Source organism: Vitis riparia, chromosome 4, assembly GCF_004353265.1.
Source record: "Vitis riparia cultivar Riparia Gloire de Montpellier isolate 1030 chromosome 4, EGFV_Vit.rip_1.0, whole genome shotgun sequence".
In the NCBI taxonomy this organism is placed as follows: domain Eukaryota; kingdom Viridiplantae; phylum Streptophyta; class Magnoliopsida; order Vitales; family Vitaceae; genus Vitis; species Vitis riparia.
This window is the reverse complement of record NC_048434.1, coordinates 8,908,824-9,030,362: the sequence shown is the minus strand read 5'-3', so window position 1 is coordinate 9,030,362 and position 121,539 is coordinate 8,908,824. Positions and strand designations below refer to the sequence as shown.

General features: G+C 32.9%; 5 protein-coding genes and 1 pseudogene across 5 annotated transcripts in view; 2 read left to right on the top strand and 4 right to left on the bottom strand.

Moving 5' to 3' along the window:
* The first annotated feature begins 36,191 nt into the window (after positions 1-36,191).
* Positions 36,192-53,340, top strand: LOC117912007 (histidine kinase 5). The gene is made up of 13 exons (XM_034826409.1): positions 36,192-36,737; positions 38,189-39,104; positions 43,442-43,498; positions 43,712-43,939; positions 46,382-46,475; positions 46,575-46,781; positions 47,063-47,193; positions 47,450-47,499; positions 48,456-48,793; positions 48,928-49,031; positions 49,181-49,987; positions 52,014-52,193; positions 53,079-53,340. Exons 2-13 carry the CDS (start codon positions 38,385-38,387, stop codon positions 53,199-53,201), a joined length of 3,039 nt encoding a protein of 1,012 aa, XP_034682300.1. The 5' UTR covers positions 36,192-36,737; positions 38,189-38,384; the 3' UTR covers positions 53,202-53,340.
* Positions 53,341-72,132: 18,792 nt separating this feature from the next.
* Positions 72,133-73,107, top strand: LOC117913215. The gene is made up of 3 exons (XM_034828179.1): positions 72,133-72,280; positions 72,392-72,508; positions 72,638-73,107. Exons 1-3 carry the CDS (start codon positions 72,133-72,135, stop codon positions 73,105-73,107), a joined length of 735 nt encoding a protein of 244 aa, XP_034684070.1.
* Positions 73,108-96,362: 23,255 nt separating this feature from the next.
* On the bottom strand, positions 96,363-101,844 carry LOC117913494 (glutamate receptor 2.8-like). Its single transcript, XM_034828483.1, has 5 exons — positions 101,371-101,844; positions 98,261-99,603; positions 97,812-98,124; positions 97,335-97,741; positions 96,363-97,235 (listed from the first exon to the last, which is right to left on the bottom strand). Exons 1-5 carry the CDS (start codon positions 101,636-101,638, stop codon positions 96,588-96,590), a joined length of 2,979 nt encoding a protein of 992 aa, XP_034684374.1. The 5' UTR covers positions 101,639-101,844; the 3' UTR covers positions 96,363-96,587.
* A 730-nt stretch (positions 101,845-102,574) lies between these two features.
* Positions 102,575-105,819, bottom strand: LOC117913496 (annotated as a pseudogene).
* Positions 105,820-114,376: 8,557 nt separating this feature from the next.
* Positions 114,377-119,504, bottom strand: LOC117913495 (glutamate receptor 2.8-like). Its single transcript, XM_034828484.1, has 5 exons — positions 119,259-119,504; positions 116,144-117,486; positions 115,695-116,007; positions 115,217-115,623; positions 114,377-115,117 (listed from the first exon to the last, which is right to left on the bottom strand). Exons 1-5 carry the CDS (start codon positions 119,455-119,457, stop codon positions 114,497-114,499), a joined length of 2,883 nt encoding a protein of 960 aa, XP_034684375.1. The 5' UTR covers positions 119,458-119,504; the 3' UTR covers positions 114,377-114,496.
* Positions 119,505-120,697: 1,193 nt separating this feature from the next.
* LOC117913214 (glutamate receptor 2.8-like) overlaps positions 120,698-121,539 on the bottom strand; it is a 1,006-nt gene continuing 164 nt past the window's right edge. The window contains exons 1-2 of the mRNA XM_034828178.1: positions 121,240-121,539; positions 120,698-121,174 (exon numbers count right to left, since the gene is read on the bottom strand). The exon at positions 121,240-121,539 is cut by the window's right edge and continues 164 nt beyond it. Of these exons, the coding sequence (XP_034684069.1) occupies positions 120,698-121,174; positions 121,240-121,539 (777 nt within the window). The remainder of the gene's footprint in view (positions 121,175-121,239) is intronic.

Genomic DNA, 121,539 nt, shown 5'->3' with positions numbered 1-121,539 from the left:
AAATATTAGGAGGAAAGTTATTGGTTTGATGAAAAATGAAAATGAAGAAGTATACTTTAAAGTAGGAGAAAACAATATGGAAAAAAATAAATTAATCCTTAGCTTGGATTGTGTTTTTAATTGAATTAGTATTTTAGTTATTAATGATTGTTAACATGTTTCTAATTAAATCCTAATATCATACGATAAGATGTGATTTAATTAGAGAAAATTGATTGCAATAGTAATAGGTTTCAAACTATTGTTGTTCCGATAAAAAGAAAATGTTCCCTTGAGATGACCTGCTCCATTAAAATTCAAAATTCGCTTCATTTGAGAGTCATTTTAGGGTGCATTTTTAGTCTAAAAAGTTTTTTTTTTTTAGAAAAAGTTTAATACACTTTGTTCCTTCAACCTATCCAGTGTTTTGCACATTACCCCTTTAAGTTTAAAATTGAACACATTGCACCTCATGCTTCTTAAATTGCAACACTCTGCCTTAATCGTTGGATGGTGTTAGTTTTTGTGGACGGAAATGCCATGTGTTGTGCATGTGACTGACAAATGAAAGGTACATGTGGAAAATCTCAACCCTAAAAAAGGCACTAAACAGATAGCTTCGTCTTCATTCTTCATTCGAAGCCTTAAAATCCCCAACAATTCTGAAACCCTAGAATTTGAGAAGTAGAGGTTTGTAAAGAAACGCAACTGCAAGAGTAATGGAGGGTCCTCTTGTTCATTGTTATTGCGGTTAGGAGGCTCATATTATGACATCTTGGACTTATCTAAATCTGGGGAGAAGGTTTTTGGGATGTAATAAACATAAGGTAATGATGTATTGATTTCCAGATTGATTATCGGTCATTTGTTCTTTGTAGACATCTTATTATTATATGTGTTCAATTTTTGGTACAAAGATATGGAGGATGTGGATTTTTCATGTGGTACGATGCTCCAATGTGTGATAAGTCAAAGCAAATCATTCCTAGATTGTTGAATGGTCTAAAGAAGAAGGAGAATGAAATATTTGTTTATTGAAAAATGGTTAAATGCATGTTTTGGTTGATAATCATTCCATGGACAATTTGTTTGGTTCTTCTGATATCCTGCTACAAAGAAATGGTGCAAGTTCTTATGGGCAAGCTTTGTACCCAATGTTACTTGGAAATTTGTAAATCCAATGAAGGCTCCATCCCAACTTGGTTTAGTTTTGTATTTTTTGTGAACAATTTGAATAGATGAGAAGTTGTGGTTGGGGCCTTATGGAATTAAGCTATGAAATTCATGTCTTGTAATTAATGGAATGACAATATTTGAATTACTATTCTATAGAATTGGCACTGCAAAAACCTCAATTGGGATGTTTAATGTATGATAGATTTGAATGTTTAATGTATCAATGTATAATAGATTTGGATGTTGCACAAATATTTTTATTGTCAGCCATTTTTCATCATTTCCTTTAACTGTATGTATGCTACTTAAATGAAACAGGGGTTAATTAACATAAACCACTTGGTGTATTACCAAAAACTGTGTAAAAATTGTCCAAATGAACATAAATAGATTTGGATGTTGCTTTCTCTATGAAAATTAGGGGTTCAAAATATTAGTAACATGATCAGAAGTGCATTTAACTAGACCTAATAAAAATTGTCTAGCATGATGTTAAGAATCATATATAGTTTATTAGTAACATGACCCTGTTCAAAAGTGTCTAAGGACAAAATATTTTGGCATGGTGTATCAAGATACTACCAAGGTTCTTTGTCTAAGCAAGAACATAACAAATTGAATACCCCTATTTCATGAAAAATGAATAAATGAATAAACACCACCTACTACAAAAATGAATACCCCCTGCATCAGAAGACCATCTATAATAGATCATCTATTTAACACACAAATTGTCATTGTGTATAAATAAAATGAATAAATACAAATGGCCAATGAACTACCATGTCTGTAATAATAACTATATAAGATTATAGTAGTCTTGTTACATAAGTAGTATAACCTATAAAAAAGAGTCAACTATACAAGTATAAACTATTACAAAAGTAGGGCATTGCATGATTACAAAAAAAAAAAGTTTTCCATGTTGCCCAAAAAGTATAAGCATTAAAATAAATAAATAAAATAGTATCTTTCCCCCATTGAGTATTCTTCCCATGAATCCAACGTTTGTACACATTCATAAAAAAGAAACCTAAAGTCTATCCCATAAAATGGACTAAAATCTGCCTTTAAAACATGCTTGATCATATTACTTTGTAATGTTTGAGGCTGCACTTGACTATTGAGTTCCATGTTCCATTCTTGCATCATTTCGACCTCTCCCTAATATGCAAGTTCTTTTATTCTGACCTTGGTTGTCACATGTTCTGCAATTCATCACCAAATAAGTCCTCTTAACTTGCAAGCATTCTTACTTGGTTCATCAGGTTCCCTTCTTTTGAGTGTCTTCGGCCTCCTAGGTTGTTTGTGATATCTTGGCAGATATATTTTAGGCAGTCCCTATTTTAGCCACATATCTGCTCCATTCATTGGCTTCAAAAAGAGTCAATAAGCCCTTTTATAAGCTGCCACATGATAGCATGAATGCACAAAAACTTTTGTTTCCATATTCCTATAAAAAATAATTGAGACCGCATGTGGACAAAGGATATCGGTTAAGTCCCATCTTCTACATTTCCATGTTTGATTGCCAAGATCGACAACATATCTATCACCATGCATACAATTGATTTCAAACTTCAATTCACCAACCCAAGTAGGTATGTAGCTTGTTGCCTCAACCTTATTCTTCTCCAAAATCTAATGGATATTCAAGCATAACAATTTTTGCCACTTACTCATATAAGACCTCCTTGCATTCATCATTTGCATCATATATACCCTTATGTCCTCAAGCATACTCAATGTTGGCTTTTGTCTTGCTTCAACAAGAGTAGCATTAAACAACTCACACAAATTATTGAGTAACAGATCACACTTAAACGATGTACCGAAATGGGGTCTTGACCAATTCATTGTTGGCTTGAAGGCTAACTAGTTGTAAGCATTTTCATGCTCTTCATTCATCCACCCCATGTCTCTATTAAAAGTAGGAACATTAAAGGCAATTGTTGCTTTCCATACTCTATCTTTCAATGCTAGTCCCTTGAAATTTTGCTTAAAATTGTTGTACAAGTGTTGCAAGCAATATCTATGTTAAGAGTTCGGCAACAATTTCTCAATAACAGGCACCAGCTCCTACACATACACACATACTTTAGTTTGTTAAACCAATAAGTTTCTCAATAGCGCACAAAAATGAAAAGTAACAATAGTGGCAACTTTAAGTAGATGAATGCATAATAGAAGTATGTATGGATAACCCCTAAAATCATACAAATATCTACCATTTATTTATATAAATTAGCCCCTAAAATCATAACAATAAATTAAATGTATCCTAGAATAATAACTATAATTTATACTAACAATTTCAAACTCCCAATGCAACATCAATGTTTTAAGCAATCATTCAATCACACAAATCCAAATGGAAAAATATTAAACTATAAAAGATAGAGTGACACTATCATATTTAACACAATTAAGTTTATCATATTCTCTAAAAAATACATAATACTTAATAAATATGTTAAAGACTAAATTTATAATTCTATACCTTTTGCTTATCACAAATGAAACCCAAGGCTCGAAATTGTTAATGGAGAGGTCTTCAATCAATAACTCCAGAAACCAAGACTAAGTATCTTTGGACTCCACCTTCACAATAGCATAACATATGAGAAAGATTTGGTTATTTGGATCAATGCTAACAACTGTCAATAGTTGCCCAGGATGTGGTCCTTTAATATGGCATCCATCAAAACCATCCAGATGCCTACACCTAGATAAAAACCCTCTTTTGCATGCATCGAAGTATATATATATCCTTTGAAACATGGCCTTATCTTCAACTAATTCAGTTTTTAGAATCATTGTAGTCCCCAAATTTGTTATTCTCATCTTAACACAATAATCTGGAAGCTTAGCGTATTGGTCAATATACGTTCCCAAATTTATTCTCTTTCACAAAATTTCTTAACAATGAAAATGAAACTATAACTTTAAACACCTTAAATTTATTTTTCCCAAATTTTATCTATTATTTAAATGAAACCCTAACCCTAAACACCTAAATACTCAAAATCATATAAATTATTCTCTTTGTTGATATTTTCTTAGCCATTAAAAAAGAAATTGAAGCAAAACATTGGAAGAAAAATGAAATTTATTGTTAAAATCCATTTCAATAAAATTCTCAACCCTTCCATGTTTGTATTGGGTATTTGGGGCTTTTAGGGTTTCGATGGGTTAGGGCTTTGAACAAAGACGAAGCCTAAGAGTTGTTTGGGGGTTTTTTAGGGTTAGGATTTTCCAAATCTACCCTTCATTAATCAGTCACATGCATAATACATGACATTTTTTTCCACAAAAACTAACATCGACTAACATTAACTAGCGATCAAAGTAGAGCGCTACAATTTAAGAAGCATGAGGTGTAATGTGTTTGATTTTAAACCTAAAGGGGCAATGCGCAAAACACACGATAGGTTGAAAGGGCAAAGTGCATTAAAAAAAAAAAAAAAAAAAAAAAAAAGATGTTTGGCAAAATTTAGGAAACATTTTTAAAATTTGGAAAAATCACTTTTAGTATTGAAAAATCACTTAAGAGTGTTTTTTATAATAATTATAGGAAGCACTTCTACCTTTTCTATTGCTTGAAATTTTTTATTTTAAGTGTTAGAAGGGGTAATAACGCTTCCTAAAATCACTACCAAATAGGCTCTTAGAGTCCATTTGGTAATGATTATTAGAAGTGTTTTTATCTTAAAAAAATGTTTTTTTATTTAAAAAATAAGGTATTAAGTAAATTTTAGGAAACACTTTTAAAAATATGAAAAATAATTTATAGTGTTGGAAAATTACTTACCATGTGTGTAGGGACCCCTTCCCCTGATGACACGTGGCGCGCATCCCTATCCGGAGCAACTCCATCCGGACTCCTCAAGAGGACACGTGGCACGCTCCCCTATCCGGACTCCCTCAGGGAGAAGCACACGGGAACTCGCGAACATCACACCCGGAAGATAGCATATCCTATCCGGATGTGTTGTCCGGATCATTGACTAAAGTGAGCAAACCTTGCTACGTCATGCCGACAGCTTGCCACAACCCACGTTCCACCGCCTGCAGAGCGAAAGGACAGGAGCGATGACAAGTCGCCTCCCACGATCTCTGACAGCCGTCTGTAGGGTGATGATGACCCTGCCATCACCTAAAAGCATCATGACGAGCCAAAAAGTCTTCCCACCATTAAAGAGGGAGGCAAAGCTTCTGACACTATATAAAAGGCTCTTCACACAAGAAGGAAGGTAAGCTGACTATCCCTGAAAAAGCCTGATAGCTTAATCTCTTGAGCCATGGCTAACAAAACCATCAGAGGGTGTGTCCGGACATCTTTTGCAGGGAAGACTAAACCAGAATTCAATCTTGATTGAAAGCGTGCGTCCACTTGGCAGCTATGTGGATCACTGGGACGCAAGGCATCAACAATGTGTTCTAAAGAAACCCTTATTAAGAGGGGATTATCTTTAGAAACACTTATTTTTCAATTTTTTTTTCAAATTACTAAAAAATAATTTATTTTTTTCAAATCACTTAAAGTGAATTTTCAAATCTTTAAAGAATTTTTCTAAATTTTACCAAACATCTAATATTTTTTTACGCCAAAAACACTTCTTAAAATTATAGTTAATAAACTCTTAATTATAAGAATGAACTGTTATTTACAGTTTTCATAAGAACCATAACTCACCATTAGGGAGGGAAATAAATTAGTTTAAACAAGATTTTTGTTTCAAAATTTTCGACCATATTTTGTTCACATTAGGAAAAAAAAAACATAAGTAGGCTGTAGATGCCATATAAGATTTTTGATGGTGTAAGGTTATTATTTATTCTTAATATCTGTCATTATTTTAATATTAATATTATTTTTTCTTTGGGACAAAAAAGAAATATAAGAATATTACTTATGATTTTTACATGAAGGTAATCTAGTTCAAAAAATAATATTTAAATTAGATTATATCGATGGTTTATTGGCAATAACAATTGTCTTCAATAAAAACTCATTTTTAAAAAGTATTATAAACATTATCTCTAAAAAAAATTATTATTAGTTTCATCACTTTTATCAATTTTGTTTTTACTATTTTGTTTGTTAATAAATCATTATTGATTATTAAAAATTTTCTATTTAATAAATATAATCACTTTTTTTTTATTCCATCTCTCTCATCCATTTTTAAGTAAATAAATAACACTTCCTCGTAAAAATATTTTCAAATTCTAAATTTCTTTTTTTTTTTTAAATATTTTATACAAATAAAAGACTTAACACTTAAAAAACGATTGATTGTAATAATCACTCACTCCCAACAATAGATATTATTAAAGGAATCCTAAACACCTCTCATATAAACACAATGTTTTTATTATACCACACAGGATTATAAAGCCAAATAAACTAAAATGGACACTATATCAACACAATTAGGTATGTGTTGTTATATTGATGACTAAAATAGTCCATTCTTAAAAAATTAAAGGAAAATATGAGAGAGAAAAAATATAAATAAAAAAAAAAATTAGTAGAAAAAATATATTTAAAATTAATAAAATTTATTTAACTTATTCTAACTCTTTTACATAAAAACTAAATAATTTAAAAATATATAAACTTCTTACTAATTTTAATCATATGTAGTTTTTTTTATATTTTTAATAATAAAATCAAATATAAGAAAATATTTTTCTTAATTTTTTTTCCATGCCCTGGTGCTTTCCGGAATTAAAGATAAATCAATTTATTTATTTGGTAATTTTTAAAATAAAATATTAAAATTTCAAATTTAAGTGTTACTAAAATGGTATGATTTGATCATTAAGATAAGGTGCATCCTAATGATTTTGTCGTTTACTCCTGGGAAATTGCGCGAGGATTCTTCAAAATCATCCTTGACGAAGACTCTTGAGTATGTGGGGGGTCTACACAAGAAGGATCGTAGAATTGTTCTCCACTTGCCATTTGTAAAGGTTGCTTTGATATTTCCTTTCTATTTTTATCATATGCTTTCAAGGAAATTGCTTGGTATGGGAAAATTTTAGATTATATTTATTAGATTGCCATTTTAGAAATTTTTTATTGTAAGATAAAATTATGTTTGGTTTCACGGAAAATATAAGGGAAAGAAAATAGAAAGTGTTAAGATATTTTCTTTAGTTGATATTTTTGTTTATTTTTAACTAATTAGATGCAATTTAATTTGGTGTTATTTGTTTTAAGACAACTTGAAATTTAATCAAATATGGATTTGGATTATTCAGAATTTTAAATTTTTAGGTAAGTGTGAATTTAGGATTGGTAAAACTTTTGAAATGAATAATATAAGAAATTCGAAGGGGAACATTTTCTATTTTCTAATTTGATTTTTATTATATTTTTAATTTCAAAAATTATTTTTGCTAAGTTTTAAAATTATATTTATCTCTAAATTTGTGTTTGATTCAAAAGGAATTTTTGGAATATTTTTTAGCAATTTTTAAAATTGTAATTATCTTTGGTATTTATATTTTTTAAAATTAGAATATTTTAGAATCGGGAAATTCCCTATACTTCTAAAAAAGTTTTATAAATGTAAATAAAGATATTCTATTTAAAAAGTGTGATGTATTTTTATGAACCTCTAGAAAACATAATCATTCATCAAAAGTTTGATCCTCTAATTTTAATAAGCATTAGATAATTTTTATCTAATTTTAAAATATATAAATTTCTATCTAATTTTAATTATACTTAATTTTCTTTTATATTTTCCATAATAAAATTAAAAATAATTTTTTAATAAAAAAACCTTGTGAGACTATTAATTTATTATACTATTTTGATCAAGAATTTGACAATTAGTAAATTTCGATTACAAGATAGATGCTTGTATCGTTTTTATTTCAAGTCTTTGAGTTTGAGGTATGAAATAACTGTCACACCCTCAAGGAGTCTTGGTCATAACATATTTACTATCTCATTTAAATAATTATTTTTATTAAAACCGGCAATAAACTACAATAAAAAGAACTATTATTTCTTCCCAAAGACCAACCTTTAAAAAAAATTGCTCTTTTAGTGAATACAAATTGTACAAGAATTAAAATATTGGGTAAACCTACTTGATCTACCAAAATCTAAGGATTGAAGAAATGAAATTTCAATATTGTAGCACACACAAACAATGAATCACAAATTCCCATCCAATTGCCTCTCAAATCATACCATTTTCGGACTATAGTCCAAGCTACCCAACTACCCAAAGTTTGTATGATAAATGCCCAAAGTGAGATGGCCTTATTGTCCATCATACCATGTTGACTTATACACAAGGATGTGGATATAAATTTGGGTTGATTTCACTCCTGGTTCCTCGGGATTTGATTAAATACATTTAATATTTATTAGTTTGAAATTTTATCCAAAAAGAACGAAAATAATGAATGAAGCAGTTAATGAAATTTGAAATCAATGGAGGTTTAATGCATTTAGTCAAAATTAATTGATACAAATTTATAAAAAAATTAAGGGCATTTAAACCTACTTGTGAGGCATAGTTCTATATCCTATGCTTTATCATAAATTTAAGTTTTCCTAGATCCTTGCCTATGGCTATGAGAGACATAATGCTAAAGCCTGTTCCTTATCTTCAATATTGGGCTCCTAATTGGGCTGGGCGCTGAGATAGCCTAAGACTAGCTCGACCCAACCCAATATCCCAGATGAGTGTGGTTTGATCCTGACTAGGCCCAGTTGGCCCAAACCCACTGATAGAAGATCACAATCTTATCCACTTGAAATATGTAGGTTTAGGATAGGCTTGAATGATATCAAATCAAGAAATTTGGATCTTAGAGGCTATGTTTGATTTCAAGATATTATTAAGGAAAAGAAAAAAAAATGTTCAGGAAAATAACTTTATCATATTTGATTTAATATTAAAAAATAAAAGAAAATAAATTATAATTAAAAATCTATGTATTTTTAAAATTATTTAATCTTTATATAGAAAAAATAAAATAAAAGAAGTTTGAATATAAAAAATGATTTATTAATTTTAAATTTTTTTTGCCTTTTCCTTCATTTTATTTTTCTTGCCTAATTTTTCCTTCAAATTATCCATAACCAAACACTGGAAAAAGTTGAAGAAACAAAAAATCATCCCTATTTTATTCATAATAATAAAAAGAAATAATAAAATAAAATATTTTTTTTGCAGATTTTTCATTTTTTATATTAAAGATGTATAAAATTTCAGAAAAAAATATAAATATTTATGAACCTTAAGTCTATATTTAGCTTTTGAAAAAAAAAATTAAAATTTTTTTTTTATCATATTTGGATGTTGTGGAAAAATGTTTTTTTTTTTTAAAAAAAAAAATCTTTATTTTTCTTTTAAAAAATGCGAAAAATTAGGAGAAATTGCATTTCTCAAAATTTTAATTTTCTAATAAACAACTAAACAAGAAAAAATATCATGGATTTTTCAAAATCATTCCCATTTTTCTCTCTATTTTCTTTCTTTCGAAACTTTTTATAAATTTTAAAGAATGCACAAAAAGATTTTTCTCCTTATTTTTATCAAAAATATGCTAGGAAAAATGCATTCACTGATCATTTAATTTTCTTTTTATCCAATGAACAACTAAAATCAATAAAATTTTCATAATTTTTATTTTTCCTTTCTATTTTTGTCCCTCAAAAATTTTCAAAACCCGAACATACATATATATATATACATTTCATTTTCTTTCTTCACCTCTTTTTCTATTTATTTTATTTCTTTAAAATATGCTTAAAATTTTATGTCATTCACATTCCAGTTGTATTTTATATTTTACTTAATTAATACGAAAAATATTAAAATGAAAAAGACTTCAAATAATATTGAAAATCGGGAACAAGTTTATATGTGATTATATAACTAAACGTCAATCTCCTAAAACAAATGCCAAACTGGCTCAATATGGTATTATATTGGGTTGGGCTGAGATAGCCCAGAAATAACTCAACCCAAACCCAATAGACCAATTATATGCCAGTTAGGCCCAATTTCCCAATTTCCCAATTTCCCAATTTCCCAATTTGGTTTTTGGAAAATTTGAAGAAAAAAAATAAGAAAATAAAATAAAGGGGAAAGTAAAAAATAAAGAAAAAGTGAAAGAAAAATAAAAATATATTTAAAATCAATAAACTATTTTTATATGCTTTAATTCATTTCATTTATTTTAATTCTTTTATATAAAGATAAAATAATTTATGACCACACCATATTCTTACTAATTTTATTTATATATTTTTTTTATAGTGAAATTAAATATGAAAAAAAATTATTTTTTTGATATTTTTTTCTTTAAAATTTTGTTAAAAGGTTGAGTCATTCATTCTCTAATTAGTATTTCCGTTTACTTAATTAATACAAAATATTAGTCAATTTATTCATTCCATTACACTTAATCAACTATTAATAAAATAGTTACCATAATTTCTTGTGATAACTAGCTTATTATGCATTAAAAAAAAGTTAGAAATACTTTTAAAAATTATTGCCAAAATGCACTTTAAATGCTTGTATAAATACATTTTTTGTTTTTTATTTTTTATTTTCTATTTTTAAAATTAAATAATAATAATAACTTTTACAGAGTAACATTGAAAAGTAATGATTTTAAAAATCGAATAAAAAATTGAGGCATCAAAAAATTTTCCTTAAGTTGATTTTAAAATTTCTAAAAAAAAAATTTTAATTACATATTGTATACTTTTTGGTTAAGTTATTTTATTTTTAACAAGTGTTTCTTATTTTAAAAATAAAAAATAGGAAATATATCTAAAAGAACACTAAATGCCCAAAAATGAACAATCTTAAGAACACATGGAAATTTGAGCAAATTGATATAGATTGAAAATCATTGAATCTTAAAACCAACCCAAACTCAAAATTTGAATCTTAAAAGTACGTCTTTGAATTGAAATAGTTACTTGGACTCACTAATTATCTTTAGGGATTTTTTTTTTCTTTTATTTAACCAACACCCAAATGCAATAGTTATAAAGCATTTACCTTTCCATACTTTTTGTGGAACACTTTTGTCTCATGTCCCCATTCCCAAAATTGGGGGATTTATCAATCTCGAAAAGCATTTTTGTTTGACTAAAATGCAATAACCATTTTTAATCTAGATTAATTAGTGGAAAACTATGCTACTTGCCCTTTCTTTAGCAGTTTGATTAGCCATTTTGTATTCTAGAAGGGATTTCACATGTTCTATTATTAAACAAATAGCTATTTATTAATTAAAATAAATGTGAATTTTAAAATAAAATTGATGAATAACTGGAGAAAATTTGAATTTAATAAAAGGACATTTATTAATTTTGGTTAAAAAAACCTTAGGATAAAAACAAAAAAAAAATATAATGGTCATTTTACCATGTTTTATGAAACACTTGAAAATAATTTCTAAAAACAAGTTTTAAAAAATATGGTTAAATAAACCCATTTTCTAAAAAAAAAAAAATGATAAAAACAACTCTTATTTGTTCCCTAAAAATTATTTTTTATTTTACTTTATTTTAAAAAATTATTTACAAAGAATAATGGTTAGAAATTTTTAAAAACAAAAAACAAAAAACTGCTTTTAAATTACACAATCAAACATGCTTCATCCTTACTAAATATCAATTAATTTTTCGATGGTTGTCTACTAATATCATTCTTTAAAATTTTAAACAATAATTTTTAATTTCAACTTCTAGCTAAAAATAAATAAATAAAATAATAAATAAATATCTCAAATGCCCTATCTCTTCTGCATCCAATATTTCTTTTATTCTAAATATGATGAACAAATATATGTTATTTGATGAGTTGGTATCATACAAGAATATGATATGTCTACTCATAAATTTCATTTCTATCTTGGGAAGATGCCTCGTGAAGCAAAAATTGAGAGTGACATGCAACAACAAATGGAATGGGTTAATGGGTCCTTTCCCATGTAAATGGGGTTGGGAGTTGAGGGAGCAACCATGGAAACATGGAGGGGTGTTGCCCACTACTCCCTCTTTTCAAGCACCTTAATGCCCTTATCTTTAATCATTTTCCTTAATTAATAAATTCCATAATGCATGATTATGTTTATTTCTAAGTTAATAAATCTTCACGTAAAACTATGATACTAAGTGACATCAAATTACATGATTTAAAAATCCATTTCCCACCATGCTTTGATCCCAAATGATAACCTAATTGTGAAGTTTAGTTCTTACTATTTTGGTAAGAGATGGGTATTGTCTTGGGAATGGGATTCCACTCATCAATGAGCCCCACCTTACCTCACCATTGGTTCGGGTATAAAATGATTTTCATATAAAGTTCTCATAATTCAAAAATGGGAAAAAAAAAAGGTTTTTTTTTTTTTTTTTTTTTTTTTTACAATTTCACTCAAAATTTAATTTTGTATACCATTCAATGACACCTATGTACTTTTTTTTTTTTAATACATGGTATTAAAATTTCATATAGATCGAGTTCAAATTATTTGATGTACAAATATTGCATTTCATTCTCAAGTAACCTATCAATTTTAAACAAGAATTCTTAAAAGAGATTATTTCATACCACCAAACAAGCATTATACCTTAGTTTTTTAGGTAACTAAAAATGGAACACATTCGTGAGATGTTAATATTTTCAATAATTTTTTTTTCAATCTATCTAATAATAAAGAGTGATTTTCAAACACTACAGTGAAGGAATGATACCATGAAAGTTTTCCTAAAGTAAAATAGATTCAACTCCCCAATTGGGTAAATATATAGTAATCTTTCATGATGTTTTGTAACAAGTAGGAAGATTCATAACTCTAGGCAGTAGCGCAGACACTAAGAATAATTGAGAAAAAGTGAGCATAAGGCATTGTTTGTATGTGCCGTAGTTTGTGGGAGGGTGTTGGGCCTGTTGGCGCTTTTGTGGTTCAACCAGAGTCCATGCATAACCAACCCTTTAAAGCCTAGTCTACGTGTGTGTACGGATTCACAATAATTCCTTTTGTCCTTTGTATGAATCATCGTATCCAGTGATTTTCTTCAATTATTTTAAGTCAATCTCATCTCCAGGTTTTGCTTCTTTTTTTTTTCTTTTCTTTTTTTTATCCCACTACACCAACCTATGAAATGCTATCCATTGAAAAACAATACTGTCGTGTCATCACGTTTAATGATTTAATCTTATTATTTTATGACTAATATAATTTGGTTTATGGTTTCATAATCGATCTGTATCACATTATTTCATACATTAAAACTATTCTTTTACTCTTTCGTGTTTTTTATTTGTCCTTTAATCCCAAATATTTGTATCATTATCTCATGTTTTAGATTTCATCATATACTTTTAATAGTTACACTTTCAATAATCGAGATTTCAAGTTGAATAGATAACGAATCAATGTACCAAAATTTCTCTTATTGTTTTACACGAAGGTTGTAGGATACAAGATTAATTGATTGAAAGGGAAAAAAAGATCCAAAATTTGTAGAACTATTCTCCCTTATTTTTGAATTTGTAGAGTAACTTATTTTTGACATAAATACCCTTTAACATTTCGATTATTTATATGCAAGGGACGAGTTAGAAATAAGATTGAGGGGACAAAATGATGGAGGTTAGTTTCAAGGGACAAATATGAGCTAAAAGGAAATAGTTGGCGCATTGGTTTGATATATTTCTCTTTTAAAATTGAGGTCACATGGTCATAGGATTAATACCTCATTATGCATGCTAATTTTTTTATTTTTCAGGGGAAGCATGTGCCATCTTTGAGCCCTAGCTAAATCCATCATTGTTTATATGTGTTTTAAAATAAAATGTCATTTTTACAAGAAAAAAGTAAGGACATTCTTGTCCAAAATGAGTATTTTTATAGGATAAAAAAAAGGGATTAGTTTTACAATTGGAAAATGGTTTCATCCTTCGAGTGATTTGAGTCCACTAAGAGCTTGGATCACTCAATTTAGCTTAAGATAAATCTTAATTGATTAATTAATTTAATAAGGCTTATTGATTAATTAACTTAATTTGCATAATTTAGAGACTTTGTTTACTAACCGTTATGCAACTTTACGTAATTACCAAAACACCCTTATACACAAAAGTGAACCTAAACCTAATTCAATCCTCATAGATTGTGTCATCAAGGCATATGAGCTCGAGTGGGGACCATTAAGAGCTATAAGATAGTATTGACTCCCTCATAGTTAAATTATGAAGTTGATTCAACATCTTACTATAGAGAATCAACTACACTCTAGTATCCTATGTAAATAATAACAAAGCACTAAGTGCTCGGGTTCGTAATTTTCTATCCATTGCATTTAGTCTTCTTATGAATTGGTGTCTGTAGTCTAATAAGATAAAAACTATCAACCTTTTATGACCACCTCTATTATCCTTGAGTTACAAATCTTCCTATTGTGTGTTTAACTTACATGTTTTAACTCTCAAAGAGTCTATGTCAAGTTCTACTTAATGAATTACTATGACTATAGTTTATGTGAACACATGTTCTTAGGATCACTCAAAGAAATGTTTTGTCTCAATCTTATGAGATATCATGGTGCATCTATTAAGAATACTTATTCCTATCAGTTTTCATCAAGAGTGACCAAATCCATAAGAAATATATAATTAGTTTATGATCCCACTTGTAGGTCAAAACTACTACTAACTTTAGTAAAAACTCAATTTTCTTTCAAGGTTGAAAAACAACACAATGAAATACTTTGGTGAAGTCATGATTACTTGATAACCTTCTGTCATGACTCACTTATGTCATATTCAATGTGTGATTATACATACTAATACACTCACTATGGGAAACCTATCACGATAACTAAGGCCAAACATCCCTCTAATTAGGAAGTAGTGCATTACGGTTTCTAATGGGTAACTTAAGCCCATGAACCAATTATGAACTAGTCATTTACTTGCAAGAAACCTGTAAGTTGGATATTTCATATAACTCCTAATGCATTCAAGTCACATACAATACAAAAGATATAGATCAAAATGCTTACAAGGTATAATGCATGAAATTAAGATAGATAAAAGTGAATTAGAACTTTATTAATAAATAATAAAATCCAAGAATTTATTACATCATATTATGCTTTTAAAGGTTTTATCATAACAATATCGTCTTTAGTGTTTAGATTTGAAGAAAATAATTTGACAAAAGATGTGATTTTTTATGAATCTATTCTACTAAGACATAGAAGGAAAAATTGTTTTCAAGAGGAGGAAATTGTGAGTACCTCATAATGGGTGGATTTTGAGACATCAATTGACTTACTAAATTTCATAGAAACAAATAGTAACTTCAAATGACATATCAAGGTATCATAGTAATTTATGCTTTTTTTTATACCCATAGGGTGCACCTGGTTCTTAAAGAATTGGTTAGTCCATCAATTCAAGTGATTAAATTGGTTGTTCAAGTGATTGGACCGATAGTTCACCTTAATTCATTGTTGGTCTAAAGTATAGGGTAGTCTAATAACTTAATTGAATTGATTGCATAATAAATCAATTGTCCAATCAATCCAATTTTGAAAACCTTGACCAAAAAGTCTAATCCATTTGCTATTTTACTTTAACAAAGTAAAACTAAGCTTCTCAAGGCTTTAAGGAGTGAATGAATCTAAGGTAGTTTAAACCCTAATCAATTCTTCAATGGTCTATAATTGAAGTGTGAAGTTCAAAGGAGTCCTACATTAGCCTTAATCTCTTGTGACAATTGTAATGTCATAAGTCAAGCAATCTTGGGAATAGATTTGAGCCCAATTCTCATGGATTCATTGAAATTGCATTCTCTTCTTATATGATTAGGATTGAGGGCTAAACCTTAAGTCAAAAGCAACTAGTTCCACTTCTGGATCCTACATTAACCTAAAGCTAAAAGCAATTGGTTAAAATAAAGGATTGATTTGATAATGAACTTCTTAATGGATTTCTAACCTTGAAGTCTATCTACACATTGTAGATTTATTAAGATTCCAACTTACTCTCCTACCAATTTATTAAAAATTTTGAGTATATATACCAAACTCCCATCTATCTAGTATCACCCATTCTTAGCCTCATCTTGGAAATAATCTTGTCCCTATGGGGTTGACCCTCATACTTCATGGGATACTATTTTGAAGGTTCTTAATTAAGCATGAGAACATTAGCACAAGCCACAATCCAAGCACAAGCATAGCTTCACCTATGTTAGCCACAATGGGGAAAAGGGAGATGGAACCTTTGAGAATAATAACGAGGAAATACATAATCAATTTCTAGAAATTTCCTACAAATTAAAATGGTTGCATTGCTAGTTGTGATTGACAATGATTATGGTGATGATAATAGCAAAGGTTGGTTACAAGCTTTGCATTAGCTAACCTTTCTGTATGCAATTTTTTTCCATTCCATATTTTGAAGGCATAATTTGGCTTTATTTATGGTTTCATGATGTCTTTTTTCAAATAGAGTAACAATTGCATATCTTGAATTTGGTTTTGAGTCTTTTGATTAGCCTTTTTCAAGTTAGAAATTTATATTTTATTGTAATTTAGACGGTGTTTGTTTTTTGACTAAATAGAAAAAATAAAAATATTTGATTTTTTTCTATTCAGTTAAAAATAACTTATTGATATCAACCAACATAATTGACGTGATCTTGTTATCAATAGATTTAGTTTAGTTACGTTGATGATATTTCCAATAAAATCCTATGCTGTAAAATAATTTATTGCTTGCAAATTTATTTATTGTCCTTAGAAAATTGAATTTGATTTATTATCTTTTGGACTGATCAATGTAACTCATTTTCTTGAATTTATTTTATAATTTTATCTTCTATTTTATTTTAAAATTTTTTAGTACTTCCTAGTACTACTTGTTATGATGTTTATTAAAACAAGGTTTTAAATTTTCAATGACTATGATATTCCATAATATATGACAATCATAATTGTACACTTGCAATTATTGGTGTTGTGTCAACTAGATACAGGTCCGTCTACATTCACTAGAGTCAGACGAACTTTTTCTCTACACAAAAAGATGTCCAGACAGGTAGTCCGAGCATGTCCCTTCGAAGCTTAAGTCGGAATCTAGTAAGAGTGAATCCAACTGTTTTGAATGGCGTTGTGTGCGCGTGTACATTTTTCATGCTTCTCGAGGGGTTTTTATAGAACATATGGCGTCATTGTCACAAAGTTGATTATGCATTCATGCCTTTCTTGCACTGATGATCGCCATCATGGTGGATACTAAGCCTTAATAAAGTAGTCAATGCCATCATCTCAGCACAAATTGGGCAATCATACCAACAAGAGCTGTTGATTGGTGCCATTTATTGGTTATCATACAAGAATCTCATAACATATTGTTGACTGTGCATTTACATTTGTCAATGTCGCTAATTGCGTGTAATGACTTATTGACATTGATTTTTTGTGTAAATGTCATTTAGATTGTCGCTCAGGCATTGGGTGTGATTAATCATCTGTCCAATGCTTGGAAGTCCTAATCGGCTTGGTCTGTCTTTGTGGAAGTCCCAATTGGCTTGGTCTGTCCATTCTGTTTGGTATTAGGGAAAAAAAGAAATTTATCTCTCCTCTTGCGCCAGACGGAGCTTAACTTGGTTCAGACAGATTATCTGCTTACCTTGGACAATTAAAGGGTCTTGAGCTTAGGAATGACACGTGGAGGGAAGCTTCACACAACAATATCTTTATATTTTCCACAAACTGTCATTACCCACAAATCAAGATGCAATTAATTTTCTTATTATCAAATTTGCTTCACAAGAAAACAAATACACAGAGAAAAGACATATAGAATCAAAAGTGATTCACCATAAGTTTGATATCCACAAATTTTAAAGAATAAAACAAACCTTACTTTTTCCTTTGTTAGCTATTATCCTCATGCATTAGGCCTAAACTCTATTAAGTTCATTTTTGAAAGGTGTCTGATAAAACTTTATAAGTTGAATTTAAATTAAATTATTCTTAAATTATTGACTTAAAACTTATTATTTGATTTTTAATTTAATTATTAAGGTTTTTTGGTAAAGTTAAATTAAAATTAATTCTAAATGATCAAATTGACATATGTAACTTATTAATTTTAGTTAATATTTACCCTTATTAATTTTAACTTAATACTAATTTTTTTAACTTTAAATTATAATATTAAGTTACTCTACCAAATATGCTTAATTTACTTAATTTACTTAATAACTTAAATTAAGTTATTAAGTCATTAAAATGATTTATTAAACACCCTTTTGGTGATCGACTTGATAAAACATCAATTTTTTCTTAAACATATCATAATTGGTTACAACAAAGGTACCTTGTAGAAAGTGAACATAAAGTTTTCATTAAGTTTTTAATACATATTCACATATCTCTAATGGTGTCCATCCTATAAGCAAGAGCGAAGGGAGTGGCTCATGTTGGCCGTCTGGATGTTGTCCAGTAAGCCCATAAGACTTTGGGTAACTCGTCTACCCATTTTCCTTTTGCTCCTTCCAATCTTTTCTTCAATGCATTCAACATGGTTTTATTTGTTGCCTCTGCTTGTCCATTGTCTTGTGGATAGCAGGGTGTTGAGTACAAATTCGTGATGTTTAGCTCTGAGCAAAATGTTATAAAGACGACGTTGTCAAATTAGGACCCCTTATCCGTAACAATTGCTCGTGGAATTCCAAATCGGCATACGATGTTTTTCCAAATGAATTTGGAGACATCTATGTCTTTGATACTGGCATAGGTTTCTACCTCTACCCACTTGTTGAAGTAGTTGGTTGCAATTGGCAAAAACTTCTTTTGTGCTACTCTAGTGGACAAAAGGCCAACTATGTTAATTCTCCACTATGCAAACGACCAAGGACTTGTGACCGAGTTAAGGGCTTTCGAAGGTACACGGGGAATGGGAGCATGTCGTTAACATCAATATCATATTTTGACATAGCTTTCAGCGTCCCGCTTCATGGTGGGTCAATAGCATCCTTACGTGTAGGCGTGGTATGTCAAAGTTCGTTCGCCTGGGTGATTGCTGCATATGCCCTCATGGAGTTCGTCTAGGACATACTTAGCCTTTAGCTCGCTCAAACACTTTAGGTATGGGCCTCCAAATGATTGTTTATAAAGTTGATCATTAATTAAAGTGAAACATGCTACTTGTATACAGAGTTTGTGTGTTTGCTTCCCATATTCTAGTACATCTCCTATTTGGAGGTATTTTATGATGTTGAGCATTCATCCCAAGTCTGTTTGATAGGTATTGCATATTGGCTCGAGAGTGATTGAAGACATGACTTTGAGAATGGACAACATTATCGTCCCATTTATGGGGAGCGTGGCAGTTATTCTAGCTAGTGCGTTGGTCTTTCTGTTCTTCTCTCATGACACTCGTTTGATGATCCATTCATCTAATTTTTTAGGCGTTCTTCCACCATGGCGAGGTATCGGACCATACAATCATCATTTGTTTCATACTCTTGTTGAATTTGTTCGATAATTAGCTGAGAATCATTCCTAATTTGCAACTTGGTTGTGGCTAACATTAAGGCGAGATTTAGCCCAACTAGCACAACTTCATATTCTGCCTTGTTATTGGAGGCCAAGAAGTTGAGACAAATAACTTGCTCTATTAGTTCCCTGTTTGGTGATTGTTAGACTAGACCTACTCTAAATCTAGACACCCTAGATGCTCTGTCTACATGAAGTGTCCACCATTGCTCTCCAAGGCGATCGGTCGAATGTGTTTGTTTTTTAGGAAGTTCAGCTACAAAGTCAGTCATAACTTGCTCTTTTAAGGATAACTGCGGCTGATACTTGATCCCATACTCACTCAACTCGATTTCCCATTTCAACATTCGTTCGGATAAGTCCAACTTGTGCAAGGTGACTTGGAGCGACTGGTTTGTAAGTACGGTCACTTAATGAGCCTAAAAGTATGGATAGAGCTTTCGAGCGACACTCTTTAGTGCTAGTGTAGTCTGCTCTACTTGGGAATTCCAAGTCTCAACATCAATCATTATTTTGCTCACATAATAGATGATTATCTACTTTCTATCTCATATATGCCGATATAGGACAACACTGATAGTGCAATCAGATACGATAAGATACATGTAGAGTTCTTCGCCAGACTTGGGACTACTTAGAATGAGTAGTTCAATGGGTGGTTAAGTGTGAGGAAGAAATGTCTCTGCTTATCTATGAAACGAGTTATGAAATGACCCAAAGCTGCAAGATGGCCTGTGAGACGTTACAATTCCTTTTTGCTGTTTAGAGTGGGTGTTTTGAGGACGACTTTCACTTGAGTCGGATTAACTTCAATTCCTCTTTGGGTTACCATAAACCCTAGAAAATTCTCTGCATTGACGCCGAATGCACACTTAGTCAGATTGAGCTTCATGTTATATGTCTGCATCAGACAGAATGCTTATTCTAGGTTTTGGACATGCTCAACTTGGGTTTTGCTCTTTACAATAATGTCGTCAATGTAGACTTCCATAGTTCGGTAGATCAGGGGCTTGAATATTTTGGTTATTAGTCTCTGGTAGGTAACATCAGCTTTCTTGAGTCCAAACAGTATGACTCTATAACAATACAACCCTTGTGGTGTGATAAAAGTTGTTTTCTTCTCTGGCTGGAATATAAGTATCTGGTGGTATCCGAAAAAGGAATCTAGAAAAAAAAGCATCCCATGTCTGACAGTGGCATCGACTAATTGATCTATTCGAGACAAAGAAAAGCTATCCTTTGGGCATGTGTCATTCAAGTTGGTGTAATCAACGTAGACTCACCACCTTCCTTTTTTCTTTGGGACTACCACCATCTTCACTAACCAATTCGGATATTTGAATTCTCTAACAAATCTAGTTGCTAATAGTTTGTCAATTTCCATCTGGATGATTTTTTGTTTGTTCGGATGAAAACGTCGGATCTTTTTTTGGACAAGTCACGAGGTGGGTGAGACTTTGAGTTTGTGGGAGGCCACGAATGAATGGATTCCCGGAATGTCTGAGTGAGTCCAAGAAAATATGTCTTTGTTGCGTTGTATTCTCTAGTAGTTTTAATTCATTTCGCGAAAACAGGAAACTGGTGTAAGTGAATTGATATGTCGTATGAGATGAGCAATGGTTGGAACAGATCAGGCGCAAATGGATTTTTTTCCATCGGACTCAATAACTACTATTACTCATTTGCATTTGATGGCTTAGAATGCGCTTCTTCACAAGCCGAATGTTCGGACTCTAGCTTCACTTAATAGCATTTCGTGCAGCTAGTTGGCTGCTAAGGAGATCGACTTATCTCTCTTCTGTGAGGTAGCTCACCATTTGATGGTACGTAAAAGGAATAACTTTCATTTTGTGAATCTATGCATGTCCCATAATGACATTATATAGAGACAAATTGTTGACCATTGAGAATCGCACGCTCAATATGACTAGGCTGGCTTGGATGGGCAACACAACATCGCTCAGGGAGGTTGATGTAGCTCCATTGGATTCGGACAACAAACGTCCTGGATTCTCTAGGGCAAATGATGAGTAGCCCATTTGCCTAGAGGCCGACATGTGCAAGAGGTCAGCTGAACTGCCCGGATCAACTAGGATTCTTTACATTTCTAATCCGTTTACCCTCAATGTTAAGATTGAGGTGTTTTCATGCGGTTGCAACACTTGATTGACATCTATTAGAGGGAAGGTGATTGTGTCGTTGATTGGACGCATACTTCCTTCTACGAAGGTGCGCTGAACGAAGTGAATCTGTTCTTTTATAGAAGTCGCGCGGAGAAACCTTTGCCTTTGCCACCTAAAGTTGTATTTATCATCTATTGGGCTTTTGTATATATAATTAATAACATCTCCGGGAGCTTTCGGAGATGCAGGGGTTTGGACAACTGTCTTTAGTGTTGCCTCTCTTTGCCCGTTGGTCATGCAAAAGTACTACTTAGGGTGTTCAACTTTGATAAGTTTCTCCACCAAGTAATGCAGACTCTTACATTGTTCGGTGGTGTGGTCGTGATCCTTATGGTAGGAACACCTTCTGTTCTAGTCCAGTATAGCCAGATCTATCTTGATTGGCTCTAACCATCAGAAGTCCGATAGGTCGCGGATCTGCAGGAGGAGTCTTTAGGGGGGGGTGAGTCTCACTTGCTACTATTGTCGGGCGTCTTGCCTTTTGTTACCTTGCCTCGATTGGTTTAAGGGATTAGAACTCCCCATCTTATCATTCTTAGCCGGATGATTAGTGACCAAGACCTATTGAGAGATTGCTCAGACATCATATTTGAGCATAGAATACTTATCTGCTCGTATGAACAGGTCATCCATCATTATAGGCGACTTCTTCACGAGGGACTCGAAAAATGGCGTGTTTGGGCTGATGCTTCACTTAAAAATCTACAAGATGACGTCCATCTGCAAAATTCAACTTGGAGCACTACTTGCTTGAACCGCTTCATGAAGTTCCTTAATGTCTCATTTTCCTACCACTTGATGTTCTGCAGGGTGCTTATGTTCTACTTCTGGTGAGCGGAACATAGGTAATAACCTACAAAGGCTTTTGAGACGTCCTAGAAAGTGTTCACAAAATTTTATGAAAGGTGATGGAACTAGGAGAAAGCTTAACCATGTAGGCTGGTCGGAAAGATCTTGCATATCAGTGTATCATTCCCTATGTCGAGGGTCATGAATTGCCTGAAATGCATGATGTGGTCAAACGGGTTGCTCGTTCCAATATATATTGTGAACTTGGGCACTACGAACCCTTTGGGCGGCTCATAGTTAATGATATGGGAGTCGAGCGACATGGAGAGCATGTCATCCAACCATCAGCTGATAGAGTCGGGTAGGGTTCACATTGTCAGTACTTCTATCTGCTGCTACTTTGGAAGTTGAGAGGGCTATCCAAATCTAGTTGCTACAGCTGGTTGACCTAGACGTGCCCTCAAGGTCTCTAACATATGTGGTTGTCTCCCCATGTTTGGTGCTTGAGGTCCCAGTCGGGCTCGCATCGCGTTAGATAAATGTGACCCTCTATTGCGCCTCATTTTCCTTGATGTCCGGGTAGAGTCGATGCCTTCGTCCGACTGCGTTTAACCAGCTGGCGAAGGCTCCTTTTCGGATCGTCTTGAGTAGCTACCGGATGAGAATTCTATGCCCTTGAAGAAATATGCCTTAACAGTTCGTCTTGAGGCTGTTTGTCGGATTTGAGTGTGTCGACTTTGAGAAGGGCCCATTATTAACATTTGAGCCCGCAACTCTTCGTTCTTTTCTCTTAGTCGTTCCATTTGGTGGAGCAGAGTCTGCATCTACGGCTCATTTTCTCGTTGGCGTCATTTCATTATTTCTTATAGACAAAATAGTCTTCGTTACCCATAGCTAATGATTGTTTTTGGAGGGTGTTGACATCCTTAGTAGCTTCCCACAGACGACACCAATGTTGGTGTTATGCCAATTGGATACAAGTCCGTCTAGTTTCACTGGAGTCAGATGAACTTCTTCCTTGCACAAAAGGATGTCCGAACAAGTGGTCCGGGCATGCCTCTCCGAAGCTTAAGTTAGAATCTAGTAAGAGTGAATCCAATTGTTTTAAATGGTTATATGCATGTGTATATCTTTTTCATGTTTCTTGATGGGTTTTAATAGAACATATGACGTTATCGTCATAACGTTGATTGTGCATTCATGCATTTTTTGCATTGATGATTGTCGTCATGGCAGATACTAAGCCTTAATAAGGTAGTCAACATCATCATCTCAACATGGATTGGGCAATCATACCAAACAAGAGTTGCTAATTGGTGTCATTGTTGGCTGTCGTGAAAAAATCTTTGACCATATCGTTGATTGTGCATTAATGTTTGTCAATATCATTGATTGCATGTAATGACTGATTGAAATTGATTTTTGGGTGTAAATGTCGTCTAGATTGTCGCTCAGTCATTGGTTGCGATTAATCATCTATCTAGTGCTTGGAATTTTCGGTTGGGTTGGTTTGTCTGTTTGGAAATCCAAATTGGTTTAGTCTGTCCATTTTGTTTGGCATGGGGGAAGAATGAAATTTATCTTTCCTCTTGCGTTAGACGAAGCTTAACTTGGTCTAGACGGGTTGATCCTAGACGGATTATCTACTTACCTTGAACGACCAAAGGGTTTTGAGTTTGGGAAGGACACATGGAGGGAAGCTTCCAACAACAATATCTTTATTTTTTCCATAAGCTATCATTACCCACAAATTAAGCTACAATTAATTTTCTTATTATCAAATTTGCTTCACAAGAAAGCAAGTACACATAGAAAAGACATCTAGAATTAAAGGTTATTCACCATAAGTTTGACATCCACAATTTTTCAAAGAATGAAACAAACCTTACTTTTTCCTTTGGTAGCTATTATTCTCGTGCATTAGGCCTAAACTCTATTAAGTTCATTTTTAAAAGGTGTTTGATAAAACTTTATAAGTCGACTTTAAATTAAATTATTCTTAAATTATTAACTTAAAACATATTTGATTTTTACTTTAATTATTAAGGTTTTTTAGTAAAGATAAATTAAAATTAATTCTAAAGGATCAAATTAACGTCTGTAACTTATTAATTTTAGTTAATATTTACCCTTATTAATTTTAACTTAATACTATTTTTTTTAACTAAAATTATAATATTAAGTTACTCTATCAAATATGCTTAATTTACTTAAGAACTTAAATTAAGTCATTAAAATGATTTATTAAACACCATTTTGGTGATCGACTTGATAAAACATCAATTTTCCCCTAAACATATCATAATTCATTACAACAAAGGCACCTTGTAGAAAGTGAATGTAAAGTTTTCATTAAGTTTTTAATACATATTCACATGTCTCTATATTTACACATGTTTAGAATTGTATTATTGTTTTTAATATAAAATATTTTTACTTTTTTATAATTTTTGAATTATATAAAATTTTACTTTAATTAGTTTAATTCTTTAATTTTTTTTAAGTAAATGATATTTATAATTAAAATAAAACATTTTTATTTTAATACTTTTTAACTATAGAAATTTAATAAATTTATATAGGTTAAATAGGTTACAAACATGTGGATCATAATAATGTTAGTTTGAAAATAAATAAACAAATAATCAAGTTCGATGGATTGAAAACCCAAACTTGAAAACGTGATCTATTTATTTAAATCATTTACATAAGTTAACAACGTGATTATGATGTGAATACAATTATGTTCAATTGGAACCTACAAATTGTGTGAAGTTGATCAACCCTAACCACCTAAAACTTAGAGATAATTGACAATTAACCAACCTACTTGGCACAAAGTTGCCTAACATCAAAGCTTTGTCAAATAAAGTGACTTAAAAATAACCCAAAAGTGATTATACATGGAACAAACCTAAAAACTAATTATGTAACAATAGAAGAAAAAAAGAAAATCCAAAGAAACCGCAACTAACAACTTCCAAAGGTAATTGGTGGTGTCAATTGTGATTGTGGTAACAAACCGATATATATCATTTGCAAGGTCTAACACACTCACACATAGAGGTTAGAGATCGATTCTAATATCATTCATAATGACACACTCTCAATCAAATAGATATTGTTCATTTTAAACTTGAAAAACCCTCACGACTTTAAAATATACCAATAAATTTAAGAAGAATTCATACATATATAGTTTAAGAAACTTTTTATCCTAACCAATATGGGATACAAAAAAATATACATTTACCCAATGTAATTTAAATATAGAGATTAGAGAAAACATGAAGCTTCTTAATACCGTACTCAAAATTTATAAAGATTCTTAGGTTCTAATATCATTTGTAATATATCAATGCAAACAATTTCTACATCTAACTTGAAGTAAGACACCAACCTTTATGTAATTCATAAATGTAGAAGGAAGGGTAAATATGAAGGTTCCTAGTTTCTTGTTCAAGATGTAATGATATTCTCTTGTAACACTCCATGGTAGTTGACCTCCCAAGAACATTGAACACGCATCCCCTTTTCTTCATTTCAAAACTTAATTAATTTGCACAATGGCCTTGTGGATATCCTATTCGTTAATAAAGTTTAATAACTAAATTATGTGTCACCAAATTATGTGATTGATTTATAATTGATGGATATTATTATTATTATTATTATTATTATTATTATTTTATAATTGGGTATTATTGCATTATTTGATACATGCATCAACGTTAAAACATGTGGGATCTCTTTTATTAAGAAAAATAAACATTCGAGGAAAGTGCATTAGCACTTGTTACCTTCCAACAAGGAAAAAAAAAAAAAAAAAGAAAGAAAAAGAAAAAGAAAAGGACAATATCATTTTGAAACAAAGGCTAAATTAATTTTCATATTCTCTACTTTAATTTAAGCTATTAAAATTAGAGACTTGACGTCAGCTCCTGACCACATACTGAGGTGACGAGATTTAAAATTAAAAAATGAATAAAGTAATGGGGTCCACGTGGAGTCAGTGACAAATTAGATTCTCTGCCTAAAAGTGAAACTACGGTCTACGGTTGTGCTAATCATTTACATAACTTACGTCTACAGTTGGTTTCTAATGGCAAAGTCCCTTTGTTTTTCCTAATTTTCATTTGGGCATCCTTGGGGGAAAAAGTAATAAAAAATATAGAGTGTGGAGGAAGTTTTTCTTTTTAGTGGAAGAGCTTCTCTTAGAAATATATTTTTTAAAAGTGTTTTTTAATGGAATTAGTTAAATATTTTGCCAAAAAATATTATAAATAATTTTTCAAATTTTAAAAAGTGTTTTTAAAAATTTGTTGAACACTGTTTTTTAAAAAACATTTTTTATATTAAAAATGTTTCATGATGTGTCTATATTTTAAAATAAAATACCATGGAGAATATTTTTTAATTGTTTTAAAAAATAATTAAACAAATGTAGAGAATAATTTAAAATAAATGTGTATATAAAAGTTAATTTTAAAATATATTTAAAAACATAAAAAATAGGTGAAGAACATTTTAAATTTTCAAATTATTTTTTGTTCTATAAAACATTAAATAGCAATTTTTAAAAACTGTTTAAAAAACGCTTTCCAATTGCAACTAAGTTTCTTACTCAATCTTAAAATGAGTTTCCGAGTTCTTGAAAGTCAATTAAAAAAAGAATTAAGCTCATAAGATTCATTTTAAAAGAAAGAAAACTATTTGAACAATGAAACATATTAAGATTAGTTTGGTAACTGTTTCGAAAATAATTTTGAAAAATCATTTTTAATAATTTTTTAAAATTGTTCTATGATGTTTTACAAATAAAAACCTATTTAAAAAATTTAAATGTTTTTAATCTGTTTTTAATATTTTGAAATAAGTTTTAAAAATAATTTTTATGTCTATTATTTTATTTTTATTTATTCTACATATTTATATAATTATTTTTTAAAATAATCCTTATAAAACAAATAAAAATAATATAAAATAATTAAAAAATATTCTCTAAAAGTATATTACTTCTATTCTTAAGAACGAAAAATATAAAATAATTTTTAATTATCAAATGTATTTTTTATTTTTTTATTTTTTTATTTTTAAAATAAAAAATTATTTTTAAAAACGGTTAACAAAATACATTTAATTTCTAATGGTTATGTTAAATTGCTCTGTGGAGTCACCCAATAAGCTTTAATATGTAGATATATTAAACCAAATCATGTGAGCATGGAAGGAAGCGATTTCAAGAACCATCCCTCCTTCTCTTAAATTTTGACTTCAAGTGGCAATTCATAAAGGGAAAGTTGTGTTTTCATGGGCCAATATGGTAATAATATTGTTTTTGGAACCCAGGTTTGTGAAATGGGAAAAACATTTGTTAATGTGGAAATTTATATCAGTTTCATGCACTCTGAGCCGGTTGTTTTTTTTCTACCGAAATTGCCCCTCCAGGTATCCAGGTCAGCAGCCCATCTCAACACGTGAAGGTAGTACTTGAGGTGCGTTAAGGTAGTACATGAGGTACATTAAGGTAGTACCTGAAGACCATTAAGGTAGTACCTTATGTGCATTAAGGTAGTACCTGAAATTTCTTATAATTACATAAGGTACCGTTGAAGTAACCTATGAGAACATAACAATGTCATGCTGCAATAGGTAATGAAATTAACTAATAAAAATCTGAAGCCACAAAATGGCTACATTTCTCGCAGGTGCGTTAAGGTAGTACCTGAGGTACATTAAGGTAGTACCTGAAGACCATTAAGGTAGTACCTTATGTGCATTAAGGTAGTACCTGAAATTTCTTATGATTACATAAGGTACCGTTGGAGTAACCTATGAGAACATAACAATGTCATGCTGCAATAGGTAATGAAATTAACTAATAAAAATCTGAAGCCACAAAATGGTTACATTTCTCGCAGGTGCGTTAAGGTAGTACCTGAGGTACATTAAGGTAGTACCTGAAGACCATTAAGGTAGTACCTTATGTGCATTAAGGTAGTACATGAAATTTGTTATGATTACATACGCCACCGATGGAGTAACCTATGAGAACATAACAATGTCATGCTGCAATGTGTAATGAAATGAACTAATTGTGTCTTAAGTCACACAACAACAACATTTCTCAAATATGCACTAAGATAGTACCTGATGTACATTAATGTAGTACCTCAAGCCCATTAAGGTAGTACATGTTTTGCATTAAGGTAGTACCTGATGCGATGAAACAATTCTGTCTTCGTTGACAAAAGATGTACACTACAAATTCCAACAAACATTACAAATTCACAAACACTACCAACAATTTCTACTAACCAACACATAATTTATGCATTTTAATCGCCAATATATGATATTGCCTAATTATATTCATCAATTATTACCATCAGTCTAAAAATCTGAATAAATACACAAGTTTTCCACCCAATTTCTAAATATGTCCACAACATTTTTCCATTTCATGAGTCTCCAATACACAAAAGTATTGAGATCGAACAGCCGCTCATACGATCTAAAATCGACATTCGCCTCAACCTATGCCCTCACCAATGGAGGAAAAATTGCAAATACAACAACCACTCGAAAATCACTCTTTTGCTCCAGTTTAAACAAAAAAAATATTAAAAAAAACAACCCTAAATACAAATTAATTACCTTCACATTTGATGTGAAGGTTACAGAAAAATGTGATCCAATGAGAAGAACACGAGATTCTTCTTCATGAACCCAATATATCAGAGTTGTCGCTTCCATTCCGGTTCGCTTTCCTAAACCAGATTTTCAGTCAACACGTACCCTCCTCAAGCCGTCTTCTTAACTCGACCTTGTTTCAATGAAGTGCTCCATTTGGTTCTTCACAATTACCACAAGCAACAAAAATTTCGATTCAGGTTTTCAAGTAAAGGTTTATACTTTCAAATGTGTGAAATTTTGCAAATTTTCACACCCTCTTCGATCCGAAGGGGTGACGAAATTGGGATGATCGGGTTCAAATGGTTAGGACTTTGAGAGGAGAAGGGGCTAAAGATAGAAAACTAGATTGGAGTTTGGGATTAAAGGCTTCAGAAATTAAATGAGAGAAATTGTTGAAAAATATACAAGATTCTCTGCTTCGCCTCGGTGATGGAGTGAAGACAGATGAGAGGAATGGCTGCAAAAATGAGAGAGAGGGAAGAAAGAACGGCTGAACGCTAGGGTTTTCTTGTGGGAACCTCTGCTTCGCCTCCGTGACAGAGTGTAGAAAGATGAGAGGAATGGGTACCTGGAGGGGCAAGCTCGGTAGAAAAAACACAGCCAGCTCAGAGTGCATGAAACTGATATAAGTTTCCACATTAACAGATGTTTTTCCCATTTCACAAACCTGGGTTCCAAAAACAATATTATTACCATATTGGCCCATGAAAACACAACTTTCCCATTCATAAACATAGAGGGTAGAGGGCCTAGAGGGGAAAGTAAGCATGAAGCTTCCCAATGCCTCACTCAAGACGCCAATCCCTTTAATTTCCCCCACGACACTCCATACGAGTTGACCTCCCCTTCAACATTGAACATGGCACCCCTCTTCTCTTCCTAAACAAATACAAAGCATGCCCCACTTCGACCCTCCTCCCCGCCACCACCCAACACACCCACACCATAAACAAATAAATTTAATAATTCCAATGAAATAAAACAAAATAATTAAACCCATTTATTAATTTTTTTTTTTTTTAAAAAAAAAGGAGGAAGAAGAAGGGGGCATCATCATCAACATCAACCAACCCTCCTTTTTGTTTATGATTGAGAGATAATGGATTAGCTGTCCTGAATGTAGAGCATATGGGCTCCACACCCGATGCCCAGCACCTGTTGGGTAGGCTCCAAACCTAAAGGAAGTTGTGGTGATGTGTCACTCTCCTCCTCTCATTTTATATCTGTATATATATACAGGCATGAAAATAATCCAACCACATACCTCCACCCATTTCTTTGATTACCCACTTAGTTTTTGCCACGTTAGTGTAAGCATGAAGATTTGCCCATCACCATGTGCATCTCTAGTCTTCAATAACTGTACAAAATTTTGATTTATTAAAGAGAATTTTTTAACTTATATGACCATAGTTTATTTTTCGGATCTGATTACGATTCGTCGTCATATGATATTGCCATGTTAGTAAACCTACGTGTAAATTTTTATATGAATGAGTGCAGTGGTCGGTTGCCCCAAGTAACAAAACAAGTAGAAAAATTGTCATATTTAAATATTTTTCATAAATATATCATGCAAAGTTCTTATCAAATTGTATGGGTTAAAAGATTCTCATGCCACAACTTCCATCTTTTTGTTGCCTTTAATCACAAGTGAAGTTGAAGTTGAAGTTCGACTATTATTTTTTAAAGGATTAGTCTTATTAATAATAACAATAATAATATTTTATTAAATATATAAAAATTTTGTACTAGGATTGTCAGGCTTTAATCACAAACATTCATTTACATTTTAGATTAATTTATTTTCAAAAATATTATAAATAATTTTAATAATTACAATTAAAATTGATGATTTGTTCTAATGATTTTTTTTCTTTTAATTTCATGTGCCCTATGTTTGATTTCCCAAAAATATTAAAATATTAAATCAAATAAATTTTTTATATTTGATTTATTATAAAAAATACAAAATAAAATCATATATAATTACAATTTTATTTTATATGGTTTTTACTTAAAAGAGGAAAAATAAATAAAATGAGTTTTAAAAATGAATTAAAAATAATTTATTATTTTTAAATCTATTTTTTATTTTTCTTCACTTTTATCTTTTATTTTTCTTTTCCTATTTTTTTTTCAATAACTAAACATAAAGTTAAAGTGCGTTTGAGAATTATTTTAAAAAACGTTTATAATATTTTTAATATTTGAATAATAAAAATTTTCAAGTATTAGAAATGTTAAAAGCACTTTATAAAATTACTACCAAACATATTCTTAGGGTGTTATGGTTAATGTTATAGATTGAAAATAAAACATAAATATTATCTTGTCTTTCCGATTGGAATGGATATTGTCACATTGCAATTCATATTGTCTAATTGCAAAACATAAATAAGCAAAACTTAATGGATTTGTCTGGAAATGTTTTTAAAAAAAAAGTTTAAAAAAAAATAATTTTTTGCTTTTTCAAGCAAAATTACCATCCTAATCTTAGTCTCATCTTCAATGAAAATGTTAACAGGAAGAGGCATTTATGATAAATATCTTTACCTATTTTGCTGCATCTGTTTTTTTTTTTTTTCGTTTTTTAATATAATTTTTTAATTATATTAAAAATAAATTTTTTTTATAATTAAAGAAATATTATAAACATTTATAATATATTTGATAATAGCCTATGACAAGTCGATACCTTGAACTCATCCCTAACCATTTTATCTTCATCCCAAAACCAACTTATTAAGGGACGTGAGTACTAGAAAAAATTATTTTTTATATTTATATAATTATTTTTTAATATAATCCACATAAAATAAACAAAAATAGCTCAAAACAATTTCCCATCTAAAAAAATAACAAATATGTTTTCAAGTTCAAAGAACAAGGCTCAAATAGTCTCAAATTACTCGATAAGACACATCAATTTTGAAAAATTACAAATTTACCCATGTGATTCAATCCTTCCAATGTATGTCAGCCACAACCACCGTTGCATTCTCAAATGCTTCTGTTTGATCACTGCTCATATTATAATTAAAAGCCCCCCAAGTCTCCCTCTCACAAAGCCAGTGAAAGGGACTGCATCTCGTTAATCAAAGTCCTTAATTATCAAATCCGTGTATTAAGGAAGTTGCCTCTCACACTTATCCCTCCATCCCTCCCCTTCGTCCTTCATCATCTTTCCATATACTAAAAAAAGCCTCTACCGCTCGTGTCGTTTATTTGAAAATAAAAGCTTACTTTAAGCTGTGGTTAGCAATAAAGTAAGATAGAAATACAAGGTGTCAAACCCCTTTTTCAAATCTCATCCAACTTTAGCTTATAAATTATATAGTATAGTTGGAAGTGACGTTGATTTTAGCCTGATTAGCATCATATTTTGGAAGTATATATTAAAAGGACGTGGTACTTGACACAACGTGTCACGCATAAACTATATTTTAAAAAATTTTAGTGAAAAAAATGGTAGGTATATATGATATATTTTCTTATGATATAGTTTTTATATGCCTTTCATTTAAATATATATTTTTATTTCTTTTTGTAATTGTGTGCTTTAGTTGCTATTGATGCACTAAAGCAAATGATTAATAATTTAATATCCGAAGCCATGTACATTTCTGCTTGTTGCGGGTTTAAAGTTGGTTTAATCAATGAGATCAAAGTAGCCATTTTTATTAATTTCGTATGTAAAACTTTAAATATGAAGGTTATGTTTAGTTGTTGAAAAGTATTAGATTGTGTTTGGTTATTGGAAAATTTAAAGAAAAATGCGAGGAAAGAAAATAAAGATGAAAAGCAAAAAAAGAATCAAGTAAAAGAAAATAAAAAAATTAATTTAAATTTAATAAATTATTTTTATATGTTTCTTTAAATTCATTTCATTTGTTTCTTTTTATTATAATAAGATTAAATAATTTAAAAATACATAAATTTCAAACTAATTTTAGTTATATTTGATTTTAAAATATTTTGTTTTATATTTGATATTTTTATGAAAATAAAAAAAAATTAAAATAAAATATAATTAAAATTAGTTAGAAATTTATATATTTTAAAAGTATTTAATTTTTATATCAAATAGTCAAAATAAGTAAAATAAATTTAAAAAAGCATATAAAAATAATTTATTAATATAATTTTTTTTTTCACTTTTTCTTTTGTTATACTTCTCTTTTCTTCGTTTTTTTTTTCTTACTTTTTCCTTCAAATTTTCTTGAAATCAAATATATTCAAAGTCAATTTTTTTTTAAGTCTTTACCACTATAATTCACATTTATTGCTTTAAATTTTTGTGTAGAGATTTTGGAACTTAAGGTCATGTTTGGCTTTTGGAAATGGTACAAGGAGTACAAACTCATTGAGTGGATAATAACAAGACATAATGAAGTATGATGGTCATAACTTGCTGTAATATTCATATAATATGATAGACACATTGCTTTCTTGTTGGCTACTTGCAAAATGTATGTGTATTTTAATTTAATTAACTAGCCATAAGTTGACTAGAAAATATTAATAAATTTCCATGATGGGTTCCTTAGGAATATATTAAAGCTTGTTTAAAAATAATTGCAGATTCTAATGTTTATCATTGATTTATTTTTTTCATAGAGTTGACGCTATCTTATACATTAGTACAATTAAAAAACAATTTGTTCTTGCATCGTTTACTTCTAAAAATGGTGAATAGTATGAAGAAGTTTTAAAAAAAATGTTACTAAAAATAGGTTTAATAGTGATTTTAAAAAATGTTTTTAATTTAAAAAGTATTTTTATAAAAAATTAATATTTGATTAAATTTAGGAGATATTTAAAAAAAAACCACTTAAAGTGTATTTGATAGTAATTTTTAGAAGTGTTTTTAGTTTTTTTTAATATTTAAAAATATTTATTTTTCAAGCATTAAAAATGTAATAAATACTTCTCAAAATTATTGTCAAACACATTTTTATAGTGTTTTATAGAAAAACACTTGACGAGTGATTTAAAGTGCCTTTGATAGTGATTTTAGAAAATGTTTTTAATTTTTTTAACACTTGAATGATACAAATTTTTAAGTATTAAAAATGATAAAAACATTTTTTAAAATATCTACCAAATGAATTCTTAGAATGTGTTTGAGGGTGCTTCTAAAAAATATTTTTAGTATTTTTAACACTTAAATGATAAAAAATTAGTATTAGAAAAATTAAAAATGTTTTTTAAAATCACTATCAAATGGACTCTTAGAATGCGTTTGTGAATGATTTTAGAAAACGTTTATAACATTTTTAATACTTGAATAATAAAAATTTTTAAGTATTAAAAATATTAAAAACGTTTTATAGAATTACTACGAAACGAACTCTTAAAAAAACATTTTTAGAGAAAACACTTCCATGTTTTTAATTTTAATTTTTAAAATTTTATAATAAAAATTAGAAAAAAAAGGTTTAAAATACTTTTCTTCCAATTTTTTTTTAAACCAAAATTTAAAACTAAGAATATTGAAAAATCTCGCAGGTAATCACTAACACATTATCAAAAAGTTTTTATAACTAGAATTATTAAACATATTAAATAATTTAAAAAATAAACAATATATGTTAAAAATTATTCATATTAACCTGAAAAAAAGGCAAAAATAAAAGTAAAGAAAATATTATTTTTCAAAAAAAATATTTTAATTCAAAATATTATTTAGTATGCATTGTGCAATAAAACACTCTTTACAAATCATAATTTGAACTTAAATTTTGATTTTTACCAAAAAAAAAAAAAAAAAAAACATTATCTCTACCATAAAACAATGGATAATTGGAGAAGCGTGGCATCCCCATCTGTAAATTGACTCGTCCAGGACCATTTTCTTCTGCTTTGAATTGTAAACGTCGACTTGGCTTATGCTCTTCATCATTTCACTTAATATTTGAAACCTCTGATGAACCAATGTTACCTGGCAGGCAAGCCCAGCCAAATTCCCACTTTTATAAAAGCCCCTTGCCACGTATCGCTACTCTTCATCTGCCACGTTGCACGCTATCAATGACGTGGCACGCATGCATGCTCTGTCACATGGGGAATTAGATATGTAATAGACAAAGCCCAAATGCCAGAGCGATGAGGGGAGAATATGGCTGAGTTGTTCACTTGTATAAACTATGGTCACTATCCCCTTTATTTATTTATTTATAAAACCAAAACTCTATATATATATGTTTTGGTTAATTTTCTTTTGGGATGTACTAAAATAATACACATTTAATTAGAATACCAACCACTCCATGGGAGCATCTACAATATAATTAAAAGACCATCATCCATCTACACGTTTATTGGAATACAATATATACATCTGTCAACATAACAACTTTACATCAGGAAGTTGGTCTTTTTTTTTTTTAAAATATTTTATTATTTTTTATTGTAAGATTTTTTTTTAATTGTAAATATATAATTTTTTTTTAAAATTAAATATTATTGTAAGATGTTTTATTTGAATAAAAAATTAAAAGTTTTTAGACTTCATGTAGAAGTAAAAGGGGACCTTATTCACTATGTAGCTAATGATATAACTAAAAAATAATTGTGGACCGTTGATTCGAGCCACGGTCAACATGATCAAGGGCGATGGGTCTAAAAAGCATTAGACATAATTTAACCATGGTTAAAATCTAACTCACCCAAACCTTAAGTACCAGCAAAAGTTAATTAATTAAACTAACCTGTGTTCGCAATCGAGCTTATAAATAAGATTCCCCGCAGACCCTTTCTCTCTACTTTCCTCACAAGGTGCAGTAGATGCGAAGAAGAGAGAGAGAGCCTCACACTCCCGCCACGCGACTCAACTCCACTCGCTCTGCCCTCCCCAACACGTCACCACCCAAAGGGCGGGGAACAACAGACACTTCGTCGACCATTTTTATGTTTTTTAAAAAATGAAAATTTCCAAAATGCCCTTGCTGTCTCTCTCCTCTCTTTCTCTCTCTAAAAGCTCTGCAATGAGAGTGTGATTGGAAGAATTGAATTCGTTTCTCGAGAAAGTTTTGCGGGAAACGGAGGAACTCGGAGGTAACGGAGAAACAAAGGAGTGTTTTAAAAAAATAAGGGGAAAAAAAAACTCAGAGCACATGGCTTCTTAAGAGAGTTCTCTTCTCTCCACACACATTTTTGTTTTTGCTTTCAGTCACATGCAGTTTCTCTCTCTCTACTTCCTCTCTCTAGCTTCTCTCTAAATTCTGCAATAAGGCTTTGACTTCTCAGTGCTTCAGATCTAGAGAGGAAAAGGAACATAAATTCCGAGACTTACGGTTGAGTTGTCGTTTGGTGGCTTTGAATCTCAAAAAGTGAGGTTTTATCCGAATTTTTTCTGTCTTGTGAATTATGGTGTGATTACATTGCATTGGTGTTGGTCGAATTGTTTGACTTCCGGTTGTGTTTTGAGTCGTTCTTTCGGTGGTGGCTGGATCTCTGGTCTGGTGTATTGAGTTTGGATTGAATTCGATTTTATTGAATGTGAAGTAATTCAGTGACTTCAGGCTTTTTTTAATGGCAGATTTTTTTTTTTTTGAGAACCATGATGTTTTGAATCTGTTTATTTTTATTTTTTATTTCAAATTTTCAGTGAATTTTGATTTTCAGTATTTCTTTCAATGCAAAAGATAGTTTAATGCCTTTGTTTCATTTTAAAAATGACAGAATTTGATACGAATTCTGGATATTTACTGAATTTGTTGACCTGCACATCTTCGGTTTGCCATTTCTTATTCTGATTGCGCGGGAATCTCTGATTTTTGTTTGCAACCTTTTGTTGGAAATTGAGAATCTCCAGAATTTAAAGTCTCCATTAAATTTTATAAGCTTTTTTCCCCATTTTTTTTTTCAATTTAATTTTTCCCCATCGTTTGAATGCGATATAATCATTGATTTCAGTTTTCTTTTGAGGCGTGGTGATTTTTTCACTCTTGTTCTTGTTTTTTTGTTTTGTTTTTTTTCCACATTTGGAAAGAAATTGATATTTAGTTTTATGTTTAATCAGTCCTTTATCTACAAAAATTCTAGTTTGGAACTTTTTTTTTTTGGATTTTGGATTTTGCAACTCAGTTTTACAAAACAAAGACATCTTGATGATAGTGACATGTAACAGTTAAATACTTTTCATAATTTATTTTTCCTCTTTCCTATAAATCTTACCGACGGCCAAATAGGCCATTTTATTATTCCACAATCAATGATGCTTCCCTGATAATTATTGCTATGTTCTTGTTCCTGTGGGATCTGTACTTGCTTCATTGAAGATGGATTATTTGAATTTAGAGTAAACGTCAGAAATTGATCATTTATGGCCTTTTCCAGAGGAGCAGCTTGTTCAAGACAGCTAGCTGCTAGCATGCTGTTCTTAAGCTTCATTAATCTCTATCCCATATATTTATTTTTTTCCATTTTAAATGGGTTGGCTTTGTTGGAATTGATTTGTAGTTTTCAGTTTGTGCACTTCTATTTGGGAAGTAAGTTCTTGATCATAGGGTTTGCCTTTTAAGAATGAACAGACGTAGGTCTAGGTGGACATTTGAAACTGAGGAATTCTTGTTTCATAACTATCACCATTATGTTAATGACAATTAGAGCTTAATTTGCTTTCATCATATAACCACCTGATTTTGCACATTCTTCACTGTTAAAAAATTGTGTGGTATCATATATTGTTTATGTTAAGTGATCTGCATTTTTAATTTTTAAATGTTGATGTATGACATCATTCCCCATTTTTTTTCCCCTTTTTCTTTTTCTCATGCAGGTCATAAAACAGAAACTCTGGAAACTTTTTATGTCCTCAGGTCTTCTCTAGTATTCTGGAACTTGTTATCTTACCTAGAATCAAATCAGACCTAGCCCAGAGGCACATAATCAAGCTTCAAACTCAGTTTTAGAATCATTTTTATTTTCATGTATGTTGTATATGTGAGATTGGGTGTACAAAATTAGTTGTTTTCATGGTTTGTGAGATGGAGAATGATAGCATTGAGGAAATGGATGTTGAGGTCCTCCACTCTATGTGGCCTGAAGACATTGGGAATGATGCTGGAAACCAATTCAATATGGATAGGCCAGGAGCAGATCAAGATATGTTGGAAGAGGTTAATATTGTTGAGGAGCCTTCTATAGTCGATTTTAAGCGCCTTTTAGAGCTAACCAATTACAGTGAGAAGGGATCCTCTCAGCTAGCATATCTCGTAAAGAATTGGGAGTATAAGCAGGCAAATGCTGTGCGCCTTCTTAAAGAAGAGCTCGACAATCTAAGCAGACAAAGGCAGGAAGTTGAGCTCAAGAAATTGGAGATATTGGAGGAGCATCGATTTGTTGAAGAAAGATATGGTGGTGACAAACGTCCAATTTCTATACTGGATGACATTTATGATATATGGCAAGAAGTTCCACGGAGGAGAAATAGTGTTGTTGTTCAAAATAAAAGACTTGAAATAGATGCTGAATATGACACTGTCATATACTGGAAGCAGCGAGCTGTGCATTTAGAGAAATTGTTAGAGGCAAGTGTCCAGAGAGAGCATATGCTTATGGAGAAGGTGCAGGAAAGCATAAAAAGTCTGGAAAGGCAGTCATCCCCAGTGGAGGAACTGTCCCAGATTCTGAAAAGAGCAGATAATTTCTTACATTTCGTTCTACAGAATGCACCTGTTGTTATTGGCCATCAGGTAACCCATTCCAGAGATAATATGAATCTTTTGTTGCACTTCTTTGCAATAATGTAATGTTGTTTCTTTGGTTTATGGCATTTGGGTTGTTGAGACTGAAAAGCTTTTAAACAACTTGCACTATTTGAATTGTTCTCTTCCTCATTTGATGAGTTAACTTCAGGCTTATGGGCTTCCTGAAAAGCTTAGATGATTTGGAAGTTGATCAGACTATCAGTGGCTTGTAAGTAAAGTAAAGAGGAAGGAATTCTTTCACACTAAGGTCTTTGTTTGGCTGGCTAGATGCAATTTCATATAAAAATCAGAAGATGTAATACCACAATAAATAGAAACCAAGTTCATAAGAAATTTTAATTGTCACATTAAGTGAACCTGATGCTATCCCAACATGAATATACATGCTATATTTCTCTGTTAGCTGTGGCAGACTTGATTACTCAATGATAGTTTCTGTCTTGTATAATGATTTCATGATGCAATGTGTAAAATGAACTTGGTGGATTAACATAAATAGATAATTATCCTGCATGTGATCTTTATGTTTTTGCATATTTTGTATAATTTATTTCCTTCTGTTTTTCGTATAACTAATGTAGGCAACAGACATAGAAATTCTGGAAGAAAGATTATATAACTTTATCCTCCTAATGTGGGATTTGTTTGTATATTTTGTATAATTTATTTCCTTCTGTTTTTTGCATAACTAATGTAGGCAACAGGCACAGAAATTCTGGAAGAAAGATTATATAACTTTATCGTCCTAATGTGGGATTTGTGATTGTAAAAACTCAAAACAGCATGGATTGCTACAATATGAATGGCATGGGCAAAGAAACAGAGTAGAATGTGTTCACATCTAGATTAAATTAATGTAAGAAAATGGCTAACATACATACACACACAGAGAATAAACATGACACCCTCCTCTTCCTCTACCCAAAACAATACTTCCATGTGTATACTTTCCTGTCCATAGAGCAAAAGAAACTGTCAAGTGCAATATTGTGCAATATAAGAGCCTTTTTATTATATACAAACTTTTTTCATGCCTCCAGTGGGATGTACAATGTTTATTAAGTCACTTGATCCAATATTCTTTCCAAGAGATGAATTGCTTGTACTCAACAAAATAGTTGTACTTCTGAAATTATCTCTTAAAATTTTTTTTGACGGTTGTCAAGCTGGCCGTGAGAATTGACTAGAGGATGAAAGAAGCCACTATCAAATATATGCGCTTGCTGCTCTTGCACTAACATTTTTGGATCTTTTTTATGGTTATTCTGGTGTAATTGTCTTTCCTCTTCTTGCATAAATGCTCCATGAATTCTGAAAATTGGAAAATCATTTCAGCATTTTTCCCTGGCATTTTCTGTCAAAGAATGTCTCCTGATTGAAGTTGTTATCACCTGTCTTTATATGAGATTAAAGTTCCTTCTACTCTGATTATCTTGTGAGAAGTTGTGATATGACTGTGATAAATATTAGCCTAATGGCCCAAGAAACCCTCTGGCTGCTTGCTTGCTTAATATTTCTCCATTTTGGTTCTTTCTCAGAGCTTCTTCATTGTGTTAAAATGATAAATCACATCTTGTTGTAAATTATGCTCATTGCCAAAGTTCATCAATTTCATTAGTCTAGCACTTAAGTTCACCTGTCTTTTAATAATTTTTGCTTGTGTTAACTTTTGAGGTCCCCCTTTTTCTCTCTTTTCAATCTAGTATCGTTCTATTGGAACAAAAATTGACAATTTCCTATCATTTTCTTTCTGTCATTAATATATTGCAATATTACTTTTTTATAGTATCATTATTCATCAATCCTGTGACAATTTGTTGAAACTTCATTTTGAACTCTTCTTAATCTGGAAATAGAATTGATTCAGGGGAGTTCAAATCCAGAAGTATCATGTTACTTTTTATATTATCATTATTCATCGATCCTGTGACAAGGTGTTGAAACTTTATTTAGAACTTTACTCAATCTGGAAATAGAACCCATTCAGGGGAGTTCAAATCCAGATGTATCAAATTATTCGATGGTTTAAACTTCAACTTTAACTATAATTTGGTTACTGGGGAAGAATTAATTCTTGAAATTTTATAAGTTTATATTGAATTTTGAATTACTAGAACTGCTTCCTTCCACAGGCTTCATTACTATAATAGTAGTGGTTATTAGCCTCTAAATTGCTTGTGCTAATCTTTGTTTCTGGATTGCCTTTGTGTTGGTGTAGGTGTGCTATTCTCTATGTCCTTGATTAAATACAATTCAGTTAGTCATATTTAATTCATGCACAAGGATATATTTATTGCAGTATATCATATCTTTTAACATCTAAGTATTAGATAATTCTAAAAGCAGGAAGTCATTTGTAGCTTGAATCCTTGATAGATTCTAAATTCATAAAATCAAACGTGCCTAAGCTGTTAGTAATTAGTTTCTGATCTTTGGGAGAGCACATAATTGATCACATGAATGATTATTTTTACTCTTATATGATGTGTATCTAGTGGGTGATAGCTAAGTGCTTCCTTGGATTATATTTGATGCAATTTCTAGTTTTAGTTTAAAAATTCAAAGTTGCTGTTACATAATTGTATAATGGCCAGGTATTATTTGGACTGTTTACCCTTGATTAATAGCACAAGATTCATGATCAATTTTGTTGTTATATTATCAATTTCAAGGTCAATCTATGATAAATCAGCTTCACAGAAAAATGGTTGAGTTGTAATGTTTTCATCTAATTGTTGTTTTTCCTCTGTTATGGGTCTTTGGAGAACTTTTTCCTTTGCTTGCAATCATGGATTGAAAAATCGGTTTTTATCGACAATATTTCGCCGATATATCGGATATTGGACGGCCCCGAAAGGATATTGAGCATTGATTATCGGATGGGAGGAATATCGGAAAAATATTGAGAAAATTGCCAAAATATCGGTTTGGAACCGATAAAGCGGAGGAAGCCTGTCAAAATATTGGAGATATATCGGCGAATATATGGGATATATCGGAGAATATATCAGATATATCGCCGATATATCTGGAAATATCGGAGATTTTTTTTAAAAGCTTTTTTTTTTTTTTTTTAAATATTTATCATTTTTTTATTTTTTAATATTTCATTTTTAATTTATTTTATATTTTAAATCTATATAATCATTTTATTTTTAACTACTTTTTATATTTATCTCATTAATGCTGTTTTAAAAAATTACTATCACTTCATTCTTTTTTTTTTTTAATCCGGTTAATTTTATCTAATTTTAAATGTTTTTATTTTAAAATATTAAAAATATAATTTTACTCAAAAATTGCTACAATATAAAAAAATTAATGAAGTCCTAATATTCTATAAATTAAAATTAATTTGATAAGATAAATTAGTAATGATTTTAATTATTTAAATAAATTAATGTTAATAGAAAAATTGTCACTTGTAATAAATTTTTAGAATTCAAATTTCAAATAAAATATTTTATATAAATCAATTTAATTTTTTATTTAAAATATAATAAAATATGTTTTAATAAAAGTATTTTAATTTTTAAAATAAATGAATATAAATATATTAAAGAAATTTATGCTAATTTTTTATAAAAATTTGATAAATATTATATGTATGATTAAAGATAATATTTATCAAATTTTTATAAAAAATTAGCATTACTTACTTATTTTATCATTTATTTTTTTGGAGTTTTTTCAAGCATTCTTGTGAATTTTAAATAATTTTCACCTCATCGATATTTTTGTCAAAATATCCACCGATATTTCTCTGATATTTCCGATATATCAGTAAAATCCAAGTATCAATATATCTGTATTTACTGATATTTTAATCCATGCTTGCAATTGTTGTATTTTGTCTGGCGTCTTCAAATTATGAACCTTTAGGAATTTACTTAAAATGGATTAGTGTAGTTAAGATGATGGTTTACACAGGTGACTTATAAATGGATCAATGTGGTCAAGGTAGGGTATGTAGAAGTGACTAGTTGTTTACCAACGTCCCTAAGTGAGCAGTGATACTTGGTGGCAACTGCAAAGCTATTCATCACACATTCACACCTAATCAATGAAGTGGGTGGGTTACCATGCATGTGGTTGCTTACATGTCTTGACTAGTCTTTTGGAGATTAAAGCACTACTTCAAAAACTTATCATTATTGAATGAGGAACTTCACCAATGCTACATACCTGTTCCTTTGGTATCTTGGATCTAAATGTATACCTTAATTTAATGCTCTCCATTTTTATTGTTTCTATAACTAGAATCTTTGTGGATGCAATCTTGTAATTATAAGGGACTCAGTCATCCATAATCTTTTTTTCAGGATAAAGAGCTGCGGTATCGTTTCATCTATAATCATTTCCCAAGTTTGCAAGAGGAGGTAAGTACTTGCCAATAAAATTTTTATCCAACTCCTGATAAGATTACTGTAAGTTATATTTCTGTCTGCAAGTTGCATCTTTAGTAACTGTTATCCATCCAACCCTGAGAATTTCTTCTGCTTTGAAGTATGTTTTTTATTTCTTTTCCTTCTTCAAAGAATTGTTTGCATCAAGTTCCAGAGACATTCCTCAATTCACTGATGTTTTTTCAGGACATCATAGGAAAAACAGACGTGGAGATTTTTACTGGTGCTGGTGTGAAGGAATCTCAGGAATTCAAGAAAGAGGTCTTGGAACGAGGATTGCCTGCAAAAAGGGAAATTACATTCGAGACTGAATTATTTGGTTCAAAGACATTTTTGATTTATGTGGAACCTGTCTTTAGCAAGGCAGGTGATACAATTGGTGTGAACTACATGGGGATGGATGTGACTGATCAGGTGAACTATCTTTCAATACTCAGCTTCTGTTTAGATTTTCATGGCCTTATGTAATTTTTTTTCTTTCTTTCCTTTTTTTTTTTTTTTTTTTGTTTTTTGTTTTTTTTTTTTGTGAGGGATGGCTCTATATTGCATTTGTAGCTTCTTTTATATACTGCATTTGTAGCTTGATCAGCAACAGTGGTTTCCAAAAGAACAAGGTTCACTAGTTTTTGTTTCAATCATGGATTTTAATGAATCTGGGAAGAGTAGCATAACCAATTCGGTTAAATGTAAGAGAAATTATTGATTGTTGAGGAATGGCCGTCCCTAAAATCATGGAATTGGTTACATTCAAGTTTTATTTTCATGCCTCATGTTTTACCAGTATTGATTTTTCTTTGTCCATAGGCCATTTGTTTTTATTGTGAAATTCAAATATAGGAATAACCTTAATGTTCATACAAGTTTTGAAACACCTGAGTTTCAGGAAAGCACGCCCATCTGAAATGGGGACCTCTTGGAAGTTCTGAAATGAAGCTAAACAGTTATTTGCTTTCATATTTTAAGAATATTTAAAGACTCGATAAGAGAGCAGGGCACTCATTAAAACTGGAAAATCTAAGAGCTAGAAAACTTGCAGGCTTGCAAAACTAGTTTAGGGAAATAGTTTGTTTCTAATGTCACTTTATATCCTACAGCCGATGTCTATTACCTCTCAGAATCCCGTCTCCTATATCTAATTCCTATTCTTTTGTCCCTTTAATTTAGAAATGCCATTGTGTTTATTCTTCATATTTAATGACATAAAACTCAATTGAATTTTGTGAAAGAGATACCTAATCCAGGTTTTGCTAGATAAGGCAGCTAACTCCAACTAACTCTACCGAGTTCAGTTTTGCTAGATAAGGCAGCTAACTTCACCTGACACTGAGTTCTTTAAGGCTAAATCCTGTTATTAAGGTCCTTCATAAGTATTTCACTTGGGAACACATCTTCTGTACAAATTTTCATTTGAATACACCCTTTGGGGTAAACAGGTTCCTTTTATCCTACATGTTTTGATTTCCTATGGTGCCCAATAAACCCAAGGTATGACTGTGATGACCCTTCCTTAGACATTGTTTAATTATAATAGTGATCTTCAAGTTAGATGATGTTATTTTTTATTTTTATTTGATCTTTCAAAAAGCCTGTTTTGCTCTCTTCCCTGAAAAAAAAACCTTTGCAAAGTATCCTCTTGCACATTGTAGATTACTTCTTTCTTGAATTGCTAATTGTCTTTTGATGAGTCAAATATTGCACAAAGAATGTTCTTAGAAGGAAATATTTAAACTTTTACTAACTGCAGTGGAACCAAGCTCATTGGTTACTCTGAAACTATGAGAGTAAAAAAACTAAGCCATGAAACAAGTTTATCAGAATTCCATTTTGGTTTTATGTCAGGGAGATTAACCATTGAAGCTATTTACTCATTTAGATGATTGGTGGAAAGGTTTAGAGAGAAGAAGGGAGATATTCACATAATATTTTGGCTTGTAAGAACCATACTATTGAATTCCCTAGAGATGGAAGTGGAGTTTAGAAAAGACAGTGGTAGCTAGTTGATATATTGATTTGATGATAGACATCTCTGATGGAGCATTAACTAATTTTATAGAAGTTGTAGGGGAAGAGATTTAAATTCCTAACTAGGCTAGATCTTCATCAATGGTTGGGATTGCACCCTTTCCTTTTTATTTAGTACAAGCTTAGGTCCTATGGTTTTTTTATTTGATGAGACTAGAAAAAGGATTAATTTTTAATATAACTATGGAGATAATTTTAGAATGTAAAGATTTATGGATAAGTTGGACTATAATTATGTATGATGTACTTTCAGTAAAATCATATGTAGAAATGGGGAAATAGTTATGGAATAGGATGGTTAGAGGGAAGGACTGCTTCTGGAGTGTTGTTTGATCGTTAGCATCCATTAATTTGAAATTTTGCAAGATAGCTTCAAGATCCACCTTTAGAATGTTGGGAAATAAGGAAAAGTATGTTCAGCAAATTAGCATAGCTGAAATGAGAATGTGAAGATGGATGAGTTAAAAACTTGTAATTTGAGAATAAGCTATGCATTCATTTCTAGGAAGCCAGATATAGCATCAATTAAGGACAAGATGAAGGATAGTTTGATCATTTTCAACAGAGAAGGATGGATGCTGTGGGTCTATCAAGTAATCTATTTCTTTCTGCATCAAGTAATGGAGCAATTATGGGTCTCTAGTTTTTATCAATGGAAAACCTCTTGCAAGGTCACTAGGGGTACTACTTAATTCTTGTCCTTCTGTTTTCTTGTAAATTTTTTGCCTCTTTCTTTTAACTGTAAGATTTCATTTGTTTTTTTCATCTAAGAGTAAATGGGTGGTCTTTGTTTTTATAAAAGAGAAATAATATAGTCTTCCTGATTTTGCACAGGTAAGGAAAAGAGAAAAGATGATGAAAATTCGAGAGGAGATAGCTGTACAAAAAGCCAAGGAAACAGAATTGAACAAAACAATTCATATAACAGGTTCATCTACACGGTGAAATTTGAGTGGTTATTGATTTCTGTTCAATCAGGTCTAGGAGCTCCAAATTTATTCAGTTTTACATTTTATGCTTCTTCCAGAGGAGACAATGCGAGCAAAACAGATGCTAGCCACCATGTCTCATGAGATAAGATCTCCTCTATCTGGGGTTGTTAGCATCGCTGAAATTCTTGCCACTACAAACCTTGACCGGCACCAACGACAACTATTGAATGTCATGCTATCTTCAGGAGATTTGGTCCTTCAACTTATAAATGACATCCTTGATCTTTCCAAGGTTGAGTCAGGTTTGAAATTCTTTCCCTTTTTGATGCTATGATTTACCAGTGTTTATTGTCTTTCAACTTGAAGTTTTAGTCTTTTTGATATTAATATAAATTCTTACTGATACAATTATGGCAATCAAGATTTCCCATGATTGAATCAGGTTTGACACTCAAGTTCATTTCCAAGTTTTTCATTTCTGTCCTTAGTTGTTGAATACAATAATTGCTAAAGTCAGAGATGTTATGTAACTAGGATTTTTAAAATTTCTAGGATTTTGAAATGTCCTTTCCATTTATTTTAGGAGTTATGAAGTTGGAAGCTACAAAATTCCGGCCAAGAGAGGTAGTAAAGCATGTACTCCAAACTGCTGCTGCGTCATTGCAAAAGATACTGACCTTGGAAGGACATGTTGCGGATGACGTTCCTCTTGAGGTGAGAACTTCACTATATTACTAAACAGTATCTCATAATTTATATGAAATATGAAATATTTAGATAGACCTGGTCTGAAGCATTATCTATGATTTTCCCGTCTTTCTATGATGTTTTTTTAGTAAATCAAATCTAATTTATGAATTTTTTTTCTCCTCGATATATGTCCTAGTAAGAGGAGATATTCATATTCATATCTGCAAACCTATTAGAGAATCTTATGTACTAATTGATGACTTTCATTTATCAATTTCAGGTCACTGGAGATGTCCTAAGGATTCGACAAATTCTCACCAACTTGATTAGGTACTAATTCTGTAGGGCTTATGATTCTGCAGATTTTATCTATATCTTATTCAGTATGACAGATTACAAAATAAACTCCTAGCCATTTGCTTTTTGGCTAGACAGTAAAAATAGCTTTTAATATCATCCTTTTCTCTTTGAATTGTTTATGGATGAACTTTCTGGGGATATTCTAGAAGAGTTCCTGGTATATGCTTTTTGCTAATGATATAGCTATTGTTGATGAATGTAGAGCAGGAGTCAACTTTACACTTCTGTTAAGCAGGAGTGAGGATCTAGGAAGTACAGCTTTCATAATGTAGGTGTAGAAATGAGAGAACTGTGAAATTGATGAAAAGAAGAATCCTAAAAGTAACCATTTCATTATCTTGGATTGATCCTATGTAAAAGGGTTTGGATATTACAACGCCCACAGAATTAAACCATGATGGATAAAGTGGTCTACTGTTTCTTCAGTGCTGTGAGATCATAGAATACATATAAGTGAGGTATAGTTAATACATAATTGGCCCATTTCTTGATATGTTAAATCTTCTGAATCAAATTGGTGGCTTTAATAGTTATAGTGGGGAGAAACACCCACATCAAGGATTAATCCCAAAAATTATTTGCTTCTCTGGACTTGTGACATAAACATGGTGGATTAAATTGTAAAACAGTAACAGCAGAGATGTTATGGAACAGTATGACAGGGTTTATAATTCTTTCTCTGGAGTCTCGAACCACATCAGTTTGCTATGTACCATTTAAACATTTGCTTACCAAAGAAACTTAAATAGCATCCGAGTTATTTGGAATGATTATCTTGCAACTTGAAAGTTGCAACTATAAACATTAGTTGCAAATAAACTTGTACCATGCATAATGCCTATCAAATTTGTTGCACCTTTTTGCTTGTATTCATTAGGAATATCTTCTATATGTGTTTCAAATTAATGAGTTTCTATTCCCTGCAGCAATGCGGTGAAGTTTACCCATGAAGGAAAAGTTGGGATAAACCTTTATGTGATACCAGAGCCATCCTCTGGAAATGGAGAAGGATGTCCTCAAATGTTCATTGATGATCAGTCAACAGTTTCAGCAAATATACCTAAAGAACAGAAATGTTTATCCCCATCCCAGTCTAGCTGCACTTCAAAAGGTTCTCATACTCAGAATCATGCACTTAATGATGAGCCTATAGACCCCATTAATCATGATGATTCAAAGCAGGAAGATAAAGAGAACTCTCACCCACTTGAGACAACTGTGTGGATACGATGTGATGTATATGACACTGGAATTGGAATACCAGGTGATTTTTGTAAATGCCATTTATTTCATGAAGATGTTGAATCTTATAAGTACCTTTTCCATTTTTTTTCCTTTTCTTTTATAGTGCTTGTTATTGAAAGAGTACTCATTATGTTTTTCTTTGTCGTGTGGCAGAACATGCCTTACCTACTTTATTTAAAAAATACATGCAAGTCAGTGCAGATCATGCTCGTAAGTATGGTGGGACAGGATTGGGTTTGGCAATCTGCAAACAACTGGTGAGCCATAGTAGCTGTCAATTAATGTTGGTTTTCCATTTCACTTTTAATATGTTCTAAGTTTCACAAATTTGATCCAAAGTTGTACTGTAGGGATATGCTTTTGGCACTCCTAATATGCTCCTAATGCTTCTACGTTTTTGGAATAGGTTGAGCTGATGGGGGGGCATATGACTGTGTCCAGCAGAGAGCACTCTGGGTCTACTTTTACTTTTATTCTACCTTATAAGGTCTCACTGATAAGTGATCATTCGGATGATCCTGATGAGCTCTCAGATATGGCTGATGACGATGCCTCAACAGATGATAAAAATGCTGGATTTTTTCAATTCCACCCACGCACTCTGGGTTCACTATTCTCTTCTGGTGGATCTGGCAGGACCCAAAAACTACCACCAAATAATATTGGGTATGACAGCTTACATAAGCTCAATGGGCTCTCGGATGATTCCTATTCTTTCCCATTCAATAAGGTCACATCAAAAGAGATGACATCTCTTGAAGACGCATGTTCAGTAGTTGATGCTGCAGAGACATTATCTGAACCTGAAAGTTTGTTAAGGCACAATGCAGAGCCTGATAATGATAATGCAGTTGGTAGAGGCAAAAAATGTCAAGATGAAGCCAATGGTCAAGTCCATAATCATAGTACGGGTTCAACTAATCACTCAAAGGTAAGCAAAGAAGTAGATGAAATGGGAAAAACAAGTGAGGCTCCAGAGATGTGTGTAAGGCTGGAGATATCTGAAAGAAGCTCTCAGTGCACTTCTAGCAGCAGTCCAGAAGAACCCAAATCAACATTAAAGCCTAAGATCCTTCTTGTAGAAGATAGTAAGATTAATGTAATGGTGACCCAGTCAATGATGAAGCAGTTAGGCCACACCATAGATGTTGTGAATAATGGAATTGAAGCCGTTCGTGCAGTTCAATGCCGTAGTTATGATCTCATTCTGATGGTAATTTCTACAATCCAAAACTTTTGGTTCATGATGTCCATATTAGTTGTCTCCTACTAATGTTTTGGGCTTTTGTCAACATTCATCATATTTTTATGAATGTTTTGAAATTTTAGCATCCTCCCTTTGTCTTTCCTCCCACATCAAAAACATTTCTCATACTAAATTTTAGAATAAAAACTAAAGGAGATTAGGCACTGAATGTTCAGTGATTTTGAAACAAGGAATGATATAGGGATGAGGTCTAGAGTAAAATCCTTCTCCTCCAGAGTGATACACATATCCTTTTCATTTCCTTTTTAATCTCTAGTTGGAAGCCAAGCTCATCTTTGTTTCTTTCCGGATAAAAACATCATGCTGTGTCAGATTTAAGCCATATGAATTTTTTATCTAATATTGGATCTTGAACCTCCTAATCCTATTTGCAATAAGCAAATTTTACCATTCATATCCAATCTAAGAGATCATTTTGATGTGCATAACCCTTTTCCATTTCCTTTATCTCTTATTGGAAGTGAGGACTCATCTTTGTTCCTTTCCAGATAAGGACATCATGCTGTATCAGATATAATCCATATAAATTTTCTTCACTTATATTGGATCATGATCCTCCTAATCCTATTTCCAGGGAGCTACTGATACCATTCATATTCAAATCTAAGAACCACCTTGATATAATCTTTTTTTATTTTTAAAATATTAGGTTATGGTGAGGCCTTGAAATGATCATTTTGCATTGTTAAATTCCACCCGTCTTCCTTCTTGGTGGTGAGTTATGCAGGCAAACTTCTGTGTGTGTGTGTCTCAATCTATCTATAGATGCACTTTCTGTGTCTCCATCTCTCTATCACCAGTGTGAAATGTGAACATATGCAGTTGCTTCTGCCTTTGCACTTTCCTGATTCCTTCGTGGTAAACAATTTACTAAATATTGTGATCATGAGCCTTATTCTGATTGTGTCAAACATGCAAGACAATAGTAAATTGGAAGACTGAAGAGTTGCTAGCAGCAATATAGCAAATTGGAAAGGCAAAATCTCTTCTAATACCTATGCAAGAACCATTTGTGTATACTTCTTATCGATGTTCCAAAAGATGGTCAAATAAACCTTTTATCTATCCTAGTTACTACCAACATTGTTTACCTAGTGAGACCTAATATAAGTTATTAATTTATATTCTGTGTTACAATTTGTGGACATTTCAAGATTTAGAGCATGTCAAGAAAAGGGAGAAAATGGGATGTTTCTTTGTGTTGGAATTATTACAACCTATGTGGATTTTACTTCATTTAATTAATGATAAATTAAATGGTAAGTGCGTCAAGTTTATGCTTATGCATGCCTTATATTTTTAATATTTTAGCCTACAAATTCTTCATTAGCTAACTTTTGCGGATTTTCTATAGTGATTGCAAGTTTCAGAGTTTCCAACTTCTACTATTAATTCCAAGATTTCTTTTTTCTTTTTTCTTTTATGGTGACATCCCATCAATATCTATGTATTTTATGAACCTCAAGTGCTTGACATTGTCATTGTCATTCCTTCATTCTCCTTTCTAGTACATGATTTCATGCTGCAGAGACATGGATCCCTTACGGCTTTCCTCAAGTCACAGAGGTTTTTAGATTGATGGTGCTTACTTAGTTCCTAATGTGTTTGTATCATGAGCTAGTGATTCATCTTTGGTGAACATAAATATGATTAATGCCTTTAATTCCAGAGATATGCCTATATTTTCATCGGTCCTGGTTAAAATTCTAGTAGTGGTGTTAAGGTTTTGTAATGGGAAAAATCCCTATTTATCTGTATGATATTCTTTCTCCCATGCAAGGATCGTGAAGAAATCTCATGTTCTTCTTTATATGAAGGTTAGAAATACAGTTTAAAGATTAAATAGCTGAGAAATAACATCTGTGAACAATTGCACATTTTCTGTTTTTCTGTACTTTCTGCCTCTCTCTCTCTCCTCTTTAATTCTTGTGTATAAGAGTATAAAAGTTCTAAAACTGTATACTGTGTGCAGGATGTATGTATGCCTGTGATGGATGGCCTTCAAGCTACAAGAATAATTCGATCTTTTGAAGAAACTGGCAATTGGGATGCTGCAGTAAAGGCTGGAATTGAGCCATCTACATGTTCTTCAGATTCATTACCAAATGGCCAAGATTCTATGACAGCCACAAAGCGGGTCCCTATCATTGCGGTAAGCACTTCAGCTCCCACAACCACTGGAGATTTGTTATATGTTACTTTATCTGTAAATTTTCCATTGAACTGTAGATGTTTTCTCCATGTGTTACACATTTATTTTAACATAAACTTTATAGGCTTTTTGTATTCTTGTTGAGTTAGGAGGAAACCTTTACGTGCATCGCCATCTTTGCTTATTTGGTTGTTCCCACAGAGGTGGCATAGGGTTGATGGAAACAGCAATTTTCAAGTTTGAAATTTTAACTTTTAACCAGTTCATCAAAGAATGCATATTTGTTCATCATCCTACACATTGTTTACTAGTCCAGGATAAGACTAATCTGAATAGGCTGGTTTTCTGCTCAAACCTTAATGGGATAAAATTTCTTGTGACTGCATCCAAAGATGCTTTAAATCTTTTGCTTTGCCAAACAACATAATGTTTTATCAGTGATACACTTGCACATGCACACACAACCAAGTGCACACACAACCAAATGCACACATCCTCACACACAAACCTGGTAGATGGGAGAGATTTTCTCTTGGTGAGGTCAAGATGAAAAAACCCATCTGTGAGACATCTGACAATCCAAAGTAAACTTCTCAGCTGAGATAGGGTTTAGATTTTTCCAAGTCTGCCCACATGTCTCTGGATGCTTTCTTGTCAATGGATCCCCATTCTTTCCTGATATCAAGGTTTAAGACCTTGGTTGTGAGTTGAGAACAACTGCTATTACTAGAACAATAAAAGCTAGCAATTTCAACTTTCATAATGTTAGGCTACATTTTTCTTTCAAAGCGAAACTTGTTTTGTTTTAAATTTTGTTATTTGCATCTCATTTATGTATCTATATATGCATCTATCCGTTAACAAAAGTAGTGGTAAAAAATGCAGATGACAGCAAACGCCCTCTCAGAGAGTGCAGATGAGTGTTACGCGAATGGTATGGACTCATTTGTATCAAAGCCTGTCACATTTCAGAAGTTGACACAATGTCTTCAACAATACTTGACATGATGTGTCCTGTGAATATACGCGTCTGTACAAAAAAAGTTACTGCGTGTTAGGAAAGTTTTGTAATCAATTTGTCATGCTTTCTCAACCATTAGCATATACTATAAATTGTCTTGATCAACTTTCTTCCTTTTTTCCTCCACTCCAAGAACTTTTTCACAGTTTGTTCTCCTACAGATAGTGTAGGTCTCCAGGTTCAGGCTTGGACTTGGAAGCGAAGCGTCCAAGTAAAGGCCGGTATGACAGGTAAGTCTGTAATCTTCTGGTATGCAATAATCCTACAATATTCATAAATAATGTATACAATCATAAAATAGTTTGCCCGAATTGATGAGGTTCCTTCCCTCACTGCAAAAACCAGAAACAAAGAAAATTTTTTTTTACAAAAACTCTTAATAATAAAATACAACTTTTTCCACGATTTAAAGTCTATCGTCATTTGTGCCTTGCATGCCATTTTTGGACAAATTGGCATTTTAATGTGAAGAGACTATCATAATTTCCAGAGAAAATACACAATGAGGTCATTTCCTGAATGTATGATTTACATTATAGTGAATGATATGTTATGTTAACAGAAAACATCACGGGCTCTTTCTTCTAAGCTATGTAACAGAAAAGGAGCTCCTATAAGGAAGTCATCCAACTGCGTTTTCATGGCATTTGAAATAATTGTTCACTGTGATATTATGTAAGGCTTCATTCTGAAGAATTTCCTTATACATCCAAACACCCTCTTAGATTTCTCAATTTTTTTTCTTCTCAATGGCCTGAATTTTTGCTTTTCCAGCAGCCCTTACCACACATCAATTTTCTACCTGTGGGGGTCTTCATAATGCTTATCTATTAATATTGCATTTTACTTTTTCTTTTGGCTGAAATTTATTGGAAATACTAAGAAGAATTTCACTTATTTCTTGATGCATTTCTAGTGAAGATATGTTCATCTGCAGAGAGTTCCTCCTCCCAAATTTTGAGAATTAAAATTTTCAACTACTAATACTAAAATCAAAGAAGAGAATTAAAATTTGAGAAAAACTCAGAATAAGTTAATCTTGTTTAAACTAATTATTTCAAATAAAAAAATTAAGTGAATGATTGATAACTGTTTTGAAAAATAGAAAAAAAGCAGAAAAATATGTTTGCTAATAAAAAAAAAGTAAACATAAATCCATCCATCCATCAAGATAGCAACTAAATTTATAAATCTTCCTAAAAAATGAAAAAAAAATGATATAGTATAATTTGATATTTTTTCTTAAAAATCTAAAAAGAAAATGAATATTATTATATAAAATATTATACAATAACTATAATAAAAACATTAAGTTAAGTTTAGGTTAGGCTTGGGTTATGAAACCTTGGCTTGAGCCCAACCCAAGTTGAGTTAGAGTTGAAAAACTAACCCAAGCCAAATTCGAGTATGAAAATGATTGCCCAAGATTGTCAAATGTAAAAACGGTTATACAAACCATCCCATGCCCTAGATTTTTAGGGTGCATGTAATATCTATCTTAGGCTTCTCTAGATCTACACAACAAAAGCAAAAGACATTTTAAAACTTTGATCTAGAAAGTAGATGCTATACTTGTGCTTTGGATGTTCCTAGATCGATTTTAGTTGGTAAAGAGACGATGTGGAGCTCGAGAACCAATGGATCTTCTACTTGATAACTATTTTTCTTAGATCTTGGCACACAAAAAAGGTGTAATCCTCTTTGATGAGGATGGCGGCCAAGGTTCATATCTTTAGAAGACTGAATAACAAAAGTTGTAAGCCTAAACTCCTAAAGAGGTTTATATACGCTTTCTTATGGGTTTAAGTGACTTAAGTCCATTTTAGGCTTCTGTCACTTAATCTAGACTATTGGGTCTTAATTAATTAATTAGCTTAATCCACAAATACCAAACATAAGCTCTTGTGTAACCTTGCATATTTATCAAAATACCTTTATACACATATATAAATAAAAAACCCAAACATCCTTTAAATAATGTGCTACCAATGAATATGAGCTCAAACAAGGACTACCAGGACCTATAGGAAAGTGTTAACTTCCTCATAATCCAATTTTGAAGTTGACTCAACATCATACTACAAAGAGGTAATTAGATTATAGTATCCTACAATATTAAAACAAAATACTAAACTCAGGTTTTTGACCTACTATATACTATATGTAAGTTCTTCATAAATGGATGTCCACAATATAATGAGATGAATGCTATAAGCATCTTAGGATTACCTCTATGATCCTTCAGTCTCAAATCCTCTTATTATGTGATCAATTGACATACTCTAACTTTCTAATAACATATATAAAATTTCTACTAAAGGAACTACTCCAATCGTAGTTTTTCTGATCACATGTCCTCGGGATCATCTAATGTGACAAATTGTTTCAAACTCATGAGATCTCATAGTGTCTATCTTAAGAATACCTTTTCCTAAATGCCTTAATTAATAGTGGTTTAATCCATAGAGAATATATGACCAAAGATGAAAATGTCGGTTTTTATGGATATATCAGTAGTTGGATTTTATGGATATATTGGGATAAATTAGAAAATATTTGTGAAAATTTTGACAAAAAATATCGGTGAAACAAAAATTGATGAAAACTCATAAAAGTACCTAAAAACCTTTGAGGAATGATAAAATAAGAAATAGTATGCATAATTCAAGTTGTTTTAAAATTTTGATAATAATATACAAAATTTGAAAATATATTATAATTTTATATTAAAATTATAATATATTTGATTTGGATATATTGAAGGATATAAAGAAAAATGATGATAAATGTATAATTAATTTTATTTAAAATATTTATAATTTTATTTATATATTTATTTTTATTTTGTATTTAATTATTTAAAAACATAATAACATAATTAAAATTAACTTAATAATTTATAGTATGTTTATGTTATATATATATATATATATATATATATATATATATATATATATTTAAATGTGTACATTTAACAATAAAATGCCTTTAGTCTATTGGTCGGTGTAACATGCTCTAGAATTAGGGTTCGAATCCCTTCAAGCTTGAGGGTAAGATTTAAAGAAATTTTTTATGGGCTTAAGAGGGAGTAATCTTGCATTGGAAATGTAAGATCCCACTAAATCAAACCTCGCAAATTTTAAGGGAAAGAAGCATGAATGTGGTAGCAAAACATCCCAAAAAATTGAAATATCGTTAATAAATTGATGAAAGTGTGAGGATAAAACCAAAAAATCTCAACATTGAAATTTTCATACCACTTTCATGTTGGACCTTTCTGACACCCAATATTTTGACGAAAAATCATTGATATTTCCCAATATTTTTAACCATGTCTGTGACCACCTCAAGGTCTCATCCATAGGTTAAAGTAACTGAAGAACTTAGCACTAGCTCAGTATTCCCTTGAGGTTGAGAGCCCATACAACATGGTGAAGTCATGACTACATAGTGGCCAATGTCACGACTTTCCACAGGACATGACTCACCATACACACTCATGCACTCACCATGAGAACTCTATTCTAATGATCAAGCCAAGTCATTCTTCTAATTAAAAGGTGGTGCATTATAGTCTCAAAAGGGTTGCTAAAGTCCGTGAACCAATTGAAACCTTAACTCAGTTTGATTACATTTTTTTGGCTCTTTGCGATTAGATGATTAAATTGGTTTATGCTTATGTCAAAAGGCCTATGTTTGGTCTATGGGTCCACCAATGGTTTTTCCTTGTGGTACTCACAATGTCTGGCTTGGGTTAGTACAAATTCCTTGTGGTCCTTGTAACCATTGGCCTAAGGAAGGTCATTTTCAACCAATGACAACTAAACTAACAGTGAACTGAATTGAGATATGGAGATCTTAACTCCTTTCACCTTTTGAAGCAATAAAGACATAGAAAGAAAAACACACAACACTAAAACAAAAACATAAAATCTGAAAATAAAAAATTCATTAAAAATGGAAATGTTACAAAAGGGAAAAAGAACATTAAAACAATCTAACTTATTTTCTTATCAATCCATTTTCTCCATTTGTTTATTTACACTTCCTATTTTTATGGGGTGCATGTAATTCTATCATAGGCTTTCTAGATCTAAGAATAATGGAAAACTTTGGTCTCTAAAAACCAAAAACAAACCAAAGATTTAGAAAATGTGCCATACTAGTGATCTGGATGTTACCAGATTGATTAATGGTAGTGTAGAAAACTCCAAATTTATAGACGATATTGTAAACCCAACAATCATCCACCTGATGACTCCTCCTTGACTCTTAGCACTGAGATAGTAGAGATCTTAGGGTTAAAGGTTAAGGTTTTTTCTTTGAACTAAAGGGAGAGAATGACAAGACTAAAGCCTTAACCCCATAAAAGGGGTATTTATAGGTTTTTTATCAAGCTTAAGTGAGTTGAGCCCACTAGAAGCTTAAATCACTTAATTTAACCCAAAAAGGTTTCTAATTGATTAATTAACCTAATAGGACTCAAATTAATCAATTAGTCAAGTCCAAAGGTATTGTTCACTTACCATTGTGCAATCTTATGTAATTACCAAAATGCCATTATGTACATAAATGAACTAAAAACCCATCCAACCCTCATAAACCATGCCATCCAGGTATATGAGCTCAAGCGAAGACCATTAGGACAGTACTGGTTCCCTCAAAATCCAATTTGAAGTTGACTCAACATCTCACTATAAAGAGTCAATTGCACTCATAGGATCCATTGGTGTGTAGATGCAAACATGGAACTATCCCTTGATGTCATTATGAGATAGAGAAATAAGTGTTCATATGTGATTTATAAAATGATGAAGACCCTAGGAGCTATGAGGAGCTTTTTTCATCATTTACTTGTGAAAAATGGAAAGTTGTAATGTTAGAGAACATGGAATCTATGATGAAAAACTAGATTTGGGAGTCAGTCAATCTTCCACCAAGGAATAAGACTATTGTAAACAAGTGAATTCTTAAGGTTAAATGTAGAACATATGGCTTGATAAAAAAAATATAAGGCTCTACTTATGGCAAAATATACTTAAAGAAAAGTTGTAGACCATGGGGAAATCTTCTCACTTAATATATAGTGAGGTTTGCTTGAATTCTCCTTATTCTAAATGTTGTCATATTTATTCTAAATGGATTTCAAAAGTTACATTTTTCAATACAGAACTAGATGAAGAGATCTATATGAATTAGCCTGTTAGTTTCATGAAGAATGGATGGGAACATATAGTTTGCAAGCTTCAAAGGTCAAGTTATGGCTTGAAACAATCATCTAGGCAATGGTATATTAAATTTCATCAAGATATATAACTAATGGGTTTACAGGGGTTAAAGAAGACTATTATTATACGTATGTTAAATGATCCAAGGATAGTTCCTTATCTTGTACAAGATGTAAACAACATCTTGTTAATGGGAAATGACATAGTGATAATTGTAACCATAAGAGGGTGACTATCTTCCACTTTTGAGATGAAGGACATAGTAAAAGCAAACTTTGTGCGTGGACTTGTATTTTTTCACGTGTATTCCTACTTGACAATGAGACTTTCTTTTTATTATGAAAAAATTTTTTTTTTTTCAAAAAATTTGGAGTTGCCACTTATTTTTGTTTTTATTTTTAAATTGAAAAGAGGAAATAAAACCTAAGTGACTGATTTTTTTTTTTTAAGAAAAACATGTCTACGAAAATTGAGTCAAAGTCCAGGGATCATGTTACTTATAGGGAAGGTACCATAGGGTAGCTCCCTGTAAGCCCTAAAAAGGTCTCTACTAAACAAGTGAATAGAATAAAGGTAATTGACTAATAGACCATGAAAAACAAGAGATCATAACATAAATAAATGATAAGTGTGGACCCGCATTTTTCACGTGCGTCCCCACTTGATTGGCGAGACTCACTTTTATTTGTGGAAAATTAATTTTTTTAGAAAGAAAAGTCGGAGTCGCCATTTATTTTATTTTTATTTTAAAGGGAAAATAAAACAAGAAATAAAACATTAAAAAATGACTCCATAATTTTTGGAAAAACGTGTCTTTGAAAAACCTAAATCTAAGTCCGGGGATCAGGTTACTTATTGGGAAGGTACCTCTAGGAGGTAGCACCCCTCTAAGCCCTAAAGAGGTCTCTACTGACTAAATTGGGGGAAATGTGGCAATTAATTGATTAATTGAGGATACCTAGATAGACTAAGGTGATTTCAAAAAATAACATGCCAAACAAGATCAAATTACAATAAAAGAGAGTTAGGGTGCATACTTGGATTGCTTCTTAAGCGCCATCAAAAGACATCAATGATTAGTTTGGAAAATAAAACACACAACATATATTTTATCCTAGTCTCTTAATCAAACATGGCAAGCTAAACAAACAATTAAAAAGGTATGCTGAACAGGTTGAGAATCACATATGAAGCAATACATAACGATCATATATAAAGCAATACATAATTTACGGAATTAAGATACAAAGGTAAGAAGCGTACCTAAATAGCATGGGTAACTCGTAATGTGCTTCTACAAGACATGAGGGGTTAGATAATAAATAATAAGATAGATCCTAGCATGCTTGTTATCTAATTAGCATAGCAAAAATGATAAGAGTATACTAATTCATCAATTATCACATACGTCTTGTATATAATTCCTAAAAAAAAGATATGATTGTAACAACCAACAAAGGTGGTAGAAAAAATAAGTTTTGAAAAGATTTTTTTATGTAGGGGTTTCACCAATTCCCCAATTGATATACACAAATCTAACTTGGAATTATCCCATTTATGTGGGACCACAAGCTTGGATTCGTGTATGATTTAAAACCAAAATTTTCATTAAAAAAAAAACGAGAAAGATGCAAACCGATCAAAAAAATGGTTGCATATTATTTTAAGAAAATGAGATTTTTGATTCTAAGGACTCTAAATGCATTTTTAAAATAGATTTTTACAAGGAACATTTTGAGAAAAGTATTTTATTTTAAAGGGAAAGACATTATTCACAAACAAACAATTCGCAAAGGTCAAATATAGGCAACCCAAAATAAAACAAAATCACAAAGTAAAATTTTCTTAGTAATCAACAAGACTAATAAAGGTGAGGGTAGAGACCAATCTTCATGATTTTCCAATGACCTCTAAAAATTAAACTTCACAAAAAACTATCAAAGCAATAAACTTTAGATCAGATAAGATTAGAAGATATTAATCATGAGTTAAAAATGGGGAATCAAACACAAAAGAATAATAAAAAACTAACATAAGATCAATCAAGCTAATTAACTAAAATTTCATAGAAACATTTGAACTAAATTATGGTCAATCTAAGAATAAAAATTTATATATTTAAGATAGAAATAATACAACTTAAGATCAATTAAACAAGTTATCTAAAGCTTTGAAAAACATACAAACTAAAAGTGGATCAACCAAGAAATAAAATTAACAAGTTCAGAATATGAAAATTACATGGAACCAATCAACTTAAACGACTCAAGTCCTAAAAACTCATGTACTAAAAAGATGAAATAAAAATAAGATTAATATTTAAAAACATGTATTCAATCGCATAGGATCAATTAAACTAATAAACTAGAATTCTAAAACCACTTAAACTAGATAACATGAATCAAAACAAGGATAAACAATTTTAAAAGACATGAGATTAATTACATGGATCAACCAAATTGATAAACTAAAATCCTAAAAAAAAACCTAAACTAAATAGATAAATTAAAACAAAACTAAAACAAGGTTAAAAACATGAATTTTATCAATAGAATTGGTTAAATTAATGAACTAAGATTATATATATATAAATGTAAACCAAACAAATAAATTGCAATTAAACCAAAACAAGATCAGAGGCATAAATTTTATCAATAAAATTAATCAATCTAATAAACTAAACTAAGATTATAAAAATACATCGACTAAAAAGATGGGACAAAACAAAATCAAAACTTGTTTTTAAAAACATAAACTTTATCTAATAAAATTATTTAACTAATGAATTAAAATTACTAATACATTCAAACTAGAGCATAAACTAAAACTAAACTAATGCGGAATAAAAAAAATAAACTTTACTTCACAAATTACTTAAACTAAGGAATTAAAGTCACTAACACATTCAAATTAAATCATAAACTAAAATTAAGTTAACCCAGAATTAAAAAAAAAAAACTTTACTTCACAAATTACTTAAACTAAGGAATTAAAGTCACTAACACATTTGAATTAAATCATAAACTAAAATTAAGTTAATCCGAAATTTTAAAAAATAAACATTACTTCACAAATTACTTAAACTAAGGAATAAAAATCACTAACTGATTTAAATTAAATCATAAACTAAAATTAAATCAATCCGGAATTAAAAAAATAAACTTTATTTCACAAATTACTTAAACTAAGGAATTAAAATCACAAACATATTTAAACTAATCATAAACTAAAATTAAATCAATCCAGAATTAAAAAAAATAAACTTTACTTCACAAATTACTTAAACTAAAGAATTAAAATCACAAACATATTTAAACTAATCATAAACTAAAATTAAATCAATCCGAAATTAAAAAAAATAAACTTTACTTCACAAATTACTTAAACTAAGGAATAAAAATCACTAACTCATTTAAATTAAATCATAAACTAAAATTAAGTTAATCCAGAATTTTAAAAAATAAACTTTACTTCACAAATTACTTAAACTAAGGAATAAAAGTCACTAACACAATCGAATTAAATCATAAACTAAAATTAAGTTAATCCGAAATTTAAAAAAATAAACTTTACTTCACAAATTACTTAAACTAAGGAATAAAAGTCATTAACACATTCCAATTAAATCATAAACCAAAATTAAAAGGTAGATTAGAACTAAACTAATTGAGAATTTAAAAAACAAAATAAACTTTAACACAAGGAATTAATCAAAAATTGAAATTTGTTTAAAAGAAATCTAGACTAAATAAGAATATTATATGGAAAGCTAACCTGTGAAGTGAAAGAGAAAATCCCTTCTTGGTGACTAAGGTGATAGCCCAGTCTCTGCCTGAAGTCCCTTACTCTCCTCCAAAGTTTCGCGTGAAAATTCTTTCTGCCTATTCCCCTTTGAAAAAAAATCCCTTATGCTTGGATCATCTCCTTTATTTATAAGGCAGCCAACTCCTTATGGAATATCTTATTTCCATTTTTTCCTACGTGCGCGTGGATATGGGAAGTCTATTATGTGTGGCTCACTTAGAGATTTTCCCAAGGATGCAGTCGTATCTTGTTTGGTAAGTGATCAGATCCCCTTTAATCTTCTTTCCATATGCTCCTGGATATGCCTCAGCCGTGATCTGCCCACTTTCTATATGCAGCCCAGATTATTTCTTCAAGCAAATCATATGCAGCCCGGATTCCTTCTTAAAGTCGTGATCTGCCCACTTTCTATATGCAGCCCGGATTCCTTCTTAAAGCAAATCATATGCAGCTCGGATTCTTTCCAAGTTTCCCTATTTGGCTGTGATCTCCTCTCCTTGATGGCTCCAAGTCTCATGCAAAATTAAAAATAAAGTTGAAATAAGAAATCATGTAATTGGAAATAGAATAAAATAAAATAGAAAATCAAATCACATAGCCACAAAAATCCAAAATGTCAATTCATGGAATTAAAGAATAAATGAATAATTAAGTAAATAAACAAATAAATTGATAAGGGTATAAAAATAAATATTAGACGTATGCAATTAGAAAAAAAATCAAGAAATTAAAGTAATGCAACGGATTATAATAATTTAAATGACAAACTCAAACCCTCAAAAATAAAAAAATAAAAATTCATTTCATGCAATAAATAGTCAAGCCAATACTCATCCTATCTTGGAAAATGAAGTAACCAAAATCAAGAACACGCCTAAGTGGGCTATGCCAAAAGAAATGTCCAAGTGACCTATTCTGAAAGATTGTCTAAGTAACCTAGGGTGAATGTGTGCAAGCTAGAAGGTGCCAAGTGCATCTAAATGGGCCTAAGGTGATGCCTAATGGGCCAAGTGTATCTAAATGGATCTAGGGTGCCTAAGTGGGCCTAAGTCTAAATTAGGGTTGATAAGAGTCACAACGGGGTTAGATAAATCTCTCAAACAAAGTCCTTAAGGTGGCCTAGAAAAAATAGACTACATGAGTAGTAATGGGCCACTAGGGAATTGACATAAAGTACTGAACAAATACTTAGTAGAACATGTGCTAGGTGGACAAAATTGAGTGTTTACAATAAGGCATGGTAATAATAAATAATAAACTGATTATGCCTTCACTTATGTTTTGATACATTTTTTGATTCATGACATCCATTGATTTACATATTAATTGCCATAGTTACCTCAATTTATTTAGTAGAGACCTGTTTTCGTGCTTAGAAGGGTGCTACCTTATGGTACTTTCCCAATGAGTAACCCCCTAGACTTAGACTCGGTTTTAAAGACATGTTTTTCCAAAATAAGAAGTCATTTTTAAGGTTTTTATTTCTTATTTTATTTTTTCTTAAATAAAATAAAAATAAAAATAAGTGATGACTCCAATTTTTATAAAAATAAGTTTTTCACTAAAAATAAGGAGTCATGACTTCACTAAACTGTTATACTATATTATCTCTTAACCCTGAGAGAATATTCAGTTTGTGCAAAGGTTAGCAATCACTTTAACCTAAGGGTGAGATCATAAAGTGATTATATATTCTCTATGGATTATGTCACTGTTGATAGAAACCAATAGCAACAAGTATTCTTAATAGAGGCACCATGATATCTCATGAGATTGAGATGGTGTGTCTAGTGATCTTAAGGACATATGATCAGGAAAATGATGAGCATAGTAATTCTTTAAGAGGAATTTGACATATACTCTTTGTGAATTATGATATATTAATTGATGACATAATGAGAGGATATGTAACACAAGGATGGTGGAGGTAATTTTGAGAGGTTGATAGCTTTTACCTTGTTATATTATGAACACCAGTTTATAGGGAGATTGTATATAGTAGATAGTAGGTCATAAACCTGAGTACTTAGTGTCTCATTGTAATATACATTAGGTACTAGAGTGTAGTTAACTCTTTGTAGTGAGATGTTGAGTCGACTTCAGAATTGGATTCTGAGGCAGCTAATCTATCTTATGGGTCCTAGTAGTCCTTGCTCAACTCATATACCTTGATGACATGGTTTATGAGGGTTGTATTGGTTTTTAGTTCACTCATGTGTATAAGGGTGTTTTAGTAACTATACAAGGTTTCACAAAAATTAGTGAATGATATCTCTGGACTCAAGTAATTGATTAATTAGAGCCTTATAAGGTTAATTAATTAATTAAGACTTTTTTTAGGTTAGATTAAGTGACCCAAGTCTAAGGTGGGCTTAAGTCACTTAATCTTAGTGGAAAACCTATAAATACCTTCTTAAAGGTTAAGACTTCAAACTTTTACCTCTTCCATTCTCTCCCATACGCCCAAAGAGAGAACCTTAGTCTCTAACCTTCAAAGATCTCCATCATCTTAGTGCTAAGGCTTAAGGATAAGTGATCGAGTGGAAGATTAAGGGTTTATGAGATCACCTTTAATTATCGTGATATTCAATGATAATCTTCACTACAAGAAACCAATTTGGGAACATCTAGATCTTTGGTAAGAAATCCTAACTTGTATTGTTGATTTAATTTTTGTTTTTGAATGCTTTTGTTAAACCTAAGATAATTGCATGTGCCTAACGAGATCTGAGGCCTAGGAATGAAGTAATTTGAAGTTCCCTTCAATATGTTATGATTCTTTTTATCCTTGATTACTTGAGCATTCACACCTATATCACTTGCATTGTACATGACTTAGATGTGTTAGGCGTTGTATAGAAGATTCAAGTCATGGGTTCCTTGGAAGAGATAAGTTGTTCATAATTAGTTTATGGAATAGGGCAATCCATCATGGATTATAGTGTACTACCTCCTAATTATTGGATTTGACTTATGGTGAATTATAACATTGGCTATCGAGCAGCTATGAAGTATTAAGCAAGTATGTTGCATGTGATTTCAACCTTAAGATCATATTGAGCTAGTACTGAAGTCTTCAATGACTTTCACCTATGAGTGATACCCTAATAAAGTTAATCTTTAGAGGTTGATAGCATATAACTTGTTAGATTATGAACAATAGTTTATGAGGAGTTTGCATATAGTTGATAATAGGTCACAAACTTGAGAAATTGCTTTAATTGGATCTAATTAATTTACATCTCAATGTAATTGCATAGAGTAGTAGAGTGTAATTGACTGTTTTTAGTGGATTATTAAGTAAATTTCAGAATTGGATTTTAAAGGAGACGATATTTTCCTATGTGTCCCAATAGTCCCTACTTGAGCTCATATTCTTTGTTGGTATAGTCTTGAGATTATATGGAGAAGTAATCATTTATGCGAATAAGGGTATTTTGGTAAAAACATAAGAATGTACAAAATTTTATGATTAATTAATTATAGATTTTTTGGATTGGGCTAATAAATTAATTAGAACTTAATTAGACCTATTAAGTTCTAATTAATTAATTAATTAATTATGACCTGGTGGGCTAGATTATGTGATTTAAGCCATGGGCTTAAGTCACTTAAACCCATAAGGAAGACGATATAAACTCTTTTAGGAGTTTACTCTTCAGAACTCTTGACTATTGTCTTTTAGAGAAACTCCATTTTTTTTTCTCTCAAGAAGGTTATGTAGCCATTCTAGAAAAATGCCAAGGGCTAGAGAACGAGTGATTGGGTAGAAGATCATCGTGGTAGTTGAGATCATTTTCTATAATTGGATTTTGATCTAGGAAGATCTAGATCAAACGTAAAGTTTTCTAAGCCTTAGATCTATTATTTTCTCTTTTGTCTTATGTTGTGAGTAGATCTAGTGTCCTTAGACTATTAGAGAATACATGCTTATGATCCAAGAATATCCTAACAATAGAGAACTTGAGTTTAGTGTTTGATGCAAGTGGATTAAGATCTTTACAATGTTAGGGATATGAATTACACCCTATTAGAGGAGCTTTACCATAGCATGTACTTCATACTACGTGTTTTTGGTAACAAGATAAGAAGGTGAGTGAATAGACCACTACTTTCTTTCCACGTGAGTTCTTATAAATCACTGTGATCATATTTTATACCCTATGTGACCCTTACTATGTCATGATGTAGAGGTTTGCTGTATGCTACTCTAGTATGTTGTTTATGGTTATGATTGATGTGATATAAAATGACATGACTGAGAAAACAACTATACTAAATATAAATGGTATAAGGATAAAAGAAAGACTATTTAGTAACATATCTAGTCTTAGTAGGCTTATTGTTGACAATTTTGTTGCAAATAGATTATTTCAATACATTTGTGATTAAGACTAGTTGAAGCATCGCTTTGAAATGTTTTTTAGAGGGATAAAAAATGCTTGTTAGTATGTGACTAAAATTGACAATTTTTAGGGATGATCTTGTTGGCATCTTAGATCTATCATAGTGGAAGCCATAACAATTCAAATACTAAATCCTTAAGGTTAAAAAAACCATGCCTTTGGGTTTTTATATTCCCAAATCCCATTTTTCTAATTTGATGAAACTCTCAAAGATCTCACGTGTCTTCAACCTAATAGTTCCTACTTGGTTTGCTCTCAAAGATCTCACGTATCTTTAACCTAATAGTTCCTACTTGTATACTTGTTTATCTTAACATATCCGTATACTTGTTTATCTTACATGATCACTTGATTGCTTGCTCATTTTAGCATGATTCACCCTCACATATGATAGATAGGACTTTGATTGTTTGATATTTATCTACTTCGCATGACTGGTTGTTGTATGACAACTCTTGCTCGTGTATGATTGAATGATTACTTGTCTCTGTTCACTATCTCACTTTAGATCTTAGGTTTTTTGGATGCACCCACATCATTCACTGTGCATTTTAGATTATCCCTAAGTGTTGAGAGATGGGAGAGCCTTCACAGTTAGGAAACCCACTGGGAACGCGAGGAAGTGCATGTGTGGAGGTGATGATCACCTTGCATGGAAACACCCTGTCTCCTTGGAGGTGTGCAAGGGGTTGCATACCATCAGAGGGTACGATCGCTTCTGCTAGGGATCCTTTAACCCACCTATTTTTTTTATCTTATAGAACCACCACAATCTTGTAGGTTAGCCTAGACCCAATTAGGATTTCATTCCTACACATGGGTGCATCTGTGGACCTTCAGAGTTGCCTTGGTTACAATTGGGTTCGGTTACCCTCTCCATAGTCTCATTTTGGTGTAATCAGATAGGAGTATCAGTTTGAGTATACATGGCCTATATGCTTGATTACCTTTTAGTTGGTTCCTACAGAGCTACCCTTGTATAGCGTCTCATCTAGTGTTTCCATGTTTATAGGAGTATTTTTGGTGCCTAGTCTGGATTTGCCTTCGTGGACTAAAGTTAGAGGCAGGTTGATTAGAGTATCGGATCAGCCAAACCAGAGAGTAGATCAAAGAGATATGGACTCCCAGGTAGTCACAGTTGACCAGTTTGCCGCGGCCATGGCTTCGATTCAGGAGGCTATAGCTGGCCTTGGCCAGAGGATAGATGGGCAGTAGGCCCCGCCTTAAGATAGTGCACACTATGACTTTGCGACACCACCACCCCCTCCACTCAGTCAATCAGTTCTACACCCGACACCATATGTTTTACATAGTCAGACTGATGCTACCCCACTTCTTGTCGTAGCACACATTCAGACATCAAAGGATGCACATGGTTGTATGGATAGACTCGAGCAAAGGATGAGATAGATGAGGGTTTTGGATGGAGCTATCAGTTGGGATGATTTTGATGGAGCACCGGTAGCCAGTTTACCAACCCAGTTCAAGACGCTAGAGATTGAGAGGGACACGGACATAGGTTGCCCTAAGATTCATATGAGGTTATACAATAGTGTGATAAGGGCCCACAGGTTGGATGGGGCACACTTGATTATGCTTTTTCCCATGTCCTTGAGTGGTGTAGCACAACGTTGGTTTGCTTCTTTAGACACTTCATGCTGTAGGACTTATGATGACTTGGCCCAAGAATTTTTGAGACAGTTCGCATTTAATACTGTCATTGATGTCTCGAGGAGAGAGTTAGAGGCCTTGAGACAGGGACCAGATGAGTCAGTGACTTCATTCATCTCCCGATGGAGGGAGAAAATCACACAAATTGTTGATCGTCTTTTAGAGAAGGACCATATTAGTATGATTTTGAGGAGCTTACAACCCAGATTTGCTAGACATTTGATGGGATTTTCTCATACGGATTTTGGATCCTTGGTACAGGCCCTGTATGGTATAGAGGAGGGCATTGCTAGAGGATTGTGGCCCGAGTCTTCCCTTTCTAATTCAAAGGGGAAGAAGCCTTCAAGAGGACAGAGACCAGGAGATGTGGGTACTATCAGTTCAGTAGGATTGAGATCTCCCAAGCGCTATCAAACATTTGGGCAGACTTCAGGAGCCTATTACCCATAGGATTATGTTCAGTATAGACTGCCTAGGCCCATGGCTCCTACATACCTACACCAGACCCTAGAGCCTGTTTTTTCTGCACAGGTCTTAGAGAGGCCTCCTACTTTATACCCTCAGCCCTAAGCCCCATAAACTACTATTCTTCTTGTATAGAGGCCGACATGACAATTCTCCCAACTAGGTATGCCTTTGAGTTGAGCTTTCCAAAAGCTCGTGGAGGGTGGTTTGTTGACTCAGTTGGCACTTAGGCCTGTACCCCAGCCTGTGCCACCGTGCTTCAGGATGGATCTGCATTGTTCCTACCATCAGGGTTTAGGGCATGACATGGATCATTGCACGGCCTTGAGACATGCTATACAGGACTTGATAGATCAGGGTTTGGTTAACTTGGGGCAGCCAAGTGTAACCACGAACCCTCTACCGGCTCACTCTATGCATGCAGTGCCACCACTCCCGGACGGTATCCATCACATAGATTTTGTAGAGGATGACAACATACACATGATGAGTTGGGATGATGGATTGCTAGAGCCGATTGTTTTGGATGATAGTTATGAGGTTGACACAGTGGGTTCTCAGACTTCTACTCCGTTCAGTTTGATTTCAGATTGGATACCATTTGAGTTAACTCCTACTGCACCATCACCTACAACACGTCAGGGCCTGCTAGTCCTATTTATCCTACGGCCAGATGATGATGATTTGGAGGGGAGAGATGTACAGATTGTGACCCGTAGTGGGAAAGTAGCTCAGGCCCTACCTCTAGTAGCCAGGCCATTTGATGGCACAGTTTCTCATGAGGAGGTCAGGAGAGAGGATGATGAGATACTAAGGCAGTTACAGAGTACACAGGCCCGCATATCTATTTGGAGTTTGCTAGCATCTTCTAGTACTCATAGAGATGCATTGATTCGGGCTTTGAGCCAGATCCGCATGGAGACCACCACTACCCCGGAGGGGTTGATTCATATGATGACGGCTGACAGGGCCACATGTATTGTGTTTTCAGATGATGACTTGCCACCAGAGGGTTCAGACCATACACGCCTTCTATATATTACAGTTGGTTGTTCATGCCATAGAGTTCCATCCGTCCTATTGGACAATGGCTCGACCTTGAACGTTTGCCCATTGGCTACTACTATTACCCTTGGTTATGCACCTTCAGACTTCGGTCCTTCTACACAGACGGTCAGAGCATATGATAGTACTAAGAGGGAGGTCATGGGTACTTTGATGATAGAGTTGTTGATTGGTCCGACTACATTTTCCATCCTATTCCAGGTTTTGAGGATTCCCACGTCCTTTAACCTGCTTTTGGGTCGACCATGGATTCATAGGGCCAGGGCTATTCCGTCTTCTCTTCATCAGAAGGTGAAGTTTATACATGACAGACAGGTCATCACAATACAGTCTCCTAGAGATATGTTTACCTCCTTCGAGCCAGTGCTTTAGATCAGTCATAGTGAGGGTGACCTATTTTTGACCGGGTTTACATTTGATGAGGTGCAAGCTCTCAAGGTTGGGGACTTCTGCAGAGATCTTGTAGCCATGTCATTTGTTCAGCATAGTAGTATTGTGGTACTTGACATGATGAGGGGTATGTCTTTTATGCTTGGTTTAGGGTTGGGGCGACGTCAACATGGACCGATGGAGTTTGTGGCTACTGTCGATCATGATACACCATTTGGGCTTGGGTTTGTTCCTACAGAGGTTGACTATAGGTATATGGCGTATCTGCACCGGGAGAGAGTGAGAGTCCGTCTGAATTGCACACCATTCGATTATCCTATTCGTCCTTATAGGATGAGCTTGGCAGGCTATTTTGTCAAAGGATCAGAGGCCCATCCTCATATGAGGGATTTTGACGCTGTGATTGATATAGAGGGAGTGGATGAGCTTCAGCATCAGTTTCACCATTTACAGTTAGGAGATGAGACTTCTGGCGCACCAGTTTCAGTGATGATTACTCCTTCATCATCGATCAAGCCAGCTTCTTATCATTGTGCTTTCTAGAGGAGACTACTGATTATGGAGCAGACATTGAGCCTAGTGGGGTGACTGATGGAGTTGTTCCTCAGGACGTGTATTGGGATGAGATGGACATGAGTATGAGTCAGATTGCTAAGGTGGTTTAGCCTGAATTTACTTCACCGTTCGATCTGTTCGGGGTGTCTGCTATCGAGGTTGTCGAGGAGACCTAGACAGTTCTCGCTCCAGAGCTTATGGAGGATGTTACAGTTGGTGATGATGAGTTTGAGGATACTTTTGGCCTTATTGAGGGAGAGTCTGACTTTGTGGACCCACCTATTTCATTTGACATTTTATCGAGATTTATTTCCCGTTCTGACGATGTTTATGATTCCATATCTATGGATTTGAGTATTTTCGAGTATTTGCCTGTCTCTTGTGATAGTATTTATATATCTGCACCATACTCACTCAGTCCACAGATACTTGATATAGAGGATGGGATCATGCAACCTGATTCAGATAGAGACTCTTTTGATCGCGACTCAAATCCCATGGATGAGAGAGTTTCACCTGCTATAGGGGATATTGAGACTATTGATTTTGGCATAGATCAGCCTAGAGAGCTGAAGATTGGTTGACCTTTGTCTACAGACGAGAGGGATAGACTTATTCATCTACTCAGGTCATACTTGGATGTTTTTGCATGGTCTTATGAGGACATGTCGGGTCTGGATCCCTCTATAGTCCAACACCATCTGCCTATCTTGCCACATGTTAGACCAGTTAAGCAAAAATTGAGATGATTACACCCACGTTGGAGTCTATAGGTGAAAGAAGAGATTCAGAAATAGCTCAGTGTTGGGTTTATATCAGTGGTTTAGTATCCAGAGTGGTTGGCTAATGTCGTCCCAGTTCCCAAAAAGGATGGCAAGGTTAGAGTTTGTGTCGATTTTAGAGACCTTAATAAAGCTAACCCTAAGGATGATTTTCCTCTCCCACATATTGACTTATTGGTCGATAGCACTGTAGGCCATTCGATGTTGTCTTTCATGGATGGATTTTTGGGGTACAATCAAATTTTGATGGCTCCAAAGGATATGGAGAAGACAACCTTCATCACCGAGTGGGGTACCTACTGTTATAGAGTTATGCCATTTGGGTTGAAGAATGCATGAACTACTTATCAAAGAGCCGCTACCACTTTGTTCCATGACATGATGCATAAGGATGTGGAAGTTTATGTGGATGATATGATTGTGAAATCCCGAAGTAGAGCAGATCACCTAGCGGCTCTAGAGAGATTCTTTGAGAGGATTTGAAAATTCAGATTGAGGCTGAATCCCAAGAAGTGCACATTTGGAGTGACTTCCGGAAAATTGTTGGGGCATATGGTCAGTGAGCGGGATATAGAGGTTGACCCAGATAAGATCAATGCCATACTTGACATGCCTGTGTCGAGGACTGAGAAAGAGATCAGAGGTTTTCTAGGCAAGTTACAGTACATCAGTCGTTTCATAGCAAGATTGATAGACATATGTGAGCCCATCTTTTGTCTTTTGAGGAAGAATCAACCAACAGTTTGGAATGATGACTGCCAGATTGCATTCCAGAAAATTAAGGAGTACTTGTTTTCTCATCCTGTTTTAGTGCCTCCTATGCTAGGACGTCCACTTCTTCTGTACTTGTCAGTTTCAGACATGGCCTTGGGATGCATGCTAGCTCAACTCGATGACTTCGAGAAGGAGCAAGCTATTTACTATTTGAGTAAGAGGATGTTGGAGTATGAGATGAGATATGTTATGATTGAGCGCCTCTGCTTAGCGTTAGTTTGGGCCACCAGGAGATTGAGGCATTACATGACTGAGTATTCAGTGTGTTTGATTTCTCGGCTAGATTCGTTGAGGTATTTGTTTGACAGACCCGCATTGACTGGTAGATTGATGAGATGGCTCATACTTCTGAAAAAGTTTAATATTCATTATGTTTCTCAAAAGTCTATTAAGGGAAGTATTGTCGCTGATTACTTGGTCTCATTATCAATAACTAAGAGTAGACCAGTTGACGATGATTTTCCAGATGAGGAGTTCATTATTATGACTAGCTTATCAGGTTGGCGTATGTACTTTGATGATGCAGCCAACCACTCATGGTTTGGGATAGGTGTTTTGTTGATATCCCCCCAAGGTGATTATATTCCGAGGCCAGTTCGCTTGACGTTTTTAGATCAATATCCAACCACGAACAACATAGTTGAGTATGAGGCTTGTATTCTTAGTTTAGGGACTACATTGGAGCTTGGCATTAGACAAATGAAGGTATTTGGTGACTCCAATCTCGTACTTAGACAGATTCAGGGTGATTAGAGGACTGGGGATGTAAAGCTTAGGTCGTATCATGCTTATTTAGAGTTCCTGGTTGGGAGGTTTGATGACTTAAGATACACTTGTCTACCTAGAGCGTAAAACCAGTTTGCTGATGCCTTAGCTATCTTAGTTTCTTCCATGGACATTCCAACGAATGTGGTTATATGTCTATTGTTGATTGAGTTGAGGTTTGCACCCGCTTACTGTTGTCTGATTGGAGAAATGGAGACCTAGGATGATCTACCTTGGTATCATGACATTTATCAGCTCCTTAGATCTGGCACATACCCAGAGGCAGCCACAACCAAGGATCAGAGGGCATTGAGGTAGTTGGCCACAAGATTTGTGATTTGTGGAGAGGCTCTATATAGGCGATCAGTTGATGGTATGCTTTTATTATGTCTAGATCGAACCTCTGTAGATCGAGTGATGGGAGAGGTTCATGCGGGAGTTTGTGGTCCACACATAGGAGGACACATGCTGGCCCGTAAGATTATGAGGACGGGTTACTTCTAGATGACTATGGAGACAGATTGTTGTCAGTTTGTTCAAAGATGTCCTGAGTGCCAGACTCATGGTGATCTCATTCATGCACCACCATCAGAGTTACATGCATTGACCTCGCCATGGTCGTTTTCAGTATGGGGTATTGATATTATTGGGAAGATTTCACCAAAATCTTCTAGTGGTCATGAGTTTATCTTAGTCGCCATAGATTATTTCATCAAGTGGGTGGAAGCTGCATCATATGGGAAGTTGACATCTGCTAGAGTCGCCAGTTTCATTAGATCACACATCATTTGTCGTTATGGGGTGCCACATGAGTTGATTTCTGATAGAGGGGTACACTTTTGAGCTGAGGTTGAAACTTTGTTACAGAAATATGACATCTGACATCATAGATCTTCTGCATACAGGCCATAGACTAATGGGGAAATAGAGGCCGAAAATAAAAATATTAAGAAGATTTTAAGAAAGATGGTTGAAACCTCTCGAGATTGGTCAGAGAAACTCCCTTTTGCATTGTGGGCATATCATACCTCTTTTTGCACCTCTACAGGAGCTACGCCTTATTCTCTGATGTATGGTGTGAAGGCTGTTTTGCCAGTTGAGACAGAGATGGGTTCATTGAGAGTAGCTCTTGAGCATCAGATCTTTGAGACAGAATGGGCTTAGGCTCGATTTGATCAACTTAACCTTTTAGATGAGAAGAGATTGAGAACAGTAGATCATGTTCATGCCTATTAGAGAAAGATGGCTCGTGCTTTCAGGAAACGAGTTAAGCCGAGACCATTACAGAAATGAGATTTGGTTTTGAGGATTCTCAGAGGCTTAGTTGGAGACCTTAGAAGGAAGTTTAGACCTAGTTGGAGTGGGCCTTATGTTATTCGAGAGTTGACTCTAGAAGGGGCTGCATGGTTGACTACCTTAGATGGAAACCAATTTTCAGAGCTTACCAATGTGGATCAGCTGAAGAAGTATTACGTTTGAGATTATGGTTGCAGGATGGGTGGCCGCCATATCGGTTAGCCTTACACCTTATCACCTTTATTGATATATTAGATCGTTGCTAGCCCATTGAGCCTTGCGTGGTATGCTATAACCTTTTCTTTTCTATAGCCTTGCTTATCATTTCTATACTTGGGTTGGGGCCCTTTGATGTATAGTTATGCTTTGCTAGGAAAGCCTCATGAGCTGTGGACTTATAGGTTTATCTTTCTCATATTTTCTATTATCACTTCATCACCCTGTCTGTTGCACTCCATTATTTCCACATTTTCATCTCGATCCCGACTCTTATCATTTGTTGTTACACTTCATATTTTCTTCACTTGGAATGTTGTTTCTTCACATATTGATGCATATTGGGTAGTTGTATCACTCTCTTCATTCCATCATTTGGCATTGATTTAGAGACTTTAGCTTGAGAGGTTGTCTCATGGGATAGGGTTTCGTGTGTTCATCAATAATTTGAGAGAGTTTATTCATTCCTTGTAGTTTCTCATTGGAGTATGACTTATTGATGACTAGAATACGCGCATGCAAAAAAATAAAAATAAAAAATGATATGTTTGTATTTGACATCCTACTCCATTGAGCATGTGTTGTTATTTAAGGGTTTATTGGGTTTGTCATTGAGAGTTTGTGCAAGTTTTCCATGAGGATTTTTTTTGTTCTTTAAGCCACTTTTGTTATGCATTTGGAGTGTTAAGAGTTAATATGAAAGGTTTATAAGATTTTATGCTTCTTGGATCATGGTTGATATGTATTGGGTACGAGAGATGAGTAACCTTTTACTAGGGTCTCCGGATCATTGTCTTACCCACAATTCCATCATTGGTGATATGACTTTCCTTTATTGCACTAATATGCATTAATCATGATTCATTCCACTTTCTCATTGCCTTATTTTGGGTGTCATCATCTCTTTCTAGATTTTTTTTCCACCTTTTATCCATTTCCTACATATTGATGCACATTTATGATTTGATACCTTATTCACATCTTTCACATGTTTCATTGATGTTTTGACCACTTATTCTTTCTTTTATTTCTCCATCGACATTTCCTTTGACTACCTTGTACATGAGAGTTCTTCTATGCATTACATCTTGTACACAAGGGTATGAGTTTGATTATTGGGTATTTAAGCCTAGTTTCCTTTCATTTCTTTCACCTTATCACCCTAGCCTACGTTACATTCTGTGTCTTAAGACCACCCTGAGGCCATGAGATCAGACGTTATCTTAGACAATCTTCACTTGGACGAGCTTATGTAGATTGGTTGAAGTATAGTCGCTACTATGTTTTCTTTTATGGGAGATACTTTTGGAAGCATTTCGTTTCTCTTTCTTGTTTGGTATATCGATGTTTGCTGGATTTTTGAGTTGGATACAGTCCTTTGATGATGTTAGAGTCATCCTTTTGTTGTGCATCAGATATCCACACTAGGGCATATTTTCCCTTTGCTCTGAGATCCTTAATTGTGGTTGGGTTGTGTGGCTATCCTTGATCTTGATCATTGAGATGTTTGATTGATGTTATAAGGTGATTGATTGATGTTGACAAATGTTTAGTTGAGGATGTCATGTTCTTTTTTGTGCACCAAATATCCATACTAGGGCATATTTCTCTCTCCTCGATGGGGTTGTACATAGATGGATGAGCATTTTTGGTTATTTGCCTCAAGACTCCAACATTAGATACTATACTGGGGCCTATTGCTCTCTTGATGAGATTTTGTTTGTGTGGTGGTATGAGAATGGATGATTGATGTTGGTTGTTTATATCATGACTTTGACATTAGATCTTATACTTGGGCATATTTCACCATTTTCTTCGAGTATCCTCGAGATTGGGACAGCGACCGACCTGGTTTTAGATTGAGTATTAGTATAGGGCTTTTGATGATTGACTATATCAGAACCTCCCTACATGGATTTGTTGAGATAGATATGGATCCTGTCAGGTTTCACCCGAGGAGCATGGGTGGATCCTTTAGCCAGATGCTCATGAGATAGATTGCTTTCATCATTGTTACATTACAGATTGGGTTATCTAGATGAGCAATATTCTTTGTGCACTTCTAGATCTGCTTTTGGATGAGTTGCGATACACACTCTGAGATTTACATTTTGAGGTTTATCGCTAGAGCAGCTTGTGAGACAGAGAGTTCTTTTAGTTCAGATTTTTTTTAGAGGTTTGTCATGCTGCATCAGTTTCTGACTCATTGATTTCAACGGATGATTGATTGTTTCAGCAGTGTGAGCACCTTGGATACTGGGGCATATTTCATTTCCTAAATTCAATAGTCTGACCCTCGGCATTCGAGTATATGGCTTTGAGCCCATTTGCTTCAAATCCACTTTTGAGTTGATTTTCATTTCTTTTCCATTTAGAGCTTAGAGCTCTCGACCCAGAGTCGTTTTTCATTTATGACCTAGAGTCATTTCTTTTACATTTAGAGCCCAGAGCTCTCAACCTAGAGTCAATTTTTCATTTATGACCTAGAGTTATTTATTTTCCATTTAGAGCCCAAAGCTCTCGACTCAGAGTCGATTTTCATTTATGACCTAGAGTTATTTCTTTCGCATTTAGAGCCTAGAGCTCTCAATCCAGAGTCGTTTTTCATTTACGAATTAGACTCATTTCTTTTCCATTTAAAGCCCAGAGCTCTTGACCTAGAGTCAATTTTCCATTATGACCTAGAGTCATTTCTTTTCCATTTAGAGCCTAGAGCTCTCGACCTAAAGTCGATTTTCATTTATGATCCAGAGTCATTTCTTTTCCATTTAGAGCCCAGAGCTCTTGACTTAGAGTCATTTTTCATTCATGACCCAGAGTTATTTTTTTTCCATTTAGAGCCCTGAGTTCTCGACCTAGAGTCGATTTTCATTTACGACCTAGAGTCATTTCTTTTCCATTTAGAGCCTCGAGCTCTTGACCTAGAGTCATTTTTCATTCATGACCCAGAGTAATTTCTTTTCCATTTAGAACCCAGAGCTCTCGATCTAGAGTCGATTTTCCATTTAAGACCCAGAGTTATTTCTTTTCCATTTAGAGCCCCGAGTTCTCGGCCTAGAGTTGATTTTCATTTATGATCCAGAGTCATTTCTTTTCCATTTAGAGCCCCGAGCTCTTGACCTAGAGTCATTTTTCACTCATGACCCAGAGTTATTTCTTTTCCATTTAAAGCCCCAAGTTCTTGGCCTAGAGTCGATTTTCATTTATGACCCAGAGTCATTTCTTTTCCATTTAGAGCCCCGAGCTCTTGACCTAAAGTCATTTTTCATTCATGACCTAGAGTAATTTCTTTTCCATTTAAAGCCTAGAGCTCTCGACCTAGAGTCGTTTTTCATTTATGACCCAAAGTCATTTATTTTTCATTTAGAGTCCAGAGCTCTCGACCCAAAGTCGTTTTCTCATCTATGACCCAGAGTCATTTCTTTTCCATTTAAAGCTCAGAGCTCTCGACCCAAAGTCGTTTTACATTTACGACCCAAAGTCATTTCTTTTCCATTTAGAGCCTAGAGTTCTCGGCCTAGAGTCGATTTTCATTTATGACCCAGAGTCATTTCTTTTCCATTTAAAGCCTGAAGCTCTCGACCCAGAGTCGTTTTTCATTTATGACCCAGAGTCATTTCTTTTCCATTTAAAGCCCGAAGCTCTCGACCCAGAGTCAATTTTCCATTTATGACCCAGAGTAATTTCTTTTCCATTTAGAGCCCAGAGCTCTCGACCCAGAGTAGATTTTCATTTATGACCTAGAGTCATTTCTTTTCCATTTAGAGCCCGGAGCTCTCCACCTAGAGTCGTTTTTCATTCTTGACCTAGAGTCATTTCTTTTCCATTTAGAGCCTAGAGCTCTCGACCTAGAGTCGTTTTTCATTTATGACCCAGAGTCATTATTTTTCATTTAGAGCCCAGAGTTTTCGACCCAAATTCGTTTTCTCATCTATGACCCAGAGTCATTTCTTTTCCATTTAGAGCCTAGATCTCTCGACCCAGAGTCGTTTTCTCATCTATGACCTAGAGTCATTCTTTCCATATAGAGCCTTGAGCTCACGACCTAGAGTTGTTCCATTTTTGTGATTGTGATCCCGTGTTCCGAGCTTACTCTCTTCATGTGCTAGGACAAAATCTCTGGTTCTTTTTTTTTTGTTCTTCGGTATAGTTCACTTCGTTCCACTCATTATTTGTATTTTACTCACATTCCATCCACTTGTGATCTTTACCGAAGAGGGGCATATTTGTAGACCCTCCATTTTGTCCTCTTAGCACATGTCCTTTACAATAATTCCTTGATGGCCCATTAATACTCGCATAGACTATCTTTTCTAAGCCACTCGGGGACTTTGGTTGAGGGATTCATTTAACCCCAATGTGAGTCTTGGCAGCCCTAATTTAGACTTAGGCCCATTAGGGCACTTTAGATTCACTTAGATCCACTTAGGCACTTTAGGTTCACTTAGATACACTTAGGCACTACTCTAGACCCACTTAGATGCACTTAGGCCAATTAGGGCACTTTAGGTTCACTTAGATCCACTTAGGCACTTTAGGTTCACTTAGATACACTTAAGCACCACCCTAGGCCCACTTAGACCCTTTATGCCCATTAGGCACCACCCTAGGTCCACTTAGGGACCTTAGGTTCACTTAGATACGCTTAGGCCCATTAGGGCACTTTAGGTTCACTGAGATACGTTTCGGTGCCTTAGGCCCTCTTAGACACCACTTTAGGCCCACTTAGGCACTAATTTAAGCCCACTTAGGCACCCTTGGCCCACTTAGGTACACTTTAACTTTTTCTAGGCCTATTTAGGTATGATTAGCATGTTCTTGATTTTCTTATTTTACTTATTTATTTATTTATTTATTCATTTATTAGTTTTATTCATTTACTTATTCAATTTTTCGAAAAATTGCATGAGAATCGAGATTTTAGTTTTTTTATTGAATGAATTGGTATCTCATATATAGTCATATATTTACATTACTTTAATTGTAGGAAATTGCTTGAGCTTCATATTTTAATTCCCTTAATGTATTTGATATCTTAGTTTTAATTGCATAATTTTAATCTTAAATTTGAAATTTTCAACTACATGATTTTTTGTTTTATTTTTTTATTTTAATTTTATTTTACCATTTACTTTCTATTTCACAAAGGATGAGGTAAGACTTTTCTTTTAGCAAGGTGGTCCAATCATCATGCTGCAGATTGAGAATGAATATGGGAAGGTTGAAAGCTCATTTTGGTAAGAGAAAGAAAACCTTTGCTGTTGTTCCTTCCAGGACTGCGACTGGAGAAAGGAGTTGAATAAGGGATTGAAGGAAGCTTACCAAAGCGGTTTGGCATGAAAAATGGAAAGTGTAGCATGTATGTGGACGACGGGGAGGGTTGTATTCAGAATGAAAAAGAAAATTTTGAAGACGATTATGAGAAGGTGGACGATAAAAGGAATGAATGTGCAAGAGAATAAAAGAGGGAGACATCCGTTCTGCAGGAGGAAAGGAGTTAGACAGCGTGAGATAGAAGGATTTTCTTATTTAGGGAGGATCACCGAACGACTACAGAGGTGGGATTTTTTTAAAGGAGCACGAGACTACTGCTGATGGGATTTTGGGGACATTACGCTGAGCCGACTATTGTCTAAAAAATAAAAAAACTTCACGCAGAAATATGGAGCTCTCTAAGTTGGATTAGTTGCACCATTTTGAGATTTTTAGGACGCATCAGAGGGAAAGAGGAAGGTGATTTGGAACTGCCGCATCAACCGCATCCTTGAGAGATTTTCCCAATAAAATCGCACCATTGGAGGTGCAAGATAAAGCCGCACCCTTGAGGGAATTTTCGAAACAGCCGTACCAGTGAAGGAAGGAAAGAAAGCTGAGTTTTAGAGACAATTTTGGGTCCAGTCCCTCTCATCGGAGACACCATAGTCGCACCAGAATTTTAAGGAGAGATTCTTCCGTCCGGATAGCTACACAGATTTTGAAGCGTGATCCTCCATTTCCCGTGCTACCGCAACACTTTGCGCCATACCCAAGCATCTCTGGCAACATCTTATGGTCATTGGAGATTCACACTAGCTTGTTAATCCCGCCACCTAAACACCAAAGCTGCACCAGATTTTCAAAGGAAATTCATCTCCATTAAAACGCAGCACTTTGAGGATTTGCAGTACATAGGTATCCACCACACCATGCATCCTGGAATTTTTTTAATTAAAAAATCCTACTAGTGGAAAGTAGTCTTCACGTTTTGAAAAGGCATTTAGAGAATTTGCTGTGCAAGCGTATCCACCACACTATGCATCATTGGAATTGTTTTTTTAATTAAAAAAATCCTTCTAGTGGAAAATGACCTTCACGCTTTGAAAAAGGTAAACTAACTCATCCCATTTCAATTTTGCTCCATGAAACATTCAATTCATACTTGTTTAGGATTTTATTTATTGTTTAGGTTTAATTATTTCTAAAGCATTATATATATATATATATATATATTCATGATGTCAATTTGCTAAATTTAGCTTTAAATTATTCCTATTTGGCTTATGCATTTTCAAAGTTTATTTTATTATAAATTCATGTTTAATTTAGATGTTATTTATTTATTTATTTTTAAAATTTTCTTATCTAAATAAATTAATTATTATTGATTCATTATTCTAGCTTGAAGATTATGATTTTTGTTTAATGTAGTTACAATTAATTATTCTTAGTTTGACAAATTAGATTTTTTAAATATTGGTTTGGGCAATTTTTGTTGATAATGGAAAGGTTAGGATTTTTTAAGAGTTTGGGCAATTCATGATGATGGTTTAAAATTTAGAATTTTGATTAGCATTATTTATTTTTTTTCTCAATTAGGAAATTCATAATTTCATTTAATTTAGTTTTAATTTATCTTTTAGTTTAGATGTTATTAAAATTTTAGTTTATTATTTCAATTGATTCCATGCCACTCTTTTCATATCCAAAGGTTGTTAATTTTAATTCATGATTCATCCTTTTAGTTTTAGAATTTAAGTTGCTTAATTTATTTCGTTACGTGTTGATATATTCATGTTTTAATAAATAAATAACTAAAAATAAATAAATATATATATACTCTAGTTTTGATTGATCTTATTTTAGTTGATATTTTTTAGAATTTTAAATAACTAGAAATATATATATATATATATATATACTTTAGTTTTGATTGATCTTATTTTAGTTGATATTTTTTAGAATTTTAATTAGTTTGATTGGTTTTTTTTATTTTATGGAATTATTATTATATTGTGTTGTTTAACTAACATTACTAGCTCTAGCATGAATCTCTTTAAATATGGCAGCATTTAACTATTATATATATGGGCTTTCATGTTACAGTGAAGGTTTGATTGGTTCTTTAGTGGAATCATTATTATATTGTGTGGTTTGACTTTATTTACTAACTCTAGCATGCATTTTTTGTTTTAATATGACAGAATGAGAATTGTGTTTAGGTTTAGTTTGGTATATTATATTAAATTCATAAAATACAAATTCATGTAATTTTACTTTTGAAAAATAAAAAAACATAATATAGTTTGATTTTTATTTAGTTTAGTTGTGATTCATTTAATTATTAGTTGTTTATTTATTTATTTGCTACTAATCTAATGCTTTGTAACTTATTTATTTATTAATGAGATTGAACATATGGGTTAAAAATTCAGTTTAAAATAAAAATAAAAAAACCTATTGAAGGTGGTTTGAATTGGCTTTAGGTTTAGTTAAAATTATAGTTTGTTGAAATGATTGATTTTTATGTGTTAAGTATTATATTTTAAACTTGCCTTAATTAGTGATAAAAATGTTTGTTAAGCTCAAATTTATTTTACTAACATAAGTTTATTAAAAAAAAAAATATTTAATTCCTTGAGTTCGTATTTCGTTTCATTCATATTTTATTTCATTCATATTTATTTGTCTGTGTCATCAACTTATCCATTTGATTATGAGTTTAATTTTATAGGTTAGAAATTTAGTCTTAGGTAGTTTTATAATTTAATTTGTGGTTAAGATAAAATTTTAGTTTGTTAAAATAATTGATCATGTGTGTTAAGAATTTAAGTTTAGATTGACTTTAATTAGTGTTTAATTCATTTTAAGCTTAGATTTCATCTTTATAACATAAGTTTATTTAGAAAATTGATTCCATTAATTCATGTTTTTTTTTAATTAATTATATTATTTATTTATGTGTTGTCTATTTATCCATATGTCAATAAAATTAATTCTATAGATTAGAGATCTCGTTTTAAAATATATTATGGTTAGTGTTTTTGTTTAACTTCAGGTTTAGGTGCTCTTGTAAAATTATTGTTTGTTAAAATAATTAATATGAAGTGTTAAATATTTGATTTTAGACTTGCCTTTATTAGTGTTAAAAATATTTTTTTTTAAGCCTAGATTTCATTTTAATAATGTAAGTTTATTTCCAAATTTGATTCCTTGAATTCATATTTTGTTTTAGTTTCCTTTTGTTTAAATTGATTCATTTTAATTATTTTAGGAGTTTGTATAATTTTAGGTCATTAATAAAATCAATTCTATATTTGAAAATTCATGCCTTTAGTTTACTTTGATTTAGTTTCACACATCTATTCGATTCAGATATTTTATATAATATTAGTTTATTAATAAAGTTAATTCTATGTTTGAAAATTATTATTTGCTTTGATTTAATTTGGTTCATTTTAATCAATCTAGATGCGTTTGTGTGTTTAATTGATCTCATGCTAATTCTTGATTGTTATTCTTAATGGATGTATTTCTTGAATATTCGTCATTAATTCTTGGTGGGTATCTCATTAGCTTATTTGATCTAAGTTTGAATAGTTTATTGCTTTGGTAGTCTTTAGTAAAATTTACTTTTTGGAGACCATCGGAAAATTGTGAAGATTGGCCTCCATTCTCACTACTTCAATTTTCTTGATTGTCAAAAATTCTACTTTGTGATTTTGTTCTCTTTTGTTTTTCTTGGTATTTTGATTCATATGTTTTATTGTTTTTAAATTAATTTCTTTTATTTTTAAAACATAACACTATTCTCAAAAGATCCCTTTAAAAATCCATTTCAAAAATTCATTTAGAGATCTTAGAATCAAAATCTCACTCCCTTTAGAAATCCATTTCAAAAATTCATTTAGAGTTCTTAGAATCGAAATCTCATTTTCTCAAATAATGTGCAGTCATGTTTTGATCGGTTTGCATCTTTCTTAAATTTAAAATAAAATTATAGTTTGAGTAAGACATTAATCCAGGCTTGTGGTCCCAAACAAATGGGATAATTCCAGGCTAGATTTGTGTATATCAATTGGGGAATTGGTGAAACCCCTACATAAGGAAAATTTTTGAAACTCATCTTTGTTGCCTCCTTTGCTATTTGATGAACTCATGTCTTTTTAGGAATTATATAGAAGATATAAGTGATAATTGATGGTTTTGTATATTGTGATAATTTTTTTCTATGCTAATTAGATAACAAGCATGCTAGGACTTCTTATTTTATTGTTTGTTATCTAACCTCTCATGTCTTGTGGAAGCACGTTATAAGTTATCTATGCTATCTAGGTACGTCTCCTATCACCTACCTTCTAAATTCTGTAAATATGATTGTCATTATGAATTATACCTATGTTTGAGAATTCTTGGGATGTCTTGATATTTGCTACATTGTTTGATCATTCATGATAAAACACATGTTGAGTGATATATTATCTAAACTAACCATTGATGTTTTATGATAGCGCTTAAGAAGTGGTCCATGTACGCATCTAACTCTCCTTTATGAGCGTGATTGGTTTTTCTTGTTTGACATGCTAGTTTTGAGATCACCATAGCCTATCTAGGTACCCTCAATTAATAAGTTGATTGCCACATTTCCTTCAACATAGTCAATAGAGACCTTTGTAGGGTTTAGAGGGGTGCTACCTCCTAGAGGTACCTTCCTAATAAGTAACCTGATCCCCGGACCTAGACTTGGGTTTTTCAAAGACATGCTTTTCCAAAAACTATGGAGCCATTTTTTAGGGTTTTATTTCTTGTTTTATTTTCCCTTTAAAATAAAATAAAATAAGTGGCGACTCCGACTTTTCCAAAAACAAATTTTTCACCAAATAAAAGTGAGTCTCGCCGATCGAATGGGGGCGCATGTGAGAAATGCGGGTCCATAGTAACCCTCTAAAAAAAAAATCTCTCCCTGTTTTTCTTAAGCTCACCTTTGAATATCCCGCTTGCTTCCCAAGAAAAATGACCTTCCCTCTCTAAAAAGATATCTAAAAAAAAACCCATCTCAAAACGCACCCCTACAGCTTCCCTTCACTTCCAGACTTCCTCCGAAGCAAAATAGCCTCTCTAGCTAAAAGATCTCTCACCCTAAAGAATACCTCTACCCAACGGCTTCCAAAGCACCACCTCGCCTCTAGCTTGCTGCCCCCAAACTAAAGCAAAAACCCCTCCAAAATATCTTCAACAAAATCTCTCAAAACGCACCTCCTTCTCTCTGACAGAATCCCCATTTTCTCTCTTACGCTCCTGCATAACGACTTCAACTTTTTCCATAAACTTCTTGACACGTGTCACCACTCCATTGCAGCATTGGAACCACTAACGTGATTCCATGATAGCCAACCAAGGGGTAACACTTGGCTCTCAAAGAGCCCTCCATTTAGCAAAGCAATAACCTACATAAAGAATGAGATAAAACAAGCCCACAGATTGGGGTCTATAGTAACCCATTTAACCCATTTAATAATAAGGCCTCATTGAATGATCATGTTTAGTTAGGTTTTGTATAAGTTCATATAATGAATGTCTCAACCAAATATGCTTATGACTCAATTGACCTATTTATTTATAAACAAATCTAAAATGAATCAAATACAGGTTAAATAGTTTAAAGTTGTAAGTAGGTTAATGAGAAGAATTATTAAATGGGTCAATTTGGGATCAAATTAGTATGATGTAGGTTGATTCAAAAACTACCTATTTATTGAATGAGTTATGCAAGTTGACATGAATTTGACCTAAATATGATTATACTCAACTCAAACTCACAACAAGTGTATTAGGTTCAAGTTGTGCTGGCAAATCTTATCAACTTTGCTGCCCCCAATATTAAGTGCCCCAACAAATGTGATTTTGGTTGGGGATTATTGGGATCCATTACAAAAATTATATCTCCCTTGGAATCATGATTCTAAAATTGACTCATCATTCCACCAAAGAGAATCCATTGCATTCTAGTATCCTATGATATTAAATTGAGATAAAATTAATTAATTCTTTAGGTTTGTGACCTACTACTATTCATTGTATGTAAGTTCCCTATGAATGATGTCCATAATCTAACAAGGTAGTAGCTATCAACCTTTTAGGATTACCTCTTCCTTTCTTGAGTCTCAGATCATCCTATATTATGACTAATTGATACGCTTTAATTGACCAAGGATAAATATCAAATTCCACTGAAGAAATATTATAACCATAGATTTTATAATAATAAAAACTTAGGATCACTTAAGAGGACATACTGTCTGAAACTAATGAGATATCATAGTACTTCTATTGAGAACATTTGCGATTATATGTTTAAACCACCTATCACTCAATCCATATGACATATTAGGATCTCACCCATAAGGTTAAAGCCATCAACGACTAAAGCACTAATGCAATATTCTCTCAACGTTGAGAACACATGCAACATAGTAGCTTGGAGAAGTCATGTCAATTCTTCAACCATTCAATCATGCATGATTCTATGTAGGTTCTATTTAATATATAACCATACACACAAGGATACATGCCATGGAAGACCCATCCCTTTAACCAAGATTGGTCATCCTACCACTTTGGAGGTTGTGCATTATGACTTCTAATGGATTGCCAGAGTCTATGAACTAACCATGAATAACTTATCATTTGGTAAGGATGTGGTGATATGAATCTTTCGTTCAACTCCTAAGGTAATCAATTCATGTACGGTACAAGTGATTCATGTACAACACAAGTGATATAGGTTTGAGTACTCGAACAAGTGAATAAATACATAGATAATGTAAGTAGGATAGAATAACTAATATCATATAAAATAATGAATCAAGTTTTTTACATCATATCTTTATTTGTTAAGGGCTCTATCTTAATAGAACTATGTTGGTCTATGTGAGATTTGGTATAGTATTCTTGATTTTCCTTTATACTCTTAACTATCATACGATTCATTAGGTAATATAAACCAAGATGACAAAGAGATTGATGGAAAAGAGTTTAAGTAACAAAAGTTGCCCAAAGTTGGTATAATTCTATAACACTAAACTTTTCCTATTTTTTCTCTCTCATTTTTATTTTATATCAAGTTAGTATTTTGATTGGCTAGAGATGAGGGATGAGAATTTGGGTAGTCACTACTTCGACATAATTTCATTTTTTTTCTCTCTCTCTATTTTTTAAGAAAAATACTGCCCTAATTTCATGCATTTACATTTTCCATTTTATTACATTTGCTTTGAGTTTCTTCATTTCCAACTTTCTACATTTGCATATTTTGCATTTCATTTCATTTCTCACTTTATCATTATTATTTTTAGGCTATAAGTTGACAATTTTATTCCATCCATTCTAGTTTAAAACTTGCATACTTTTTTTTTTTTTTTTGTGATTTACACACCTTTTAAAGATTCAAATAATTTTGGAAATTGGGAATAAAATTATTTTGGAAAGAGTTTTAATTGAGAATTAAAAAGGAAAATATTTCCAAATAATAAAAATATTTTGGAAAAGAATTTTAAATTGAGAATTTAGAAAGGAAAACCCTTTTTTGAGGAAGTTTGGAAAGAAATTTAATTTAAGGATTTTAAGAAAAAATGAAAATGTTTCTAAAATTTTTTGAACTTTAAAAAAAATTCCAAATCTTTTTAAGATCCTTAAGTTTGTTATTTTTTTCTTTTGGTAAAATGTGAATTCTTTCCAAACCTTTCCTAAGATTCTCAAGTTTCCTAACTTGTTTTTTTTTTTTTTTTTTCAATAAATATGATTTCTAAATTGATTATAAGTTTACTACATTTTTCTCTAATATATGCCTATTGGGAAATTCCCAAGAACTTATGCACCTAAATTTTAAGTCATAATTCTTTGTAGTTAACCTGAAACTCTCAAAAGTGTTCGTTTTTATTCTTGGATTCTTGAGAGAGAGATTCACATCCCTTTCGGGCATTGAGGAGCCTACTAAGGAACATCATGAATATTAAGTGGTTTTGGGTTGTAGGTTCTGGGGTGTAAGTCTTAGGAAAAAACAACTATTAGGTAAATCTGTGTATCTTTTCCTCATATTTAGTGGATTCTAACTTTGCAATCTTTGACCCTATGGGTTTTATATTTGTAAAGTTTTTTGGAGATTTTGTTAGTAGTTTTCACCTAAATCTTTGTCTCCATGTGTGATTGAATTTCTTTACTTTATCTCTAATTCTTAGAGAGAAATTTAAAAATAAAATTTAGGTTAAAAAGAAAGAACTACCTATTCACTCTCTTTAGATATTCTATAAGTAATATCTATTAACTTCTCTCTTTTTCTTTTTCTTTTTCTTTTTCTTTTTATTTTTCTAATTATTATTATTATGTTGCAAAGCTAAAAGTAAAATTGAAATAACATTAAAGTACAATATATCAAAAGTGAGCCTATATCATACATACTAATATGAACAAAAGTGGTAGTCCAAAATAACTCATGTATACATATTCTTAACTTTTAAAAAAAAAAAAACAAGGGAAACAACATGCAAAAGGCTTACTTGGTATGTTTTCAAAAACAATTCTAAAAAATTAATTATAGTGAAAGCTTCTTAAAAGCAATTTTTTGTTAAAAAAATGGTTTTTTCAAAACAATGATAAAATGTAACTTTGAGCTGAAAGTTGAGTGTGCCTGACAAATATTTTAACATAGGACCACATTGGCATGCATTCATCTTTGCAGGTAAATGAATGTAATATATTTACATAGTGAGCAACATTTATGGATGAATGTAAAGTTGAGCTCAAAGTGACCTATTAGTTTATGGAAAATGTGATAGAAGCAAATAATCCTACAACTAAATATTACTAGTTGATATGGGATTTTATAAGCATTTTGTAAACTTAAAAGAAAATATACATATAAGCTTAATTAAATGGGTGTGGACTTAGGCCTCACCTAGGTTCTTATGCTTTTAGGCTTAACTATAAAAGCCTAAGATCATGGAATGGTGTATTTTTAGACATCTTTTCAATTTAAGACACACCTTGTCTCAAATATTTATGAGAAATGTCTTTTTTAAATAAATGGCCATCATTCGAGTGGAAACTTCTCTTTTAAGAGAAATGTCTGTATCCTCTATGACATTTCAATCATTCCAATAACCATCGGTCTCTCATTCCTTTCTAAGTCATTTCCTAGTATAGTGTTCCATTCCAAGTCATTCCTAAGTGTGCTGTCCTATTTTAAGCCAAGTATGAGCTAAAAGTGTGAACTTTCAAAGCATTCAAGCTTTTATAGAGAGTATAGAACATTAGTTGATTTATCTTTTTTTTTTTTTTGGTGATTTAAAGTGCTACTATTACAAGAAAGTGATCATTGTATTATGAGAGATGATAGTCACTAAATTGTGAGCATATGAGTGAAACAAATTTGTCTTAAAGACATAGAGTTAAACTCTAGCCTCAATTAATCTTTTTTGTGATCTTTATTAAATATTTTTATTTATTTATTTATTTATTTTATACACTTATTTCCATATATTTCAATAATTTGGACAACAATCTTAAGACAAATTTTCTCCCTAGATAACTTGACTTCCTATGCAAGAAATACATCCTTGCTAGTTTGGACAACACACTATAAAGTATGTATAGTCCAATATATACTACTAAGGAATTGTGAAAGTCCTTAGAGAAAAAGTATCGGATAGAGGATGTGCACTTGAAGAAATATCTAGTCGATAGATTTTTGGAATTCAAAATGATAAACTCCAAGATAGTTATGTCTAAGAATTATGAATTATCTTGCATGAGATACATGCAAAAAATATGGTGATGAGTGAGTCTTTCCAAGTTGTAGTTATAACTAAAAAATTACCACTCTTTTGGAAAGATTTCAAAAATTACTTGAAGCATGAGCATAAGGAGGTGAGATTTGAGGACTTGATTATGAAATTGAGGATTGAAGAGAACATTGAGCTTTTAACAAGAAATTGGGAAGGTCTCTAATAGATTTCAAGGCAAACTTGGTGGAGAAGAAACCTAGCGTTAGAAAAAAAAAAAAAAAAAGGAAATACTTTGGTAAATGTCGTACTTGAAGGAAAGGTAAGTCTTAAAAAATTTAAAGAGAAGTGTTGTGTGTAATAAATAAGGCCATCAAGCTAAAGGTTGTTGATTCAAAGGACATGATAAGAAAAATCTAGTACACATGACTAAAGAAGAGAAACAAGGAACTCTTGTGACAAATTTGATGTTTTTTTATGCTATGGTATTTGAAGTTAATATGGTGGACAACCTATAGGAAAACCTAGATTACTACATTCTTATCCTTATATTTGTAAGGTGAATGCAAAATTATCCTAGGGACTCTAGATCTACGTAGTGGAAACATGATACATATTTAAAAAAAAAAAAATACCTAGAGAATAAATGCTATACTTGAGATCTAGATGTTCACAGATTGATTCCAATAAGTGAAAAATTGACATGGATCTTGTAGACTAATAGATCTTCTATGTGATGACTTTTTTTTTCTTGGATCCTGTTATGTGAGGAGGTGGAATCCTATTTGATGGGGATAGAGGCTAGGGTTTCTCATTTTATAAGATTAAATAACAAGAGTGTATGAAGTAACTATCTCAAACCCATGAGGTATCATGGTTCCTATCTTGAGTATAACTATTGCTACCAACTTTCATCAATAGTGATCCAATTCATAGGGAACTTAGGGTCTCATGTGTAGGTTAAAGTCATTGAAGACTAAAGACTTTCAACACTAGCTTTGTATCCTTTTAAGGTAATAACCCATACAACATAGTAGCTTGGTGAAGTTATGAATACTCGATAGCTAATGTCATCACTCACTATAGGTCATGACTCACCATACACACTCGTGTCCTCACTATGGGAACCTTATCTTAAAGACCAAGACAAGTCATTCCTTCAATTAGAAGGTAGAACACTACAATCTGAAATAGGTTGCTAGTCCATAAACCAATTATGAATAACTTATCTACTTGTAATGAACCCATGACTTGGACCTTTCATGTGACTCCTAATGCACTCAAGTCATGTATAATGTGAGAGATGCTAGGCTTGAATGCTCTAATAATGTAATGCATGAATAAAATAGATTAAAAAAAGGAAAATTGAAGAATTAAATCCTTTATTATTACATCATGTCATGCTTTTAAGAGCTCTATCCTAACATAACCCTAAAAAATGATGGATAGATGCAGGAGCTATTCGCCATGTAATTCAAATACAAAGATATTTCTTATTATGAGCAAATAAATAAAAGTGAGCTATACATGGGTAATTCAACTTCTAAATTATGAGGCATAAGAAATGTTAGTAAAAATGATTTTGGGAAATAAATTCACTCTCAAATATGTGCTGCATATGTTGAATATTTGCAAGAATTTGGTGTCTAGCTCATTATTAAGTAAAAATGAGTTCAAGATGGTTTTTAATATAATAAGTTTCTATTCAACAAGAATAGGTTATATATGGGCATAGGGTGTCCCATAAATGGGCTTTTAAAGATGAATGTAATGACTATATTGCAAGATTTTAGTAATAATAATGAAGCTAACTCTTTTGGTTATTTGCTTGATTCTTCTAATTTATGGCATGATAGATTAGATAATTCTTTGGGAATTTAAAATTTTTAAATTTATTGTGGAACTTTCACATTAATCCCAATCATAAATGCTAATTTAGAAATAAAATAAAGATAATAAGAAAGGATAGAGGCGGAAAATATGAAGCAACTTTTCGTGAATTCTAATCTAAACATGGATTTATTCATCAAATTAGTGCATCTTATTCACCCCAATCAAGTGGTGCATGTTGTTGAACACAAGAATCAAACATTAAAGGAGATGAATGCTATGGTGATAAGTCATGGTTTACCCTAGAATTTGTAGGGGTAATAATTTTTTTTTTAACAAACTACATTCTTAACAAAATTCCACACAAGAAAAACGATGTAACTACATATGAATTATGGAAAATATGAAAACCTTCCTATAAGTATTTGAAAGTATGTGGGTCTTTAACTAAAGTAGCTATTTATAACCATAAAAATTAAGATAGGGCCTAAAACAATGGAGTGTATTTTTATTTGTTATGCCAATAATAGTAATGCATATTGGTTCCTTTTATATAAATTAGACATTCTTGATATTCATGAAAATGCAGTCATTGAATGAATAAATGGATTATTTTCTGAGAACATCTTTCCTTGTAAAAGTATTCTAGAAAAAAGTTCTTAGAAAAAAACATATCATACTACTAGTAGTCATCAAAATGTTGAAGAACCCAGAGGTAATAAAAGGATAAGAGTATTTAAGTCTTTTGATCTAACTTATATTTTAGAGAATGAATATAGACATTCAAAGAATCTATGTCACTCAAGAAGCTCTATTCAAGAAAGAACCTATCAATAGTGAAATTGAATCCATCATACAAAGTCATACACGAGAGTTGTTGAATCTTCCACTAGGAAGTAAGCCTTTAAGTTGTAAATAGATCTTTTAGAGAACATTGAAGGCCAATATCAATTAAAAAATACAAGGCTAGATTGACAGGTAAAGATTTTAAATAAAGAGTAGGTCTTGAATTTTTGGATACATATTCACCAGTCATAAAAATAACTTTCATTAGAGTATTGACAATGATCATTGCATCGCATAATCTTCAAATTCATCAAATGGATGTTAAGACATCTTTTTTAAATAGTGAATTATAAGAAGAGATATAAATGAAACAACTTGAAACGTTTGTTGCTCCTGTATAAGAGAAAAAGGTGTGAAAGCTTTTTAAATCTTTATATGGATTAAAATAAGTACCAAAACAATAACATGAGAAGTTTGACAACGTTTCAATGTCACATGACTTCAAGATTAATTAATATGATAAATGTGTCTATGTTGAGAGAACACCCAATGGTTATGTAATAGTATGTTTGTACATGGATGATATACTAGTTTTTGGAAGTAATAAACACATTCTTATAGAGATTCCAAAAATATGTCAATCAATCATTTTACCATGAAAGATGTGGGTATAGTATATGTCATATTAAAAATTAAAATCTTTAAGATATCTAGTGGACTAGTACCATCTCAATTGTATTATATTGAGAAAATACTTAAAAAAATAAAAATAAATATGAATATAGTCCACTAAAGACACCAATAGACATAAATCTACAATTAGCTAAAAAAAACTAGTCAAACCATATTTTAATCTGAGTATTTCCCACATAATAGGTACTCTAATGTATGTCATGAACTATACATGACTAAACAAAACATATATATATATATATATGCATTCAATAAGTTCAATAGATATACAAACAATCTAGGAAAAGATCAATGGAAGGAAATAATTATGGTTCTTATTACCTAAGATACACTCTAAATTATGGATTTCATTACATAAGATATTTGATTGTACTTGAAGGATTTAGTGATGCAAAGTAGATATTTAATACAAAAGACACCAAATCGACCAATGGATATGTATTCACAATAGGAGGAGGATATGTATCATGAAAGTCCTCAAAGCAAACATGTATTGCTAGAACACAATGGAATTTGATGAAGTAGGAGAATATATCATGTTAACCAAAACTTGTCCCTATTATAAAATTCATTATGATAATCAATCAATTATTAGAATGACACAAATATCATATGTGATGGTAAGTTTCATCATATACATTGAAGATATGATATAGTAAGATAGTTACTTTCAAATGGAGTAATTTTCATTTATTATATCAAATTAAAGGACAACCTTTTGGATCAACTTACTAAGGTTTTGTCAAGAGATCAAAATAATTGCTCATCGAAGGGAATGTGATTAAAGCCTATGACTAAGAGTCATTATAATGGTCTTAAACTAGTTAACTAGAAATCCCAAGATCTAAGTTCAAAGGGACAACCAAGTCACGAATGACTAAGACAATCACTAAAGAGATAATCTCTCTTAAATATTCCTATGATGAAATAGTGCTATCTACAATGTGAACTAGGTTAAGCTTTGCTTTTAATGAATCTTATAGCTTGAAAAACCAAATGAAGTATGCTAGGATACTTTTAATAGGAATCACCTATGTGAGTGTGAAATAAGATCGTTTCTATGAGAATTTTTAAGGCTTAAATTTTCTAGATTATGAAAAACTAGGAGTTGTTTAGGTCCAAATGAACACAATCATTAATATAAATGAATTCCATGAAGGAGTTGTGTGAATACTATCGTCTTGGTTTATATAAAAAGTTGAACAATTTAAGACATTGCCATCATTAACTAGCTAGTAAATTCGACATTATTTCACTAAGGAAGGTTCAAAGTCACAAGCTATCTATCCTGATGTAGCTTCTTTCCAAATAGTATTGTCTCAAATGTCTACCTATCATTTGCATATAACAAGTAAATTTCTATTTATGAGGAGAATTGTTGGGAAAATGGGTTTTTAAACTCTGATAGAAAGACTACTTTGAGTTGATCTTTGAGTGCGCCTCACAAATATTTTAAGGTGGGACCATGTTGGAATGCATTCATCATTGTGATTAAATGAATGCAATATGTTTATATGTCAAAAACCATTTATGAGTATATGAAAAATTGCACTCAAAAGTGACCTATGTGTTAATGGAAAATATGATGGAAGAAAGTAACCCTAAATCTAAAGATTACTAGTTGGGAGCATTGATGAAAATATCGATAATTACAGATATATCGGAGATATATCGACAAATATTTTGGAAAAAAAAATTTAAGTAGTCTAAAGTTGATCAAAACATATGAAAATACTAAGAAAAACTCTAAAAATGATATAATAAACAATAATAGACATTTTAAAATTGTTTTATAAAAATAATAATATGTGTATATGATATAATTAATCATATTTGATAATAATATCATATGCGTGCATAAAAAATATGAATTTTATAAATTTATTAAATTACATAAAATATTATTTGACAATAATATTATGATATTTGATTATAATATATCTCACTTGAAAATTTAATTCATTTAATTTCATTTGTATTAAATGATATAAAATAAATGATGATATATGTATAAATTTTTTTTAATATTTATATTTTTATATTTAATTAATGTATAAATGATATAAAAAATGGTTAAAAAAGTTATAATGATAGGTTTTATATTTTTAGTGATTAATTAAATGAAATTTTAAAATAAAATAATTAAAATTAATTTATTTATGAAAATATTTTTTTATAATTTTACCATATATTTGTCTGGTGCATATTATTAATCAAATAGGTAGTTAGCCCAGTGGACACCCAAGGTAGGTTTATACTAGTTTTTGGGTGGGGGGATTCAAGTCCTAGTGCCCGCGCATAGTTGCACAATTTTGAAATCATCGAAACACGCCGAAATTTTCAGAAAAATCGCTTCATCAAATTTTTGTCTTCCTGTTTTGTGTTACAGGTCGCTGATACACGAAATTTTGACGAAATTTTCATCCATGGTTGGGAGAGGACTTTATAAGCATTTTGTAATCTTTAAACAAAACATAGGCTTGAACCTATGCTCATACATTCTTGGGTTTAACTAGATGGGAGTGGACTTGGCCCTCACCTAGCTCACACGCTTTTGGATGTAACTAGAAAAGTCCAATTACATAAAGTGGAATTTTTTTTTTCTTCCAAAAACTTTTTCCATTTAAGACACATCGTCTAAAAAGATATAAGACGTCCTTTTTAGATAGGTGAGACCCTTCAATGGAAACATCTCTTCTAGGGGGCATATTTGCACCTACAAAAAGGGACCCCCCATAACATTTCATTTATTTCAACATCAAATTTTCATTATTTTTCAAGTCATTTCCAAGTGTGGTGTTCCATTCCAAGTCATTCCCAAGTGTGGTAATCCATTCCAAGTCAAGTATGAGTGATAAGTGAATATTTTGAAAGCATCCAAGCTTTTATAGAAAGTACAAATTATTGTTTATCATTTCTTATAATTTGAAGTATTACCATCATAAGAAAGTAATCGTTGCATCTTAGGGGATGATTGTCACTAAATTGTAAGCACTTTAAGCAAAGGCAAACTCTAGCTTCGATTAATCTTATTTGTGAGTTTTAATTTATATTTTCATTGTTATTATTTTTTATTTTACTAACTTATTACTCAGTATATTTTCAATAATTTGGACTTCAGTTTCTTAGAATGTTCTATAAAAAAAGTCTAAAAAAATTCTTAAATTTATTATGAAAAAACGACTTGTTTTTAAAATAAAAAAAACTGTTTTGAGTCTAAACTTTACCAAACATATATTTCAATAAAAACTGTTTTTGAAATCCGTTGACGCCCAAAAGAACTATTCTATGTACAGATTCTCATCTTAGTTGAAAAGGAAATTATAAGCAAAAAAAAAAAAAAAATAGTGATCTGTTTAACACTATTGACAGTCTCACTAAATGAACTTCCAAAAGTAAGTATATTATTTAATGTTTCCTCCTTGATGATAAACTATTTACACAAGCAGATAACAACCAATTTGACAATTAGAAAATGTGGAGTACAGGAGCTAAATTCAGCCTGTCAACAATCAGCAAGATTTACAATCCTATCATGCTATGAACTATAATGATAATGTTACTACAATGAATTATGACACAAAAAGAAAAAAAAAAGTATATTCAGTTGTTCTAATGTGATGTTGGAGGTTTACTTTTTCTTTCTTGATTTAAATCAACAAGCTCAACAGCAGGTACTATCACTGGCGATGATTGCCTACTAGGTGTGGTTGAGCTCTGACCACCACCGTGCTCTGAAGAAAAGGTCCCTTGTTCTCCGGAGAGGGAAAAATCATTAATGGTTTGGTTGGAAAAGGTTGATGGCCTTGGCGAGCAGTTAGTCACTGATGGAGAGGCCCCAACTGCAGCCATAGGGTCAGTGCTACCAACTGCAGCCATAGTCTCAGTGCTACCGCTGTATGGCTGGTCAGGTATTCTGAAAGTATGAGAGCTGAGGTCTTTTTGATCAAAACGTGTAGCCATGGTTTTAATCTTTGTTGATACTGAATCTTCGCCCATTACCACAACTCTATGTTTATGCAGGAACATGGCAATACCTATGATCAGAGCTAAAGATGAAGTGACTCCAGCAATGAGGAAAAGGCCCAAAAAGCTATCAAGGCTGATATTGTTAGAAGAAATTGAGCTTCCATTATCATCTGAACAACTAGTTTTTTTCCCAAACCACTCTTTCTCAATCTTTACCATTTCATCTCCCTCAGTCACATTTAAGACTGCCCTTGAAACATCCTGTACGAGAGGAGAACCTCTTGGGAAGGCCTGAAATTCAAGAAAGAAAAAAAAAAAAAAAAAAAAACTCACACATGATACATATATATTGGGAATGAGTGTTTGTTTGTGAGAGGAGAGTTCACTTACAAATCCGAACCCATCAAATTTGTATGTTGGTTGAACCATGGTATATTTCGAGCAATGCTGTGCAATGAACAGCTTCATGTAAGGTATCTCGTCAAAGGCAGCAACAATACCTCCATTTCTACTCCCTTTCGAGAGTAGTTCAGCTAATTCTTCTGAAGAATTATAGATCCTAAACTTGGATTCGTCAAAGTTCATCCTTTTCAAGAATCCGAGAACGAAAGAGCCTTGTTGGTAACCTACATACTCCCCTTTCGCTCTTAGCTCTTTTATGTCTGTAACGGTTGGCTGGAGCTGTTGGACGGTTAACATTGAGGTCAAGCTGGCGGTGTAACTTTGAGTGAGGATGAGCACCACAAAGAACCATATGATCATCACAAACCGAGACAAGTTGCTCACAATTCTCTCCTCTATAAAAATAGAACCAGAAAATCAACATCATTTCAGCAAATGAAGTTAATTTGAGGGAAGAGAACTTACTCTGTGCAAACACCATAGTTGAGAAGGAGAACCAGAAGATGGTGCCTGCTTGATGTGAAGGAGGGCCCCTGAAATCTTCATTTATTCGATGTTCAAGAACCCAAATTACAAAGCCGATGAAAACAAAGAAACACGCACTAGTCACCCAGAGGTCCCAAGTCAATGGCTTCAAGAAAATCCATGCGCTTTTGCTTTTGTTGTCTTTGATGGGCACGATCATTGATACGCCAGATTCAGTGTAAGGTAGTGTAAAATCTACGTAGTTGGACCTGTTCGCTACAATTGTAATATCTCCCACCACGGCATCATACTTCTGTTGGTAATAAAAACAGAGGAAATTAGAAATCTTCTTGTATATTTCATTGAATAGGTTGATAATGGTGGTGCTCTTTTGTGTATCCAATAAAAACAAAATGAAGATACTAGGAAGGGTAAAGAGTATGACTGACCTTTAGAAACACTTGATATAACAAATCGTTGTAGTTGCCGGCAGGCTTGCCGTCTGGGGTTCCAAAGGGAATGTACTCGTAAGGAACAGCATATGGTAGTGAACCCATCACCGCATCAAAGACATCTATGCAGTACCCAGTGACCTTTGTTGCATTAGTGTTAGGATCCCATGTCACTTTTACAAATTCACTAAAACCATCCTTCACTGGAACCCCTATTTTCAACTTCTTCTCGTTTACTGGAAGCACCCAACCTTTAGGGAAATAAGTAGGTTCTCCAGGCCATACAATTGCTCCTAGATTGTCCTTAGAAGTGGAATATGTGTTTGAAGTTGCGTTTGTGAAATTCAGTCTTCTTATAATTCCATTTTTCGGAGTCCAAAATCCTATCCCTCTTTCCCCTTTACCAATCACATTAACTATCTGAAAGGCTGTGGGGTGTAGTTGACCATCAAAAATTTGAAAATCTCCACTGAGGCCTATAAATTTCGTACTTAACAGTGACTGGAGAAGCTTTGGACCAATTTGTGAGACTCCAATGGTGTCAAGATCCGTTGAATTGCTGGAAATATTAGTCTTTTGGAAGCTTAAGTTTGTTGCCCCAACTTTCTCAACTGCCATGGCTAGTGCAGAAGCAGCGTCATACGCCCATAATCCAAAAATGTTCAGCTCAGAGGTCTCATCTTTTGGATGATCTTGCTGGAACTTCCTTTTCCATCGGACTCTGAAATTTTCGAGCTCTTTTGTTCTTGGAACATGAGGCTTTATGCCCAGCACCCCCTGCATTGAGTCAATGACTAAGGGATCCAAAGTACTCAAGAGGTCAGTAAGCCCATCAGTTAGTATCCAAACATAGCCTTCTTCCATCATTCCAATCTCATCTGCTTTGGTAAAAAAGCGAGAGCCGAGAGGCGTAACCATGTGTACAATGAAAACTCTAGTTTGCATTGTCATCAGCTTGTAAAGCTCTTCACCAATTTGATCATCAGTGGCTGATGGAGAAATTACACTACGGTAGGTGACACGGACATCAATCCCTTGCAAGGCATCGGTCATATAAGGTATAATTCCATCCCCATACTCATTGTCTACGTAAATAAGCACAGCTTCTCTCCACTCAAAGGCTTGGAAAATTGCTATTATTGCTGGTACTTGAGCTGAGTCATTTAGAGTGGCTCGGATAAAGTATTGACTCCTGAGGGAAGAAAGAGAAGGGCTTGATGCAGAAAATGAAATAATGGGAACCTGGGCTTTTTCTCCCAGGCCAATCAGGAAGTTGGCCTGCATGGATGACCCTGGCCCTATGATGGCTTGCACTTCCTCATTTTGTATTAGATCTAGAGCTGAGTACCACAAAATGTTCAAAATAATAAAAAACACAGAAGCAAACTCTAATATATTCTTAATTTCTAACATTCTTCTCAGCAATCAGACATGCAAACATAACAAAATAGATATAAAATTTCACCAACAGATTACCAATAATCTTCCTACTCTATTATGAGACATTAACAAAGGGATCTTTTCCAGTAGATCAAACAACAGATCATGTTCATCAGATGAAAAAACTGACATCTTATCATCATGGATCAGAGGCAACGTGTTTGACCTTTGGTAACTTCCTACTTTGCCTTAACTCATGAAGACACAGTAATATTTATATATATCAGTGCAAAGTCAAATATATATTCTCTACGACCTACTGCAGCCACAGTATGGGGGTGATTTTTGGGACAATTGTGTTTTGGGTTAGCTGACCCAAAATTAAGGTTTGGTTCATATAACTTATACAATTGATAAAAATGATATAAGATATTAAAATACCAAAATATCCATTGACCTTTCACATAAGTTTTTTTGGCCTTTATTGCACCATTATTCATGCAACCATAATAATTCTATTTTAACCATTTTGATTTTTTATTGTTTTTTATAACTTTTTTTTTTATAAATAATTGAAAATCAGCATTATTTTCTATTTTAAATTATAAATAAAAAAATTACGTTCAAAAACTATTTTAAAAAATATTTTCTAAAAAAATGGTAATATGATTTATATTTTTTATATTTTCTTTTTGAAAAAACATTTAACTAAAAAATGAAAACTATTTTTAAAAAGAAAATTGAAAACCTTATTTAGTACTATTTTTTATATGAAAATAATAAAAAGAATTAAATTTCATTAATTGATTATCCATTAAATTTTATATGAAAATTTTTGTCCTTACTTATAATAAGAGTAAAAAGATTTAATATTTTTAAAAAAGAAAAAAAAGAAATTAGAAATGAGTAATACTTAATTGGGAATAGAAAAGGGAAAAAAAAAAATGAAATTTACACTCACTATGTGCCTATGTACGGGTTAAGGATATTTTACGGATTAATAAAGAATAATATCTTTTAACTTAATTTTTACACCTTAGTTGAGTCTTGGGTTTAAATGTGAATGATATATGGATCTTTGGTCAATTTTTGGGCTAGTTGGGCCCAAAACACAATTCTCCAGTGATTTTTTAAAATCCCATCTGCAATTTTCTAAAGACTTTTTGCCAGTCATTGAGCTGTCAGCTGACTTCTTCATCAGCCATATGGTCAAGAAAAGTTGCCTAGTTAAAAGACCATGGCACAATTTATGGAGAGACCTTTTGCCATCGTCAGTTGACAATGTGGTTTGTTAAACGACCAACTATCTTCTTCATCTGGTGAAGAGCTGTGCTGAGAATTAATTGGGTATTAGTATATTTTATATTTCAAAACTTTCATTTGGGTCTCTAAGCTGAGATAGAAAATGTTCAATGTCAAAAAAATTACGGGCTGAAGATTCAATGTCAATATCATAATTTTCTCACTTTATCAGAGCAGGTATCTCAAAAAATTACTTTCCAAATGATGAACTACTTCGAATTATGCTTTCTAATTCTCAAAGAGTAAGGGGATTTTTCCTGAAAACCAAATGGGGGTGACTGATCAAGATCACTTGCTTTCATTTTTCTCAGTAATACTAATGCAATTCTAATCTCATTCCATCAACAATGCTCCAAACGAAATGATTAATCATAAACATTGGTGAAGGAGAAAGTGAGAGAGCGAGAGAGACAGGGATGGAGTACCTGCTGCAGCTGCACCAACAACATCTCTTCTGGAGTCTCTAGTCTTCAGAACGAGCCTAGTCTTGTAGTTACCATGAGAGGCATAGAAATCTGAGAGGGCCATGGGGATGCAGCTCAGACCCATCTTTCCAGACGATGTATCAAAGTCAAGGACCACTCCCACGTTAACTGGGATTGTTGTGTTCTGCGCCATGCCCATTTCTACGAAGAGAACCCATAGGGAGAGAAAGAAGAGGGAGAACCCCTGTTGGGCAAGGTCGTTTCTCATCTTTGAACTACTTTTGGGAAGCTTGGTGATTCACAATAATGCAGAATACAGCTCATTTATAGGGTCTAGAATTTGAAAAAGTAAGAATTAGAAGCCTAGAAGAGAAGGCACTGTAACAAGAGGACCCAGATGGATAGTTGTGAATACAAAACCCAACCAACACTTCTTGGGCGAGTTGAGGCGGTCAAAGATAGAATCTCTTACAATATTAATTAAATTAGAAAGCGTAACTTATAATGATGAAATCATGATCAGAATATATCCTTATAAATATTCTTCCATGGAAACACACATTTTAGCTTCCTTCTTGCGTTAGCATTTGACTCATAAAATTCATAAGAGAGAGGTTTTCACGATGAACTCCACGGAGCTACTCATTGCCTGTAGCAGAATTCCAATAATCCCCAGCTGTGTGTTAGGTGGCACTTGGCACAACTGTATTCACATGGTCAACTTATCATCTTCTGCACTCGGGTGCGTGGAAATGGAGTTTAATAGGTTTAATGATGATATGTGACTACCATTCAGTTGAAAATGATAATTTTTAAAATAAAAAATATTTATTTTCACCAGAAATTACATCATTTAGAATTAATGGATTATCTGCACAAAAGAATAACCATGAAAATGAATATCTGTCCTTACATTCCCTCTGTCGGCGAAGATATTGTGTGTGGGGAAGCAATGACAATCTTTAAAAATATTGATTTTTTTGGATGCAGATAAGACACAGCAATAAATTCGTGATTGTGACGGAATTTAACAATCACATACATTTGTAGTAAATAATTATTTATTTATTTATTATTTTTAATTTTAGCCGCAAATTGAATGTACATCACCGTGTTAACTAAAATGCCTATGGCTATAGCACAACTACATTTTTTTTTTTTTTTGGAAATTCATGGTTGTGGGTAATGGTGCCACCGCATAAAATACACAGGAAAAACGGATTAATCGATCAGTTATTCAATTACAGGCGGTCTTGTTTGCTCGTGATTTATATTAGCAAGCTCATATTCAAACAATATGTGAGGAGACATCGGCCGATTTGGACAGACTGGATCACCATGTCCAGAAGAAGGTGTTCCTTGTTCTCCAAAGAAGGCAAAATCGCTGTGTGTTGGGATCAGAAGGCTTGATGGACTTGGAGGGAAGTTGGTGTAGCTGGCGAGGCTGTGACTGCATCCATGGCTTTGATGCCCCTTGTCTGGAAGTTGCTCACTTTTTCTAAAGGTATGGGACCTGAGATCTTTGTCATCAAAGCGTGTAGCCATGGCTTTAATTTTTCTCCATATGGAAGATGGGGGATTCAAGTTTATTAAGGCGTCTCTATTTTCATAAAGGAATGTGGTGATGCATGCGACGAGAGCTACAAATGAAGCGACTCCAGCAATGAGGAATAGGCCCCAAAAGCTATTAAGGCCGATACTGTTTGAAGAAACTGAGCTGGTGAGCTCTGGACAACTGGTTGTTTGCCCAAACCATGCCTTCTCAAATTCTAACAATTTAGCTCCCTCGGTCACGCTTAAAACTTTCCTTGAAACATCCGCTACAAGGGGTGAACCCTTCGGAAAGACCTGAAATGATAAAAAATCAGAAACCACTGCATGAAAATTTGTACACTTTAAGAGGGAACACTTACAAATCCAAACCCATCAAACTTGTATGTTGGTCCAACTGCAGTGTATTTGGAGCAATATTTTGCAAGGAAAATCTTTATGTAAGGGATTTCATCAAATGCAGCAGTAATTCCACCTTTTGAAAACAATTCATCCAGTTCTTCTGGTGACTCATACTTTACAAGATTGGACTCATCAAATTTCATCGACTTGATCAAGAATTCATAAACGAAAGAGCCATATTGGTAACCTACACGCTCCCCCTTCTTTATGAGCTCATTTATATCAGTGATAGTTGGGTTGAGCTGTTGAACTGTTAACATTGAAGTCAAGCTGGCTGTTTAACTTTGAGTAAGAAGTTAACCACAAATATCATATTGGTAACCACAAATAACCATATGATCACCACGATCCGAGCCAAGTTGCTGACAATTCTCTCTTCTGTTAACGTAATTTAAGAATGAAAAAGAAAATCCAATCCAGAAAAGCAATATAAAGGCAAATATATAGTTTCTGCAACATAACAATTATCCTAAAATTTACTTGCATATTGTATGGAATGTCCATATAATAGAGGTTAATCATGGGAAACAAGCAAGCAGGCTATACTAGAAGTTAGTTTCGATTTGTTTGAGATGTACTGAATATGCTTTGTATTTGAATATTACAAGAGTAGATAAATTGCTAGATAAAATTGAAGGAGGTGGAAGAGTAATTACTCTGAGCAAACACCAATGTTGAGAAGGAGAACCAGAACATTGTGCCAACTTGATGTGGACGAGGCCCTCTGAAATCTTCATTTGTTCGATGTTCAAGAGTCCAAATCACAAAGCCAATGAAGACAAAGAAACAAGCGCTTGTCACCCAAAGGTCCCAAGTTAATGGCTTCAAAAAGACCCATGCTCTTTTACTTCTGTTATCGATGATCGGCACGATCATTGATACGCCAGACTCGGTGTAAGGCAATGTAAAGTCTAGATACAAGGACCTGCTCGCTAGAATAGTAAAATCTCCCACCAGAGCGTCATACTTCTGTTCATGATAAAAGTAAAGGTGAAATTGGCGGTGAGATATTTCATTGCAAAAGGATGGCAGTTTTCCCTCTATTTGACAGTTGATGGCTACAGTTGAATGAAAATTGTTATGTATTAGGGAATCTAAAGAGTATGACTGACCAGAACTTGTCCTTGAAACAATTCATCTTTGTTACCGGCTGCCTTTCTATCAGGCATCTTGAAGGGAACGTACTCATAAGGAACAGCACATGGTAATGTTGCCATTACGGCATCGAAGATAGCTATGGTGTAACCAGTGGCCTTTGTTTTATTAGTGAGAGGATCTCGCGTCACCTTTACAAATTCACAAAAACCCTTTTTCTCTGGAACCCCTATCTTCAACTTCTTTCCATTGGTAGGAAACACCCAACCTTTAGGAACAGAAGTAGATTCTCCTGGCCACATAATGGCTCTTAGATTGGCCTTAGAAGTAGTATTCGATCGTCTTACAATTCCATTCTCTGTTGTCCAAAATCCAACCCCTCTTTCCCCTTCACCGATCACATTAACTATCTGGAAAGCTGATGTGTGTAGTTGCCCATCTATAATTTTAAAATCTCCGGTAAGGCCTCTGAATCGAGTACCTAATAGTGAATGGAGAATATTTGGGCCAACTGGGGAAACTCTAATACTCTCAAGACCAGTTGAATCTCTGGAAATGGTGGTCTTTTGGAAGCTGAAGTTTCCCGCGCCAAGTTTTTCAACTGCCATGGCTAGTGCAGATTCAGAAGCAGCATCGTAGGCCCATAGTCCAAAAATATTCAGCTCAGAGATTTCATTGGTTGGATATTCTTCTTGGATTTTCTTTTTCCATCTGATTTTAAAACTTTCAAGCTCTTTGGTTCTTGGAACATGGGGCTTGACGCCCAACACCCCTTGCATCGAATCAATGGCTGAAGCGTCCAAAGTACTCAAGAAGTCAGTTATCCCATCAGTTAGTATCCAAACATAGCCTTCTTCCATCATTCCAGCCTCATTTGCTTTGGTAAAAAGCTGGGAGCCAAGAAGCGTAAGCATATGCAGAATGAAAACCCTAGTTGACATCGTCATCAACTTGTAAAGTTCTTTAACGATTTGATCGTCAGTTGCCGATGGATGAATAGCGCTCCGGTAGGTCACATGGGTGTCCACCTCCTGCAAGGCACTAGTCAGAGACGGTACGACTTAATTGCCATACTCGTTGTCCACGTAAATAAGCACAACTTCTCTCCACCCAAAGGCCCGGACTATTGCCCTTATTGCTGGTACTTGAGCTGAGTCATTTAGGGTAGCTCGGATAAAATATTGACTCTGAAGCGAAGAAAGAGAGGGACTTGTTGCAGAAAAGGAAATGATGGGCACCCGAGCTTTGCTTCCAAGACCAATCATGAAGTTGGCCTGCATCGATGATCCGGGCCCCTATTATGGCTTCCACTTCTTCATTTTGTAAGAGGTCTACAGCTGAGTTCAGGAGCATGCAGGTTCAAACGATAAACAAGCATTTAAATGAATGAATAAATTTATACTCTACTGTCAGCAATCAAACGAGGGTACAAAACCTCTTGTTTATCAGATATTTTTCAAATATAATAATAAAATATGATATGATATTATAATTTAAGAGGAAGACGACCCATTTGTTGCACATTCTAAATTTTCAATTTTTTTGGATCACTCAAAGTTGATATATATAATGTTTTAAAAACCGGACCAGATATTAAATCGTATTCGGATCTTAGTCCAGCCTTTGGATTGGAGTATACGCTGAGCTGACTTTGAAGCAGACAGACCGACAGTTGGACCATTGGGTCGGTGAACCAGGCTGGAAGTCCAGCTCAATGTTAAGGCCTGGCTCCGTTTTGGACAATTATGATTGACACGGATGAAAGATATTGAGTTGCTGAACGTGGATGGATGAGAGATATTGAGTTGTTGAAAAATCCAAAATTCTTAGAATTGGGGCCGGGATATGAGTCATGGACCATCTTATCATGGATAGGGTAATACTAATAACCACTCATTTAATAAATTTAAAATATTAATATATTTATATTTTTTCATGATTTAAATTTTGGTAATATCAAAGATGAAAAATAAATATTATTATTTTTAATTTCTTTATATATATATATATATACATATTAAAATTTTATAATTATTTTTAATTTTAATAATATATAAATTATATATTTATAATATTTAGTTGAACCATTGGTCCAATTATAAATTGACAATATTTTCGATTCAATCATCAGTTTAATTATAAAAATATTAAATATAAATCATAAGATAACATAAAATTAAACGCAATATTTTAGAGAATTCTTATTGCTTTTCTAAGAGAATATTCAAAGCAAATATCTTTTAGTATGCTAGTTAAACTGCTCCCAATTAAGTTTATTAGTTCTCAGAGAGGATAAGGTCAGCGAACTTCATTGAAACCCTGGTTTTGTAACCTGATGAGTTTAACACTTAAGGAGAAGATTTAAGGGATAGTACCTGCTGCAGCTGCACCAACAACATCTCTTTTGGAGTCTCTGATTTTTGTAACCACCCTGGTTTTGTAGTGGCCATGAGAGGCATAGAAGTCTGAGAGGGCCATCGAGATGCAGCTCAACCCCATCTTCCCAATCCATGTATCCAAGTCCAGAACCACTCCCACTTTAACTGGGATTGTTGTGTTTTGTGCCATGCCCTTTTCTATGAAAATCTACTAATTCATTCAAGATTTAAAAAATATACTATTTAATTTAATAATTACAAATGAAAAGAAAAAAACATTGATGTACTAATTCATGACAATTGAAAAGAAAATAAATAAAATTGAAGATTTAAATAATATACTAATTAATAACACTTTAATACAAAATAATAAAAATTTAAAACAAACATACCTTAAAAACAAAATGAGTAACCTTGGGAGCAATGAGAGATCAAATATGAAATGTGGCTGACATTGGTGAAAAATAAGCTATTTATAGAAAAAAAATTGGGCCAAAAAGCTGTTAGAATCTTATTTTACCGTTGGAAAACAAAATTGGTCGTTGGATTGAAATCTGGGCGAAATCTAACCATTGGATCATTACATAGCTGTTGGGGTTCAATTCTGGCCGTTGGATCACATCCAGCTTTAATTTGGACCATCAGATATACATAAAATTGACCGTTGGAGGTCAAACCAAATCTGGACCGTCAGATCAACGCGAGGAAACTGGGAGCCGTTGGATGAGTAGTAGGTGCAAGGCACCCCTCACAAAATTACATGTGCTGCCACTTCTGTCTCGACCTCGCCAAAACAGCTCCAAGCCTCCAACATCATCGCCGCTGCTCGTTGGACCCATCGCCACTGCTCGCCAGACCCATCGCCCTGCTCGCCGGACCTAGCGCCTCAACTCTCTCTCTCTCTCTTTGCCACGAAATCAACCACTCTTCAAGCCCTAACACCATCGTTTGAGCCGTGGCTGTGTAACTTGACCACACCACCGATGGTCCCGCCATTAACGCCTCCGTTCAACATCGACGCTAGTGTTACAGGTACAAATTTTTTTTCACAAAATCGGAGAAAAATCGTTGAAATAAACCGAAACAAAATGATATTTCTCAGAAACTTTCCAACTAGAGGCGATTTTTTGAAAAAATCGCTGAAATTTATTTTTTTACCAAAATTTCGGAGAAATTTCTCCGATTTTTGGTGAAATTTTTGGATATTTTTGCCGTCGACATTTCGCCCTCCTCTTTCGTTTCGTCATCGGCTGAAACACGAAATATCACTAAAATTTCGGCCAAAAAAACAAAAATTTTCATCCTTGGTTTGGACAACACACTATAAACTATGTATAGTCCAATATATACTACTAAGGAATTGTGAAAGTCCTTAGAGAAAAAGTATAGGATAGAGGATGTGCACTTGAAGAAATATCTAGTCGATAGATTTTTGGAATTCAAAATGATAAACTCCAAGATAGTTATGTCTAAGAATTATGAATTATCTTGCATGAGATACATGCAAAAAAAGATGGTGATAAGTGAGTATTTCCAAGTTGTAGTTATAACTAAAAAATTATCACCCTTTTGGAAAGATTTCAAAAATTACTTGAAGCATGAGCATAAGGAGATGAGATTTGAGGACTTGATTATGAAATTGAGGATTGAAGAAGAACATTAAGCTTTTAACAAGAAATTGGGAAGGTTTTCTATAGATTCCAAGACAAACTTGGTGGAGAAGAAACCTAGTGTTAGAAAAAAAAAAAAAGGAAATACTTTGGTAAATGTTGTACTTGAAGGAAAGGTAAGTCTTAAAATTTTTAATCAGAAGTGGTGTGTGTAATAAATAAGGTCATCAAGCGAAAGATTGTTGTTTCAAAGGACATGATAATAAAAATCTAGTACACACGACTAAAGAAGAGAAACAAGGAACTCTTGTGACAAATTTGTTCTTTTTTATGCTATGGTATTTGAAGTTAATATGGTGGATAACATATAAGAAAACCTAGATTACTACATTCTTATCCTTAGATTTGTAGGGTGAATGCAAAATTATCCTAGGGGCTCTAGATCTACGTAGCGAAAACATGATACATATTAAAAAAATATACCTAGAGAATAAATGTTATGCTTGAGATCTAGATGTTCACAAATTGATTCCAATAAGTGAAAAGTTGACATGGATCTTGAAGACTAATAGATCTTCTATGTGATGACTTTTTTTCTTGGATCTTGTTAAGTGAGGAGGTGGAATCCTATTTGATGGGGATAGAGGCTAGGGTTTCTCCTTTTAGAAGATTAAATAATAAGAGTGTATGAAGTAACTATCTCAAACCCATGAGGTATTATGGTTCCTATTTTGAGTATACCTAATGCTACTAACTTTTATCAATAGTGATCCAATTCATAGGGAACTTAGGGTCTCATGTGTAGGTTAAAGTCATTGAAGACTAAAGAATTCAACACTAGCTTTGTAGCCTTTTAAGGTAAGAACCCATACAACATAGTAGCTTGGTGAAGTTATGAATACCCAAAAGCTAATGTCATCACTCGCTATAGGTCATGACTCACCATACACACTCGTGTCCTCACTATGGGAACCTTATCTTGATGATAAAGATAAGTCATTCCTTCAATTAGAAGGTAGTACACTACAATTTCAAATAGGTTGCTAGTCTATAAACCAGTTATGAATAACTTATCTACTTGTAATGAACCCATGACTTGGACCTTTCGTGTGACTCCTAATGCACTCAAGTCATGTACAATGTGAAAGATACTAGGCTTAAATGCTCTAATACTATAATGCATGAATAAAATAGATTTAAAAAAAAGGAAAATTGAAGAATTAAATCCTTTATTGTTACATCATGTCATGCTTTTAAGAGCTCTATCCTAACATAACCCTAAAGAGTGATGGATAGATGCAGGAGCTATTCGCTTTGTATGCTCAAATACAAAGATGTTTCTTCTTATGAGCAAATAAATAAAAGTGAGCTATACATGGGTAATTCAACTTCTAAAGTCGGAGGCATAAGAAAGGTTAGTAAAAATGATTTTGGGAAGTAATTCACTCTCAAATATGTGCTGCATTTGTTGAATATCTGCAAGAATTTAGTGTCTAGCTCATTATTAAGTAAAAATGAGTTCAAGATGGTTTTTAAATGTAATAAGTTTCTATTCAACAAGAATAGGTTATATATGGGCAAAAGGTGTCCCATTAATGGGCTTTTAAAGATGAATGTAATGACTATATTGCAAGATTTTAGTAATAATAATGAAGCTAAGGTGGTGTTTGTTTTTTGGCTGAATAGAAAAAGCCAAAATATTTTGCTTTTTCTATTAAGCTAAAAGTACCTTGTTGATATTAACCAACATAATTAAAGTAAACTTGTTATTAGTAAGTTTAGTTTAATTATGTTGGTTGATGTTAATGAGTTACTTTTAACTGAATAGAAAAAGACAAATATTTTAGCTTTTTCTATTTAGCCAAAAAACAAACACCACTTAACTCTTTTGGTTATTTGCTTGAGTCTTCTAATTTATGGCATGATAGATTAGAATATGTGAATTTTAATTCTTTGGGCAAGTTAAAAAATTTAAATTTATTGTGGAACTTTCACATTAATCCCAATCATAAATGCTAATTTAGAAATAAAATAAAGATAATAAGAAGGGATAGAGACGGAAAATATGAAGCAACTTTTCGTGAGTTCTAATCTAAACATGGATTTATTCATCAAATTAGTGCATCTTATTCACCCCAATCAAGTGGTGTTGTTAAACACAAGAATCAAACATTAAAGGAGATGAATGCTATGGTGATAAGTCATGGTTTACCCTAGAATTTGTAGGGGTAATAATTGTTTTCAACAAACTACTTTCTTAACAAAATTCCACACAAGAAAAACGATGTAACTACATATGAACTATGGAAAATATGAAAACCTTCCTATAAATATTTGAAAGTTTGTGGGTCTTTAACTAAAGTAGCTATTCATAACCATAAAAATTAAGATAGGGCCTAAAACAATGGAGTGTATTTTTATTGGTTATGCCAATAATAGTAATGCATATTGGTTCCTTTTATATAAATTAGACATTCTTGATATTCATGAAAATGTAATCATTGAATGAATAAATGCCTTATTTTTTGAGAACACCTTTCCTTTGAAAGTATTCTAGAAAAAAGTTCTTAGAAAAGAACATATCATACTACTAGTAGTCATCAAAATGTTGAAGAACCTAGAGGTAATAAAATGATAAGAGTATTTAAGTCTTTTGATCTGACTTATATTTTAGAGAATGAATCTAGACATTCAAAGAAGCAATATCAACTCAAGAAGCTTTGGTCTAGAAAGAACCTATCAATAGTGAAATTGAATCCGTCATACTAAGTCATACACGAGAGTTGTTGAATCTTCCACTAGGAAGTAAGCCTTTAAGTTGTAAATAGATCTTTTAGAGAACATTAAAGGTTGATATCAATTAAAAAAATAAAAGGCTAGATTGATAGGTAAAGATTTTAAATAAAGAGAAGGTCTTGAATTTGTGGATACATATTCACCAATCATAAAAATAACTTTCATTAGAATATTGACAATGATCATTGCATTACATAATCTTCAAATTCATCGAATGGATGTCAAGACAACATTTTTAAATAGTGAATTATAAGAAGAGATATAAATGAAACAACTTGAAAGGTTTGTTGCTCCTATATAAGAGAAAAAAGTGTGCAAGCTTTTTAAATCTTTAAATGGATTAAAACAAGTACCAAAACAATAACATGAGAAGTTTGACAACGTTTCAATGTCACATGACTTCAAGATTAATGAATATGATAAATGTGTCTATGCTGAGAGAACACCCAATGGTTATGTAATAGTATGTTTGTACATGGATAATATACTAATTTTTGGAAGTAAAAATTAAAATCTTTAAGATATCTAGTGGACTAGTACCATCTCAATTGTATTATATTGAGAAAATGCTTAAAAATAAATATGAATATAGTCCACTAAAGACACGAATAGACATAAATCTACAATTAGCTAAAAAAACTAGTCAAACTATATTTTAATAAGAATATTTACAGCATAATAGGTAGTCTAATGTATCTCATGAACTATACATGACTAAACAAAACATATGTATGCATTCAATAAGTTCAATAGATATACAAACAATCTAGGAAAAGATCAATGGAAGGAAATAATTATGGTTCTTATTACCTAAGTTACACTCTAAATTATGGATTTCATTACATTAAGATATTTGATTGTACTTGAAGGATTTAGTGATGCAAAGTGGATATTTAATAAAAAAGACACCAAATCGACCAATGGATATGTATTCACAATAGGAGGAGGATATGTATCATGAAAGTCCTCAAAGCAAACATGTATTGCTAGACCACAATGGAATTTGATGAAGTAGGAGAATATACCATGTTAGCCAAAACTTGTCCCTATTATAAAATTCATTATGATAATCAATCAATTATTAGAATGACACAAATATCATATATGATGGTAAGTTTCATCATATACATTGAAGATATGATATAGTAGGACAATTACTTTCAAATGGAGTAATTTTCATTTATTATATCAAATTAAAGGACAACCTTTTGGATCAACTTACTAAAGTTTTGTCAAGAGATCAAAATAAATGCTCATTGAAGGGAATGTGATTAAAGCCTATGACCAAGAGTCATTATAATGGTCTTAAACTAGTTAACTAGAAATCCCAAGATCTAAGTTCAAAGGGACAACAAAGTCATGAATGACTAAGACAAGCACTAAAGAGATAATCTCTCTTATCTATTCCTATCATGAAATAGTGCTATCTACAATGTGAACTAGGTTAAGCTTTGTTTTTAATGAATCTTATATTTTGAAAAACCAAATGAAGTATGCTAGGATACTTTTAATAGGAATCACCTATGTGAGTGTGAAATAAGATTGTTTCTATGAGAATTTTTAAGGCTTAAATTTTCTAGAGTATCATGAAAAACTAGGAGTTGTTTAGGTCCAAATGAACACAATCATTAATATAAATGAATTCCATGAAGGAGTTGTGTGAATACTATTGACTTGATTTATATAAAAATTTGAACAATTTAAGACATCGCCATCATTAACTAGCTAGTAAATTCGATATTATTTCACTAAGGAAGGTTCAAAGCCACAAGTTATCTATCCTAATGTAACTTCTTTCCAAATAGTATTGTCTCAAATGTCTACCTATCATTTGCATATAACAAGTCAATTTCCATTCATGAGGAGAATTGTTGGGAAAATGGGTTTTTAAACTCTGATATAAAGACTACTTTGAGTGCCCTTGATAAATATTTTAAGGTGGGACCATGTTGGAATGCATTCATCATTGTGATTAGATGAATGCAATATGTTTATATGTCGAAAGCCATTTATGAGTATATGAAAAATTGCACTCAAAAGTGACCTATGTGTCAATGGAAAATGTGATGGAAGAAAGTAACTCTACATTTAAAGATTACTAGTTGGGAGAGGACTTTATAAGCATTTTGAAATCTTTAAACAAAATATAGGCTTGAACCTAGGCTCATACATGCTTGGGTTTAACTAGATGGGAGTGGACTTGGGCCTCACCTAGCTCACACGCTTTTGGATGTAACTAGAAAAGCCCAATTACATAAAGTGGTTTTTTTAATTTTTAATTTTTTTCCAAAAACTTTTTCCATTTAAGACACACATCGTCTAAAAAGATATAAGACCTATTTTTTAGATAGGTGAGACCCTTAAGTGGAAACATCTCTTCTAGGGGACATATCTGCACCAACAAAAAGGGACCCCCAATAACATTTCATTTATTCCAACAACATCAAATTTTCATTCTTTTTCAAGTCATTTCCAAGTGTGGTGTTCCATTCCAAGTCATTCCCAAGTGTGGTAATTCATTCCAAGTCAAGTATGAGTTATAAGTGAATATTTTGAAAGCATCCAAGCATTTATAGAAAGTATGAATTATTGTTCATCACTTCTTATAATTTGAAGTATTACTATCATAAGAAAGTGGTTGTTGCATCTTAGGGGATGATTGTCACTAATTGTAAGTACTTGAACAAAGGCAAACTCTAGTTTCGATTAATCTTATTTGTGAGTTTTAATTTATATTTTCATTATTATTAATTTTATTTTACAAACTTATTACTCAATATATTTTTCAATAATTTGGACTTCAGTTTCTTAGAATGTTCTATAAAAAAAGTCAAAAAAATCTTAAATTTATTATGAAAAAAATGACTTGTTTTTAAATTAAAAAACTGTTTTGAGTCTAAACTTTACCCAACATATATTTCAATAAATAACTGTTTTTGAAATTCGTTGATGCCCAAAAGAACTATTCTATGTACAGATTTTCATCTTCGTTGAAAAGGAAATTATAAGCAAAAAAAAAAAAAAAAAAAAATAGTGATCTGTTTAACACTATTGACAGTCTAACTAAATGAACTTCCAAAAGTAAGTATATTAAGTTATGTAATGTTTCCTCCTTGATAATAAACTATTTACACAAGCAGATAACAACCAATTTGACAATTAGAAAACGTGGAGTACAGGAGTTAAATTCAGCCTGTCAACAATCAGCAAGATTTACAATCCTATCATGCTATGAACTATAATGATAATGTTACTACAATGAATTATGACACAAAATATGTATGGTCAGTTGTTCTAATGTGATGTTGGAGGTATATTTGTTCTCTCTTGATTTAAATTAACAAGCTCAACAGCAGGTACTATCACTGGCGATGATTGCCTACTAGGTGTGGTTGAGCTCCCACCACCACCGTGCTCTGAAGAAAAGGTCCCTTGTTCTCCGGAGAGGGAAATCTCATTAATGGTTTGGTTGGAAAGGGTTGATGGCCTTGGCAAGCAGTTAATCACTGATGGAGAGGCTCCAACTGCAGCCATAGGCTCAGTGCTACCGCTGTATGGATGGTCAGGTATTCTGAAAGTATGAGAGCTGAGGTCTTTTTGATCAAAACGTGTAGCCAAGGTTTTAATCTTTTCTGATACTGAATCTTCGCCCATTACCACAAGTCTATGTTTATGCAGGAACATGGCAATACCTATGATCAGAGCTAAAGATGAAGTGGCTCCAGCAATGAGGAAAAGGCCCCAAAAGCTATCAAGGCTGATATTGTTAGAAGAAAGTGAGCTTCCATTATCATCTGAACAACTAGTTTTTTTCCCAAACCACTCTTTTTCAATCTTTACCATTTCATCTCCCTCAGTCACCTTTAAGACTGCCCTTGAAACATCCTGTACGAGAGGAGAACCTCTTGGGAAGGCCTGAAATTCAAGAAAAAAAAAAAAGAAAAAAGAAAAACTCACACATGATACATATATATTGGGAATGAGTGTTTGTTTGTGAGAGGAGAGTTCACTTACAAATCCGAACCCATCAAATTTGTATGTTGGTTGAACCATGGTATATTTCGAGCAATGCTGTGCAATGAACAGCTTCATGTAAGGTATCTCGTCAAAGGCAGCAGCAATACCTCCATTTGCACTCCCTTTCGAGATTAGTTCAGCTAATTCTTCTGGAGAATTATAGATCCTAAACTTGGATTCGTCAAAGTTCATCCTTTTCAAGAATCCGAGAACGAAAGAGCCTTGTTGGTAACCTACATACTCATCTTTCGCTCTTAGCTCTTTTATGTCTGTAACGGTTGGCTGGAGCTGTTGGACGGTTAACATTGAGGTCAAGCTGGCGGTGTAACTTTGAGTGAGGATGAGCACCACAAAGAACCATATGATCATCACAAACCGAGCCAAGTTGCTCACAATTCTCTCCTCTATAAAAAAAAGAACCAGAAAATCAGCATCGTTTCAGCAAATGAAGTTAATTTGAGGGAAGAGAACTTACTCTGTGCAAACACCATAGTTGAGAAGGAGAACCAGAACATGGTGCCTGCTTGATGTGAAGGAGGGCCCCTGAAATCTTCATTTATTCGATGTTCAAGAACCCAAATTACAAAGCCGATGAAAACAAAGAAACACGCACTAGTCACCCAGAGGTCCCAAGTCAATGGCTTCAAGAAAATCCATGCGCTTTTGCTTTTGTTGTCTTTGATGGGCACGATCATTGATACGCCAGATTCAGTGTAAGGTAGTGTAAAATCTACATAGTTGGACCTGTTCGCTACAATTGTAGTGTCTCCCACCACGGCATCATACTTCTGTTGGTAATAAAAACAGAGGAAATTAGAAATCTTCTTGTATATTTCATTGAATAGGTTGATAATGGTGGTGCTCTTTTGTGTATCCAATAAGAACAAAATGAAGATACTAGGAAGGGTAAAGAGTATGACTGACCTTTAGAAACACTTGATATAACAAATCGTTGTAGTTGCCGGCAGGCTTGCCGTCTGGGGTTCCAAAGGGAATGTACTCGTAAGGAACAGCATATGGTAGTGAACCCATCACCGCATCAAAGACATCTATGCAGTACCCAGTGACCTTTGTTGCATTAGTGTTAGGATCCCATGTCACTTTTACAAATTCACTAAAACCATCCTTCACTGGAACCCCTATTTTCAACTTCTTCTCGTTTACTGGAAGCACCCAACCTTTAGGGAAATAAGTAGGTTCTCCAGGCCATACAATTGCTCCTAGATTGTCCTTAGAAGTGGAATATGTGTTTGAATTTGCGTTTGTGAAATTCAGTCTTCTTATAATTCCATTTTTCGGAGTCCAAAATCCTATCCCTCTTTCCCCTTTACCAATCACATTAACTATCTGAAAGGCTGTGGGGTGTAGTTGACCATCAAAAATTTGAAAATCTCCACTGAGGCCTTTAAATTGCGTACTTAACAGTGACTGGAGAAGCTTTGAACCGATTTGTGAGACTCCAATGGTGTCAAGATCCGTTGAATTGCTGGAAATATTAGTCTTTTGGAAGCTTAAGTTTGTTGCCCCAACTTTCTCAACTGCCATGGCTAGTGCAGAAGCAGCGTCATACGCCCATAATCCAAAAATGTTCAGCTCAGAGGTCTCATCTTTTGGATGATCTTGCTGGAACTTCCTTTTCCATCGGACTCTGAAATTTTCGAGCTCTTTTGTTCTTGGAACATGAGGCTTTATGCCCAGCACCCCCTGCATTGAGTCAATGACTAAGGGATCCAAAGTACTCAAGAGGTCAGTAAGCCCATCAGTTAGTATCCAAACATAGCCTTCTTCCATCATTCCAATCTCATCTGCTTTGGTAAAAAAGCGAGAGCCGAGAGGCGTAACCATGTGTACAATGAAAACTCTAGTTTGCATTGTCATCAGCTTGTAAAGCTCTTCACCAATTTGATCATCAGTGGCTGATGGAGAAATTACACTACGGTAGGTGACACGGACATCAATCCCTTGCAAGGCATCGGTCATATAAGGTATAATTCCATCCCCATACTCATTGTCTACGTAAATAAGCACAGCTTCTCTCCACTCAAAGGCTTGGAAAATTGCTATTATTGCTGGTACTTGAGCTGAGTCATTTAGAGTGGCTCGGATAAAGTATTGACTCCTGAGGGAAGAAAGAGAAGGGCTTGATGCAGAAAATGAAATAATGGGAACCTGGGCTTTTTCTCCCAGGCCAATCAGGAAGTTGGCCTGCATGGATGACCCTGGCCCTATGATGGCTTGCACTTCCTCATTTTGTATTAGATCTAGAGCTGAGTACCACAAAATGTTCAAAATAATAAAAAACACAGAAGCAAACTCTAATATATTCTTAATTTCTAACATTCTTCTCAGCAATCAGACATGCAAACATAACAAAATAGATATAAAATTTCACCAACAGATTACCAATAATCTTCCTACTCTATTATGAGACATTAACAAAGGGATCTTTTCCAGTAGATCAAACAACAGATCATGTTCATCAGATGAAAAAACTGACATCTTATCATCATGGATCAGAGGCAACGTGTTTGACCTTTGGTAACTTCCTACTTTGCCTTAACTCATGAAGACACAGTAATATTTATATATATCAGTGCAAAGTCAAATATATATTCTCTACGACCTACTGCAGCCACAGTATGGGGGTGATTTTTGGGACAATTGTGTTTTGGGTTAGTTGACCCAAAAATTAAGGTTTGGTTCGATTCATATAACTTACATAATTGATAAAAATGATATAAGACATTAAAAGACCAAAATATCCATTGACCTTTCACATAAGCCTTTTTAGTCTTTATTGCACCGTTATTCATGCAACCATAATAATTCTATTTTAACCATTTTGATTTTTCATTGTTTTTTAAAACTTTTTTTTTTTATAAATAATTGAAAATCAGCATTATTTTCTATTTTAAAATATAAATAAAAAAAATTATGTTCAAAAACTATTTTAAAAAATACTTTCTAAAAAAATGGTAATATGTTTATATTTTTTATATTTTCTTTTTGAAAAAACATTTAGTTAAAAAATGAAAACTATTTTAAAAAAAGAAAAATTGAAAACCTTGTTTAGTATTATTTTTTATATAAAAATAATAAAAGAATTAAATTTCATTAATTGATTATCCATTAAATTTTATATGAAATTTTTTTATCTTTACTCATAATAAGAGTAAAAAGATTCAATATTTAAAAAAAAAAAAAAGTTAGAATGGGGTAATACTTAATTGAGAATAGAAAAGAGAAAAAAACACAAAAAAATAAAAATAAAATTTACACTCACTATGTGCCTATGTACGGGTTAAGGGTATTTTACGGATTAATGAAGGATAATATCATTCAACTTAATTTTTACACTTTAATTGGATTTGGGTTTAAATGTACATGATATATGGATGTTTGATCAATTTTTGGGCCTAGCCGACCAAAACTCAATTCTCCCATGATTTTTTTAAATCCCTTCCGCAATTTTGGAGACTTTTTGCCGTCATTGAACTGTCAGCTAACCTCTTCATCAGCCATATGGTCAAGAAAAGTTGCCTAGTTAAAAGACCATGGCACAATTTATGGAGACCTTTTGCCATCGTCAGTTGACAATGTGGTTTGTTAAACGACCAACTATCTTCTTCATCTGATGAAGAGCTGTGCTGAGAATTAATTGGGTATAATAGTATATTTTATATTTCAAAACTTTCATTTGGGTCTCTAAGCTGAGATAGAAAATGTTCAATGTCAAAAAAATTACGGGCTGAAGATTCAATGTCAATATCATAATTTTCTCACTTTATCAGGTATCTCAAAAAATTACTTCCCAAATGATGAACTACTTCGGATTATGCTTTCTAATTCTCAAAGAGTAAGGGGATTTTTCCTGAAAACCAAATGGGGGTGACTGATCAAGATCACTTGCTTTCATTTTTCTCAGTAATACTAATGCAATTCTAATCTCATTCCATCACCAATGCTCCAAACGAAATGATTAATCATAAACATTGATGAAGGAGAAAGTGAGAGAGCGAGAGAGACAGGGATGGAGTACCTGCTGCAGCTGCACCAACAACATCTCTTCTGGAGTCTCTAGTCTTCAGAACGAGCCTAGTCTTGTAGTTACCGTGAGAGGCATAGAAATCTGAGAGGGCCATGGGGATGCAGCTCAGACCCATCTTTCCAAACGATGTATCAAAGTCAAGGACCACTCCCACGTTAACTGGTATTGTTGTGTTCTGCGCCATGCCCATTTCTATGAAGAGAACCCATAGAAAGAGAAAGAAGAGGGAGAACCCCTGTTGGGCAAGGTCGTTTCTCATCTTTGAACTACTTTTGGGAAGCTTGGTGATTCACAATAATGCAGAATACAGCTCATTTATAGGGTCTAGAATTTGAAAAAGTAAGAATTAGAAGCCTAGAAGAGAAGGCACTGTAACAAGAGGACCCAGATGGATAGTTGTGAATACAAAACCCAACCAACACTTCTTGGGCGAGTTGAGGCGGTCAAAGATAGAATCTCTTACAATATTAATTAAATTAGAAAGCGTAACTTATAATGAAGAAATCATGATCAGAATATATTCTTATAAATATTCTTCCATGGAAACACACATTTTAGCTTCGTTCTTGCGTTAGCATTTGACTCATAAATTTCATAAGAGAGAGGCTTGCACGATGAACTCCACGGAGCTACTCATCGCCTGTAGCAGAATTCCAATAATCCCCAGCTGTGTGTTAGGTGGCACTTGGCACAACTGTATTCACATGGTCAACTTATCATCTTCTGCACTCGGGTGCGTGGAAATGGAGTTTAATAGGTTTAATGATGATACGTGACTACCACTCAGTTGAAAATTATAATTTTTAAAATAAAAAATATTTATTTTCACCAGAAATTACATCATTTAGAATTAATGGATTATCTGCACAAAAGAAATTACATTCCCTCCGTCGGCGAAGATCTTGTGTGTGGGGAAGCAATGTCAACCACGTAGCTAGTATAAGGACAATCTTTAAAAATATTGATTTTTTTTGGATGCAGATAAGACACAGCAAGTTGACCTGTTGCGTTAGGAAGCAATAAATTCGTGATTTTGACGGAATCTAAGGCAATGATCAATGTGGGAAGGTTGAGTTTGATTTTCATTTCAAAAAGCCAAAAAAAAAAAAAAAAGCATGCGCAAGTAATGGCTTGAGTAATGGGTCTTCCGTGTCCTGTCAAAATTGTAGGAACCGTTGACTGATAGATTTTAAAACAATGTTTTGCGTCATATCTGCGATGGTTTGAAAACTGGACCTCCCTGTCCTAGTCCTGCCCTGAACCGGAAGGTACATTCAGTCCCACTTCGAGTATCCTTTTCAATCCGATCTTGGGATTAAACTGATCCGGCAAGCTTTCGGAAAGTTCATTACAACAAATTTCTCAATTTTCCGTAACGCTTAGTTATTCAATCAGTTATTCAATTACAGGCGGTCTTGTTTGCTCGTGATTTAAATTAGCAAGCTCATATTCAAACAATATGTGAGGAGACATCGGCCGATTTGGACAGACTGGATCACCGTGTCCAGAAGAAGGTGTTCCTTGTTCTCCAAAGAAGGTGTTCCTTGATCACTTTTTCTAAAGGTATGGGACCTGAGATCTTTGTCATCAAAGCGTGTAGCCATGGCTTTAATTTTTCTCCATATGGAAGATGGGGGATTCAAGTTTATTAAGGCGTCTCTATTTTCATAAAGGAATGTGGTGATGCATGCGACGAGAGCTACAAATGAAGCGACTCCATCAATGAGGAATAGGCCCCAAAAGCTATTAAGGCCGATACTGTTTGAAGAAACTGAGCTGGTGAGCTCTGGACAACTGGTTGTTTGCCCAAACCATGCCTTCTCAAATTCTAACAATTTAGTTCCCTCGGTCACGCTTAAAACTTTCCTTGAAACATCCGCTACAAGGGGTGAACCCTTTGGAAAGACCTGAAATGATCAAAAATCAGAAACCACAGCATGAAAATTTGTACACTTTAAGAGGGAACACTTACAAATCCAAACCCATCAAACTTGTATGTTGGTCCAACTGCAGTGTATTTGGAGCAATATTTTGCAAGGAAAATCTTCATGTAAGGGATTTCATCAAATGCAGCAGTAATTCCACCTTTTGAAAATAATTCATCCAGTTCTTCTGGTGACTCATACTTTACAAGATTGGACTCATCAAATTTCATCGACTTGATCAAGAATTCATAAACGAAAGAGCCATATTGGTAACCTACACGCTTCCCCTTCTTTATGAGCTCATTTATATCAGTGATAGTTGGGTTGAGCTGTTGAACTGTTAACAT

Excerpts from the sequence above, each read along its gene's own strand:
- LOC117912007 (XM_034826409.1), top strand. The coding sequence starts at position 38,385 with ATGGTTTGTGAGATGGAGAATGATAGCATTGAGGAAATGGATGTTGAG. Across the intron at positions 39,105-43,441 it reads CTGTTGTTATTGGCCATCAG|GATAAAGAGCTGCGGTATCG; the intron begins GTAACCCATTCC and ends TCTTTTTTTCAG. Across the intron at positions 47,500-48,455 it reads ATTCTCACCAACTTGATTAG|CAATGCGGTGAAGTTTACCC; the intron begins GTACTAATTCTG and ends TATTCCCTGCAG.
- LOC117913215 (XM_034828179.1), top strand. The coding sequence starts at position 72,133 with ATGGTCAGTGAGCGGGATATAGAGGTTGACCCAGATAAGATCAATGCC. Across the intron at positions 72,281-72,391 it reads AGCAAGATTGATAGACATAT|TGCCTCCTATGCTAGGACGT; the intron begins GTGAGCCCATCT and ends ATCCTGTTTTAG. Across the intron at positions 72,509-72,637 it reads GCAAGCTATTTACTATTTGA|ATTCGTTGAGGTATTTGTTT; the intron begins GTAAGAGGATGT and ends TTTCTCGGCTAG.
- LOC117913494 (XM_034828483.1), bottom strand. The coding sequence starts at position 101,638 with ATGAGAAACGACCTTGCCCAACAGGGGTTCTCCCTCTTCTTTCTCTCC. Across the intron at positions 98,125-98,260 it reads TATATCAAGTGTTTCTAAAG|AAGTATGATGCCGTGGTGGG; the intron begins GTCAGTCATACT and ends TATTACCAACAG. Across the intron at positions 97,742-97,811 it reads AACTATGGTGTTTGCACAGA|AGGAGAGAATTGTGAGCAAC; the intron begins GTAAGTTCTCTT and ends CTATTTTTATAG.
- LOC117913495 (XM_034828484.1), bottom strand. The coding sequence starts at position 119,457 with ATGGGCATGGCGCAGAACACAACAATACCAGTTAACGTGGGAGTGGTC. Across the intron at positions 117,487-119,258 it reads TGTTGGTGCAGCTGCAGCAG|CTCTAGATCTAATACAAAAT; the intron begins GTACTCCATCCC and ends TGTGGTACTCAG. Across the intron at positions 116,008-116,143 it reads TATATCAAGTGTTTCTAAAG|AAGTATGATGCCGTGGTGGG; the intron begins GTCAGTCATACT and ends TATTACCAACAG.